General features: G+C 45.6%; 2 protein-coding genes, 2 long non-coding RNA genes and 1 pseudogene across 11 annotated transcripts; 2 read left to right on the forward strand and 3 right to left on the reverse strand.

Moving 5' to 3' along the window:
• The first annotated feature begins 3,936 nt into the window (after positions 1–3,936).
• LOC147057649 (uncharacterized) lies at positions 3,937–15,986 on the forward strand. The gene is made up of 3 exons (XR_015065786.1): positions 3,937–5,141; positions 13,273–13,383; positions 15,674–15,986. It is a non-coding gene; the product is annotated as an uncharacterized LOC147057649 (long non-coding RNA).
• Positions 11,908–81,175, reverse strand: gtf2h2 (general transcription factor IIH, polypeptide 2). Of its 8 annotated transcripts, XM_085908758.1 has the most exons (15): positions 80,985–81,149; positions 73,313–73,382; positions 73,158–73,235; positions 71,058–71,094; positions 58,949–59,035; positions 58,818–58,868; positions 54,983–55,037; positions 51,505–51,610; positions 51,330–51,420; positions 41,635–41,833; positions 36,490–36,553; positions 36,207–36,310; positions 35,652–35,754; positions 27,419–27,458; positions 11,908–13,391 (listed from the first exon to the last, which is right to left on the reverse strand). In XM_085908758.1, the coding sequence occupies exons 2-15, from the start codon at positions 73,366–73,368 to the stop codon at positions 13,281–13,283; spliced, it is 1,182 nt and encodes a 393-aa protein (XP_085764884.1). In that variant the 5' UTR covers positions 73,369–73,382; positions 80,985–81,149; the 3' UTR covers positions 11,908–13,280. The 8 variants fall into 8 exon arrangements, with proteins under 8 accessions (XP_085764884.1, XP_085764885.1, XP_085764883.1 ...); XM_085908759.1 differs by lacking the exon at positions 27,419–27,458; XM_085908757.1 differs by lacking the exons at positions 11,908–13,391; positions 27,419–27,458 and adding an exon at positions 31,128–32,884 and having other exon boundaries at positions 41,641–41,833.
• A 1,056-nt stretch (positions 81,176–82,231) lies between these two features.
• Positions 82,232–93,225, reverse strand: LOC147057651 (uncharacterized). Its single transcript, XR_015065802.1, has 2 exons — positions 92,006–93,225; positions 82,232–91,784 (listed from the first exon to the last, which is right to left on the reverse strand). It is a non-coding gene; the product is annotated as an uncharacterized LOC147057651 (long non-coding RNA).
• Positions 93,226–97,929: 4,704 nt separating this feature from the next.
• oclnb (occludin b) lies at positions 97,930–138,290 on the forward strand. The gene is made up of 9 exons (XM_085911003.1): positions 97,930–98,052; positions 106,249–106,325; positions 112,198–112,894; positions 113,904–114,062; positions 115,734–115,849; positions 129,414–129,515; positions 129,696–129,867; positions 137,618–137,659; positions 137,746–138,290. Exons 2-9 carry the CDS (start codon positions 106,273–106,275, stop codon positions 137,842–137,844), a joined length of 1,440 nt encoding a protein of 479 aa, XP_085767129.1. The 5' UTR covers positions 97,930–98,052; positions 106,249–106,272; the 3' UTR covers positions 137,845–138,290.
• LOC147057653 (uncharacterized) lies at positions 131,355–132,451 on the reverse strand (annotated as a pseudogene).
• Positions 138,291–144,179: the final 5,889 nt, after the last annotated feature.

The raw sequence follows: 144,179 nt of genomic DNA on the forward strand, positions 1-144,179 counted from the left end.
AGGGGGTAGATTGTTGAAATTTCTGAGAACGAGGATTGTGTTTCTGGTTAAATATCTGTTAAGAACTACTAAAAATATTGTAATATTGTAAAATAGTGTGAGTCGTGGTAAATGCCAGTAAATCCAAGTTTATGTTCTTTTGAAAGCGCTTGTGACCTCTGTGTGAGGTAACGGAAGGCCACTGTGAGGTCTGGTTATGTTAAAAGAGCTCTGTGTCCACTGTGTGAGGTCACGAAAGGCCACTGTATGAGGTCTGGTTACATATGCTGAAAAAAATAAAAATAAAAGCACTTGTGAGGTCCCAGATCTGGCTAAATTGAAAGAGCTCTGTGGCCACTTAATGACGTTAAAATCTGTGGTGATTGTAAGGTCCTAGTTGACCTTGTGAGGTTTATAATTAACCTCCATCTAGCCCAGCTATAGGCAAACTAGGGCCCATGGGCCACATCCGGCCCGCCAAACCTGAATAAATTGTATTATTGAACTTTTTTTGGGTCATTTTCCCTGCAATTACTATGTTTCCCCAATAGATGGGGAAGCACCCACCTGCGCATTTACTCCTGGAAGCCGTGTCAGAAAGCTCGGTGCACACTCAAGTGCGTGTATGTACTCTGCGCTCAATTTCCATCAGTGCCGAATTTCGAGTGTGGCCTGTGACGTCAGCATTCTCATAATTCGCACGCTCAGCTTTCAGATACAGTTTTACAGTAATGCCACCCACAAACCTTACCCTGGAATCCTTCCATTAAAATGAGTAGACCAAGAAAAAGAAAGGTGGACACTGAGTGCCAAGTGTTTAAAAAAAGAGTTGACAATTTGGCTCGACCTACGTGTGTGAGTAGACGTTCAGCCACATGAACGTCAACATAGCCCGTCACAGATCTAGGTTAACGGATCGACACCTCAGCTCTATCCTAAGAATTACCACAACCATTTTTACTCCAGACCATGATATACTAGCAAAAAAGGAAGACCAACAATACTAATGATTTCTTTATGACTTTATTTTGATGTATTCTTTCACAAATTCTTCAAGATGATGTATTTGGTCAAAATGTTTGCCGTTTGATGTGATTTCACCTCATTAGATAAACATATTTAATAAAGCTGACCTGCAGGCGCTGAAGTGATGGAAACTATTATTCATAATAACGGTGTCGTATTTAATGAGAAGCATTGATAGTAGTTTTTTGATGAATTTTTTTTTTTAATGTTGTTAATAAATTTATTTGTTTTCAAAAAGCTTTTTGTTGGAATAATCTCGGGGAAGCCTTGGCCTGCCAGACCTGGAGGCCTCATCTTTTACGAGTTGACACTTTTGTGTTAACTAAGTTCTTTCAATTGAGCTCAAGGAATGTCTTTTGATCCCCGTCAGTTTTATGTATCCTTCCTGTCCTTATCTTTGTGTATTGTTTCTGTAAGAGGCCTTCACGAACAAGGAGCAGAGCTTCTTTGCATAGGCGCAAAGGGACTTCATTCCTTTTAGTTAACTGTAGCTTTGATTGATAGATTGTTGTTGATCGGAACTGTTTTCCTTTGTTAAATGTTATATACAGTTTGAAGTAGTCGCATATAAGTTATCCCATATTTACTCAATGTTTGTTTAAGGAACTGTATACCAGTTACCTCATATTTACTTAATATGTGTTGAAATGTTTAGGTAGGACTAGTTACTCATTATTATTGTCTGTTGGGTTAGTTTACCAAGGAGATAAACTTAGCAAAGGTTTAGTTGCATTGTTCCACAGGTAAGCGGCATTCAGTGATCCGAACAATGCCGAACGACACCCCGCAGACCGTCCTGTCTACAACACGGCCAACAATCCAGTCCATACAAGTGTTGAAAAGTGATGGGGCTAGTACGCACCCCTGCCTCACCCCAGTATTGACTGGAAAGAAGGAAGAGGTGGTGCCTCCGTACTTAACAGCACTTTCTGTGTCGGACTATAGAGCCGAGATGAGATGGACAAACTGCGGAGGGATCCCGCGTAGCCCCAGAAGTCTCCACAGAGCATCTCTACTGACTGAGTCGAACGCCTTCTTGAAATCAATATAGGCTGCAAGCAGCTTTCTATCGAACTCTCGAAAGAGCTCGGTGAGGACACGAAGCGTGAGGATGCGGTCTACGGTTGATCTTTTTGGTGTGAAACCGGACTGCTCAGGGCGCTGGTGGTCTAAGAGCTGTTGACGTATCCTGTTTAGAAGTACCCGGGCGAAGACTTTGTCTGGCACCAAGAGAAGGGTAACCCCTCGGTGGTTGTTACACTCCCGGATATCACCCTTCCCCTTCCAGATAGGGACGACAACGCCCCTTTTCCAGTTGGTCGGGATGAGCCCAGAGCTCCATACGGAACAAAACAGCGTATGCAACCACCGGAGGGCGGCATCCCCTCCAGCTTTGAGCATCTCTGCACAGACACCGCAGATTCCCGGAGCCTTTCCATCCCTCAGCTGACCCAGAGCCTTTCGGACTTCCTCAAGGGTAGGCGCATCGATGCTGAGTGGTGGGTAGGCACCAGGCTCCGGATGCCTTACAGCAGAGAGCTTGCAGCGTGGAGGTCCGGCCCGATACAACTCCTCGAAGTACCCGGCCCAGCGCTTCAGCCCATCTACCTCCAAGAGGACACTGCCATCAGCCGCGAGGACTGTCGAGCTGCGTGAGCAGGGCCCAGACAAGCGGAGTTCTCGAATCGCCTCATATGCTGGGCGAGCGTCATTTTCACCCAAGTGAACCTTTATCGCCTCACAGAGAGCTCGAACCCGCCACTCATGGTCCCGACCAGCAGCTCGAATGGCTTCTCGCCTCAGTTTCCTATAGCAACCGGTTCTGCCATCGAGTCTTGCCTTGCGGCAGTCGTCGATTATGTCCACCGTCTCCTGGGAGAGGGCACTCCGATGACTCCTAGGGATCTCTGGAATGCTATCGCCGGCAGCCGCCAGGACAGCGTCTCTGAAGCCCTCCCACAGTGCCTGCAGGTCCCCCGCTGCACCCAGCCCACCAAGCCTCCCAGCCAAGTTCCCGGCATACGCATCCGCCACGCCAGGCTCCTGCAGTCAACCGACGTCCGGCCGAATCTGGCCGGGCGCCACTCTCCTCGGGGCTCGAAGGCGTAGTTTCAGCATTGCCACAAGAAGCCTGTGGTTGGTGTTGAAAAACTGTGCACCCCAGAACACCCTGCAGTTCTGCAGCAGGGTCCAGCGACCGTCCACAAGTACATGGTCAATCTCCTTCTTGACCAGGCTGGTATTTGAATACCAGGTCCAACGCCACGAATCTGGCCTCTGGAACCATGATCCACCAACCCTCAACCCATGACTCCTGGCAAAGTCAAGCATCATGGTGGAGTTGGTGTCACGTTCCCCATTGGGGAAATTTCCAGAGCCGTGAGGACCGACACATGCTTCGTAGCCGTCCCTGCAGGTACCAGCGACAGCTTGAAGTCCCCAAGAACAATCAGCGTGTCCCTCCCAGGAACAGCGTCCATAACCGAACTGAGTTCAGTGTAGAAGTCTTCTTTCGCAGACAGCTAATTTGTCCCGGTGGGAGCGTACACCGCGTCAAACGATACTATGCCCAACAAGTGTGCTAGCCATAGTCGCATAATACGCTCAGAGACCGATGTGACCTCTTTTATCTGCGAAGCCACCCGGTCGGCCACCGCAATGGCCACACCCTCCTTGTGCTGACCGTCGGGTCGACCAGACCAGTGGTAGGTGAATCCACCTGCCCTGATCTCGCCAGAGCCCGGCCGCCGCACATAAGAGAAAGCAGCCACCACAATGCCCAGCCGAGCGAGCTCCGCCAACAAGGCGGGCACGCGGGAGTCATCCTGGAGTGAGAGTACGTTTCAGGCGGCCACCCGGACCTAACGCCTCAGGTTCAACCGAGGGTTTTGTGATAGGGTGAGCAACACCTCTGCACCACCGCAACACGAAGCCGCGCCCATACCAACCCGGTTGCTCCGGGGTTTACAGACACCATTAGTACGCCATTAAAACAAGAAAAACGTGATAAGGGGCGGCCAAGCGCTGGCTTGCTTCACTGCATATCCTTCATTGGCCATGAAGACAAGTATGCCTAATGCGTACAGAAGTGAACCTTCGGTGTCTAACACACGTGCATCACGGGTTGTTACTAGAGCAATGAATGCGAAAAGAGATGGTGACCAAAACAGCCATTTCAGAGCCCCGTTAGTTGAAGCCACTGATAGGACGGGCAGAATAATTTCTAGACAATATAATCCTCTTTCTTTGATTGAAGCTAAAATGTTGCGTAGCCAGTTGCCCCCTTTCTTCGGAAGGAGGAACAAAATGGGCTGCGGGCTGGGGAAAGCATTTTTGTCATTTTTTTGAACCGCTGTGTTAAGAGGCAGGAGGAAGAAAATAAACAGGCTGAGGACCTTGATCGAGAAATAAAAAACATGCAGATGCGAGTGTTGAAGGATCAACTTGAGAAAAAAAGAGAAGGATGCTTCAAGGTTGCAACTGACACAAAGTGAGGATCGGCAAAGTAACTTTTTTTACTATAATGGCTGGGGGGGAGGCGTGTGCAGGGTCGTGGGAAAGGCAGAGGTATAAATTCAAACAACAGCAATAAATTTTATGTATATTACAATCCATATCAAAACTACCAATATTATGTGTACAATCAGTATGGACACATAGCTCAAAACTGTCTTAGCTAGTTCACTGCCATAATTTCAACAGACAACTGGCACTGCCCCCACCACAAACATTACCAGCATTGACATGGGGAACCCCAAAATAATGCAGGTCATACATACTATCAGCCACCTAACCCACATTTTTTGCCTTCAGTGCAGAATAGTCAACCATAAATGAATCGAGTTGAATATTCCTCCACTGAGGAGGGTGAACCATCCATTTAAATCTTTAAACAATTGACACGTATTAGCTATAACCACATTGAAATTACATAGTTTGATTGCATTTTTCTCTTCTGTTCATGTGAAAGTCACAGACAATAATAGGTAAAGGAACAGTTGTGTTACAGGTAACTAAACTAATTTTTGTCTTGGTTTACACCGAACCTCAGGAGGCTGCGCAAATCCAAGGAGGAGGCTTACGGGAGCGGCGACAGGGACCTGTTCAAGCAGACCAGAAACACACTGAACCGAGAGGTCAGGAAAGCCAGGAGGTGTTACGGGGAGAGCCTGGAGAGACACCTCTCTGCCAATCCTGATCCCTCAACAGTGTGGAAAGGTCTGCAGAGCATTACAGGCTTCAAGAAACAAACCCCCCGTCCTGTGGAGAGCCCAAGGCGTGCTAACCAGCTGAACAGGTTCTACTGCAGGTTTGATTGGTCCTCCCACACAACAGGATAAACATACTCCCCTCACAACTGCTCTGTCCACACCTCCGTCACCGCTGTCACCTAATCTCTCTCTTGCAGAGGCCGTGCCCGCACTCCAGATCCGTGAGGAGGAAGTGCGCCAGGTGTTCCGGAGACAAAAGATAAGGAAGGCACCGGGCCCAGACGGCGTGTCACCCTCCTGCTTGAAGGTCTGTGCTGAGCAGCTGGCGCCCACCTGTGCACGGATTTTCAACCGCTCCCTGGAGCTGTGTGAGGTGCCCTCGTGCTTCAAAAGCTCCACCATCGTTCCAGTGGCCAAGAAGCCCACCATCACAGGATTGAATGACTACAGACCTGTTGCTCTGACATGTGTGGTCATGGAATCTTTCGAGAGGTTGGTGCTGAACCACCTGAAGCATGTCACGGGCCCCCTGCTTGACCCCCTCCAGTTTGCCTACCGGGCAAACAGGTCGGTGGATGATGCGGTCAACGTGGGACTGCACTACATCCTGCACCACCTGAACACCCCAGGAACGTACGCCAGGATCCTGTTTGTGGATTTCAGCTCGGCGTTCAACACCATCACTCCTGACATCCTCCAAAAGAAGCTCATCCAGCTCGCGGTGCCTGCCTCCACCTGTCAGTGGATCACCAGCTTCCTGACCAACAGGAGACAGCGTGTGAGGCTGGGGAGCATCACATCTGGTACCAGGACCACCAGTACTGGCGCCCATCAGGAGTGTGTCCTCTCCCCACTGCTCTTCTCTCTCTACACCAACGATTTCTCCTCAGGTGACTCTCCTGTGAAGCTCCTGAACTATGCAGACGACACGACTCTCATCGGACTGATCCGAGACAGTGATGAGACTGCGTACAGACAGGAGGTGGAGCGGCTGGTCCACTGGTGCAGCCAAAATCACCTGGAGCTGAACCCGCTCAAACCGTGGAGATGACAGTGGATTTCAGGCGAGATCCTTCATCACTTTCACCCCTCACTATCCGCAGTAATACCATACTCTCCTCAGACACCTTCAAGTTCCTGGGTACCACAATCTCACGGGACCTGAAATGGACCGGCCACATAGACTCTGTCCGGAAGAAGGCCCAGCAGAAGCTGTACTTCCTGAGACTGCTCAAGAAGTTCAACCTGCCGCGGGAGCTGCTGAAGACCTTCTACACTGCCATCATCCAGTCTGTCCTCTGCACATCCATCACTGGATCGTCCTCCAAACAAGACAAGCACAGACTGCAACGGACAATCAGGACTGCAGAAAAGATCATTGGAATCAACCTCCCATCTATCCAAGACTTGTATCTGTCCAGGACCAGGAAACGCGCAAGCAACATCTCTACAGACTCTTCTCACACAAGTTACAGTCTGTTTGAACTACTCCCCTCCGAACGGCGTTATAGAGCTCTGTACGCCAAAACCAGCAGACACAGAGACAGCTTCTTCCCCCAGGCTGTTGCTCTGATGAACTCACACAACTCTTAGAGTCTCAGTCATTGCTGTGCTATAACATCCTGCTCGCCACACCTTTTTGGATTGTCTACACTGGTTGCACTATGTGTCTTCTCTGCATCCATTGCAGCCTGGTCATCCTGGAAGTAGGACCTTCCCATCTGTGGTCTCTTCTCAAGGTTTTTCATTTCCCCTAGTTGCCCTCCTGGGAGTTTAAGATCAGGGGATGTTTGAGAATGTCATTTTTCACATGTCCTGAGTGTTTAGTCACCTAAATGTTGAACAGAGGCTGTGATGTTACAAAGTCAAGTCAAGTTTATTTGTATAGCCCTAAATCACAAGCAGTCTCAAAGGGCTTCACATAGACAAACAATTGACAAACAACTGTCAAATCTGTCAAATCTGACAGGTGAGTCACGCCTTCATTCATCGATCAGCTGATAGACGCGTCACAACTACAGCAGTGACACTCTGAAGGCAGAAGTTCATGCTGAAACATGGGGCGGATCGGTGGCGCGCTGGGTAGCACGTCCGCCTCACAGTTAGGAGGGTGCGGGTTCAAGTCCACCTCCTGCCCTCCCTGTGTGGAGTTTGCATGTTCTCCCCGTGTCCGCTTGGGTTTTCTCCGGGCACTCCGGTTTCCTCCCACATCCCAAAAACATGCTTGGTAGGCCGATTGAAGACTCTAAATTGTCCCTAGGTATGGGTGCGAGTTTGGATGGTTGTTCGTCTCTGTGAGCCCTGCGATTGGCTGGCAACTGGCCTACTGCCCGATGACTGCTGGGATAGGCTCCAGCACGCCCGCGACCCCTGTGGGGACAAAGCGGTTCAGAAAATGGATGGATGGACAACTACAGCAGTGACACTCTGAAGGCGGAAGTTCATGCTGAAACATGTCAGGTAATGCAACCTAAAATACCTTGTTTGTGATAAAAGAACCAAAAATTGATTGACAAAGGAAACTAAATGAACTTAGTACAACAATTGACAATTATTCTCAAAGCATCCCCTGATCTTGAGCTCCCAAAAGGGCAAGGAAAAACAAAAAAAAAACTTACCAGGGGAAAAATGAGAAACCTTGAGAAGGGACCACAGATGGAAGGATACCCCTGCAATGAATACAAAGAGGGCACATCCATCCATCCATCCATCCATCCATCTTCTTCCGCTTATCCGGGGTCGGGTCGCGGGGGCAGCAGCTTCAGGAGGGACTCCCAGACCTCCCTCTCCCCAGCCACTTCATCCAGCTCATCCCGGGGGATCCCAAGGCGTTCCCAGGCCAGCCAAGAGACATAGTCTCTCCAACGCGTCCCGGGTCGTCCCCGGAGTCTCCTACCGGTGGGACAGGCCCGGAACACCTCCCCAGGGAGGCGTCCAGGAGGCATCCTGATGAGATGCCCGAGCCACCTCTCAACGTGGAGGAGCAGCGGCTCTACTCCGAGTCTCTCCCGGATGACCGAGCTTCTCACCCTATCTCTAAGGGAGAGCCCGGACACCCTGCGGAGGAAACTCATTTCGGCCGCTTGTATCCTGGATCTCGTTCTTTCGGTCACGACCCATAGCTCGTGACCATAGGTGAGGGTAGGAGCGTAGATCGACCGGTAAATCGAGAGCTTTGCCATTTGGCTCAGCTCTCTCTTCACCACGACGGACCGGTACAGAGTCCGCATTACTACCGACGCTGCACCGATCCGCCTGTCGATCTTGCGCTCCATCCTGCAAAGAGGGCACATAAAATACAAAATATGGAAATCAAAAAGTGGGTGTCCAGGCCAAAGCGAAGAGCTGTCAGAGGAGCCCTCGATCGTACTGGCAGTGTCTTCGAGGAGGGTAATCCGCTGCAGTTCCCTCATCCTGAATTTGGTCCACGAGAATCTAGATAGCCGCTGTCAGCTTGGGTGTCACCTAACCACCACCCCTTGGAGGGGTGGGGGAAGTGGGGTCATGGAGAGGGAGCAAAAACAAACTCCAGCCGAATCGGCCACTACAGGTTAATTAAAGGCCATATCATAGAAATATGTCTTTAAACGTGTCTTAAATGTTTCTAATGAGGTAGCAGTTCTAATATCCATTGTTAGGGCATTCCAGAGCTCTGGAGCCCAAATAGAAAATGCTCTAGACCCTGCAGACATTTTCTTAGCCCTCGGTGTCACTAAAAGACTAGCGTTTTGCGAACGAAGGTTACGAGACGGAAAATAAGGAACAACTAGGTCGACGAGCTTTGAAGGCGCTAAGCCATGCAATAATTTATAGGTTAATAGAAGAACCTTGAAGTCACATCTTAAATGGACTGGGGGCCAGTGTAAGTTGGCTAATATTGGGGTAATGTGATCACATTTTCTTGCCCGTGAGAGCAGCCTTGCAGCTGCATTTTGTACTAACTTTAGACTTTTGACCGAAGTCAAATTCCTTGTTTGCCATGCTCAAACATGGCGAATAAAAACTCTTGAATCTTGAAAACAGAGAGAAGCACAGTAATTGGAGGGTGTGTGAAAGGGGATTGATTGAATGAATGAATACATTTGTTTCAAACATGTAAACTACACATCAATCAATCAAATGAAGTAAAATAATTTCCAAAAAAAAGAAGGTGAAACTCTTTTAAACTATGACTTATAAATGTATAAATGCTACAGAATACAATATACTGCACAAAATGGGCAAATTTTACTTGTCTGAAAAGGAGTGGAAAGAAGTAGGACATATTTAATTCCACACCCTATTCAATTTAAGATTCAAGATTCAAGAAGAATTTATTCGCCATGTTTGAGCGTGCCAAACAAGGAATTTGACTTTGTTGCATCATAGTCTCTGTTCAACAATTAGGTGACTAACAACACTCAGGACATGTGAAAATGACAAATGACAATATTCTCAGCCATCCCCTGATCTTAAACTCCCATGAGGGCAAGGAAAAACTCAAATCTCCGACTAGGGGAAGTGAGAAACCTTGAGAAGAGACCACAGATGGGAGGGTCCGTCTTCCAGGATGACCAGGCTGCAATAAGTGCAGAGAAGACACATAGTGCAACCAGTGTAGACAATCCAAAAAGGTGTGGAGAGCAGGATGTTATAGCACAGCAATGACTGAGACTCTAAGAGTTGTGTGAGTTCATCAGAGCAACAGCCTGGGGGAAGAAGCTGTCTCTGTGTCTGCTGGTTTTGGCGTACAGAGCTCTATAACGCCGTTCGGAGGGGAGTAGTTCAAACAGACTGTAACTTGTGTGAGAAGAGTCTGTAGAGATGTTGCTTGCGCGTTTCCTGGTCCTGGACAGATACAAGTCTTGGATAGATGGGAGGTTGATTCCAATTATCTTTTCTGCAGTCCTGATTGTCCGTTGCAGTCTGTGCTTGTCTTGTTTGGAGGACGATCCAGTGATGGATGTGCAGAGGACAGACTGGATGATGGCAGTGTAGAAGGTCTTCAACAGCTCCCGCGGCAGGTTGAACTTCTTGAGCAGTCTCAGGAAGTACAGCCTCTGCTGGGCCTTCTTCCGGACAGTCTATGTGGCCGGTCCATTTCAGGTCCTGTGAGATTGTGGTACCCATGAACTTGAAGGTGTCTGAGGAGAGTATGGTATTACTGCGGATAGTGAGGGGTGAAAGTGCTGAAGGATCTCACCAGAAATCCACTGTCATCTCCACGGTCTTGAGCGGGTTCAGCTCCAGGTGATTTTGGCTGCACCAGTGGACCTGCCGCTCCACCTCCTGTCTGTACGCAGTCTCATCACTGTCCCGGATCAGTCCGATGAGAGTCGTGTCGTCTGCATACTTCAGGAGCTTCACAGGAGAGTCACCTGAGGAGAAATCGTTGGTGTAGAGAGAGAAGAGCAATGGGGAGAGGACGCACCCCTGAGGGGCGCAAGTACTGGTGGTCCTGGTGCCAGATGTGATGCTTCCCAGCCTCACACGCTGTCTCCTGTTGGTCAGGAAGCTGGTGATCCAATGACAGGTGGAGGCGGGCACCGCGAGCTGGATGAGCTTCTGTTGGAGGATGTCAGGAACGATGGTGTTGAACGCCGAGCTGAAATCCACAAACAGGATCCTGGCGTACGTTCCCGGGGTGTCCAGGTGGTGCAGGATGTAGTGCAGTCCCACGTTGACCGCATCATCCACCGACCTGTTTGCCCGGTAGGCAAACTGGAGGGGGTCAAGCAGGGGGCCCGTGACATGCTTCAGGTGGTTCAGCACCAACCTCTCGAAAGATTTCATGACCACACATGTCAGAGCGACAGGTCTGTAGTCATTCAATCCTGTGTGGTGGGCTTCTTGGCCACTGGAACGATGGTGGAGCTTTTGAAGCACGAGGGCACCTCACACAGCTCCAGGGAGCGGTTGAAAATCCGTGCACAGGTGGGCGCCAGCTGCTCAGCACAGACTTTCAAGCAGGAGGGTGACACGCTGTCTGGGCCCGGTGCCTTCCTGATCCAGTAGAACCTATTCAGCTGGTTAGCAAGCCTTGGGCTCTCCACAGGTCGTGGGGTTTGTTTCTTGAAGCCCGTGATGCTCTGCAGACCTTTCCACACTGTTGAGGGATCAGGATTGGCAGGATTATACTCCGTTGCGACTTATATATGTTTTTTTTCACTTTATTGTGCATTTTATGGCTGGTGCGATTTATACTCCGAGCGACTTATAGTCCAAAAATTACGGTACATTCCACAACCACAATATTATTTATGTACTGTATTTTCTGGACTATAAATCGCTCTGGAGTACAAATCGCACCAGCCATAAAATGCATAATAAAGAAGAAAAAAACATATGTTATAAGTAGTACTGTATGTAGTAATATAGATTGTGTGTCTGGCAGTGAAAACCTTGTTTGTAATTGGGACGGGATTAGATATGCAGAATTGCTTCAACTCCCTTTTCAACAAGTCATGTAAAACAAAATGTGAAATGAAGTTGTAGTGTTAGGGTGTGTTGTACTTGCCTAAATAAACAAAAATCAAATTTAAACAAAAAATAAAAAAATTGCTGCATTGCTAAATGGATTAGGTCCCTTAAATCCCCCAATTAAGGCCCACATCCTGAACGCAGCACACCACACGACACTGGTTTTAACACATCATATCGGCACGAGGTTGAAAAAAACCCCACCTGAAAATCAGACTGCACCAAACTCAAAGAAATTAAACCACTTCCACTTTATTCACTGTAATTGACGTCACATCACACGAAGAGTCATTGCGCTGGTTTCTAGATGCACTGTTGTACGGAAACTCAGATGAAAGGTTTTAACAAAAGGCAGGTATACTGTAACTGTTAGTGAACTAATGGCCAGATCAGCCATTCAAAGTTTTTATTTCACACACACGCACGCACACACACACACACACACACACACATCCAAAGTATGCCACCCACAAGACCCCGGACAAGCATATGAATGGACTAGTGCTGCATTTGAGGAGAGTGACAAGTTGGACCTACCAAACTTCCAACTTGGAAAAGCGCACTACTTTGTACTCGGAGGTAAGAGTTGCAAACTTGAAAGAAAATTAAAAAAAAACACATTTCACTAACTAAAATGTGAATCACTCAACAATGGCGACCACATGGAGATGCAGTCCGTGAATGGCAAAATTTAGGTTACAATATCATTAACATATTTAGCTTTATTAATAATACTAAGGGCGGCTCGGTGGTGCACTGGGTAGCACGTCCGCCTCACAGTTAGGAGGGCGCGGGTTCGATTCCACCTCCGGCCCTCCCTGTGTGGAGTTTGCATGTTCTCCCCGAGCCCGCGTGGGTATTCTCCGGACACTCCGGTTTCCTCCCACATCTCAAAAACATGCTTGGTAGGCCGATTGAAGACTCTGAATTGTCCCTAGGTATGAGTGCGAGTGCGGATGGTTGTTCGTCTCTGTGTGCCCTGCGATTGGCTGGCAACCGGTTCAGGATGTCCCCCGCCTACTGCCCGATGACGGCTGGGATAGGCTCCAGCACGCCCGCGACCCCCGGGGGGACAAAGCGGTTCAGAAAATGAATGAATGAATGAATGAATAATAATACTAATTTAGTAATCCAAATAACTGCACATGACAAAATGTGACATAATGTGATTTGTACTGACTACATGACGGCAAGTAAGCGGCATAGTTAGTCCATTCATATAAATGTCCGTGCACAGGACAGGACTGATTTTGGGGGGTTTTCCTCTCAGGGGTCACGACAGCAAGTTATTAGCATGATTTGTTTGGCACAGTTTTTGTGTCAGATTTAGTAATGTAAACTATACCCTAATCAACATCAAATATTAAAAATTGCTTTAAAGAACAAACCAATCAACAAGAGTTCGTGTGTTTGGGGCGCAGCCAAAGATGTTTTAGATCACCAAAGAACCCACCACTTAAACGCTTCAAATTATACTACTGTACTCATTTTATGGGGCTCCTATGGGTCATGATCTTTGTACATATCTTATAGGGCTCCTCTTGATCATGATCTGTTACAATTATCATCAATTCTTTCCTTCTCTTTTTTCCTCTAGGTGTGGTTTTAAGGGGTGCGTTGACTGTGAACACAACCAGGGCAGCAGTGTAGTGTATCATGAATGAAGTGATCGCACTCTACACAAAATGCACTGCGACAGGATGGGCAGGTGAACATCTAGAAACAGAAGAGAGACAAATAGAGAAAGTTTAAAGTACTGCAACAAACATTTACAGATTTTAATGATAAATGCCTACTATATGTATTATGTTTTCTGTATCATTTAAAATTAAAGTCTCAATGATCATCGTCATACACACATCTGGGTTTGGTGAAACTTGTCCTCTGGATTTAACCCATCCCCATGTGATTTTAATCCATCCCCTGGGGGAGAGGGGAGCAGTGAGTAGCAGCGGTGCCGCACTTGGTGATCTAACCCCCCAATTCCAAACCTTAATGCTAAGTGCCAAGCAGGGAGGCAATGGGTCCCATTTTTATAGTCTTTGGTATGAACCCACAACCTTCCAGTCTCAGGGCGGACACTACCACTAGGCCACTGAGTTGATTTGTCAGTCATCTTAATGTAAGATCAAGATACAAGTACATCCACTTGAAGTTGTGAAAAGATTTTTATCATGGTGAAAAAGAATGTACAAATCTAACCTAATGTGAACATTTACTTGTTATAGCAACTTCGCAACGTTTTAGGTTTATAGAAGGTGCTGATTAATGCAAAGGGCTATCTATTTAATACACACTTATTAAATAACTTAATCTGTTCTATTAATTTTGGAGTGTCAATATTGAAAGAGGGTCTGTCAAGCCGTCACTGATGACGCGCTCTTTCTCTGTCACGCTGTCTGTATCAAACAGGTGCAGCACATAATCAGCCCCGCATGCGTAATAAATAAATCCAAGTCGAGAGCCTACGTTCAACGTCCAAGGAATAAATAACAAATCCAAGTCACGTTGAATGTGTTAGGATTGACAAATTATCTTGATCGTATGATTATGTTGGAGTGTAGACTAGAATTATGAACTTTGTTTAAACCTTTTACTTTTCCTTGACTCTGAAAACTTTCCATTCAACAACCATTCAGTTGTTGAAACTTTCCAAATGGTGTGGAAACATTCCTGCTTCGTTAGTCATCTAACATACTCAACCAGTTTCTGTTTCCACGACCTTGTAAAACAATGAGCTGGGACTCTCCGCACTGATGAACCAGTTGCTGAGGTGACCACCAAACATGTCCAATGTCACCCCCCACCCTGCTTGTTCTCAATAATTATGCTCTTGCAAGAGACCAAAGGCAGACTTTGTTCGAATATCGCTGTACCTACAGCAATGAACAAATTCTCCACTTGAAAGTGCTCAAAGGGCATACTGTCCTCCCGTGTGGTTCTTGCAAAATAAGTTAGAGTGAGCACCACTCTAACATTTTGGTGCCGTGACCCGGATCACAAACATACCCGTTGCTGACTGACGGAGGACAACGTACTGCTTTCCGTCGACGGGCCAGCGTCCATTAGCCGACCCGGTAAAGAAAGACCTGGGAAGGAAATTCTTCGCTGGACCAGCATCTTAGGTCTGCCTTCGTCCGACAGCGGCGGATTGACGGGATCCGGCAGTGCAACGAACCAGGGGACTAGTAAATTAAAGTCCGAAGGTTGTGTGATTGTGCTGTTGTGAAACGCGTAAGAGTGAAAAGTGCATGAGATATAGCTTGGGTTCAAGTCCCAGTGGAAGGAACAGGCTAAAAAAAGCAGAGCTTCTTTTTCTTAATTGAAGAAGGGCGTAGATTCTTTCTTGTCTGTTTTTCCAAGTTGTTTGGGAGGGTTTTACACCCATCCTGGATAGGCCTGAAAGTAAAAAAGGGCTAGTTTGTGTCGTTGAGTGTGATGGGTAGGATAAATTGACTAAAAGGCAATTCTGTTGAAAGGTCAATGTAAACCTGCATTGAGGAATCTCAAAAGAAAAACAATTTTGAAAAAACCTAAAATACCAAATTAAGATGGGAAATAAAAACGGTGAATCTCTAGCTCTTGAAGGAGATGAGAAGTACATGGCGAGTAGATTTCTTAATTGTATGCGATACTGTTGGAATAATTAGATGGTCGGCCTGACCAAGGGCCTCATAATTTACGAGTTGGGAGTCCCTTGCTTCAACAAAGATCTTTGTCTAGCTCCAGAGAGTTCCTTTAACTCCCTTCCTTATCTCACTAGCTATGAGCAGAGCTCCCTCGCACCTGAAAAAGTACTCTGTTTAGTTCAAAGGACCTTCTTTCTCCTTTAATCAATTCTGTAGCTTTAATCTATGGATTGTTGTTGATCGAGACTGTTTGTCTTTAAGTGTTACAGAAAAGACATACCTGTTGAAGTAGTTGCATATAAATTATCCCATATTTACTCAATATTAGTATTGTGTGAAAATTAGCAAGAAAGTTGCATTGTTCCACAGGAAGACGACACTTGACACGCTTCGAGATATCTCATCAAGGACGAGTCAGCCAACCAGCAGCCAACCGACTGAGGAGGAGCAGTATAGACTGCAACCTAACTGCTGGAGTCACGAACTGGCCAAGGCCTCACATCACATAACATTCCTTAGCTAATCAGCGTTGCTACAGCCACAATCTCCCCTCCCTTTAGTGTAGCAACGCCTTTTGTAACCAGGGCAACCCAAAATAAAAAGAGGAGATAGCGGAAGAGGAGCTCAGAATTGGTGGAGGACTGTAACTGAGCCTTCTACGTAATTCTCCTCGCGAGTAAAACGAATACTGGTTGTCTTCTCTTTGTTTCAGTGTGTGAAATAATGTCTAATGGTATTTAGACCTGACAGATACATGCTGAAGTGGAAGAGAAAGTATGGAGTAGAAGGGAAGTCAAAAGTTGAAATGTGGAAGATAGTGGTTGAGGTTTTGGAGGAGAGTGTGGCTAGGAAGACAAAGGGACTGAGAAAGGAAAGAAAAGAGAGATTATTGAAATGTGCTAGAGTGGTTGAAAGCTTCACTAGAGAGAACAAATTCAAAAGACAAAAAATAGAAAGGTGAGAAGTGATGAGGCCGATGAGAATGCTGATGTGTGCCCAATGACAAGTCGCGTTTTTTTTCTTAGTTTGGGTGGGGGGGGACACTTATACTGAGGAGCGACTTATGTGAATTTTTAAAAAAAAATTCAAAATGGGGAAAAAAAAAGGGGGGGGGGGGGGGGGAAGCGCGATAAACGAACCGCGATGTAGCAAGGGATTGCTGTAGTTTGAATTTCAAGTGATGTAGATGACAAAGATGACGAAGGGCCCCACGTACTACCGGCATCATTAGCGGCTTTGTTTGTAAGTGACCCGGAGGACGAAGAGTTTGAAGGATTTAATGATTTGGAGTGACACAGAAGGTTTGAAAAACTATTATGGCTTTTACGCACGCCCAGACCTACTCGACGGAGCTTTCTTTCACCTCCGTGGATGGAGGTCGAGGTCCGGCGCTCGGCCGGGTGGCTGTCCTGGGACGGTGGATGGGGCTTGGACATGGCTTTTACGCATGCCCGGTCCTACTCTACGGACTCTCTTTCATCTCCGTGGATGGAAGTCGGGGGCTGGCGCTCGGCCGGGTGGCTGTCAGGGGATGGTGGATGGGGCTCGGACATGGCTTTTACGCACGCCCGGTCCTATTCTATGGAGCTCTCTTCCACCTCCGTGGCTGGAAGTTCAGTAGTCGTTGCCTCGTTGAACTCTTGTTTTGTTAAATGAAGAGCCGTTTACCAAACCCACGTCTTTGCTTGTTCTTTGTAAACGCTACAATAGAGTTATACACTAGATCTGTGGAATAACGACGAGGCTGACGTCAGGGCGCACACGCGGGGTTGTTGACAAAGGACGAGGAATTGGATCGATGGATTTAATGATGTGGAGTGACACAGATGGTTTGATAATATTGTTGTAATATGATAATTATTTGAAATATACTTTATATATCATTATATGGGTTTGTGGAATAATTAGAAATGTAACTTATGAGTCCGACGTCAGCGGCGCATACGCGGCATTGTTTACATAAAGGACGATCGATGGATTTAATGAATTGGAGGGACACAGATGGTTTTATAAACGTGTTATTTATGTCATAGTTATTAGAATAACTCTGAATGTTACGTCAGGCCTGTTCCCAGCTCTTCGTTTGTGTTTATGTCACGTTAGCATACCTATCGTTTAGCCTGTTGTTGGTCGTTCATGTTTGTTCTTGGTGTTGGATTTTGTCGAATAAATTTGCCCCAAAATGCGACCTATACTCCGGAGCGACTGATGTATGTTTTTTATCACGTTATTGTGCATTTTTGGGCTAATGCTATATTCCGGAGCGACCTTTAATCCGAAAAATACGGTAAAAGGGGTTACACCCCTGTTGCAGAAGACCCAGATAAATGGGCAGAAGACATGGCTGGAATCATACATTCTTACAGATTGAATGGGCATGAGGCAGGAGAAGCTGAAATGTCTTCTTTGGGTAAAGACTGGACAAAGGTTAGAGGGAATTATACAAGTAGAAATAACCAAGGGCATTTCCCCTATCCCATTGAGGGAAATCAATTGAGAGAGGAGTATGCAGCACAATGGAATGATCTTGTGTAGAGAGTGAGAACTATATCTCAAAGACGAGCAAATTATAGTCCTTTAGCAGGAATGGTTTGATTGATTGACAGAAGCCTGGGGAAGATACTGATGATTTTCGCATAAGATTTGAAAAAGAATTCAGGGTGCACAGTGGCATCCCATTCAATGATGCAGCTGAGAGTGCTTATCAGCCACATCTTAAAAATAGTCTCCTCACTGGTGTCCGCCCTGAAATAGGCAACTGCGTGAGGAAACACTTGGTGGAAGTGGACACTGCTAGTGTTACAACAACCATGCAGTGGGCCTATTCACCCAGACTCACAGTTTTAGTTTGCGTTTACCTTTAAAGGACAAAACTATACGTACACCAGATTGCCACAGGGATTTGCTGATAGTCCAACTATTTTTATTCAAGCTATCATGACCTGTTTGGCTGATTTTCAGATGTCAAACAAAAGCCAACTTCTAATTTATGTGGATGATCTGATCCGATCTGAACCCGAGCGGTGTTCTATTGTTGGACTTCTGTGCTCGACACAGATTTTCTATAATGAACACCATGTTCAAGCATAAGGGTGTCCATGTGTGCACTTGGCACCAGGACACCCTAGGCCGCAGTTCGATGATCGACTTTGTAGTTGTGTCATCGGATTTGCGGCCGCATGTTTTAGACACTCGGATGAAGAGAGGGGCGGAGCTGTCAACTGATCACCACCTGGTGGTGGGTTATCTCCGTTGGTGGGGGAAGATGCCGGTCCGACCTGGCAGACCCAAACGCTCTGAGGGTCTGCTGGGAACGTCTGGCAGAAAGAATCCCCTGTCAGGAATTGCTTCAACTTTCACCTCCCGCAGAGCTTTTCCTACGTCCCGGAGGAGGCGGGGGACATTGAGGCCGAGTGAACCATGTTCCGCGCCTCCGTTGTTGAGGCAGCCGACCGGAGCTGTGGCCGTAAGGTTGTTAGTGCCTGTTGTGGCGGCAATCTCCAAACCTGCTGGTGGACACCAGCGGTAAGGGATGCCGTCAAGCTGACAAAGGAGTCCTATCAGGCCGGTTTGGCCTGTGGGACTCCGGAGGCAGCTGACAGGTATCAGATGGCCAAGCGGAATGCAGCTTCAGCAGTTGCTGAGGCATAAACCCAGGCGTGGAAGGAGTTTGGAGAAGCCATGGAGAATAACCTCCGGACGGCTTCGAGGAAATTCTGGTCCACCATCCGGTGTCTCAGGAAGGGGAAGCTGTGCACAGTCAACACAGTTTACAGTGGAGATGGTGTGCTGCTGACCTCGACTAGGGACGTCGTGAGTCGGTGGGGAGAATACTTCGAAGACCTCCTCAATTCCACCGACACGCCTTCCATTGTGGAAGCAGGGCCTGGAGACTCTGAGGCGGACTCTCCAATCTCTTGGGTAGAAGTCACTGAGGTAGTTAAAAAACTCCTCTGTGGCAGGGCCCCGGGGGTGGATGAGATCCGCCTGGAGTTCTTAAAGACTCTGGATGTTGTGGGGCTGTCATGGCTGACACGCCTCTACAGCATTGCGTGGACATCGGGGACGGTGCCTCTGGATTGGCAGACTGGGGTGGTGGTTCCCCTCTTTAAGAAGGGGGACCGGAGGGTGTGTTCCAATTACAGAGGAATCACACTCCTCAGCCTCCCTGGTAAGGTCTATTCAGGGATGCTGGAGAGGAGGGTCCGTCGGGAGGTCGAACCTCAGATTCAGGAGGACCAGTGTGGCTTTCGTCTTGGCCGTGGAACAGTGGACCAGCTCTACACCCTCGGCAGGATCCTCGAGGGTGCATGGGAGTTCGCCCAACCAGTCCACATGTGTTTTGTGGACTTGGAGAAGGCGTTCAACCGTGTCCCTCTGGAGATTCTGTGGAGAGTGCTTCGGGAGTATGGGGTGCCGAGCCAACTGATAAGGGCGGTTCGGTCCCTGTATCACCGATGACAGAGTTTGGTCTGCATTTCCGGCAGTAAGTCGGATTTGTTCCCAGAGAGGGTTGGACTCCGCCTAGGCTGCCCTTTGTCACCGATTCTGTTCATAATGTTTATGGACAGAATTTCTAGGCGCAGCCGAGGCGTTGAGGGGGTCCGGTTTGGGGACCTCAGCATCGCATCTCTGCTTTTTGCAGATGACGTGGTGCTGTTGGCTTCTTCAGGCCGTGATCTCCAGCTCTTACTGGAGCGGTTTGCAGCCGAGTGTGAAGCGGTCGGGATGAGGGTCAGCACCTCCAAATCCGAGTCCATGGTCCTCGGTCGGAAAAGGGTGGAATGCCCTCTCCGGATCAGAGATGAGATCCTGCCCTAAGTGGAGGAGTTCAAGTATCTTGGGGTCTTGTTCACGAGTGAGGGCAGGATGGAGCGTGAGATCGACAGGCGGATCGGTGCAGTTTCAGCAGTAATGCGGACTCGGTACCGGTCCGTCGTGGTTTGATTGATTGATTGATTGATTGATTGATTGATTGATTGATTGATTGATATCTTTATTTTGAACATCCAAAACAAAAAAGAAAAATAAACAGGATAATAGGATAGCCTCTGAAACTGAAGCTGCTTGCAAGGAAGACTCCTTAGCTTTATTACACTATATCTGCAAAACAGGGAATGAAGTAAGCAAAAACAAACTGCAATGGGTCAGACAGGGAGTGAACTATTTAGATTACACGTTGTCAGCTGCTGGCCGACAGATACAGAAAACCAGAAAACAAACTATTGTAGATGCACCAACACCTGAGACAAAAAAACAGATGATGTCATTTTTGGGGCTCTGCAATTACTTTAGAACGTGGATTCCACATTATGCAGAAAAGACGCAACCTCTGGTAGATATTGTGCATGGAGTCCCCATGGCAATGACAGAAAAAATAACATGATGGACACCTGTAGCGGATGATCCTTTTGTAGTACTGAAACAGGCTCTGATTGAAACTACAACCCTTATCTCACCAGACTACAATAAAACCTTTGTGCAAACAGCAGACTGCAGGAATAGTTTTATGACCTCAGTATTGCTGCAGAGTCATGGCAGTAAACTAAGACCAATTGCATTTTATTAAAAAAAAATTGGATCCAGTGGCTCAATCCTTACCAGACTGTGTCCAAGCAGTATGCGCAGCAGCGCTTGCAGTGACATTATCCGCAGATGTGGTCCTCTTCCACAAAATGGAACTGCTAGTTCCACATGCTGTAGATGTGTTGCTACTGCAAAGCAAAATTACCTTTTCATCACCCGCCAGACACCTATCCTACACTGCTACACTTCTGTCACAACCGCATATTGTGATAAAGAGGTGATTAGTCCTTAACCCAGCAACGTTGATCCCGTTGCCAGGGGATGGAACCCCACATAACAGTTTGGATGCTACAGAACATCTACAGCTGCCCAGACAAGATTTAAGTGACACATCACTTGACAAGGGAAAAAAGTGGTTTGTGGATGGATCATGTTCAAAGGATCCTACGGGAAACAATCAAAGTGGTTATGCAATTGTAAAATTGCCAAACTATATTATTGAAGCAGAAAAGCTTCCATACAAAGGGTCAGCGCAGGCTGCTGAGCTAATTGCACGAACAAGAGCTTGTCAATTAGCAGCAGATAAAGAAGTCACTGTATACACGGACAGTCTGTATGCATTTTCTACTCTGTTCTATTTTGCGAAACAATGGGAGCGCAGAGGGATGACATCAACAGGTAAACCGGTTACCCATGCCTCCTTGTTGAAAGACTTGTTGTCTTTCAAGTAGATAAAGGTCTGATGAATGATTTAGCATTTACCTGCTAAACTAGCTGTGTGTAAATGTGCTGCTCACACCACTGGCACAGATGAAGTCTCAAATGGAAACAGATTTCATCTATCCATCCATCCATTTTCTGTACCGCTTTGTCCCCACGGGGGTCACGGGCGTGCTGGAGCCTATCCCAGCGGTCATCGGGCAGTAGGCGGGGGACACCCTGAACCGGTTGCCAGCCGATCGCAGGGCACACAGAGATGAACAACCATCCGCACTAGCACTCACACCGAGGGGCAATTTGGAGTGCTTAATCAGCCTACCAAGCATGTTTTTGGGATGTGGGAGGAAACCGGACGGAGTGCCCGGAGGAAACCCACGCGGGCTCGGAGAGAACATGCAAACTCCACACAGGGAGGGTCGGAGGTGGAATCGAACTGGCACCCTCCTAACTGTGAGGCGGACATGCTAACCAGTGCGCCACCGAGCCGCCCTGGAAACAGATTAGCAGACAAAATGGCTAAAGAAGCGGCAGCAGGGAAACATGGCCATGAAGTTGTTAGAATAGGCCTCTTTGGCACATGTGATTAGCTAGGTAGCTTGAGCTATGCCGTTATATTGCTGTAACCCGTCTCTTGGGTCATTAGCTTTCTCTTCTCTATGACACTCTTTGCACATACGTAGAGGTCACTCTCAGTTAAGACTACAAGGTCACACATTATCGCACAGGCTATGCAGAGTCGCCTCCTTGCAGGAGGGCGGCCTAGAGTAGTATAAGAGCAGAAACCTTAGTGGTCGGGGTTAGACCTTCTTCCGCACCTAGCAGAGAAGGCTCCACAAATGTGTCTTGATTATTCTGGCATACATTAAATAGTTAAACTGTGAAGGCTGACTCTTGGTAATTACTGTCAGCATAGCGAGCACTAAAGATAAAGATCTGTGAACAAACCTAACAAAGTTTTTTAATAGATTCAAAAGACACACAACTCATAGATAAAAGTATACTGACAGACATGCAGAACAATGCTCCAATGGTGGGAAAACGAATGTGGACGACAAAAGAGGCAATAGTGGATACAGATAATATCAACAGCATCAATGACAAACCTGTTTTACCAAAATCACTTTTTAAGGCAGCAGCAATTGCAACACATGGGCCTTGCCATGTGTCAGGTGGAGGGATGAGGTCTATCATATATCAACAATTCACTACCTTTGGTTTGGATGCTTACTTAAAAGGTTTTTGTAAAGCATGTCGTGTTTGTGTGAAACATAATCCACAAGGAAGCCTGAGACCTAAGAGAGGATCATTTCCAAAACCATCTTACCCATTTTAAACCATGCACATGGATTTTATTGAACTCACACAAAGTGGACCTCACAAATACTGCCTAGTGATGATTGATGCATTTTCCAAATGGGTGGAAATAGTTCCATCTCAACGAACGGATGCCTTAACAGTGGCAAAAGCCATTTGTAAAGCCATCATATCGGCTCATGGCATCCCGCAGATCATTTACAGTGACAATGGTCTACACTTTGTGAACCAAGTTGTACAGAACATTGCTGTACATTTTGGGATAACGTTAAAAAAACACAAACCACTGCGCTTGGCACCCTTAGAGTGCTGGCTTGGTTGAAAGGGCCAACGCCACTATCAAAACCAGGTTGAAAGAATGCATGGAATCAAAAGGCAGAGCCTGGCCGGAGTGCCTAGATTTGGTGAAACTCTATATGAGAATAACCTCCACTTCAGAAGGGTTAACACCTTTCGAAATCATCCATGGAAGACCATATAGGCTACCTGTGTTCCCTACAGATTTACAAATAGCAGATGAAGAACAGACCTTGGCAGATTACATGATCAGAACGCTCAGACTGAAAGATGTGTCAAATGCAAATTTACTGCCGTCTGATTTTCCTTCCTCTCAGGTTGACATCTCCATTAAGCCAGGAGACTGGGTCTACATCAAGGTCATCAAAAGAAAGAACTGGGGACCATTCCAAGTCTTGCTAACTACCCCCACCGCAGTGAAAATTGCTTAACGGCCCAGCTGGATTCACCTCAGCCACTGCAAGTTGCAGAGAGTGCTGGACCCCTAATTGGGAGTGGTGGGGAAGTCTGACTACAAAGGGACCTCATCGTTTAGGGTGGGTCGTCTCAATGTTGGTGAAGAATCCATCGATCCCCATTCTGCTAGGCGAGGGGATGTCCCGGTGTCTCTGCCATCCTACTAGCAACGGTGCTACGCATGCCAGGTGGATCCTCTGCTGCCTTGTGGTTGGAGCGTGCTATGGTCTATGGGCTCATCTGAATGGACCGATAGACAATGTCAACCGTGGAAGAAGATGATCACATGATGAGAACTTTGAGGACTGATCATGGGACCCCAGAAACCCAAACGAAACCAACGCTTGGTACCGGTATGTAAAGTTCACTGTGAGATCTCACACAAAGGAGGGATGCTATGTGAGTTCCAAACTCCCCCCTTCCTCCACACAAGTTCAGCTGGAGGCCAGAGCAATGAATGTCACTGAAGCAAAATGTATGGCATCCATGGGAGGAGTTGGATATCAACACCGTGCTGTCACAGTCGCCGACCCTTTCCGCCCTGGACTTGCAGACGGTACCTGCAATCAGCTTTTCTGGACAAATCTCAATGTGACTGTTAAAGGACGAACATTGCCGCAAGTGGCCTACACAGCGAGGCCAGCTGGAGTGAACTACACGTGTTACACCCAAGGTAACGAGACCCACAAATGACGACTGCTCTCCAGGAGGAAACTGGATGGGAGCTTTGGACATCACCGCTGATTGTCAGGATAAAGAGCTGTTTCGAGTGGTGGGGGCTCTCCCACCAACATGGCTGCACCATCAAACGGGACCTACTTCATACAGAATGGCTGGTGGCTTTGTGTTCACAAGGTTTACCCGATGCTGCCTGCGAACTGGACAGGAGTGTTTGCACCAGTGTGGGTGACAGACCACACCTACAAGATACAACATCATCAGCTGTCAGCGGCACACAAATCTCCTGAGCGTCGACGCAGGGCAGTTGCGACCTTTGACCCTCATGACCCTGTCTGGGGTACGAATGTTCCAGACGACCATTAAGTATGGTCCGTCTGAGACAAAGTCGTTCATGCGCTTTTTCCTTGGATAGAAGTTGGTAAACAATCACTCTACATCGAGACACTGAACTATCGTTTCCAATCTTTTGTGAATCTCTCACTGCAGGTCAATGATGGACAAAACAGAGAGATTCAGGTTATTAGACTAATGGTCTTGCAAAACAGGATGGTTCTGGACTTGATGACTGCCACAAGGTGGCGTGTGCCACATTATTGGGACTTCCTGTTGCACATCCATACCAGGAGAAAATGACACACACATCAAGGACGTCATGAACTCACTGAAGAATTTACAGCAGGCCATGTCAAAAGACAAAGTCCCACATCAATAGGATTTCTTTTCATGGCTATTCTCTTGCAACTGGTGTTGAAATTTGTGACTCCTGTGCTTGTTGTTCTGGTGTTGTGCTTATTTGCGACCTGTGTTGTCCCGAGTTTAAAGTCTGCTGTATCAAGATCTTTGTCTTCTACCATAGCACAGGGGCAAATACAACGTATCAGACATGTCAAATGTGATGAGTATGATGCGCTGCGGAAAGAAGATTGCGATGATGCTGTGTAGCCGTACATGTTTTAAAGAAACTTCATGATTTGACCATCGAAAATGCCTCGGAAGTGATGGGTACAATGATGTGCTGTTTCTGTGTGCTTCTTTTATTATTTTTCTTTCTTCATTATATTTTCTTACTTATGTTTGATTGGTTGGGGTTGGCATAATCATATGATAAACAGGAGGGATATGTTAGGGTTGATAAATTATCTTGATCGTATGACTATGTTAGAATGTAGACTAGAATTATTAACTTTGTTTAAACCTTTTACCTTTCCTTGACTCTGAAAAGTTTAACCATTTAGTTGTTGAAACTTTCCAAATGGTGTGGAAACATTCTTGCTTAGTCATCTAAAATACTCAACTAGTTTCTGTTTCCACGACCTTGTAAAACAATGAGCTGGGACCCTCCGCACTGATTAACCAGTTGCTGAGGTGACCACCAAACATGTCCAATGTCACTCCCACCCTGCTTGTTCTCAATAAATATGCTCTTGCAAGAGACCAAAGGCAGACTTTGTTCGAACATCGCTGTACCTACAGTAACGAACAAATTCTTCACTTGCAAGTGCTCAAAGGGGATACTGTCTCCCGTGTGGTTAGAATGAGCACCACTCTAACAGGATGGGTGTCAAAGGAATAAATAACAAATTAATTTGAGACCTTGTTGATCGTGTCATCTACACGACAGAAAGAGCTCGTCATTGGTAACAACATTGAGAGATCTTTTTTTCAATATTGACACTGCTAAATTGCGAGAATAACTCATTGGAATTGGGTGTAGACAACACCAGGTATGCTGAACGAAGTGACGCTGCGAAGCAGTGACGGCAGCACTGTGATGACGGAGCCTACAAGTTGGCAGGTAGTGGGCTTTTTTTTTGTGCGGCTGCTTTTCGATGATAGATTGACGAACCTTTCGTCAATATTGACGCAGCAAAATTGGGAAAATAAATGTTGTCTACTGCCTGGACTGTGTGGATTTTGGGTACATCGAGTAATTAGGTGCTGTGGCAGCAGTGGCGACGAGCTTGCTCTGTGACCTGCCTGGTGTACAGTGGACTTTCTCTCTCATAAGTCACCTATTGAAAATACTAAAATCATCTAGTGAAAATAATATCACGTAGTGAAAGCAAAGTTTTCCATTCATAGGCAACCAATCTGGCTATCCACTCAAGAGCAGGTAGATGAAAGGGATCCTGTCAACTAGATGACATCACCCGTTACAACATGGCGCCATTAAAGGTAGAGAGGGGGATTATTTTAGCAAATACAAGACTACACACAAAAATGGGGACACCAAATATTGACCAAACCTTACATGATTGGTCAATTTCCTCAGCAGGACCTCAATGTGGAACCATTATTGCTCCCTTTCCCCAGCAAGACCTCAATGTGGGACCTCCATAGCTGCCCTGTAAGAGAGCCAGGGTCTGGACAGGCAGCTGTTTCCGGCTTGGCAAACCTGTCCGTCAATCTATTGCCTTGCCTTCCCTGAAGTCAGTGTCCTCTCCACTGTTTTTGTATTTTATTCTGCCTTGTTTAGCACATCCTGCATTATTATTATTCTGTACTTGTGGCACAGGGAAAACTGTTGGCACGCTTGTTGTCTCAATAATAGGGGTCATGTGTCTTCCAACAGGATAAAATCACAAACACATGGCTAACAAAGGGCTAAGAACAAACTGATGGACAACTCCGCGGAGCCCTGATTTAAAAAAACAACTATTGGACATCAGTCAAAGAAGTTGAAAAATACAGTCTGGAGAAGTTGTGGTCATAAATGAGAGTTGCAGAAATAGTTTGATTACAGTAATTGCATCAAAAGGTTGTGCAGTAAAATACTGCATTGAACAGTTAAGGGTACGAAGATGTGACTTTCGGCTTTTCCCTGTCAGGGAATTGCCACAGTTAAGTTGATTAATGATTTGTGGAGCACAGATTTTATTCCGCCATACCTGATGGAACCCAGCCTTTTTTATCCAGGAATGGTGCGCTTACCAGGAACCAAACCTGCGTCATCCGTATAACAGGTAGTAGCATGTACTGACGATGACACTAGCAGTGCTACTAATTAATATTAAGGCTCAGGATTAATTATCAAATTTGAATTATGCTACTGCCCTGAGACAAACTCATAGTAACTACAACTGAAATACAGAGCTGATATAACAAACAGGCAGCACTTACCCTTTTATCTTTTAATTCTCCTTGACAAGACTCACAGAACCTGAAATCAGAGCAGGATTGACATTGTTGTATTTTCACAAAATTCTACATAGCAGATTAAAAAGGTAAGAACAGTACAAAGCATAGACAATGACACTAAATGCACATCAACGTTGCAACAAATCGACGGATCCGTTCAGTACAATGAAATGAAAACTGTGAAAAATGCGAGTGGAAGTTTATAGTAAAAGATTGCTGATACGCTTATTTCACTGTCAAAGAGCCAACCAATCATCATGCAGAAACTGAGCTTGCAGTCTATCCCTTTGCTCTAGAGTTGCAATGTTGTCAATGATATATGCACACATCAGGACCTATTTCACCACATCCTGCATGCATACTCAGGTCAGGTCAGGTCAGGTATGTCAGGTCAGGTATAAGGGCACGCACCCCTGCATCACCCCAGTATCAACTGAGAAGAAGTCAGAGCCTCACAGCACTCTCAGTACCGGAATACAAAGCCAAGGTGAAGCGAACGGGATCCCCGGAGCTCTAGGAGTCTCCCCAAACCGCCTCTACTAACCAAGTCGAACGCCTTCTGGAAGTCGATATGGGCTGCTAGCAGCTTTCTATCAAATTCTCGGAGGCGCTCTGTCAGGACGCAAAGATCGAGGATACGGTTGACGATGGATGTCTTGGCGTGAAGCCGGATTACTCAGGTTGCTGGTGCTCTAGCAAGTGGTGGCACATCCTGTTCAGAAGTACATGGGTGAAGACTTTGCCAGGTACTGAGAGAAGGGTATACCCTCGATAGTTGTTGCATTCACAGATGTCGCAGCGCACCTGCGTGAGGCTGGCCCCCCACCCCACGCAAACTTTAAGGAAAATAGTCTGTTTCATTTGTGCTGGTTTGTGCAGTAAAAATTTTCGCCAAGGAAACTAAATTGGTTCCAACAGGGGGCATCGACTCGATACAACCCCTGAAAGTACTCACAGATGGTTTGATAAAGGTGTTATTTATGTTATGTATGCTATGTGCTATTATTATGCTATGTTATATATAGACCTAGCGCTTCAGTCTGTCCTCTTCGGTAGGACTGTACCATCCGCGCCCAGCACCATTGAGCGGCCGGGGTCCGGCCAACAAAGTTCTCGGATTGTCCTGTAAGCCAGAGGGGTATCATCTGTAGTCAGGTGATGCTCGACCGTCTCACAGAGACCCCTGACCCGCTCCTTCTGATCTCGTCGCGCAGCCCAAACAGCTGCCTGTAGCGATCGGCATGCCTATTGAGCCTGGCTTTGCGGCACTCGTCGACGATCTTCGCTGTCTCGACGGATAAGCCACCCTGACGTCTCCAGGGTACCTAAGGTATGCCCTCCCTGGCAGCCCCCAGGATTGACTCTTTGAAGTCCTCCCACAGCACCTGTGGATCCCCCGGCGAGCCCAGCCCCACAAGCCTCCCAGCAAGACGCTCGACGAACACCGCAGCCAAGTCAGGCTCCCATAGCCGGCCGACGTTTGGCCTTACTTGGCCAGGCACCGCCATTCTCGGGGCCTTGAAATGGAGCTGTAGCGTAGCAATGAGGAGCGGGTGGTCAGTATTGAAGAACCGATCACCCCGGAACACCCGACAGGTCCGCAGCAGGGACCATCGACTATCAACGAGAACGTGGTTGATCTTCTTTGTGGTGTGGTATTAAAATATCAAGTCCAAGACCACTGATCCGGCCTCTGAAACCACCAACCCCCAGCCCAGCATCAGTTGTGGAGTTAGTGTCGTGTTCCCTGTCGGGGAATGTTCCAGAGCCGTGAGGACAGACGCCCGCCACTGAGCCACTCTTGGAAGTGCCTGTGACAGCACTGAAGTCCCCAAGGACAATCAGGGTGTCCCCCTTTGGGACTGCATTCACCGCCGAGTTGATCTCAGCATAGAAGGCTTTCTATGTGGAGAGTTCATACACCCGACACCATACAAATGACACCATGCCCAACATGTGAGCGAGGCGGTCACATAATACGCTCCGAGACGGGCGTAACTTCCTTCACGTGCAAGACCACTGCCAAGGCCACCCCCTGGAGGTGCCGGCCATCGCTCCGGTCCGACCAGTAGTAGGTGTAACTACCCACTCTGGTATTGGCCGAACAAGGCCTCCTCACCTCAGAGAAGGCCGCCACCAAGATGTGCAACCTGCGGAGCTCTGCAGAGAAGCAAGGCACGGAGTCTTCCTAGAGCAAGAGCACGTTCCAAGCAGCTGCACAGATCGGACGCCTCAGGTTCAACCGAGGGCTTTGCGATCCTGTGTGCGACTCCTCAGCGCTGCTGCAACGCAACACCGCACCAGCCTTGCTGCTCCGAGGTTTCCCCCCAATCACAGGGATGAGAATGGCATATGTGAAAAAACACTGAAAAGTCTGGGTGGGGGCCGATGATTATATATATATATATATATATATATATATATATATATATATATATATATATATATATATATATATATATATACTGTATTTGTTGGACTAAAAGTCGCTCCGGAATATACGTCGCATCAGTCATAAAATGCACAATAAAGTGAAAAAGAACATATATGTTGCACCTGAGTATATGTTGCATTTTGAGGGTAATTTATTCGACAAAATCCAACCCCAAGAACAGACATGAACGAGCAACAACAGGCTAAACAATACAGTATGCTAACGTGACAAATAACATAAATAACACCTTTATCAAACCATCTGTGCCACTCCAACTCTTTAAATCCATTGATCGTCCTTTATGTAAACAATGCCGTGTGTGTCCGCTGACGTCGGACTTGTCGTCAGTTACAGTTCAAATTATTCCACACTGATTCATGCGGCGCTAGAGTTTGACGTCAGGGGCACTCCCTCGGAACGGGTTTGGAAATGGCTTTTGTTGTTTTGTTCCGGGAAATTTAAGGTATTGGTGGGGGTGCAAACCCCAGCCCCCTGCGCCGGGGTGGTTAACGGCCCAACTCTCTTTCCAGTCCTGAGGAACCGCCCCTAACCCACATTCATACAATACAATCACAAATCTGTGACCTCGTACATCGCAAAGTGCATTGATGATGTGACCCTCACTAAGTACGTCGTCACTCGGGTTAACTGGAAGCCATGGCTGACAGGGGCTGTCCTCGGGCTGCTGAGGGCCAGAGACAAAGCCTACAGGGCTGGGATGTAGCGGGCGTGAGATCAGCAAGGGCGAAGCTGTCCCGGAGCATCAAGGATGCGAAAAAGGCATTCTCTTCCAAGATTATTGCCCACTTCAAGGACAGCAGGGATGCTCGGGGCCTGTGGCGAGGCATTCAGACCATCATGGACTACAAGCCCGCTCCGCAGAGCTGTGCGGCCGACGTCCCTCTGCTCAACGAACTGAACCGCTTCTTTGCTCGCTTCGACGCTCAGAACGACACTTGCCCGTTGAAAAGCCCTCCAGACGAGCAGCCCCTGTGCCTCTCTGCCGTTAGCGTGAGGAGGGCGCTTGCTGCTATCAACACCCGTAAGGCGGCGGGCCCGGACAACATCCCGGGACGGGCGCTGAGGAGCTGATGGATGTCTTCACGGACATCTTTAACATTTCCCTGCAGCAGGCCATCGTCCCGTCATGCTTCAAGGCTGCCACCATCATACCTGTGCTGAAAAATCCTGCTCCTTCCTGCTTCAATGACTACCGCCCTGTGGCACTGACCCCCATCGTCATGAAGTGCTTTGAGAGGCTTGTCTTGGCGCACGTCAGATCTGTTCTTCCCCCCACCGTGGACCCCTTCCAGTTTGCCTTCCGACCCAATCGGTCCTCTGAGGATGCCATCTGCTCTGCCTTCCACTCTGCCCTCACCCACCTGGAGAACAGGGACTCATATGTGAGATTGCTGTTTGTGGACTTCAGTTCTGCATTCAACACAATTGTTCCACAGCGTCTCATTTGCAAGCTCGACAAACTGGGCCTCAGTACCTCCCTTTGCAACTGGCTACTGGACTTCCTCTGTCAGCGGCCTCAAGAAGTCCGTGTGGGCCACAATGTCTCCGGCAGCATCACGCTGAGCACGGGGGCCCCTCAAGGCTGCGTGCTTAGTCCGCTGCTCTTCACCCTGCTGACGCATGACTGCACTGCGACCTACAGCAGCAACCACGTGCTGAAATATGCAGACGACACGACTGTGGTGGGTCTGATCACCGGTGGCGACGGGACTCACTACAGATCGGAGGTCGACCTTTTGGCTGCGTGGTGCAGGGACAACAACCTTCTGCTGAACGTCAACATGACCAAGGAGATTATCATTGACTTCCGGAAGGGTCACACCCACCACCTGCCGCTGACCGTCGACAGTGCTGTGGTGGAGAGAGTGAGCAGCACCAGATTCCTGGGGGTGCACATCAGTGAGGACCTGTCCTGAACCACCAACGCTGTGTCGCTGGCGAAGAAAGCTCAGCGCCGCCTGTACTTTCTGCGGAAACTCAGGCGAGCAAGTGTTCCTCCCCCCATCATGACCACATTCTACCGTGGCACCGTTGAGAGCGTCCTCTCCAGTTGTATCGCTGTGTGGGGTGGTGGCTGCTCTGAGTAAAACATGAAGGCCCTGCAGCGCACAGTGAACACTGCAAGTAAAATCATTGGGGCTCCACTACGCTCCCTGATGGACGTTTACACCTCCCGTCTCACCCGCAAGGCGGCCGCGATTGTGTGTGATGTGAGTCACCCCGCACACTCTTTGTTTGAACTTCTGCCCTCTGGGAAGAGGTACAGATGCCTGCGCTCCCGCACCACCAGACTCAGAAACAGCTTCATACTCCAAGCTGTCAGGATCCTTAATTCCCTCCCCCCTCGGCTGCATGACGTCCTGTTCTTTTGCGCTATGATCTGGCTGTCTGCTATAAGCACGCTTGCTCCATTTTGCTGCTCTTATTTGTCCATTTGTTTTTTTATTGTTTATTTATTTGGGTTATTTGCTTATTACTTATTCGTTGCTCTTGTCTGTTCATTTTACTCTTTGTGCTATTTGATTGCAAGTGTTGTGTACTGTGTCTAGTCACTGTGGGACGGTGGGAAAGTCAAGTCAAGTCAAGTCAAGTTTATTTGTATAGCCCTAAATCACAAGCAGTCTCAAAGGGCTTCACATAGACAATCAATTGACAATAATTCTCAAAGCATCCCCTGATCTTAGGCTCCCAAAAGGGCAAGGAAAAACTCAAAAAACCCCTACAAGGGGAAAAATGAGAAACCTTGAGAAGGGACCACAGATGGAAGGATCCCCCTTTCAGGATCACCAGGCTGCAATGGATGCAAAGAGGGCACATAAAATACATCATATGGAAACCAAAAAGTGGATGCCCAGGCCAAAGCCAAGAGCTGTCGGAGGTGCCTTCGATTGTCCTGGCAGTGTCCTCCAGGAGGGTATTCCACTGCAGTTCCCTCATGGTGAATTGGTCCACGAGAATCTAGATAGCCATCGTCAGCATGGGTGTCACCTAACCTAAATTAAACGTAATTTCGATCTCTTTGTGTGTCTTAACATGTGAAGAAATTGACAATAAAGCGGACTTTGACTTTGATATACAAAAGTACATTTTACCAAATGTGTATATTTGAGAAATATGCAAGTTGTACAATAATAACAAGACAGTTCAATATACCGTAATTTTCTGACAATAAGTCACGGTTTTTGTCATAGTTTGGGTGGGGGGGCGACTTATACTCAGGAGCGACTTAAATGTGATTTTTTTCACAAATTTTCAAAATTCAAAAATCCGCGATGAAGTGAAACCGCAATAAACAAACCGCGATGTAGCAAGGGATTACTGTCATTTGAACTGCAAGTGACGTCACCGTGCCGCGCGGCGGTTGTTTACATAAAGGGCAAAGGATTCGATCACGGGATGACGAAGCTGACGAAGGGCCCCACGTACTACCGGCATCATTGTGACACGGAGGACGAAGAGTTTGAAGGATTCAATGATTTGGAGTGACACAGAAGGTTTGAAAAACTATTATGGCTTTTACGCACGCCCGGTCCTTCTCGACGGGATCTCTCTTTCACCTCCGTGGATGGAAGTCGGGGGCCGGCGCTCGGCCGGATGTTTGTCTGGGGACGGTGGATGGGGCTCGGACATGGCTTTTACGCACGCCCGGTCCTATTTATGGAGCTCTCTTCCACCTCCGTGGCTGGAAGTTTAGTAATTGTTGGCTCGTTGAACTCTTGTTTTGTTAAATAAAGAGCCGTTTACCAAACCCATGTCTTTCCTGGTACTTTGTTAACGCTACAATATAGTTATATACTAGATCTCTGCAGCGCACGCGCGGCGTTGTTGACATAAAGGACGAGGAATTTGATCGATGGATTTAATGATTTGAAGTGACACAGATGGTTTGATCATATTGTTGTCCTATGATAGTTATTTGAAATATACTTTATATATCATTATATGGGTCGGTGGAATAATTAGAAATGCAACTTACAACGGGTCTGACGTCAGCATATGCGGCGCATACGCGGCATTGTTTACATAAAGGACAATCGATGGATTTAATGAATTGGAGTGACACAGATGGTTTGATGAACGTGTTATTTATGTAATACTTGAATAACTGAATGTTACGTCAGGCCTGTTCTCAGCTCCTCGTTTCTCCAATCGGAAACTACTGAAGTCTAACAACATAGACGTTGCTACTCTAAATAAACTATATATCAACTATCACATAAATAACAAGTTTATCGAACCATCTGTGTCACTCCAAGTCATAGAATCTCCTGACTCCGGAAGTCAGTGAATGGAAGTCATTGTCAGTAAGGCTCCAATTATTCCACAAAAATGTGTGAATAATTACACATTTAATCGCTCCCGAGTATAAGCCTTGTCGTCAGCTTTTCATTATTTGTAATGGGAAAACATGATTCGAAATTCGAACCATTTACTTCTCGAACGTCCTGGAACGGATTGTGGTCGAAAACCGAGGCTCCACTGTATCTATAATCCCCCTCCCACTACTTTTCAGTGCTTTTTCACATTTGCTATTCTCATCCCTGTGTGTGTGTGTGTGTGTGTGTGTGTGTGTGTGTGTGTGTGTGTGTGTGTGTGTCTGTGTCTGTGTCTGTGTCAGACTAAAAAAAAAAAAAAATAAAATAAAAAAAAAAAAAAATAAAAAAAACATTTATCAGCGCTCAATTGATTCAGGTCAAGACGCTCAACCCGGTCACGTAACATGTTTCGCCAGTCGAGCTCACATAGCTAGCAAAAATAAGTACGAATTTAATTTGAATCTGTGCTTCTTGACACAGGTTAATTCAGGTCAAGATGCTCGTCCCGGTCACGTGACATGTTACTCCAGTCGAGCCCGCGAAGCTAGCAAAAATGAGTACGAAAAAGAAATGTTTGGAAAACGTTTTTGGAAAGAGGAAAAAGCCCAATGTGGAGACAGAAGAAGAGGCTACAACTTCCAAGAAAAAGAAAGCTGGATTAAAATCAAGGCAGGATATCCCGACCCACAAAAGCACTGAAAACCCTGCTTCCATTTCCAGCATTCTATTTTTGTGAAGCGGGATTTTCTCTGCGGTTACAGCGACCAAAACAAAGCTACGGAGCAGATACTTATTGCTGAGTTTTACTTGTATGCGGTTTGTACTTGTTTTTATGCCAGTCATATCATTTTATTTCATTGTATATATCTATTTATAATGAATGTATTCATTTATTTATATATTTATATAACGGCCGGTCTGTGAAACGATTGTCTGACATGTAACCTTTCCGTGGCACAAAAAAGGTTGGGAGCCGCTGCTTTAGAGCGCATCCCAGCACTCCTATTTTGATTCACACTGAACAATCAAACAGTACCAGACAAAGCCTCTGTGTTGGACTTGGGAACAGCTCAGTGGCCTAGTAGTAGAGTGTCCGCCCTGAGACTGGAAGGTTGTGGGTTCAAACCCCGGCCGGGTCATACCTAAGACTATAAAAATGGAACCCATTGCCTCCCTGCTTGGGACTCAGCATTAAGGGTTGGAATTGGGGGGTTAGATCACCAAATGATTCCCGCACGCGGCATCGCTGCTGCTCACTGCTCCCCTCTCCTCCAGGGGATGGATCAAAATCACATGGGGATGGGTTAAATGCAGAGGACAAATTTCACCACACCCAGATGTGTGTGTGACGATGATCATTGGGACTTAACAACATACACAGCTTCTCAAAGAGGGTGAATAGAAATACCGGTATTAACTGTGGCAATAACATTTGGTAACTAACCTTTTCTCTGGGGTGTTTTCGACTGGTGTTTCAATGAAGACATGTAGAGGAAAGAGGTGGTGAAAGGATCTGGCGAGGTGTGGGGCTGACACAAGAGTCAAACCTTGGAGACAAAATAAAATATTGTGCTTCTTTAAAGCCTAAAGATATTTAAAGCAATATACAAGTGGCTATAGTGGAATCATTCAAGTCAAACCCCCTAAAATTGTTTGGAATTTTACCCAGTAGCAAGTCCATGACCAAACTGGGTGCAAGCGCAACAGTCTTGTTTTTCTGATGACTACCACAAAGGTTACTAGTGATGGCAATAAAGGAAGCAGTTATGATAAACATCAAAGGCAGCATGTGTCCCAATGCTGCCTGCCAACGGACATATAACAAGCCGTTCTTATCACTGGAAATACCATTTTATTTTTACTTTGGACATTGGACACTGCAATTTTGTAATGCAAAAGCAGCATGCAGCCTTACCATTAACATTAGCATTCTTGCTGTGTCGTCATTATAAAACTGAAATCATGCAACCTAATAACACATAGCTTCAACCAGACATACCACAGACTTTACATTCCACTGGAAGCTCCAAGTACTTCGCATGGCACTGCGGACACAAATACCCTCCCAAGGAGAGACCTGGATCATTGGTGCCATCTAACAGACTATAAGACAAACAACTGACATTACAAGATTTTAAATTCTGGTGAAAAGGTACGTTAACTACACAAAGGCAGACCCTGAATTAGAACATAGCTATAGTTTTGGGGGCAATAAATGAATGTTTTTTGATGGGTACAGTACATGCTCTCTTGTATCATCTTGTTTCAAGTGATTTACTTACGCCATGCTGAAAGAGGGTTTGCCGTTCTGATCAGTCGAAGAGCTAAAGGTATGCTGGGGGAACCCTGATTAAAAAGGAAAAAAATTAAATGAAAATGTTCATCAAGAGAAAAAAATTAGGTTAGTGGAAGCCAAACTGAGGACAAATTTGATTAAATTATGACTTCTCGTTTACTAAATATGTCCTAATAAATGAGAGATATGAGCTTCACATCATATCAAATGATTTGTGTTTGTCCTTGTCCTTTTTTGAAATGTTGGCACTTGTTTTATTCTTGCACTCGTATGCGCTGCTGTGACAAGTGAATTTCCCCGCTGTGGGATGAATAAAAGTTCAATCAATCAATCAAGTACCCAATGTGGTCCCCTGGCCAGGATTTTAAACAACTGGCTTGGGGCCTGAGGAAGTACAGTACTCTTTGCCCTTTTTTGCACAAAGCGTCCACATGCGCAGACCAGTCAAGTTTGTCATCCAGCAACACTCCAAGATATTTACAGGTCTGCACTATCTCCACACAGTCTCCATTGATAGTCACTGGCTCAGGACAAGGCCTGGGCCTCCTGAAGTCCACCACTATTTTCCTGGACTTGGCGGTGTTTAGGTACAGGTGGTTGGGGCCACTGTCACATCGAATAAAAGATTCAGAGATCATTCAGACAAAATATCCACTAGTTGCCCTCCAGACCTGCAGGGGACAGAGAAAAAACAGTCACATCACTATTCACCAAACCTCCTGTCAGATGCCAGGGAACGGCCATATTGCCTACAGACCAGGATAAGAGGTGGGTAACAAAGAAGGGAAGGCCTGTTCGTGAAAGAAAGCAAACTTAAACAGAGAATGCAAAGAAAAGAAACCCAAAGAGACTCCTCAGTTCCTGGTCACAACTGGTTATCAACCTAACTAATCACCCTCCCATTAATTGTGCAATAAACTGCAAAAAGAAAAAGAGGAAGATCTGAGTTGTTTTTGCATTCTAAAGACCAAGGCCCTTTTTCAAGTTTGGGCAAAGAACTAGGGAAAATCAGGACAATTTAACAGTTGATAACCAGCGTGGCAGCAAAGACAAAGGCTAAACAGCCTTGAGTCATCACAGTCAACACAAAGAACAACTGCTAGTATGCCGGAAGATCCCAGTGGCACAACAATCAAACAGCTGAAGCAGCTAAAATTGCTTTCTCCAAGCAGGCCAACTTCCTAAACAGAGCTGTTGGACACCTGACAAGGTCAGAATTGTAAAAGGAATTCAAAGTTCTCAGTTCACTTGCACGGGATGTTAACAGTACCAATGACAGCTATGAACTCGGCCTACTGGCTGAACTGATAGAAGTGACATTGGATAAGCAGAACCAGATGGACCTGGCAAAGACCATAGAGGACCGCAACATCTGACTGAACAAAGTTAGGTAAACAGTGCAGTCCAACCTCTGGTCCAGGTATGGGGAAAGGGAGATAATGTTTGCAATTGAGGAGGCAGAATCAGCTTGCGAATGGGCTCATGTGATTCCTGTATCCATCCAGAAGTTTGAGAATGACACTGCCATTGTTGGCTGTATTAGAAGTGGACGCGAGGAGGAGTCAAGGGGCCTGGTCCGGTGCTTCGGCGATGATGTGGCTCAAGCCACCTGCACCTAAACAGCGCCAAGTCCAGGGAAATGGTGGTGGACTGTTTTAATGTGTACAGAAAATACTGTAAACACATTGAATATAAATACTTGAAATTCCCTGTGTGTGTTTTCAGAACTAGGATTAAAGGATTACAGTGATTGCTCGCTACTTCACGGTTCGTTTCTCGCAAAGTGCGTCGCGGATATTTTCCAGCCAAAACAAAAGTTGTTAGAACAAAAGTTCTAAAAACATATTTACAGTATTGTACCTTGGTATAAAGTTACTTTGCTATAAAAAGAAGTTGTTATATTACAGTGGAGCCTCGGTTTTCGAACGTCCCGGTTCTCGAACAATTCGGTATTCGAACAAAAAATGTGAGATTTATTTGCTTCGGATGTTGGACGAAATTCGGTCGTCGAACCTCACGAGATGAGCCGAGAGGACCCGCATGCCAACTGACTCCATTCGTTATTACATTCTCGCTACTCTGAGGATTGCATCAACTCTAAACATGCCTCCAAATGAAGCAAGTCATTAAAGCCATCCTAAAACATAAAGACGCTCCTAAACCAATGCGAGAGTGAGCGCCTGGCGCGCGCTTGCGCGATCTGACCAAATTAAGCTCCCTGCGCACTGAGGTCTACTTAAATTTTGGAAAGTCCATTAGGACTATAAAAATATTTTCAAAATTTTAGCGACCACTGTCACAATAATCCGACCAGCGCAGTGCAGTTGCGCGGTCGGTGACGCGCTACGGTTGCGCGTTCGGCGGTGCGCTGCAGTTGCGCGATCGGACAAAATTAAACTTCCTGCGCACTGAGGTCCACTTAAATTTTGGAAAGTACATCAGGACTTTAAAACGATTTTCTAAATTTCAGCGGCCGCTCTGTCAATATAATGCGACCAGCGCGGTGCAGTTGCGTGGTCAGCGACGCGCTACGGTTGCGCGTTCGGCGGTGCGCTGCAGTTGCGCGATTGGACAAAAATGCACAAATGAAAAAATGATTTTTTTTTGCTTGGCACGGATTACATTTTTTTCCATTATTTGGAATGGGAAAACATGATTCGGAATTCGAATGATTCCCTTCTAGAACAGCTTTCTAGAATGGATTGTGTTCGAAAACCGAGGCTCCACTGTAAAAGACTTCGGAAAACATATTTACAGTATTGTAACTTGATATAAAAAGTTGTTCTAATAATAGAGTCCTAAAATCATATTTACAGTATGTATACTGTAACTACATCTACAAAATGCGCATAGTGCTGCTATGGTAACTTGGGACCACTAGAGGTCACTGTTTAACCAAGGTTAACAACAGAACGTCACATCTACATGTTACACACAGCCCCACACACGTATTATATTTTCAATATTTAATCGATATTTTCTGTATGTTATTTATACTATTAATGCATTATTTACATGTTTGAAACTATTATTTAATGGTCTACTAATAACATATGCACTTAAATGGTTTCATATACATTTACTGACACACAAAAAATTTACAGATGAGAGCGTGACCCTACTTCGCGGATTTCACTGATCATGGGATGGTTTTGGAACCAATTTTCCGCAATAAACGAAGAATTACTGTGCTTCAACCGAACCGCTTAGCCTCACGAGGGTTGTGGACGTGCTGGAACCTATCACAGCAGGGGTCTTTGGGCGGTAGGCAGGGTACACCCTGAACTGGTCACCAACCAACCACAGGGTAAAACATTCACACTCACAATAACACCTACAGACAATTTGGAGTGGTCAATTGGCCTACCGTGCATGTTTTTGGAATGTGGGAGGAAATCGAAGTACCCATGCAGGCAATGTGAGAAAATGCAAACTCCACTCTGACCTATGAGGTGAACGCGCTAACCAGTGCACCAACATGCCGTCCCTACTAACAATTATATCCATCCATCTTCTTCCGCTTATCCGGGGTTGGGTCGCGGGGGAAGCAGCTTTAGAAGGGACTCCCAGAGTTCCCTCTCCCCAGCCACTTCATCCAGCTCATCCCGGGGGGTCCCAAGGCGTTCCCAGACCAGCTGAGAGACATAGTCTCTCCAGTGCGTCCTGGGTCGTACACAGGTTCTCCTACCGATGGGACATGCCCGGAACACCTCCCCAGGGAGGCGTCCAGGAGGTATCCTGATAAGATGCCCGAGCCACCTCATCTGGCTCCTCTCAACGTGGAGGAGCAGCGGCTCTACTCCGAGTGTCTCCCGGATGACCGAGCTTCTCACCTTATCTCGAAGGGAGAGCCCGGACAACCTGCAGAGGAAAGTCATTTCGTCCGCTTGTATCCTGGATCTCGTTCTTTCAGTCACGAACCATAGCTCGTGACCATAGGTGAGGGTAGGAGCATAGATCGACGGGAAAATTGAGAGTTTTGGCTTTAGGCTCAGCTCTCTCTCTCTCGGTACAGAGTCTGCATTACTGCCGATGCTGCACCGGTCCGTCTGTCGATCTCGCGCTCCATCCTGCCCTCACTCGTGAACAAGACCCCAAGATACTTGAACTCCTCCACTTGGCGCAGGAGCTCATCTCCGATCCTACAATTATAACTATTGCAAATGTATATACCGTAATTTTCGGACTATAAGTCGCTCCGGAGTATAAGTCGCACCAGCCATAAAATGCACAATCAAGTGAAAAAAACATATATAAGTCACACTGGAGTATAAGTCGCACTTTTGGGGCAAATTTATTTAAAAAAAAAAGGGAAACCACGATGTAGCAAAGGATTGCTGTAATTTGAATTTCAAGTGACGTCAGCAGCGCGGCGGTTGTTTACATAAAGATTCGATCACCGGATGACGAAGATGACAAAGGGCCCCACCTCTAAATGTTACGTCAGGCCCGTTCTCAACTCTTCATTTGTGTTTATGTCACGTTACCGTACCAATCATTTAGTCTGTTGTTGCTCGTTCATCTGTTCTTGGTGTTGGATTTTGTCGAATAAATTTCCCCCAAAATGCGAAAAGAGCGACTTATATGTTTTTTTTCACATTATTGTGCATTTTAAGGCTAATGCGACCTATATTTCCGGAGCGACTTCTAGTCCAAGAATACGGTACATATAATGCCGTTTTGTTTCGTTTCGTTTCGTTTTTGAATTGGACCGGTGAGCATTGCTCTTTCATTGTGGAAACGTTTATTAAGAACGAATCTGTAATTGCAACACGAGTGTTCTGTTTGCACTTCAAACTTGGTAGACATGATCCCGTACCTGCTCCAAACACGATCTTATTATGGATTACTAACTTCACAGCCAGTGGATCAGTATTGAAACAAAATCAACCGGCTGACCTCGCACCTCCAGAACTCCAGAAAATGTCGCAGTGGTAAGACTAAAATAACTTTTATTTTATTATTTTCAAATAATTTCATTATTTAAAAAAAACGTTTATGTTTCTTTAATTTATTTGCATTTTATTAAACCGACAAACGTGTCTGCTCATTTTGCCGGACCCTGTACATATTCTCATTTGCACCAGAGACAAGACAGAAAATGAACAAAGATAAACATCAGTATACGAACCCATACGTATTAATGAGCATTCAGATGAGGAGCTGGCAGGGGGAGGCTTCACATGCAGCGTCAGTAGCAGCTCTTTGAAATGGCTCTCATCAAGGATGACATGGTATGACCCACCAGTTTCCCTCGTCAATATAGTACACACCCGAACTTCAGCAGACAGGCCAATAACAGACACTCGAACCTTCAGTGATTTCATGGTCTGACAATGGCAAGAAACAGCAATGGGGAAAAAAACACAATTACAAATGATGGCATCGGAAAATTTAAATAAAAAAATCATATATTAATCCAGACATGCTAGGTGGACTATTTCACATGGGATATCAGTTTATTTTTAGAACTAATCAGCTACAATCAAGAGGAGTTATTTATATTTGACTATATTCTTGCTGCACTTCTTGTGAATTTCTCCTCACATTTTGCAAAGACCATTCCATACTTCTGCAAATGACGACGGCTGCATTGCATCACATGACAGACACACATGACAGACGCACATGACATGACGCACACACGTGAGAAATTGTCACAGCCGAATTATCTCTCGTGAATGGTCTCGTTTAGTACAGGGGTGTCAAACCCATTAGTGTTGCGGGCCACATTGTAGTTAGAGTTTCCCTTGGAGGGCCGTTATGACAGTCAACGGCTTCTATATACCGTATTTTTTGGACTATAAGACGCGTATTTTTTCATAGTTTGGGTGGGTTCAGTAGTTTCCGATTGTCTAGCAAGGCCGTGAAGGAAGCGGGGGGGGGGCATAGGAAGCGCGATCCAGGGCACTTGCTAATAGCACTGTGTTGTCTCATATGTCCAGCTCTTGTTTTGTGAAATAAAGAGTCGGTTACCAACCCCACGTCTTGCCTGGTACTTTGGTAACTTTCTGACTAAAGGTCGCTCCGGAATATACATCGCATTAGCCATAAAATGCACAATAAAGTGAAAAAAAAATACAGTATTTTTCCGACTATAAGTTGCGTTTTTTTTCTTAGTTTGGGTGGGGGGGGGGCGACTAATACTTAGGAGCGACTTATATGTGAATTTTTTCCCAAATTTTCAAAATGAAAAAAAAAAAGGAAACCGCGATAAATGAACTACGATGTAGCAAGGGATTGCTGTAATTTGAATTTCAAGTGAGGTCAGTGGCACGACGGTTGTTTACATAAAGATTCGATCACGGGATGACAAAGGGCCCCACGGGCATCATTAGCGGCTTTGTTTGTAAGTGACACGGAGGACAAAGTTTGAATGATTTAATGATTTGGAGAGACACACAAGGTTTGAAAAACTATTATGGGTTTTATGCACGCCCGGTCCTTCTCGATGGGAGCTCTCTTTCACCTCCGTGAATGGAAGTCGGGGGTCGGCGCTCGGCCGGGTGGCTGTCCGGGGACAGTGGATGGGGCTCGGACATGGCTTTTACACACGCCCGGTCATACTCTACGAAGCTTTCTTTCACCTCCGTGGCTGGAAGTTCAGTAGTTTTTGGCTCGTTGGACTCTTGTTTTGTTAAATAAAGAGCCGTTTACCAAACCCACGTCGTTCCTGGTACTTTGTTAACGCTACAATATAGTTATATACTAGATCTCTGCAGCGCACGCACAGCGTTGTTGACATAAAGAACGAGGAATTTGATCGATGGATTTAATGAATTGGAGTGACACAGAGGGTTTGATAAACGTGTTAATTATGTAATACTTACTTGAATAACTCTGAATTTTACGTCAGGCCCGTTCTCAGCTCCTTGTTTGTGTATATGTCACGTTAGCACACCTTATCGTTTAGCCTGTTGTTGCTGGTTCATGTCTGTTTTTGGTGTTGGATTTTGACAAATAAATTTGCCCCAAAAGTGTGACATATTCCGGTGCGAGTTATATATGTTTTTCTCACTTTATTGAGGATTTTATGGCTGGTGCAACTTATACTCCGGAGCGACTTATAGGCCGAAAATTACGGTACACAGAGTTTTGAAATGACCCACTTTCTGAAATACCCTTCTGGTCTGGATGGTGTAGCATCTCTCTGTGTGAGAAAGTTGCCTTTATATTTAATCATGGACAAGCTTTAATTAGGTGATAGCTGTTCAGATAATGAGTGATATTTCCAGAGTCGGGCCATCTTCAAAATTACATAACAGCAAAACAGAAAAATATGGACACAAAACAAGGCAAGTCCTGATCAAATGAGAAAGCCTGACTGTTTTTTTTTTTGCAACGCAATATTCACACAGGTTGGTGAGGGCTTGTCTTCCAAAACACAAACACTCGCTTTGAAATTGCTTCAAGCACACTTGGCTTTGCATATCATATTTACATGTTATATTTGGGAGAAAAGGCATTGTGTTTGTCAAGCAGCTGATAAATGACGCCTAACAGACTGAATGGAGTCAGCTACACGTCTCACTCCAACTGTCTTCACCTGCATCAACCAAAACATGTGAATGAACCTGATTGGTGTTGTAGCCAAAGTGACCACGTGACGTCACAAGAAAGTCAACTATTGGCCAATTTGTTTTAAAAAGTATGAACTGGAAAAATCTAATGGATACCAATAAAGCAATTTCTTTATCAAATACATGGACAAATACATATACAAGGTTATGCCAACCTTGAGGAAGTTTGATTCCAACTTGCAAGCAAAGCGGAACATGCTAAACGAAATTGTCTCGATTCTAATCAGTCATATTCAATCTTTACTGAAGGGTGTGGTTACAATTTCAAAGATAGTATATTTTCAACGGTATAACTAGAATTTGCAATTCCTGAAAAAATTGCGTGTGAAGGTGAAGAAGTTGAATAAATACTCGGGGAATGCTGCAGAATGATGTAGAAACGAGTTGAATCGGTTGAAAATGTAGAAATTAGAAGGGGAAAAGGAAATTTAGGAAAATTTGGTGTGAATTTCAAAATTGAAAATGTGGAATTTTTGGTATGCGGGAAGTTGAGGAATAGGTAGGAAAATGATGAACAGTTGAAAGTTGGAACGGGTTGAATCGGTTGAAAAATGTAGAAATGAGAGTTGAAAAACGAAATTTGGGAGAATATGGCGTGAATTTCGAAATTGAAAATTTGGAATTGTTGGTAACTTGAAAGTTGTGGAATAGGTAGGCAAAAGATGAACAGTTGAAAGTTGGAACGGGTTGAATCGATTAAAAATTTTAGAAGTTAGAGCAAATGTTAAATCCCCTTTGAGAATGAATGGGAATTAAAAAAAAAAATTGTGGCATGTTTTGGAATTTGGAACAAAACGAAATATACGGCTTCAAAAGTTTCACTTTCGGAGTTAAATGTTGAAACGGGTTGAATCGGACAAAAATTGCAAAAGTTAGCGAAAATGTAGCTATTTAGGGAATTTTGTGTTGAAATAAGGTCACTTCCGGCTTGATTTGGGTTACGTTTATTTTGGGTCACTTCCGGTTTACCAGGGGTCACTTCCGGTTTGCCTGAGGTAAATTCTGGTCTATTTGGGGTCACTTCCGGTTTGCCTAGGTCACTTCCGGTTCATTTGGGGTCACTTCCGGTTTGCCTGAGGTCACTTCCCGTCTATATAGGGTCACTTCCAGTTTGCCTGAGGTTGCTTCCGGTTCTTTTGGGGTCACTTCCGGGTTACCTGGGGTCACTTCTGGTCCGTTCAGGGTTCATTGCGGTCACTTCAGGGTCAATCCAAGATGGCCGCCACACTGGAAGTGGGGGTCAAGGGTTGAATTGTGGAAGCATAGTGGAAGTGGGGTTGAAGGGGCTGAATATGGTAAGCATAAGTTGAACAAAGTGAATAAAATTGGAATGGGTTGAATCGGTTGAAGAATGTAGAAATTAGAGTGGAAAAAGGAAATTTGGTGGAATTTCAAATTTGAAAAATGTGGAATTTTTGCTAAGTGGGAAGGTGTGGAATAGTTAGGAAAAAGATGAACAGTTGAAAGTTGGAACGAGTTGAATCGGTTGAAGTATGTAGAAATTAGAGTAGAAAAACGAAATTTTGCAGAATTTAGTTGAATTTCAAATTTGAAAAATGTGAAATTTTTGTTAAGTGGCAAGGTGTGGAATAGGTAGGCAAAAGATGAACAGTTGAAAGTTGGAACGGGTTGAATCGGTTGAAGTATGTAGAAATTAGAAGTGAAAAAGAAAATTTTGTGAAATTTTGTGCAAATTTTAAATGTGAAAACGTGAAATTTTTCAATTTGCCAAGTTTGGGAATGTCCCCAATGTGATTTGAATGTGTTGAATTATGTGAATTTCAAACTGGAACAGCGTAAATGTGAAATGTTGAATCTGCCATTAAGAATGAAATTGCCGAAAATTTGTGAATTTTGTGAAAACGGAACATTTTTGGAATCCCAAAAAATTTAGGCAGTCGTGTCATTAATATTTGGAATAAATGAAAAGTGGAACGGAGTGAATCGGTTGAAGTATGTGGAAGTAGTTAAGGGACAAAAAAGTGGGCAGAATAAGTTAAATAATAACTAGAATTGGCAATTTCTGGTGAAATTGCGTGTGAAGGCGAAGGCACTTCCCACTATTGTGGGACTCGAAATAATGATTAAATGAAATAAAAATGGTAAATTAATAATGATGATAAAATAAAATAAAAATGGTAAATTAATGATGATGATGAAAATAATTATTAAAGTGATGTGTTAAAATGGAATGAATGAAAAAAAACTAATGGCCAAATGTGATTCGAACTCACTCACGAACAGCGCTCGTGTTGAAAGCGCCATTCTCTTCTTACTGAGCTAAACAGTGACTTAGTGTTGCTGTGGTGGTATGATGCTATTAAACAAGAAATAAAAATGGTAAATTCCGTTTGGTAAAATGATGTTTTTAAATTAAAATTAAATGAATAAATAAATGAATGAATAAAAAATAAAAAAATAAATGAGTTAAGGAAAGAAATCATGATAAAAGTTGTCAGATGTCAAAATTCGAACTCACTCGTGAACGTCGCTCGTGTTGAATGCGCCATTAAGAATGAATGGGGGATTTTAAGGCACAAATTTGCTAATTATGCAAAAACGGTAAATGTTATGAACAAATAAAATACTAGCAATCATGCCGTGAATTTTTGGAACGTGTGAAAGTTGGAATGGGGTGAATCGGTTAAAGCATGTGGGAGTAGTTAGATGTCAAAAAAGTGGGAGGAATAAAGTAGGATAATAATAACTAGAATTGGCAATTTCTGGAGAAATTGCGTGTGAAGGCGAAGGCACTTCACACTATTGTGGGACTCGAAATGATGATTAAATAAAATAAAAATGGTAAATTAATGATGATGATAAAAATAATTATTAAAGCTATGTGTTAAAATTGAATGAAGGAAAAAAAAATATTGGTCACGCGGGATTCGAACTCGCACGGGAACAGCGCTCGTGCTCCAAATTCCAGTCTCTTCTTACTGAGCTAATCAGCGACTTAGTGTAACTGTGGTGGAATGATGATATTAAACAAGAAATAAAAATGGTGAATGCCGTTAAAACGGTAAAATGATGTTTTTAACTTAAAATTAAATGAATAACTAAATGAATGATGAAAATAATTATTAAAATGTGTTAAAATTGAATGAATGAAAAATTAATGAATAAAAAAATTATGGCCAAGCGGGATTCGAACTCGCTCGCGGACGTGGCTCGTGTTCATAGGACCATTGTCTTCTTACTGAGCTAAACAGCGGCTTAGTGTTTAATGTGGTGGAATGTTGCTATTAATCAAGAAATTAAAATGGTGAACGTTAAAATGGTAAAATGATGTTTTTAACTTTAAATTAAATGAATAACTAAATGAAAAATAAAAACGGTAAATTAATGATGATGATGAAAGTAATTATTAAAGTGATGTGTTAAAATTGAATGAATGAAAAAAAAATTATGGCCAAGCAGGATTCGAACTCGCTCGCGGACGTGGCTCGTATTTAGGGACCATTGTTTTCTCACTGAGCTAAACAGCGACTGTGTTTTTTGTGGTGGAATGTTGCTATTAATCAAGAAATTAAAATGGTGAACGTTAAAACGGTAAAATGATGTTTTTAACTTAAAATTAAATGAATAACTAAATCAATGAATGAAAAATAAATAAATAAAAAATAAAAGAGTTAAATAAATGAGTTAAGGAAAGAAATCATGAAAAAAGTTGTCAGATGTCAAAATTTGAACTCACTCCTGAACGTCGCTCGTGTCTAATGCGCCATTAAGAATGAATGGGGGATTTTAAGGCACAAATTTGCTAATTATGCAAAAACGGTAAATGTTATGAACAAATAAAATACTAGCAGTCATGCCGTGAATTTTTGGAACGTGTGAAAGTTGGAATGGAGTGAATCGGTTAAAGCATGTGGGAGTAGTTAGGTGTCAAAAAAGTGGGAGGAATAAATTGTTTAATAATAATAAGAAGAAAAATAAAGTAGAATAACAATAGTGTGAAGGCCTTCGCCTTCACACTAATAACTAGAATTGGCAATTTCTGGAGAAATTGCGTGTGAAGGCGAAGGCACTTCACACTATTGTGGGACTCGAAATGATGATTAAATGACAAAAAAATGGTAAATTGATGATGATTAAATAAAATAAAAACGGTAAATTAATGATGATGATGAAAATAATTATTAAAGTGATGTGTTAAAATTGAATGAATGAAAAAAAAATATTGGTCAAGCGGGATTCGAACTCGCACGGGAACAGCGCTCGTGCTCCAAATTGCAGTCTCTTCTTACTGAGCTAAACAGCGGCTAAGTGTTGCTGTGGTGGAATGATGATATTAAACAAGAAATAAAAATGGTACATGCCGTTAAAACGGTAAAATGATGTTTTTTACTTAAAATTAAATGAATAACTAAATGAATGATGAAAATAATTATTAAAATGTGTTAAAATTGAATGAATGAAAAATTAATGAAAAAAAAATTATCACCAACCGGGATCGAACTCACTCGTGGAAGTGGCTTGTGTTCCAAACATCATTGTATTCTTACTGAGCTAAACAGCGACATAGTGTTAGTGCGGTGGAATGATGGTATTAAACGAGAAATAAAAACGGTGAATGCCGTTAAAACGGTAAAATGATGTTTTTAACTTAAAATTAAATGAATAACTAAATCAATGAATCAAAAATAAATAAATAAAAAATAAAAGAGTTAAATAAATGAGTTAAGGAAAGAAATCATGAAAAAAGTTGTCAGATGTCAAAATTCGAACTTGAACGTCGCTCGTGTCTAATGCGCCATTAAGAATGAATGGGGGATTTTAAGGCACAAATTTGCTAATTATGCAAAAACGGTAAATGTTATGAACAAATAAAATACTAGCAATCATGCCGTGAATTTTTTAGAACGTGTGAAAGTTGGAATGGAGTGAATCGGTTAAAGCATGTGGGAGTAGTTAGGTGTCAAAAAAGTGGGAGGAATAAAGTAGGATAATAATAATAAGAAGAAGAAGAAGAAAAACAATAGTGTGAAGGCCTTCGCCTTCACACTAATAAAGTAGAATAACAATAGTGTGAAGGCCTTCGCCTTCACACTAATAAGAAGAAAAATAAAGTTGAATTGGTTGAAAAATGTAGAAAGAGTGGAAAAAGGAAATTTTGGAAAATTTGTTTGAATTTCAAATTTGAAAATGTGGAATTTATGGTAAGTGTGAATTTGGGGAATAGGGAGGAAGAATATGAAGATTTGAGTTGGAATGGGTTGAACCTGTTGAAAAATGTAGAAATTAGAGTCGAAAAAGGAAATTTTGAAAAATTTGGTTGAATTTCAAATTTGAAAAATGTGAAATTTTTGCTAAATGGGAAGGTGTGGAATAGGTAGGCAAAAGATGAACAGTTGAAAGTTGGAACGAGTTGAATCGGTTAAAGTATGTAGAAATTAGAAGTGAAAAACGAAATTTTGTGAAATTTTGCGAAATTTTGTGAAAATTTGAAACGTGAAAACGTGAAATTTTTTAATTTGGCAAGTTTGGGAATGTCCCCAATGTGATTTGAATGTGTTGAATTATGTGAATTTTAAACTGGAACAACGTAAATGTGAAATGTTGAATCTGCCATGAAAAAATGAATGGGGCAAAAATTGCCGGAAATTTGTGAGTTTTTTGAATGAAAAAAATGTAAGCAGTCGATTTCTGAATATTTGGAATAAGTGAAAAGTGGAACGGAGTGAATCGGTTGAAGTATGTGGAAGTAGTTAAGGGACAAAAAAATGGGCACAACAAAAAAGTACAATAACAATAGTGTGAAGGTCTTCACCTTCACACTAACTCGAATTTGCAATTTCTGGAGAAATTGCGTGTGAAGGCGAAGACACTTCACACTATTGTGGGACCCTCACGACGTTGAGGGTGGAAGTCTGATGCTTACCTACTGAGCTAAACAGTGACTTACCATTGATGCGGTGGAATGATGCTAAATGATGAGAAATAAAATGATTAAATGAGAAATAAAAATGGTAAATTAATTATGATGATGATGTTGAATAAAATAAATGATTAAAATGATGTATTAAAATGAAATAAATAAATGAATAAAAAATAACGGTCAATGTGAGATTCAAACCCACTCGAGAAAATGGCTCAAACTCACGACATTGAGGGCGGAAGTCTGATGCTGTACCTACTGAGCTAAACAGTGACTTACTATTGATGCGGTGGAATGATGCTAAATGATGAGAAATAAAATGATTAATTATTATGTAAATTAATTATGAGGATGTTGAATAAAATAAATGATTAAAATGATGTGTTAAAATGAAATAAATGAATGAATAAAAAATAACGGCCAATGTGAGATTCGAACCCACTCGGGAAAATGGCTCGTGTTGAATGTGCCATTAAGAATGAATGGGGGATTTTAACGAACAAATTTGTTAATTACGCAAAAACGGTAAATGTTATGAACAAAAAAAAAAATAGAAGCAAACATGCCGTGAATTTTTGGAACATGTGAAAGTTGGAATGGGGTGAATCAGTTAAAGCATGTGGGAGTAGTTAAGTGTCAAAAGAGTTCGTGGAATAAGTTTTTTAATAAGAAGGAAAAAAAAAACTAGAATTTGCAATTTCTGGAGAAATTGCGTGTGAAGGCGAAGACACTTCACACTATTGTTATTCTACTTTTTACGTAAAATGAAAAAAGATAGAAACATTTAAAATGGTGAATTAATGATGAAAAATTATGAATAAATTAAATGGGTAAAATGATGTGTTAAAATGAAAAACGGGAAAAATGAGTTTGGGAAAAAAAATGATGTTAAATAAAGGAGAGATGAAAATGGTAAATTAACGATGATAAATGATGTTGAATAAAATAAATTGGTAAAAATGTTAAAATTAAAAGCGGGCAAATTGAGTTTGGGTAAAAAATTATGTTAAATGATGTTGAATAATATAAATGAATGAATAAAAAATGATGAAGTTGCCTCGTTAATAAAATTATGATAAAGATGAATTAGGGAAAAAAGTCATGATAAAAGTGGTATTGAGACCCGAACCCACGACGTTGAGGTTGGAAGTCTGATGCTCTACCTGAGCTAACCAGTGTCTTGACTCGCTGGAATTTGCTTAATGAAGGGCAAAATGGTAGAAGCGCGGTAATGTGTAATAAGACGGCCAATGTAAATGGTAAATTAATGATGACAAATGATGTTGAATAAAATACCTTTAAAAAAACTTTAACACTGGCAAATTTGCAGTGTAGAAATGAGTAAATGATACAGTATGATATCACCTGAATCATCTCATAGATGTTGGCTGGGTCACATGTGGTGAGGCTGCTGAGGATGATCAAAATCTCTCGGCTTGTGTGTCCAGGCATGTGTCTTCACATATTAAAACAAAAGAGCTAACTTATAAATTACGTTACAAGAAAAGCTCAGTCAAATACACACAGTCGGGCGACCTACTTCAGCGTTTGTAAGGCCAAATTCAGGGAATTGTACAAGGACGGTTCTCCTACACACACAGTGTCCACTTCTTTCTTCAAAACAGCAATATGTTTCTTTGGGTTCCCTGTTTGTCAATCAAAGACATAAATTATGGCAAGACATAATCCATCAAGATCTGTTTTGTCTTGAGACCTTGTCTTTTTATTTTTCTAAGTAATAGGACAGTTAACCCGAAGAATAAATGGATTGCTTTCGCATGGCATAATGTTTATTTCTTCTCAAATATTGGCACTGCTTTTTTATTTTCAGATACTACAGCAACAGGACAGGTTTGTTGATTTACAAATGCTTTGGGTATTTGTGTTAATTCCTTTTGGGACATTGGGCCCCAATAGAAAAGCAGAAGAGACGAAGCAATCGAACAGATTTTTAATCCAAGATTCCAAAAAGTAAAACCTTTCCAGTGTGGAGATAATTGTTTTTATGTTGTTGATGCTGTTTTCCAAGTCTGTTTACTTACTTTGATCCTTCTGATTTTGTAATTCTGGTGATCCCAGTGTAATTCTGGTGATCCCAGATCATATATACAAACCGAATTTGGTTGAAGTTGGGATATTGTGTAAAATGTAAATAAAAACAAAATACAATGATTTGAAAATCCTTTTCAACCTACATTCAATCGAATACACTACAAAGACAACATATTTAATGCTCAAACCAGACTTTATTTTGTTTTTCAAATAATAATTAACTTAGAATTTCATGGCTGCAACACGTGCAGTAGAAGTTGGGAAAGGGCATGTTTACCACTTCGTTTCATCACCTTTCCTTTTAATAACACTCAATAAACGTTTTGGAAGAGAGGAGACTAATTCTCTTAGCTTCTCATGTGGAATTCTTTCCCATTCTTACTTGATGAACCGCTTCAGTTGTTCAACAGTCCTCGTCTTCCCTGTCGTATTTTATACTTCATAATGCGCCACACATTTTCAATGGGAGACAGGTCTGGACTGCAAGCGGGCCAGAGGAGAACCTGGAGTCTTACTTCGAAGCCACACTGTTGTAACACATGCAGAATGTGGCTCGGCATTACCTTGCTGAAATAAGCAGTGGCGTCCATGAAAAAGAAGTCGCGTGGATGGCAGCTTATGTTAATCCAAAATCTGTATGTACTTTTCAGCATTTATGTTGCCTTCACAGAAATGTAAGTCACCCATGCCATGGGAAATAATGCACCCTCAAACCATCACAGATGCTGGCTTTTGAAGTTTGGGTTGATAACAGTCCGGATGGTCCCCTTCCTCTTTGGTCCGGAGGACACGATGTCCAGTGTTTCCGTAAACAATTTGAAAAGTGGGCTCATCAGACAACAAAACACTTTTCCATTGTGCATCAGTCCATTTTACATGAGCTCGGGCCCAGAGAACCCGGTGGCGTTTCTGGATGTCTTTCATAACCGGCTTTTGCTTTCCATGGTCGAGTTTTAACCCGCACTTACTGATGTAGTGACGAACTGTATTTACTAGGAATGAGAATCTTCACCATCAAAGCGATACGATACACATCTCGATACACTGCCAACGATTTGATGCATTCACGATTCATGGAATTGCAAATGATAAAGTGCGATACGATTCTTCTCCTGCGATATGGTGAGATAGAGCACGATTTAATTTTAAAACAATGCGATCCAGTGCGATACGATGCAACTGCATCTTACAGGTCGTATCGATTTTACGATGCATATCGGTGAATCTTCCCAACCCTAGTACAGTGTGTATACTAGGGATGGGAATCTTCAACATCAAAGCGATTCAATACACATCTCGATACAATGCCAACAATTCGATGCATTCACGATTCATGGAATTGCCAATAAGATGTGATGCGATTCTCCCATCTCCTGCGATACGGTGCGATACAGTACGATTTAATTTTAAAACAATGCGATCCAGTGCGATACGATACGATGCAACTGCATCTTACAGGTCGTATTGATTTTCCGATGCATATCGGTGAATCTTCCCAACCCAAGTATTTACTGACAATGGTTTTCTGAGCCCCTTTGGTGATATCTTTTACACACTCATGTCGGTTTTTAAGGCAGTGCCGTCTGAGGGATCAAAGGTCAGTCATGGTTTCCGGCCGTGGCGCTTACGTGCAATGATTTCACCAGATTCTCAGAACCTTTTGGTGATATTATCGACCGTAGACGTTGAAATCCCTAAATTCCTTGCAATTTTGCTTTGAGAAATGTTGTTCTTAAACTGTTCAACTATTTTCTCATGCAGTTGTGGACAAAGTGGTGAACCTCGCTCCATCCTTGCTTGTGAATGACTGAGCATGTTTGGGGAGGCTCCTTTTATAACCAATCATGGTACCCACCTGTTCCCAATTAGCCTGATCACATGTGGGATGTTCCAAATAGGTGTTTGATGAGCTTTTCTCAGCTTTCTCAGTATTTTTTGCTACCTTTCCCAACGTCTACTGGACTCAACCATGAAATTCTAAGTTAATTATTATTTGGCAAAAACCAATTAAGTTTATCAGTTTGAAAAAGATGTTGTCTTTGTCGTGTATTCAATTGAATATCGGTTGAGAAGGATTTTCAAATCGTTGTATTTTGTTTTTATTTACATTTTACACAATTTCCCAACTTCAACCGAATCCGGTTTGTATGTTGACAGAATAAAGTTTCAACATCATTCAGCAGCATTCCCCAGGAAGTGATTCAAAGATTTCGCCTTCACATGGAATTTCTCCAGAAATTGCAAATTCTGGTTATTTATGTTTTAGTTGTTTGATATAGTTTATATATATTTATACAGGCCTGTGGAATAATTTGAACTGCAACTGACGACGAGTCCAATGTCAGCACCACATGCAGAAGTGGCGTTGTTTACACAAAGGATGAAGATTTCGATGGATTTAATGATTTGGAGTGACACACTTTAGGCCTGTGGAATAATTGGAACTGCAATTGATGAGGAGTCTGAATCCATCTACTGAGTTCTGGGGTCAGCGGAGTTGTTTATAAGTGACAGAGAGGACAAAGATTTCGATGGATTTAATGATTTGGAGTGACACGCATGGTTCGATGACCTTGTTATTCATGTTATAGTTATTTGATATATAGTTTACATTATATCCTGGTTCAGCCCCCCGATCAAAATTTAGAACCCAATTCGGCTTGCAACTCAAAAACCTTGCCCCCCCCCCCCCCGGTTTAGTCTGTTGTTGCCTATTCATGTCTGTTCTTGGTGTTGCATTTTGTCAAATAAAGTTCCCCCAAACATGCGACTACAGCGCGACTTAAGTTTTTTTCTTCTTTATTATGTATTTTATGGCTGGTGCGACTTGTACTCCAGAGTGACTTATAGTCCTGAAAATAGGGTACATGTTTTTTATTGTTTCATTTTCAACCGTTAAATGAACATATTACACCCAGATTCTTTGCACACAAGCTTGTCATTGTAGAGTGACATGCTGGCCTTACCTGATAGGTCAGTGAGCTTTTCAGCTCTTTTATTCTTTGTGATTATAATTCCCACCTGCAAATAATAAAACACAAATATTGGTCAGTAGGCTTTAGACGGGTCTTGGCACTAGAAGCGTTGTACTTTGTTGTCAAAAATTACACCATGTCAAAAGTTTTTGTATGTTAAAAATAGGAATAAAAATTAGGAAAAGCACTCTTCAAAGTGGACAGTGCCATTTTTTGTGTGGCCGCCGAGAAACTGGTGACTCTACGTCAGGACACCCGATCAGTAGCGGAGTACGCCCTGAAGTTCCAGACGTTGGCCGGCATCAGCGAGTGGAACACCCCAGCACTGGTGAGCATCTTCCTCCACGGGCTCGCCGACTATTATAAGGACAAAATGGTGTCCTATGAGCTTCCGCGGACCTTGGAGGATGCGATGGACCTGGTGGCCCGAGTGGATCGACAGATCTGAACCCGGTGAACGGAGATCACAGCGAGACTCGCGCAGTCGCCCTCTCCCACCTGTCCAAGATCCGCCGACTGAACCCAGGGAGCTGCGGCAAGCTCTCCTTCCCGCCGAGGAGTGCGTTCGACGCCTCACACAAGGCCTGTGCCTGTATTGCGGAGGGGAAGGACATCAGGCAGAAAAGTGTTCGTTAAAGGGCCAGAGCCCCCACGGCTTCGGGTGGATTTGCATGAGCGCAACCGGCACCAGCTCCCCCAGTCCTAGTGCATTCACGCTGCAGGCACGTGCCCATCCTCCGGTGGGCGACCAGAACGTGTCAGCCCTGGTGGACTCCAGGGCGGAGGGCAACCTCAGGGACATCGGTCTGGCCCGTCAGTGGCGTACCATGGTCCTGCCTCTGAGCACCTCCATTCCGGCCCGTACCATTGATGGTCGACTGATCGGCGAAGTGACCTCCATCACTGAACCGGTTACTCCTTTCTGGTAATCACAGTGAAGTCTCCTTGAAAATTTACTGTTTGTGAAGGCAGAGAAATTCCACACCCTGTTGGTCAAGTTCCTCGGGTACGTGGTAGTCAAGTCAAGTCAAGTTTATTTGTATAGGCCTAAATCAGAAGCAGTCTCCAAGGGCTTCACATAGACAATCAATTGACAATTATTCTCAAAGCATCCCCTGATCTTGGGCTCCCAAAAGGGCAAGAAAACACTCAAAAACCCCTACCAGGGGAAAAATGAGAAACCTTGAGAAGGGACCACAGATGGAAGGATCCCCCTTTCAGGATCACCAGGCTGCAATGGATGCAAAGAGGGCACATAAAATACATAATATGGAAATCAAAAAGTGGATGTCCAGGCCAAAGCGATGAGCTGTCGGAGGTGCCTTCGATTGTCCTGGCAGTGTCCTCTAGGAGGGTAATCCGCTGCAGTTCCCTCATGCTGAATTGGTCCACGAGAATCTAGATACGGGGTACGGGGTCAGTAGTCCTCACAGTCGTGGACCGTTTTAGCAAGATGGCACATTTTATTCCTTTGCCTAAGCTCCCCTTCGTGAAGTAAACTGCGTAAATTTTGCTGTGGGAGGTGTTTCGACACCACGGTCTACCACAGGACGTTGTGTTGGACCGCGGTCCGCAATTCGCTTCCGCCTTCTGGGTGGAGTTCTGTCGACTCCTCGGCGCCACAGCCAGCCTTTCCTCGGGCTTTCGTCCGCAGTATGACGGGCAACCAGAGCGCCTGAATCAAGAGTTGGGCAAGTCCCTATGGTGCATGGCTGCCGGAGATCAGCGCGGGTGGGCCAAACAGCTTCCCTGTGTGGAGTATGCTAACACACTCGTCGAGGGAGAACCGGCATACACCGTCCGTTCCCTGCCCCAGTCACGACGGCACGGTCGCGGCATCCAGTACCTCGTGGACTGGGAGAGTTATGACGCGCGCTACTCCTGGGTGCAGAGCCGGTGGATCCTCGATCCGACTTTCATCGCGTTTAACCGCCAACATCCGGACCAGCCTGCTCTGCGGCGAGGACGTCCAAGAGGGTCCGGGCGGTCCACTGTGGCAGGTCGTGTACGGCACCCTCCGCCGGCATCATCTGCTCCTGCACCTTCTGCACCAGCTTCCGACATCGAGGAATCGGACACTTCGGCGGGGTCGGACGCTTCAATAGAGTATTGAGATTCGGTGTTTGGGCCGTTTCCTGGGGACGTCAGGAGCCATCCCTTCTGTCACTTGGTCACGTCCCCAATCAGTTGAATCACCCACACTTGTCACCTATCAGCCTCTCTATTTAAAACCTGTCATCCGGTCACTCCCTGTCAGTCTGTCTTGTGATGCCACTAGTTCGCTCACCGGTCCTCGTACATTTGACTCTCCTTGCCTATTTGGCACGCTCCTTGTTCCATTTGCCTCGATTCCCCGCTTGCATGGTCGATCATCTTGCTTGTCCCGTGGAGGAGCGCAGCTGAACGCTACTCCGCCTGGTTCGTCATCCAGCTACTCTCCCATGATGACAACCCTCCCGTCCGATTGCCGCTCCAGCACGCCACTGCTTCCTTCCTTCCTCGCAATAAAATCTGTGTCGCTCTACATTTGGCTGTACTGCCCGTTCCTTCACAGAACTTTGAATTGCGGTATCGAGTCAGCTTTTATTTCAGTGTTTTTGAAAAATGCACCTGGCCTAATTAGTTTCCTGATGTGTTTGACCTTTTTTCTTTTTAATTTCATTTATCAAGCACATTTCACCAGTAGAAATGTGGCATTCAAATCTTCTCTTCTTTGAATATTAGTCAAGCACTACAATTTTGTAATTACCTAGAATTCAAAATCTTTATTTGGGGACCTTTATCAGACATGAGATTGAAATGCGAATAATTTGATTAATTAATTAAAATCCCATAATAAATTAGATATGTGTAATTGTCTGACAGCACTAAAGACCATATATTTCAACAGACGGTGAAAGTTTAATTTTTTTATGGCCAATTCAATTATTGCAGTATCACAAAATCCAACACCCATATCGCATATTTTTCCAATATTGTGCAGCCCGAGAAGAAGTCATTAAAAACTGAGGTGACACACCTAAATACTATTTCGGTGTTTCACAGGATTGCTAAAAAAAAAAAAAAAAAAAAAGCAATTTGAACATAATAATTGTCTGTTTTTGGCGTCAATACCAGTACCCTATTATGAATTTATGAATGAATGAAAAAACAGATAAACAAACAAATGAATGTGCGTATGAATGTTGGATTTGGGAGAATCTACTGGTACCTTGTTTTCCATGTAAGCATAAAAATAAACTCAAAACCTGGAATAATCTTTATAGTCACATATCACTACTATTATTCCAAACACTACTGTTCATATGAGCATAGGAGGAAGGCAACTTTAGTTGCAGGACAAGCCCCACTGCAATACGATTGGCTGTTGCATCTGCCCTGCAGCGATACGAATGGCTGCTGCATCCAGGTGGGATGTCCATCTGCATCCTGGCTTGTAAAGCAGTGCCTCACTGACTATCATTTCTAAATGATTAACCATTACATTGTCATGCAGAGGATATATGTATGGCATCCTAAGTGCAATTCATCCCAAACGGAGGATCTGTGCAATGAATTTTTTAAACACGGTTGCGCAAAAAACAAAAGTACAAGGGGAAAAGTTAGAAAGACATTTGCCCAACAGCCATATGCAAAACACATACAGAACAAATTACCATAAGCATCTGTGCACATTTATAAGGAAAAAAAAAAAAAAATAAAAAAAAAAAAAAAAAAAAAAAAAGGTGCCTTTCCTCACAGTACCATCTTGCAAGCAACAGTTGCCATAGTTGTGCAGTGACTGATTTATGGAATTGACTATAATAGAGCTGTCATTATCACTCACCTGGCTTATGGGATTCTGGTCAAAATATTCTTCAATAAAAGCTTCCATCAGCTAAAGCAGGAGGAATGACATTCAGTTAACTGAGTCATTTGAGTCACTGCAGAATGTGTGAAGAACTCATTACCACAAACCTTTAGAGTTGCAGTGAGGCGGTTTGGTTTTAAATCTTGATCCTCCATACTTCTAGAGCAGTCAATTACTACAAAAAGATGTCGCATCTACGAGACAAGACACACATTACAATAAATTTAAACGAGACAGCACAAAACAATCACCACTGTTGACACAGTGAGGAATTACTTGCTTAATAATAACCTGTAAAACACTTGAAAAGTATATAATACCCCTTAAAATGCCTGTTTTGCGCGTTTGCGACTATCTGGCTCATTGAGCTAGTAGATATGATAGTATCAATAAATGTTTGACATTATTCAAAGCTCTAGGAAATGTTTTAACAGTGCATCACATGACCGGGCATGTAACCACAAGGTGGTGCAATTCACCCACAAACCTTTAGCGGTCCAGCATACTGGCTGCGAGACAACAGCTTTGTATGTAGTCTTTGCTGGGGAATTTGCGCCACCTTGTGGCTATCTTTCCAGTCATGTGATACACCATTAAAAACTGTTGTTCGGCTCACAGTTCTGAGGTGCCGGGTTTGATTCCACTTCCAGCCTTCCTGTGTGGATTTTGCATGCTCTCCCTGTGGATTTCCTCCCAAATTCCAAAGACACGCATAGTGCACGTAGGCCAATCAACTTCTCCAACTTGTGCGTCGGTGTGAATGTGACTATGTATGGTTGGTTGTTTATGCCGACCAGTTCTGGGTGTATCCCACCTACCACCCTGGGACACGCTCGCAACCAAAAAAATGAATGGATTTTGATGGTCTTCACATTCTTGAAAACATATGAAACTTGGTGCACACATCCCACCTGATAAATTCATCATTACGTTATGGGGTTTATTGCAAAGATTTATTACTGTATTTTCCGGACTACAGTGGAGCCTCAGTTTTCGAACGTCACGGTTCTCGAACAAATCGGTATTCTAACAAAAAATGTGAGATTTTTTTTGCTTCAGATGTCGGACGGAATTCGGTTGCCGAACCTCGCGAGACGAGCCGAGAGGACCCGCATGCCAACTGACTCTGTTCGTTATTACATTCTCGTTACCCTGAGGATTGCATCAACTCTAATCATGCCTCCAAAGGAAGCAAGTGGGAGCAGTAAAGCCATCCTAAAACACAAAGCAATGAGACAGTGAGCGCCCGGCCGGCGTGCTGCGGTTGCAAGATCGGACCAAATTAAGCTCCCTGCGCACTGAGGTCCATTTAAATTTTGGAAAGTCCATTAGGACTTTAAAAATCTTTTCTAAATTTCAGCGACCTCTCTGTCACAATAATGCGACCAGCGCGGTGCATTTGCGTGGTCGGCAACGCGCTACGGTTGCGCGGTCGGCGGTGCGCTGCAGTTGCGCGATCGGACAAAAACGCGCAAATGAAAAAATGCTTAAAAAAGGCGTTTTGTTTTTTTTTTGCTTGGAACAGATTACATTTTTTTCCATTATTTGTAATGGGAAAAACGTGATTTGGAATTCGAACGATTCACATCTCGAACAGCCTTCTGGAACTGATTGTGGTCGAAAACCGAGGCTCCACTGTATAAGTTGCAGTTTTTTTCATCTGCAACCCGGTAGAATGTCTTTTGGTGGTCACAAAACCGCATGGGTTTTAGTGTGAGGGACCCGGGACCCAGGCCTGTATTAGTTCGCTTTGTCAGAATAAACAATTGGTAAATTTGGTCTGATTGATCAACTGGTCTTCTCTTTGACAGAACGAACTTGCAAAATTGTTAGGTGCGGCAGTGTGTGGATTGGGACATAGTAACTTGTGTTAAGTGTTGATCGCAATTTGGAGTCAGATCAATAGCTAAAATCCGTATCCTAACAATTTCTTGGTGACCCCGACGTGATGTAAAGAGAAGGGTAATTGACAACTCGTGGTCTGTATTCAAGTCACCGGACAGTGTCAGGGACACTGTCTCCCGGTCAGCGAACAGTTTGGAATAAGCGCACAACGTTGAGCTGGTACGACGTCTCCTCAACTCTGAGCTCATAACTGATAAGGTAAGCAGAATGCCTGTTACTATAAGTCTAAATTCTGCAAATTGAAAGAGGAAATTTAAGAGGAGACTGTTGTTCAGATCAAATAAGGTGTGCGAGACGTTATGATACGTACGGTGAATAAGTTTGGAACTTACGTGTAACGTGCACGGTAAAGTCAGGGACTTACGCGTACTAAGGATAGGTCAGGGACCTAGCTTCGTCGTGGCGGACACGAATGCGGTGACGAACGTATTCAAATAGCTGTTTGTATGTTTTTTATTTAGAGATCCCCGAGGGGAAGTGAGGCCTCCTCAAAAAATATCCGGTGGTAACAGTTCCTCCTGTGAGAGATCAGACCGCTAAAATATCCAAAATAAACCCAATTGGGGTGTGTGTGTGTGTGTGTGTGTGTGTGTGTGTGTGTGTGTGTGTGTGTGTGTGTGCGTGCGTGATGAAAGGAGTGTGTGTACTGAGAGGAATGAATGGAGTGAGATAGTGTATGTGATGAGAGGAGTGTGCTGAAAGGAATGAATGGGGTGAGATTGATGTATGCTGATGTGGTAGCGCAAATTGTGAGTGACTGAGAGGAATGAATGGAGTGAGATAGTGTATGTGATGAGAGGAGTGTGCTGAAAGGAATGAATGGAGTGAGATTGATGTATGCTGATGTGGTAGCGCAAATTGTGAGTGGCATTGACAGTAAGAAAGTGGCAAAGGAGCGTGTGAGACACCGAAAAGTTTTCGCGAAATTGGAAGCCGACAAATTGTTTCAGGGCTTTTCAACAATTTGGGACATGTTACCTGGCACAGCTGTTGCAGCAAAAAGAGACATGTTAGAGGACGAGCAGAAAGGCGCCGGCTGGCGTAAGCGCAAGGTGCTCAAGAAGCACATTAGGAAGGAGGAAGAGCGACGCTCTTTGCACAATTTGGCAACAGCTGCAAGAGCTTCGCCACTCAGAAGAAACTGCCCGTGGAAAGTGTTGTTAATGTGAGAGAAAAAATGAATTGATGTGTTTGCTGGTGACCACATCGGGCGGTCAGCACTACGAGCCCATGGTGCTCCGTGATGTGACTGCGATGATGGAAAAGATGCCCCCACTTCACAGAGGAGGCAAGGTGTGGCTGAACAAATTTTTGGCTCTGATGGGTGGGCAGAGCTGTACACTTGGTGACATGCGCCAGATGTTACGGGAGCATGCTCCCTAGTGCAATTGCAGGCGATTGAGGAAGCAGCAGGGACAGCGAGACTGGGGAGGGAGGTGCCCTTGCCACCAGTAGCAGCGCCCCTGTTTGAAAACATTAAATTTACTTTCCCACAACCCATCGATCTGGCCCCCACTATGTTTCCTTATGATGTGAAAATGTCACCTGCGCAACATAATGTTACATGTGTGGAGAGTTGGATTGAAACCACAGGTCGCCATCTGGCTCTCACGCACGACGCAGAGGTGCTCTTCCGGACGGCGCTGGTGCATGGACTTCCGCCAGATGTGAAGAAGCAGCTAATGTCAGACCCTGACATTCTGGTTTGTGCCGAGGAACGATTTAAACGTCATCTTTTGCATCACTGCAGAATGTTCACTGAGTCACAAGCTAAAGTTGATAACGAGACAGACGCATTATCCAAACAGTTGTTGAAATTACATTTGGCAAAAATGCATGGTGAAGCTAAACAGTCTAAATCACAGAAAAAGGAAATGCAAATGTCACAGGCTCCTCAGGTGGTGGGGTGCGGAAGGGGCCAGTTCCGGGGCGGACACAGAGGCCGGGGAGGGAGTGCACCTGCTTAGGGCAACATACAAACCCCATTCGCCCAACGCATGCTTCATCTGCGGCGAAACCGATCACTGGGCAAGAGAATGCCCGTAGTATCGACCGCGCGGAGCCGCCCGCCCAGCCGCAGGCCCGCCACATCAACCCAAGGCGTCGATGCAACAGGGCTGCCCGGGGAGCCAGAGAAGCAGTGGCCCGGTGGAGCCAATGCTTCATGTGACAGTGGAGGGAAAACCTGTGCAGATGTTGGTGGACACAGGAGCAACTTATTCATCCATAAACACTGCCCTTTCTGTATCCTCACTGTCAAAGAAAACAACAACTTTCGTCGGCTTCTCGGGACAACCACGAACTCTGCCTTTTACCAAACCACTTGAAACTGTGATCACCCAGACGGGGTGTAGACTGTGGCACAAATATATCCATTCCACAGACACTCCGATCAATTTGATGGCGCCCCTACCGGCAGAAGCAGAAACTGCAACCATCTACTGGGCCAGGCTGGAGCCAGAGACCCCTGCTGGTGGTGGTGTGCTCTCGACCTACCTGCTGTGGAAACCCTGGATCTGCTCACTGGCGCCATACCACCCACCTGTTGATCCTTTGCATTGCACTCTATATTATGACCGAAAAAGTGATGATGTATATCAGGATTTGTTTGAAGAAATTGAAGGGCACATGTGGGATTTAACTTCATCATGCATTTTGATTGGTAAAGAGGGACTTGCAGCGTCAACTGAGCTGACATATGAACAAATGCAGTGGTTCAAAATGACAGAGAAAGGGGTGCCACACATTTCGCTGGCTCTTGCCCCAGGACACGAGGCCAGACAATTGGGCTCAATGGTCAAGCAGTTGTTGGAACAGACCGATTGGCGGAAAACTCACATTCCTAATTTGTACTGGTCTGAGTCTCAGAATGCATAACAAATTAAACAACCCATGGCAGACACAGGATTGTTGGAGATGATGATGGTGTCCCGCGATCCAGTAATCCTGGACGGGGAACATCCCGACTCCTGTTTACCTCTGTCGCTCTCACATACCGATCTGTGTGCCGCCCAGGATGCCACGTCCCCGGAACAAAAATCAGTCTGGCTGGCAGCAAAGGCTTTCAAACGATCAGATGGGTTGTGGGTAGGACCCAAAGGCCAGCCCGCTCTTCCGGAGGGAAGGCTAATGGCGGAGGTCCTGTCACAGGCACACACACTTCCCATGTGGGTCCCCATGCCATGATGATCCATCTCCGAAGTTGGTGGCATCCCAGACTCTCGGACGTGGTCTGGAAATTCGTTGCGGATTGTGAGTCCTGCCAGACATTCAATGCACGTCCTATGTTGAAGCCTAAGCCCGGCCTGTTTCAGCCGGCCCCGTGGCCGGGGGCAGAGGTGATCATTGATTTCACCGACATGTATACAAGAGTGAATGGGAAACGCTTTTTGCTTGTGTTGGTTGATGCTTACTCAGGCTGGCCTGAGGCATATCCGTGCTCGAAGGAAGATTCTGCTGCTGTGATCAAGGCTTTGATGACCCATTACATCCCCACGCATGGTTTTCCGGCCCTGATCCGCTCTGACAATTATACGCACTTTAACAACAAAGCCTTGGCCAAGGTGGAATCAATTTTGGGTTTGAAGCATCGATTCGGCTGTGTCTACCATCCTCAGAGCCATAGCAAAGTTGAACGAATGAACCGGACGTTGAAGGAAAAACTGGCCAAAATTATGGCTCAAACGAAAATGAATTGGCTCCAAGCGCTTCCGCTTGCCTTGTTGTCTGTGCGGCAATCCGTTAACAGGCACACTGGATTCGCACCGTTTGAATTGATGACGGGTCGTCTGATGCCGGGACCAGCAAAGACGCTCGTCCCACCGGAGGATGTTACGGTACCAAATTTGTCTCATGCAGCGTACTGGTCCTATTTGTCTGCTTTGGTGTCCAGTGTTTCTGCAAAGATTGGAGAGAAATCCGCTGCGGCTGCGGAAGGCGTGTCGGTGGAGAAACAGCTCACACCGTACATGTACGTCCGAATCATCTCCAGAAAGTGGACGGACCCCAGGTGGAAGGGCCCCTTTCGTGTCTTGGCCAGGACGTCTCACGCGACCCAGCTCGACTTCAAAGGACGCCGGTGGTATCACTACTCACACCTACGTCCGGCCCCAGAGTTTGTTACGTCAGGAAGAAGGTATTCCTGTTGGCCGTGTCCCGGACCCGGCCAAGAGGGGGGGAGGACAGAAGGAAAAGGAGCAGCAATACGGAAAAGTAAAGGGGAGGGCTCGAAAGGTTTTTCGGACTTTTCAGAATTAATTTTAGTCGTGCTATTTTTATTAAGTTGTCTTTTTGTGTGGACATTGATGACAATTGATGAGACCATCTAGCAGAAAACGTCCCAGATTCAAATTTCACCCACCTATAGACAACATCGATGCAGAGGAAAAGTAGAAGCTAAGGTGAACACAACAGAAGAGCTCTCACGAGAGGAACAGGGGGGTTTGAGAGAGATGTGACAGCGGAAATTGGCAAACGTATGTCACGTTGTTTAATTGGACAACCAAGTGACTCAACAAAATATGACATGTTTAAAGTTAAAAGGAACCGGCATAAGTATTGGGACAATAGATCCCACATGGTGCAAATTAAATTTGTCACTGACTGTAACCTCTCCTTTCTCTCGTGCAGACATCTGGTTGTGGTGTGGCGATGACAAATTATATGATCGCTTGCCGAAGAATGCATCAGGTATCTGTGCCCTCGTGTCTTTGATAATGCCTGTGGTGGTTGTCCCCATTGAAATACAGAATCTCAATTGGGACCTGAAGTCCCCATTGGCGGAGCTCCCGAAGCGAGCCAAAAGAGACGTTTTGCCCCAGTGGTTGAGCGACGATTATCCAACATATATTGACGCTATAGGAGTGCCCCGGGGTGTACCAAATGAGTATAAACTCGTTAATCAAGTGGCCTCGGGATTCGAAAGTATCCTCCGATGGATCACCCCCAATAAAATGTAGACTGTATTAATTACGTTCACTACAATGTCCAACGACTGGGTAATTATACAGCTGAATCATTTGCTGCAGTTCATGAACAATTGGCTGCAACGTCGTTAATGGTGTTCCAAAATAGAATTCGTTGGACCTGCTATTGCCTAAGGAACATGGTGTGTGTGGAATGTTTGGTGATGCATGTTGTACTTTCATCCCAAACAACACGGCACCAGGGGAAACTGGAAAGGGCTCATCATGTCTGTGCTTGTTGCTCTGGCTATTTTTACTACAATTATGATGTTATGCGGTTGTTGTTGTATTCCATGTATTTGATCACTCACTGTCCAGTTGATTGAGAAAACTGTTGGCCCGTTGCCACCGATGGGCCAATATACCCTGGTGACTCAACATGAGCTGCGGGGGGAAGGAAGGACCGATAGCGCACTGGTAGCTGTTTGCTAGAGTAACGGGTGATGACCTCATAAATTAGGTCATGAGAGGGACTAAAGAGAAATGTGCTTTCAGCAGTTTGCAAACATATTTTTTAAGGTTGTGTTAAACTTATAATCATATCAATATAATATCTAGTATTGGAGTGCTCATGTGGATTGGTGGGGGTGAGGAATGTGCAGGCACACTGCATGAACTTGTCTTCTTTGAAGTGTTGTGAAACAGGCCCAGGAAGGGAGTACCAGACGAAGGGAATACGGGACGAAGGGAGTACCGGACGTTAACACCTCAAGGTTGGTGAGGAACGAGAACAAAGAACAACACCACGTCCAGGTGGTCGGGCTTCGAGAGGAGAAAGTCCAGCCCCTGACCACAGTGATGACACCTCGACGGGAAGGAGATGGCCATCGACCAATCATCACACAATGTTTTGCATGTTTTAATATTCAGATTGTGTTTCTTTAAAACTGGGCAACCCGGAAGAATGTGTCGTCTTTTGGTGGTCACAAAAACGCACGAGTTTTAGTGTGAGGGACCCGGGACCCAGGCCTGTATTAGTGCGCTTTGTTAGGAATAAACAATTGGTAAATTTGGTCTGATTGATCTACTGGTCTTCTCTTTGACAGAACGAACTCGCAAAATTGTTAGGTGCCCCAGTGTGTGGATTGGGACATAGCAACTTGTGTTAAGTGTTGATCGCAATTTGGAGTCAGATCAATAGCTAAAATCCGTATCCTAACATTTATATACAGTAATCCTTCGCTACATCGCGGTTAGATTATCGCAACTTCAGTACATCGCAGATTCCCCCCCCCCAAAAAAAGCACAAATTCAAAATAAACCTTCGAAATTGAGGAATTATGGCATGGAAGTTGCCAAAACGCCAGCAGAAGGCAGGGAATATCCACAAAATGGCAGTACACACACTTGTACGTTTTTGTAAAAAAAAGTTGTTATAATAAGAGTTCTAAAAACATTTACAGTATTGTACCTTGTTCCGAAAAATTGTCAAACTAATAAAATTGTTTTTATACCCCTCCGCGTTTGCGTGTCCCAATGATCCTAGGAGCCATGTTGTCTGGAGCTTCATGCCCCTGGTAGGGTCACCCATTGCAAAAGGGCCCTCGGTGAGGGGCCAGACAAAGCACGGCTAAAAAAGCCCCTCGTGAAGAAAAACATATATGGACTCGGATTTCCCTCGCCTGGACGTGGGTCACCGGGGCCCCCCTCTGGAGCCAGGCCTAGAGATGGGGCTCGAAGGCAAGCGCAGCCCGAAAAGGAAACGTGGGTCCCCCCTTTCCATAGGCTCACAACCTGTGGGAGGGTCCAAAGGGGTCGGGTGCATTGTGAGCTGGCCGGCGGCCAAAGGCAGGGACCTTGGCAGTCCAATCCCCAGGTGCAGAAACTGGCTCTTGGGACATGGAATGTCACCTCTCTGGCTGGAAAGGAGCCCGAACTGCTATGCGAGGCAGAAAAGTTCCGACTAGACATAGTCGGACTTGCCTCTACACACAGTTTGGGTTCCAGTACTAGCCATCTCAAGAGGGGCTGGACTCTCTTCCACTCTGGAGTTGCCCACGGTGAGAGGCGTCGAGCAGGTGTGGGTATACTTATTGCCCCCCGGCTGGGCGCCTGCACATTGGGGTTCACCCCAGAGAACGAGAGGGTAGCCTCCCTCCACCTTCGGGTGGGGGGACGGGTCCTGACTGTTGTTTGTGTCTATGCACCAAACGGCAGCTCAGAGTACCCACCCTTCTTGGGGTCCCTGGAGGAAGTGCTGGAAAGCGCACCTTCTGAGGACTCCATCGTTCTACTGAGTGACTTTAATGCTCACGTGGGCAATGACAGTGAGACCTGGAGGGGCGTGATTGGGAGGAACGGCCGCCCCGATCGGAACCCAACTGGTGTTCTATTGTTGGACTTCTGTGCTTGACACAGATTTTCTATAATGAACACCATGTTCAAACGTAAGGGTGTCCATGGGTGCACTTGGCACCAGGACACCCTAGGCCGCAGTTCGATGATCGACTTTGTAGTCGCGTCATCGAATTTGCGGCCACATGTTTTGGACACTCGGGTGAAGAGGGGCAGAGCTGTCAACTGATCGCCACCTGGTGGTGAGTTGGCTCCGATGGTGGGGGAAGATGCCGGTCAGACCTGGCAGACCCAAACGCTTTGTGAGGGTCTGCTGGGAATGTCTGGCAGAATCCACTGTCAGGAAGAGCTTCAACTCTCACCTCCGGCAGAGCTTTTCCTACGTCCCGGAGGAGGCGGGGGACATTGAGTCCGAGTGGACCATGTTCCGCACCTCCATTGTTGAGGCAGCCAACTGGAGCTGTGGCCGTAAGGTTGTTAGTGCCTGTCGTGGCGGCAATCCACGAACCTGCTGGTGGACTCCGGCGGTAAGGGATGCCGTCAAGCTGACGAAGGAGTCCTATCGAGCCGGTTTGGCCTGCGGGACTCCGGAGGCAGCTGACAGGTATCAGATGGCCAAGCGGAACGCGGCTTCAGCGGTTGCTGAGGCAAAAACCCGGGCGTGGGAGGAGTTTGGCGAGTCCAAGGAGAATGGCTTCTGGACGGCTTCAAGGAAATTCTGGTCCACCATCCGGTGTCTCAGGAAGGGGAAGCTGCGCACAGTCAACACTGTTTACAGTGGAGATGGCATGCTGCTGACCTCAACTCGGGACGTCGTGAGTCGGTGGGGAGAATACTTCGAAGACCTCTTCAATTCCATCAACACACATTACATTGTGGAAGCAGGGCCTAGAGACTCTGAGGCGGACTCTCCAATCTCTGGGGTCGAAGTCACTGAGGTAGTTAAAAAACTCCTCGGTCGCAGGGCCCCGGGGGTGGATGAGATCTGCCCGGAGTTCTTAAAGGCTCTGGATGTTGTGGGGCTGTCATGGCTGACACGCCTCTACAGCATTGCGTGGACATCGGGGACGGAGCCTCTGTATTGGCAGACTGGGGCGGAGGTTCCCCTCTTTAAGAAGGGGGACCGGAGGGTGTGTTCCAATTACAGGGAAATCACACTCCTCCTACCTGGTAAGGTCTATTCAAGGGTGCTGGAGAGGAGGGTTCGTCGGGAGGTCGAACCTCAGATTCAGGAGGACCAGTGTGGCTTTCGTCCTGGCCGTGGAACAGTGGACCAGCTCTACACCCTCGGCAGGATCCTCGAGGGTGCATGGGAGTTCGCCCAACCAGTCCACATGTGTTTTGTGGACTTGGAGAAGGCGTTCAACCGTGTCCCTCTGGAGATTCTGTGGAGAGTGCTTCGGGAGTACGGGGTGCCGAGCCAACTGATAAGGGCGGTTCGGTCCCTGTATCACCGATGCCAGAGTTTGGTCCGCATCTCCGGCATTAAGTCGGATTCGTTCCCAGTGAGGGTTGGACTCCGCCAAGACTGTCTTTTGTCACCGATTCTGTTCATTATTTTTATGGACAGAATTTCTAGGCGCAGCCGAGGCGTTGAGGGGGTCCGGTTTGGGCACCTCAGCATTGCGTCTCTGCTTTTTGCAGATGATGTGGTGCAGTTGGCTTCTTCAGGCCGTGATCTCCAGCTCTCACTGGAGCGGTTCGCAGCTGAGTGTGAAGCGGTCAGGATGAGGGTCAGCACCTCCAAATCAGAGTTCACGGTCCTCAGTCGGAAAAGGGTGGAATGCCCTCTCTGGATGGGGGATGAGATTCTGCCCCAAGTGGAGGAGTTCAAGTATCTTGTTCACGAGTGAGGGGAGGATGGAGCGCGAGATCGACACGCGGATCGGTGCAGCATTGGCAATAATACGGACTCTGTACCGGTTCGTTGTGGTAAAGAGAGAGCTGAGCCAAAAGGCAAAGCTCTCAATTTACCGGTCAATTTATGCTCCTACCCTCACCTAGGGTGAGAAGCTCGGTCATTCGGGAGAGACTCGGAGTAGAGTCGCTACTACTCCACGTTAAAATGAGCCAGATGAGGTGGCTCGGGCATCGCATCAGGATGCCTCCTGGACGCCTCCCTAGGGAGGTGTTCCGGGCATGTCCCACAGGTAGGAGACCCCGAGGACGACTCAGGACGTGCTGGAGAGACTATGTCTCTCAGATGGCCTGGGAACACCTTGGGATCCCCTGGGATGAGCTGGATGAAGTGGCTGGGGAGAGGGAAGTCTGGGAGTCCCTCCTAAAGCTGCTGCCCCCGCGACCCGACCCCGGATAAGGGGAAGAAGATGGATGGATGGATGGATGGATAAAAGAGTTCTAAAAGCATATTTACAGTATGTACACTTGTACCTTGTTATAAAAAAGTTGTTATAATAATAAAAGAGTTCTAAAAACATTATAGTATGTGTATTTTAGCTACATATACGTACATATGTCTCACACAACAATGTTTAAAAAAAAAGGTTGACACTAGTTCGCGGATTTTCACATGGTCTTGTGTGTGATCTTGGAACCAATTATCCGCGATAAATGAGGGATTACTGTATTTCTTTTTCTTCTTTATAATGCATTTTATGGCTGGTGCGACTTGTACCCTATAGTCCGGAAAATACGGTAGTTGCAGTTTCTACAAATATTGAACGAAATTGTTGAATGTTTCACCAAAATTTTGGAGACATACCGGAATGTAAAAGACCAAGACCTACAAACAGTCTCTGCAGCTCTACTTTAAGCGCAAGAAGAAATTCCCCATTTTCTATTTCCTTTTAGATTTTTCACTTTTCAGACTTGATAAGAGGGTAGCAACACCAATTATGTGAAAATTGGTTTTTTTCAGAACAAATGCCAACGTAACAACTAATTTTAAAAAAGTGAAGATTCGAATTTGTGAACAACTGTGAAGAAATTCCACAACCTGACATGATATGATCTAAAAGTATAAATGAAGAATATTTATTTTAAAGATTCTCATGAACTATAAAAATAGGGCACATGAAAAAGTTTCACTCACCATTCCAAGTCTTATTTGGCCACAGCTTTTTATTATCCTGTGAAGAAGGAAATTACACACAATTTAAATATGTAAATCATCCATCCTTCGATTTTCTTATACTTATTCAAGATTGGGTCGCAGGGGCAGTAGCTTGAAAGAGGAAGCACAGACTGCCAGTCTTCAAAGTCCATCCAGCTATTCCGAGGGGATTCCAGCATTTGTTTCTGGCGCAATTACTCTTTTTTCTTGTTTGTGTACTAACCATTTTTTGCCATGTTTCGTTTCAAGCTAGGTTCCAATTTATGGTGCAGTGACAGGGCCTTGCTCACTTGAACAACTGCGAGGATAACACTATCACAATAATTTATCTTCGTTCCTTGTACAAAGTATTGCTGCTTAACTTTGTTTTATTCATTGCAAAGCGCATTTGGTAATATGTTTATTTTTATGAACTGTAAAATGTTACTTTTTCTACAGTTTACACAATCCACAGGTACAGAGAAATTATGAACAACCATTGAAAACAAACAATGGGAGGAAAAATTGCAATTCAAAATCCAGGGATCTCCTGCATTAAGTGTACCTCTGCTTCAGATAGCCTGTTGCCATTCCAAATGTTTCTTTGAATTTGATAATTTTTCTTTTTCTAGTAGAAAACACTTTGTTTACTATGTACTGCACAACCAACCTTAATACAGTGAGCCCTCTCAACTTCGCGGTTTGTTTATCGCAGCTTCACTGCATTGTGGATTTTTTCCAGCCAAAAGGAGGAAAAAAGTTGTTATAATAAGAGTTCAAAAAACATATTTGCAGTGTTGTACTTCGTTATAGAAGACGTTGTGATAATAGAAGACTACTGAAAACATATTTACAGCATTGTAGCTTGTTAAAAAAGTTGTTATAATCATAAAAGAGGCCTAAAATCATATTTACAGTATGTATACTTTAGCTACATCTACATCTACTAAATGCGCTGCTATGGTAACTTGTGATCACTAGAAGTCCCTGTTTAACCAAGGTCAACAACAGAAGATCACATCTACATATGTTACACACACACGCACACATGTATAATATTTATATTTTCAATATTTTTACAATATTTTCTGTATGTTATATAGTATATTATTAATGTATTATTTATATGTTTGGAACTGTTATTTAATGTTCTAATAATAACATATGCACTGAAATGGTTTCATATACAATAATTGACACAAAAAGCGTAGATGAGAGGGTGACCCTACTTCGCGGATTTCACTTATCGCGGGGTGGTTTTGGAACCAATTATCCGTGATAAACAAGGGATTACTGTAGTATTTTACTGTAGTTCCAACTTGAAAATACTAACGTGTCATTGGACATCAATGTGCTGAAATAGTGATCCCCCCATATTAGTTATTAAAAGGTGTTTTACTTTTTTTTTTTAATCTTATGTTTGTTAGAAACAAGTTATTATATAAAACTTGCACCACAGCTAAAATAGGTATGTTGATGACTTGCTGGCTCGCGTTAGCTTCAAACTACACTCTGGTGCATGATGCCTTTCTCCTCCTACCATGATGCGAAACAATGTTTTTTTTATCATTAGATATGTATCCTTGGCCATGCATTACCAACAGGTATGGGCTAAGGCATAAAAGGCAGCGAGTACACACTTGAGTTAAGTTGTACAAATCTAAACGTGAGAGACTCGAGGAGGAGCTGAGTGATGAACCGCCGCACTCACGGTGCTCACAGTTGACAGTGCTGTGGTAAATCTGGCCATTCACTGATTTGCATCACTTTCACCCAAAAATATTAAATTGAGCATTAAGGCCTGCAGTTTGAACATAGCCTATATTTGCATGCTGTAATCCCCTTGTAAAAAGTTTTTTAGCCTCCCAAAATTGCAGTGAAGAACTGTAGATTAGAAAAGATGAAAGAGCAATTTCACTAAGACAGTTTGAAATGTTAACTAACAAATTGACAGGCCGGCAGATGGCGAATGGATAATGACAGACAGGTGAAATTTACTGACACGCCTACCACTGTGTTTTATACTAAACTTTGATGAGGAATGTTAAAATAAATTAAATTTTGAAAATGTTATGAATACTTGGTGGATGATTAGCATACCTGTCCCTTTTGGACTGAAAAAGGATCTCCTCAACTGTGGCCTTGAGTGATCCTGATTCATCCTCCTTCAAAATTTCCCTGTTTAAAAAAAAAAAAGAAGCAAAAACATTTAGAAAGAAGCATGTTTAAAAATGGTCTTATAGTGCACGTCTTACCATGTCCTCTCATAACCACCTTCCCAGCGTTTAGTTCTCTCTGGTTCTTCATCCATTATGACTTACATTCCTACAAAAAACAAAGCGGTTGCAGGTGTGAAAGTCATACTTTTCCTTAAGTATTATGTTTACCAAGTCCAGCATCAAAAGTCTACAGTTAGTACAAAATGCTCCTGCAAGGCTGCTCTCACGGACAAGAAAATTTGATCACATTACCCCAATATTAGCCAACTTACACTGGCTCCCGGTCCATTTAAGATGTGATTTCAAGGTTCTTCTATTAACCTATAAATTATTGCATGGCTTACCGCCTTCATATCTCGTCAACCTAGTTGTTCCTTATGTTCCGTCTCATAACCTTCGTTCGCAAAACGCTAGTCTTTTAGTGACACAGAGGGCCAAGAAAATGTTTGCAGGGTCTAGAGCATTTTCTATTCGGGCTCCAGAGCTCTGGAATGCCCTACCAATGGATATTAGAACTGCTACCTCAGTAGAAACATTTAAGACACACGTTTAAAGACATATTTCTATGATATGGCCTTTAATTAATCTGTAATGGCCGATGCGGCTGGAGTTTGTTCTTGCTCCCTCTCCCCGACCCCACTTCCCCCACCCCTCCCCAGCTGGGGAGGTGGTCAGGTGACACCCAAACTGACAGCGGCTATCCAGATTCTCGTGGACCAAATTCAGGATGAGGGAACTGCAGCGGCCCCTCCGTGAGTCGTCACCTTGTCGTGGTGGAGGGGTTTGCGTGCCCCTATGATCCTAGGAGCCATTTTGTCTGGGGCTTCATGCCCCTGGTAGGGTCACCCATGGCAAAAGGGTCCTAGGTGAGGGGCCAGACAATGCACGGCTCAGAAGACCCCTGATGATGAATACAATAAATGGATGTCGTTTTCCCTCGCCCGGACGCGGGTCACCGGGGCCCCTCTCTGGAGCCAGGCCTGGAGGTGGGGCTCGAAGGCGAGCGCCTGGTGGACAGGCCTTCGCTCATGGGGTCCGGTCGGGCATAGCCCGAAAAGAAAACGTGGGTCCCCCTTCCAATGGGCTCACCACCTATAGGAGGGGCCAAAGGGGTCGGGTGCATAGTGAGCTGGGCGGCGGCCAAAGGCGGGGACCTTGGCGGTCCGATCCCCGGCTGCAGAGGCTGGCTCTAGGGACATGGAATGTCACCTCTGGCTGGAAAGGAGCCCGAGCTGGTGTGTGAGGCAGAAAGGTTCCGACTAGACATAGTCGGACTTGCCTCCACACATAGTTTGGGCTCTGGTACAAGTCCTCTCGAGAGGGGCTGGACTCTCTTCCACTCTGGAGTTGCCCACGGTGAGAGGCGTCGAGCAGGTGTTGGCATACTTATTGCCCCCCGGCTGGGCGCCTGCACATTGGGGTTCACCCCGGTGACCGAGAGGGTAGCCTCCCTCCGCCTTCGGGTGGGGGGACGGGTCCTGACTGTTGTTTGTGTCTATGCACCGAACGGCAGCTCAGAGTACGGTTGGCTCCGATGGTGGGGGAAGATGCCGGTCCGACCTGGCAGGCCCAAACGCTCTGTGAGGGTCTGCTGGGAACGTCTGTCAGAATCCCCTGTCAGGAAGAGCTTCAACTCCCATCTCCGGGAGAGCTTTTTCCACGTCCCGGGGGAGGCGGGGGACATTGAGTCCGAGTGGACCTTTTTCCGCGCCTCCATTGTTGAGGCAGCCGACCGGAGCTGTGGCCGTAAGGTTGTTGGTGCCTGTCGTGGCGGCAATCCCTGAACCCGCTGGTGGACACCGGCGGTAAGGGATGCTGTCAAGCTGAAGAAGGAGTCCTATAGGGCTTTTTTGGCCTGCGGGACTCCGGCGGCAGCTGACAGGTACCGGATGGCCAAGCGGAACGCGGCTTCGGCGGTTGCTGAGGCAAAAACTCGGGCGTGGGAGGAGTTTGGCGAGGCCATGGAGAATGACTTCCGGACGGCTTCGAGGAAATTCTGGTCCACCATCCGGCGTCTCAGGAGGGGGAAGCAGTGCACGGTCAACACTGTTTACAGTGGAGATGGTGTGCTGCTGACCTCGACTCGGGATGTCGTGAGTCGGTGGGGGGAATACTTCGAAGACTTCCTCAATTCCACCGACACGCCTTCTATTGTGGAAGCAGGGCCTGGGGACTCTGAGGCGGACTCTCCAATCTCGGAGGTCGAAGTCACTGAGATAGTTAAAAAACTCCTCTGTGGCAAGGCCCCGGGGGTGGATGAGATCCGCCCGGAGTTCTTAAAGGCTCTGGATGTTGTGGGGCTGTCATGGCTGAGACGCCTCTACAGCATTGCGTGGACATCGGGGACGGTGCCTCTGGGTTGGCAGACTGGGGTGGTGGTTCCCCTCTTTAAGAAGGGGGACCGGAGGGTGTGTTCCAATTACAGGGGAATCACACTCCTCAGCCTCCCTGGTAAGGTCTATTCAGGGGTGCTGGAGAGGAGGATCCGTCGGGAGGTCGAACCTCGGATTCAGGAGGAGCAGTGTGGCTTTCGTCCTCGCCGTGGAACAGTGGACCAGCTCTACACCCTCGGCAGGATCCTCGAGGGTGCATGGGAGTTCGCCCAACCAGTCCACATGTGTTTTGTGGACTTGGAGAAGGCGTTCGACCGTGTCCCTCGGGAGGTGCTCTGGGGGGTGCTTCGGGAGTACGGGGTGCCGAGTCAACTGATAAGGGCGGTTCGGTCCCTGTATCACCGATGCCAGAGTTTGGTCCGCATTTCCGGCAGTAAGTCGGATTCGTTCCCAGTGAGGGTTGGACTCCGCCAAGGCTGCCCTTTGTCACCGATTCTGTTCATAATTTTTACGGACAGAATTTCTAGGCGCAGCGGAGGCATTGAGGGGGTCCGGTTTGGGGACCTCAGCATCGCGTCACTGCTTTTTGCAGATGACGTGGTGCTGTTGGCTTCTTCAGTCCGTGATCTCCAGCTCTCACTGGAGCGGTTCGCAGCCGAGTGTGAAGCGGTCGAGATGAGGGTCAGCACCTCCAAATCCGAGTCCATGGTCCTCGGTCGGAAAAGGGTGGAATGCCCTCTCCGGATCGGGGATGAGATCCTGCCCCAAGTGGAGGAGTTCAAGTATCTTGGGGTCTTGTTCACGAGTGAGGGCAGGACTGAGCGCGAGATCGACAGGCGGATCGGTGCAGCGTCGGCAGTAATGCGGACTCTGTACCGGTCCGTCGTGGTGAAGAGAGAGCTGAGCCAAATGGCAAAGCTCTCAATTTACCAGTCGATTTACGCTCCTACCCTCACCTATGGTCACGAGCCATGGGTCGTGACCGAAAGAACGAGATCCAGGATACAAGCGGCTGAAATGAGTTTCCTCCGCAGGGTGTCCGGGCTCTCCCTTAGAGATAGGGTGAGAAGCTCGGTCATCCGGGAGAGACTCGTAGAGCCGCTGCTCCTCCACGTTGAGAGGAGCCAGATGAGGTGGCTCGGGCATCTCATCAGGATGCCTCCTGGACGCCTCCCTAGGGAGGTGTTCCGGGCATGTCCCACCGGTATGAGACCCCGGGGTCGACCCAGGACGCGCTGGAGAGACTACGTCTCTCGGCTGGCCTGGGAACGCCTTGGGATCCCCCGGGATGAGCTGGAGGAAGTGGCTGGGGAGAGGGAGGTCGGGGAGTCCCTCCTAAAGCTGCTGCCCCCGCGACCCGACCCCGGATAAGCGGAAGAAGATGAAGGTGAAGGTGAAGGAACTGCAGCGGATTACCCTCCTCGAAGACACTGCCAGTACGATCGAGGGCTCCGCCGACAGCTCTTCGCTTTTGCCTGGTCATCCACTTTTTGATTTCCATATTATGTATTTTATGTGCCCTCTTTGCATCCATTGCAGCCTGGTGATGCTGAAAGGGGGATCCTTCCATCTGTGGTCCCTTCTCAAGGTTTCTCATTTTTCCCCTGGTAGGTTTTATTTTGGTTTTCCTTGCCCGTTTGGGAGCTCAAGATCAGGGGATGCTTTGAGAATAATTGTTTGTCTATGTGAAGCCCTTTGAGACTGCTTGTGATTTTGGGCTATACAAATAAACATGACTTGACCATGTATACTTGTGGGTATATGTGTATAGGGGTATAAAGAGGTATAAATATTTATATATATATGCATGTATGTAGGTGCATATATACATGTATCAGACTTATCTACGTATATATAGTACATAGAAATTATGTTTGGATAAAGGGGTGAGAGCTAAAAAAAAACTATGCTTCTCACTCCTTTCCAAATGTCTTTTCTTTTTCTCTCTGTGTGTTTATTTTGCTTCCTCAATTTCATTTTGGTTTTATGAAAGGACTTTATCTGAGAACAAACAGGAAGCTGTGTTATTTGTATATTTGAATAAATAAATAAATAAATAAAATTGTCAATCAATCAATCAAACCATTATTTGCAATGAATCACAAACCAAGGAGAATGTTCTTTGCAGTTTATAATGTAGAACATAATTATGAAGAACACAAATGTGCGTGGTGAGTTTTCGGTCATGTATGGTTCCTCAAACATCCGGACATAAACAATAGGGTTCTTACAGCCTTAGCTGCTTAGGTTCTAATATATCAAGTAACACATTCAGTAGTCTCACTATCAAAAATAAAGAGAGACACAAACAGGCACATGCTAATTACATTACAACCTTGTGTGTGAGTAGTTGGGTATTCCATATTTTGCATCTTGCCAATGTATTAGAATTTCTTTCTGTACCGCTTGTCCCCACAGCAGGGATGAGAATGGCAAATGTGAAAAAACACTGAAAAGTAGCCAGGGGTCTGGGGCACCGACCGGGGGTCTGGGGCCCGATGGGATGGGATGGGATGGGATGAGATGAGATGGGATGGGATGGGAGGGGAGGGGCTGGGCTGGGCTAGGCTAGAGAGAGAGAGAGAGAGAGAGAGAGAGAGAGAGAGAGAGAGAGAGAGAGAGATAGATAGATAGATAGATAGATAGGCCCTAGATCTATTTCACTATAAAACTCGTCTACAAGTGATGAAAACCCTATCAATCGCAAATTCACATTGTGGCAGTATAAAAACACTTACCGTAATTTTCAGACTATATGTCGCGTTTTTTTTCATAGTTTGGGGGGGGGGGGGGCGACTTATACTCAGGAGCGACTTCTATGTGGGTTTTTTTCAAAAAAATTTACTTGATCATTAACACTACTTACTAATACAGTTGATCACCTCACATATTATTTTTAATACACTGAAAAAACGAATAAAGCAATTCACACTTTAAAGCACAATATTCAAGTTCATGAAACAAATTAACAAAACAAAAAAAAAGAACTGAAAAAGAAATATAGTTATTTTCAAACTAAACTGAACGAGGGTGATTTAAATTTCACCATTGGCCGTGACGCAACAACTGGGAGGGGAAAGCTGTGTTTTTTTGAGTTTTTAAAAAGCACAGGTCTGCTGAAGAGAATTTAGTGTGGTGATGTTTATTAAAAAAAAAAACAGTCGGGGCAGCAATGCAATTTCGGATGCAAGCTCTGCTTGTGATGGACAGCATGCGAGCACACATCACGGCAGACATGCAAATCACGAGTCCGACGGCGCGCGTACGCGGCATTGTTTACACGATCGATGATCGATGTATTTTATGATTTGGAGTGACTGATGGTTTGGTAATATTGTTGCTATATGATAGTTATTTGAAATATACTTTTTATATCGTTATATGGGTCTGTGGAATAATTAGACATGCAAATCACGAGTCCGACGGCGCGCGTACGCGGCATTGTTTACACGATCGATGATCGATGTATTTTATGATTTGGAGTGACACAGATGGTCTGATAAACGTGTTATTTATGTAATAATCATTTGAATAACTCTGAATGTTACGTTAGGCCCGTTCTCAGCCTCTCGTTTGTGTATGTCACGTTAGCATACCGTATCGTTTAGCCTGTTGTTGCTGGTTCGTGTCTGTTTTTGGTGTTGGATTTTGACAAATACATTTGCCCCAAAAGTGCGACTTATACTCCGGAGCGACTTAAATATGTTTTTTTTTCACGTTATTGTGCATTTTATGGGTGGTGCGACTTATGCTCCGGAGCGACTAATAGTCCGAAAATTACGGTAGTTCTCCACATAAGTTAACGAGTGGAAATGATGTGATGAAAGTAGCACCAAAATGCTGCCGAAAATAAGGCGGATGTTGTCGCATCAGTGCTGCCAGTTAGTTAGGTTTACAGAGGCAAGCCGATTTCCGTAAGATGCCATCGCGGCGGGCGAATGCTCACGAGTTGCCGAGGCTGACATTGCTGGCCGGCCGCTTCCCTACCCCCCCCCCCCCCCCCCCCCATATATAAACAACATTTTCTCAACGAATTTACACAATTCACGAAAATGATACTTTCAACGAAAAAAAAACACGGAAATCCGCGGCTCCGCGGAAAATTTTCATCGCTACCACAGGGGTCGCGGGCATGCTGGAGCCTATCCGAGCCGTCATCGGGCATTAGGCGGGGGACACATTTAACCCAACCGGTTCATCCATCCATCCATCCATCCATTCATTTTCTGTACCGCTTGTCCCCACAGGGGTCGCGGGCATGCTGGAGCCTATCCCAGCGACAATCGGGCAGTAGGCGGGGGACACAGAGCTGAACAACCATCCGCACTTGCACTCACACCTAGGGGCAATTTGAAGTGCTCAATCGGGATGTGGGAGGAAACTGGAGTTCCCGGAGAAAACCCACGCAGGCACAGGGAGAACATACACACTCCACCCAGGGAGGGTGGAATCGAGCCCGCACCCTCTGAACTGTCAGGTGGACCTGCTAACCTGTGCTTCACCATGCCGCCCAAATTCACAATGTTGAAATAAAAGACAAGACTATTAGACACACTATTAAAATTTTGTCAGTATTTATTTTTACTCAATGATGCATTTCCTGAAAGTATGTTCTTGGTCTTCTTGATTCCAGATGTTTTTTTTTCTGTCAATCAACATGTTTTCTCACTTTAAGTGGGTTTCTAGGGGTACGCTCACATACACCATCGGAAGTAATCTTAAGTTTAAGTCACAAATTATTTAGATACACCTCTCAGGTTGAAACAATATGGATTATACTCCATTGCTGAAAATCATATACAGGGTACATTACTCGAAAACAAGACGAAAACAAACCAAAACAAAATGGCATTACATGCACCTTTCGAAAATAAAAAATAATGTTTTTGTTTCTTTAATTTAATTGCTTTATATAAAACGTAGGAATGTGTCAGATCATTTTGCCAGACCCGGTACATCTCTCTGAATATATCATTCAATACTATCATTCATCTCAATAAAGGCAAACTGTTTGATACAGCGTATGTATTAAAATATCTTAGGAAGGTGCAAGTGGACCTACCAGTGAGCATATTTACCATATGTGGGACAAGTCCAAGATCACGTTTCTGTTTGTCTTCAAGTCAACAGTATCAATGGGGCCACACAATAGAGTTCAAAAAGTGCAATTCAGTCAGGAGTAAATTACCATTTATGCTCAAATGTAAATTCAAGCCGTAGTGTGCCGCTAGTACAAAGTAGGAGTCTGTGGAATCGTTTGTTCAGCTATCATTGGTGTTAAAGCCTAGAATTGAGGAGTATGAGGATAAATATATCTCCTCTTTATTATGATTCAGTTACTTCTGGTGAGGCGGGAAAAAAAACTGTGAACATACCTAGAATTCAACAAAGCAATGGAAGTGTGCATCTACCCCTGGTACCTTTCTCGAGCGTGTTCGGCAAATTCAACATCGAGTGCTTTACTTCAATAATCCGTGCGAAACGTGAACGGCGAAACAAGATTCCGCTCCTTCGCCTGAACATGCCAACAGCCAGAAACGAAAAAGTAAGAGGCGCTCGACACAAGGATAGGACAGAGCCGTTGAGTCGAGAGGTGGAGCTGCCTATTCATTCATTCATTCATTCATTCATTCATTCATTCATTCATTCATTCATTCATTCATCCATCCATTTATTTATTTATTTATTTATTTATTTATTTATTTATTTGTATTTTTGTTTATTGCCTTTACAATCTAGTCGAGCAAATAATATTTTTTAATGTTTATTTTCATTGAAAATACTTGTAATAGTTAAAAAAACACGAAGATTAAACTGTTATAAGTTGTTTGTATTAAACACTATTTTTTTATTTGTTGGTAATGGGGGGGTATTTAGAATTGCATTTCACGTACAAAATAAGCTTACAAGTCATATTAATTTGGTAAATATGGTGATATATGAAGTGTGGTGAATTGTCTTCGTGGCTTCGCTGGTCTTCTCAAAACACTTGGTGAAAAATGCTGGCTTTAAAAAAGGAAATGCTTCGGGGACACACGGCTGGTTGGAAAAAGATTTTATTCTGCCGATGTCAGAAGATGTTCTTTCACGCCCCACAGACACGATGTTCGGAAGCCCCCCGTCTGCCAGGCAACGCCTTTCTTATACCTGGCGAGACTCATGATCTCATCGCTTTGAATAGTAACTACTCTTTGAGACCCTCGTGCATGCTGGCTCTCTGCCCATACAAGGCCCTCAACTTGGTTGTTTTTGTGGCCCAAAAAGCCTGTCAACCCATTCATCTTGTCATTCATACCTTATTGAAACCAAGCACAATTGCTCAACGCAAATAACCCTGGTCCCCCTCACGCTGTCGGTTCAGATGTCCTTGGGCCTCATGCAGAGGCATATGTCGTCAAAAATATACCACAGAAGCAGACAAGTCGTTTGTCTGAACAAAGGAATACATTGGCTCGGTAGTTTTCAAGTTCAGTACTGTTAGGATACGGATTTTAGCTATTGATCTGACTCCAAATTACGATCAACTTTAACACAAGTTTCTATGTCCTAATCCACACACTGGCGCACCTAACAATTTTGCGAGTTCGTTCTGTCAAAGAGAAGACCAGTAGATCAATCAGACCAAATTTACCAAATGTTTATTCCTAACAAAGTGCTCTAATACAGGCCTGGGTCCCGGGTCCCTCACACTAAAACTCGTGCGTTTCTGTGACCACCAAAAGACGACACATTCTTCCGGGTTGCCCAGTTTTAAAGAAACACAATATGAATATTTAAAGCATGCAAAATATTGTGTGATGATTGGTCGATGGTCATCTCCTCCCCGTCGAGGTGTCATCACTGCGGTCAGGAGTTTGGGGATTTTCCTCTCGAAGCCCAACCACCTGGACGTGGTATTGTTCTTTGATCACCGACCTCGAGGTGTTATCGTCTGGTACTCTGTTGGAATAATCTCGGGGGAAGCCTTGGCCTGCCAGACCAGGAGGCCTTATCTTTATGAGTTTACGACTCTCCTTTAAACTAAATGCTTTCTATTTGGTTCAAGGAATGTCTTTTGATCCCCGTCAGCCTTATGTTTCCTTCCTGTCCTTATGTTACTTTTGTGTTTGTTTTGTAAGGAGTCTTCAATGACAATGAGCAGAGCTTCTTTGCATAGGCGAAATGTCCTTTGTCAGTTTAAAGGGACTTCATTCCTTTTAGTTAACTGTAGCTTTGATTCATAGATTGTAGATGATCAAAATTGGTTATATACAGTTTGAAGAAGTCACATTAAAGTTATCCCATATTTACTCAATGTTCGTTTAAGGAACTGTATATCAGTTACCTTACATTTACTTAATATGTGCTGAAAGGTTTAAGTAAGGTTAGATATTATTATTATTATGTGTTGTGTTAGTTTACTAAGAAGTTAAACTTAGCAGGAGTCGGCCACCTGTGGAGAGGACAACTGGTTGGGGGAAGAAAGCAGACTGCACTCCCAATGTGGGGGTCGAGAAGATCAATTCACACTACACTACATTCCTTTTCTAATCAGCGTTACTACAGCCACTATCTCCCTTCCTTTAGTGTAGCAACGCCTCTGTAGCCAGGGCATCCAAGACATCAAAAGGAGGAGCACGTGGGGGAGGAACTCAGAACTGGCGGAAACTGCAACCGAGCCTCCCCCCAATACTAGATATTATATTGATATGATTATATGTTTAACACAACCTTGAAAAATATGTTTGCTAACTGCTGAAAGCACATTTCCCTTTATTCCCTCTCATGACCTCATTTATGAGGTCATCACCCGCGACTCTAGCAAATATCTACCAGTGCGCTATCGGTCCTTTCTTCCTCCCGCGGCTCATGTTGAGCCCCCAGGGTATATTGGCCCATCGGTGGCAACGGGCCAACGGTTTTCTCGATCAACCGGACAGTGAGTGATCTAATACATGGAACACAACAACAACCGCATAACATCATAATTGTAGTAAAAATAGCCACAGCAACAAGCACAGACATGATGAGCCCTTTCCAGTTTCCAAACGTTTTCATCCAATCAAACCAAATATCGGTGTGTACACCTGAATGATCTTTCATCTTTTTATTCAGTGTCCTTAGTCCTTCCAACGCCTTGGTCAGTCGTCCCCCTGGTGCCGTGTTGTTTGGGATGAAAGTACAACATGCATCACCAAACATTCCACACACACCATGTTCCTTAGCCAATAGCATGTCCAACGCAATTCTATTTTGGAACGCCATTAATGACGTTGCGGCCAATTGTTCATGAACTGCGGCAAATGATTCAGCTGTATAATTATCCAGTCGTTGGACATTGTAATGAACGTAATTAATACGGTCTACATTTTTATTGGGGGTGATCCATAGGAAGATACTTTCGAATCCCGAGGCCACTTGATTAACGAGTTTATACTCATCTGGTACACCCCGGGGCACTCCTATAGCGTCAATATATGTTGGATCGTCGTCGCTCAACCACGGGGCAAAACGTCTCTTTTGGCTCGCTTCAGGAGCTCCGCCAATGGGGACTCCAGGTCCCAATTGAGATTCTGTATTTCAATGGGGACAACCACCACAGGCATTATCAAAGACACGAGGGCACAGATACCTGATGCATTCTTTGGCAAGCGATCATATAATTTGTCATCACCACACCACAACCAGATGTCTGCACGAGAGAGAGGAGAGGTTACAGTCAGTGACAAATTTTTGAATTTGAAATTGAATTTCCACCATGTGGAATCTATTGTCCCAATACTTATGCCGGTCCCCTTTAACTTTAAACATGTCATATTTTGTTGAGTCACATGGTTGTCAAAAACGGGCTTTCTTTTTTAGTGAATAATTGTATGCCGTGACTCTCCAATGCCCTCTCAACTGAGGACAAACCAAACTCATTCCCTAAGCATTGAAAAACCATAAATAAAATAAAACAACCACATTTTTCCATATGTTAACTTCTTTTGTCCATGACATGAAGCAACTACAAACCGTCCATCCTCTTTACATTGGTGAATACATGTCCCTTCTCTGTCTGGTGGGGCTAAATCCAATATTTCCCTTACCTGTTCAATTTGCTTCTTCCACACCCTTCTCTGGTACTTTTCCAGTTTGTCCTGTAACGTTTGGTTTGTCTCTGTCCAATTAAACAACGTGACATGCATTTGCCAATTTCCGCTGTCACATCTCTGTCTCAAACCTCCCTGTTCTTCTCGTGAGAGCTCTTCTGTTGTGTTCACCTCAGCCTCAAAAACTACTTCTCCTTTGCATCGGTATTGTTTATAAGTGGGTAAAATTTGAATCTGGGACGTTTTCTGCTGGATAGTCTCATCAATTGTCATCAATGTCCACACAAAAAGACAACTTACTAAAAATAGCACTACTAAAATTAATTCTGAAAAATCCGAAAATCCTTTCGAGCCCTCTCCTTTACTTTTCCGTATTGCTGCTCCTTCTCCTTCTGTCACCCCCCTTTTGGCCGGGTCCGGGACACGGCCAAACAAGAATACCTTCATCCTGACGGAACAAACTCTGGGGCCGGACGTAGGTGTGTGTAGTGATACCACCGGCGTCCTTTGAAGTCGAGCTGGGCCGCGTGAGACGTCCTGGCCAAGACACGAAAGGGGCCCTTCCACCTGGGCTCCGTCCATTTTCTGGAGACGACTCGGACGTACACGTATGGTGTGAGCTGATTATCCACCGACACGTCTCCCTCCGCCACAGCTGCAGCGGTTTTCTCTCCAATCTGTGCAGAAACACTGGACACCAAAGCAGACAAATAGGACCAATATGCTGCATGAGACAAATTTGGTACCGTAACATCCTCCGGCGGGACGAGCGTTGTCGCTGGTCCCGGCATTAGACGACCTGTCATCAATTCAAACGGTGCAAATCCAGTGTGCCTGTTAACGGATTGGCGCACAGACAACAAGGCAAGCGGAAGAGCTTGGAGCCAATTCATTTTTGTTTGAGCCATAATTTTGGCCAGTTTTTCCTTCAACGTCCGGTTCATTCGTTCAACTTTGCCCTGGCTCTGAGGATGGTAGGCACAGCCGAATCGATGCTTCAAACCCAGAATTGATTCCACCTTGGCCAAGGCTTTGTTGTTAAAGTGTGTACCATTGTCAGAGCGGATCAGGGCTGGAAAACCATGCGTGGGGATGTAATGGGTGATCAAAGCCTTGATCACAGCAGTAGAATCTTCCTTCGAGCACGGATACGCCTCGGGCCAGCCTGAGTAAGCGTCAACCAACACAAGCAAAAAGCGTTTACCATTCACTCTTGTATTCATGTCGGTGAAATCAATGATCACCTCGGCCCCCGGCCACGGGGCCGGCTGAAACAGGCCGGGCTTAGGCTTCAACGTAGGACGTGCATTAAATTTCTGGCAGGACTCGCAATCCGCAACGAATCTCCAGACCACGTCCGAAAGTCTGGGATGCCACCAACTTCGAAGATGGACCATCATGGCATGGGGACCCACATGGGACGGTGTGTGTGCCTGTGATAGGACCTCTGCCATTAGCTTTCCTTCCGGAAGAGCGGGCTGGCCTTTGGGTCCTACCCACAAGCCATCCGATCGTTTGACAGCCTTTGCTGCCAACCAGACTGATTTTTGTTCCGGGGACGTGGCATCCTGGGCGGCACACAGATCGGCATGTGAGAGCGACAGAGGCAAACAGGAGTCGGGGTGTTCCCCGTCCAGGATTACTGGACCGCGGGACACCATCATGTCCGCTGCCCCGCCATACCCGGCCGTCTGTTTGGCCAATTCATCAGCTGCTTGGTTTCCCCTGGCCACTAAGGTGTCAGCTTTAGAGTGTCCAGGCACTTTGACAACGGCTACCTCGCTCGGGTATTTCAACGTCTCGAACAGCTGCATCATCAAGTCCTTGTGTGCAATCTCTGAGCCTCTGGCCGTTGTGAACCCATTCTGTAGCCACCCTACCAGATCGATTAAGGCCGCCGACACCGCATAGGCGGAGTCAGAGTAGATGGTCACAGCCTCCCCCTTACACTGCTCTAGGGCTAATACCAATGCAAAAACTTCCGCCGCCTGGGCCGATTGGCGGGTGGTGAGCTTCATCACTTTAAGGGGCTGGAAGGAACCATCCCTCCACTCGACCGCCGCCGCGGCCGCATGGAGGGAGCCTTCTTTGTCTCTCCAACACCAGCCATCTGTGAACACCACCCGACCGTGCCCGAGCGGAGTGGAATAGAGGTCAGGTCGGACTTTCGCCACTGTCTGGACCTTTAACGCACACTCATGTGGACCCACCAACAATTGATCAGCCATGTTCACTCCGGAATGGATATAGTGGACATTTGGAGCAGTCAATATTTTCAACAACCGTGTTTGACGCAGCGGAGTCAACGTGAATGCTGCTGACGCGACAAATGAGGATACTGCATGATCAGTCAACACATAAATGGGATGGCCCATTACTGTGTGAGCTGTCTTGAGTAAGATCTTTGCCAGGCCAGCAGCATATCTGGAACAGTCGGGTTGTCGTTGCTCAATGTTGTCCAAGGGGACGCTGCAATACATCAGCACTGCACGTCCATGCTGCATTTTCTGGTACAGAGCTCCATTCACAACTTTTCCTGAAATGGAGACATCTAAATGGAAGGGCAGAGTGTAATCAGGAGTGGCCAAGGCTGCAGCAGAGGCCAGCTCCTGCACCAGTGATACAAAGACCTCAGCAGCCTCCGGTGTCCAGACCAGGCAAGCCTTGAGATTCCTGGCTCCCTGTTCACGGATCAGGGTTCGGAGGACACCGGTTTTGTCGGCAAAGCAGGGTATGTAGTGTCTGCTATAGCCGCACAACCCCAGGAATGATAGCAGCTCCTGCACAGTGGCGGGCCTTGGATGGCGGAGGATGGAGTTTCTATGCTCAGGCGACATGGCGAGGCCACTAGGGGTCAGCACCCGACCCAGAAAAGTGACCTGTTGGCGACAGCATTGCAGTTTCTTTCTCGACACCTTGAATCCTTTCTCTCCTAACCACAACAACACTTTCTTTGTTCCTGCAAGACACGCCTTCTCATCCTTTGCTGCAATCAACAAATCATCAACATACTGCAACAACAAAGTTCCATCCGGCATTTGGCATGGTTCGAGGAGTCCCTTGAGCACCTGATTGAACAAACCTGGCGAATTTTTGAATCCCTGCGGCATGCGAGTGTATTGCAATTTTATCCCGTTGTAGGTGAATGCGAACACGTGCCGCACTGAGGGGGAAAGCGGAAGACAAAAGAAAGCATTGGCCAAATCAATCACTGTGAACCACTGGTAGGCAGGATTCAATGACGCTAGGATCCGGTGCGGGTCCGGCACAGGAAGAACAGGAGTGATAGTGACATCATTTACTGCTCTCAGATCATGTGCCATGCGCCATGTTTTCCCATCTGCCTTCCGCACCGGCCTCAGCGGTGTGTTCCATTCGGAACACGACACTTCCAACACCCCTGCGTCCCAGAGGCCACACAGAGTGTCTTCCATGCCTTGGTCCGCTTCTTCCGGCCAACGATATTGAGGCCGTTTGATAAGCCGCGTCTCATCCATTTGGAGATCAATAGGGGCCACTGAGTGACAAAATCCGACATCAAATGGACCTTGGGACCAAAGTGTGTCGGGCAAGGCCGCCAGCATTACTTCAGCGTCCTCATGGTCAGTTAATTCCCTACCGTGTGTGCGGGACACTATCGTCATCTCCAGCAATCCTGTATCTGACATGGGTTGTTTAATTTGGTATGCATTCTGAGATTTAGACCAGTACAAATTAGGAATGTAAGTTTCCCGCCAATCAGTCTGTTGCAACAACCGCTTGACCATTGAGCCCAATTGTCTGGCCTCGTGTCCTGGGGCAAGAGCTAGGGAAATGTGTGGCACCCCTTTTTCTGTCATTTTGAACCACTGCATTTGTTCATGTGTCAGCTCAGTTACCGCTGCAACTCCCTCTTTACCAATCAAAATGCATGATGAAATTAAATCCCACATGTGCCCTTCAATTTCTTCAAACAAATCCCGATATACATCATCACTTTTTCGGTCATAATATAGAGTGCAATGCAAAGGATCAACAGGTGGGTGGTATGGCGTCAGTGAGCAGATCCAGGGTTTCCACAGTTGGTAGGTCGAGAACACACCACCACCAGCAGGGGTCTCTGGCTCCAGCCTGGCCCAGTAGATGGTTGCCGTTTCTGCTTCTGTTGGTAGGGGCGCCATCAGCCACTGACCATGTTGTTGTATTTGTTGTGAGCACTGGATGCTGATGCCATCTGGAAATTGAATAATCACTCCCTCTGGCCCACACAGAATTCTGGCTTCAACGGCTGACAACAAGTCCCTCCCCATCAAATTGATTGGGGTGTCCGTGGAATGGATGTATTTGTGCCAGAGTCTACACCCCGTCCGGGTGATCACAGTCTCAAGTGGTTTGGTAAAAGGCAGAGTTTGTGGTTTTCCCGAGAAGCCGACCAAAGTTGTTGTTTTCTTTGACAGTGAGGATACAGGAAGGGCAGTGTTTATTGATGAATATGTTGCACCTGTGTCCACCAGCATCTGCACAGGTTTTCCCTCCACTGTCACATGAAGCATTGGCTCCGCCGGGCCGCTGCTTCTCTGGCTCCCCGGGCATCCCTATTCGAATTGTCCACACCAGAGATCATCATGTTGATAGTACTGACCTCTGTGTGCTTGTGGCTGTTGCCAGGGTCGTCCACTCGAGGGAGCTGTTCGTGTTTGTTGTATCGGCTCCTCGGGTTGATGTGGCGGGCCTCCGGCTGGACGGCCGGCTCCGTGCGGTCGATACTGCGGGCACTCTCTTGCCCAGTGATCGGTTTCGCCGCAGATGTAGCATGCGTTGGGCGAATGGTTTTTGTATGTCGCCCTCCCCGGGTAAGCAGGTGCACTCCCTCCCCGGCCTCTGTATCCGCCCCGGAACTGGCCCCTTCCGCGTCCCACCACCTGAGGAGCCTGTGACATTTGCATTTCCTTTTTCTGTGATTTAGACTGTCTAGCTTCACCATGCATTTTTGCCAACTGTAATTTCAACAACTGTTTGGATAATGCGTCTGTCTCGTTATCAACTTTAGCTTGTGACTCAGTAAACATTCTGCAGTGATGCAAAAGATGACGTTTAAATCGTTCCTCGGCACAAACCAGAATGTCAGGGTCTGACATTAACTGCTTCTTCACATCTGGCGGAAGTCCATCCACCAGCGCCGTCCGGAAGAGCACCTCTGCCTCGTGCGTGAGAGCCGGATGGCGACCTGTGGTTTCAATCCAACTCTCCACACATGTTACATAATGTTGGGCAGGTGACATTTTCACATCATAAGGAAACATAGTGGGGGCCAAATCGGTGGGTTGTGGGAAAGTCATTTTAATGTTTTCAAACAGGGGCGCTGCTACTTGTGGCAAGGGCACCTCCCTCCCCAGTCTCGCTGTGCCTGCTGCTTCCTCAATCGCCTGCAATTGCACTAGGGAGCATGCTCCTGCCAACATCTGTCGCATGTCACCAAGTGTACAACTCTGTCCACTCAGAGCCAAAAACTTGTTCAGCCACACCTTGCCTCCTCTGTGTAGTGGGGGCATCTTTTCCATCATCGCAGTTACATCACGGAGCACCATGGGCTCGTAACGCTGACCATCCGCTGTTGCCACTAGGGGACACATCAACTCATTTTTCTGAACCTCTGCTTGTATCATCTGTCCACGAGTACTCCGCAAATTATATTCTCTCCGTGTCTGGCTCTCTCCCTGTCCGCCCTTTTTTCTACCATTCAGATTCGCGTACTCCAACATTTTCCTCTGTTGCATCACAACATCATCTTCCTCCTCACCGCTACTGTCCCGCTGTGAATGCTCCTTCTGTCTCCACTCGCTCTTCGCGTCTTGTCTTATTTTCTCAGTTACCCATTTCAACATCTGCGCTTCCTGTCTACGCTGCTCATCAACTTGATCAAGTTTCTTCTTTAGCTCCTCGTTCTCGGCACTTAGTCTATGCCCACCTACTCCTTTCGTTATGTTGGACGTTTGAGGGCTCGGAGCGGGGGTGGAAGTGTCCACGCGGGACGCCTCCTCCTCCCTGATCCGTCGCCTCTCTCTATTTACTGCTTGTTCAATCAGTTGTACAATACTTTGATCCGCCCTTTCACCTTCGCCCTCGACATCCACCACCAGTCGGCCACCCAACGTCACCACTGGAGCCATCACTCCGGGGTTGCCGTACGGCGGCGGTCCAACAGCAGTCACTCCGAGTGTGGGGGCACTCGGGGGTGTTGCATCATGCAAAGATGGATAATGCCCTTGTATTCAACTCCTTTCTTATCTATTTCCACCGCTTTCTCTTCCACTTTGGCATGTATCGCATACAATTAAGAAATCTACTTGCCATGTACTTCTCATCACCTTCAAGAGTTAGAGATTTACCGTTTTTTATTTCCTATCTTAACTTGGTATTTTTAGATTTTTCCAATTTTTTCAATTTTTTGTTTTACTTTTTTTTTTTTTTTTTACTTTTTTTTTTACTTTGAGGATCCTCAATGCAGGATTAAATTTACCCTTCAACAAAATTACTAGCCTGTGTATTACGGTTGGTTTTTGCTAGTACTGTTTTTTACTGTCAATTTATCCTACCATTCACACTCTCAACGCACACACACCTCTCATCACACACACTATCTCACACACACTCCTATCAATTTGGGGCATTTTGGATGTTTTAGCGGTCTGATCTCTCACAGAAGGAACTGTTACCACCGGATGTTTTTGGGAGAGCCTCACACCTCCCAGGATCTCAAAAAAACCTGGCTATTTGAATACGCTCGTCAACGTACCCTTGTCCGCCACGACTAGGCTAGGTCCCGGACCTATTCGTAATACGCGTAAGTCCCTGACTTTACCGTACACGTCACACACGTAAGTTCCAAACTTATTTGCCGTATGTATCTCTTGCACACTTTATTTGATCTGAACAACAGTCTCCTCTTAAATTTCCTTTTTCAATTTGCAGAATTTCGACTTATAGTAACAGGTATTCTGCTTACCTTATCAGTGATGAGCGCTCAGGGTTGAGGAGACGTTGTACCAGCTCAACGTTGTGCACCTTACTTATTCCAAACGGTTCGCCGACCGAGAGACAGCGTCCCGGACGCTGTCCGGTGTCCTGGATACAGACCACGAGTTGTCAATTACCCTTCTCTCGACATCACGTCGGGGTCACCAAGAAATTGTTAGGATACGGATTTTAGCTATTGATCTGACTCCAAATTACGATCAACTTTAACACAAGTTTCTATGTCCTAATCCACACACTGGCGCACCTAACAATTTTGCGAGTTCGTTCTGTCAAAGAGAAGACCAGTAGATCAATCAGACCAAATTTACCAAATGTTTATTCCTAACAAAGTGCTCTAATACAGGCCTGGGTCCCGGGTCCCTCACACTAAAACTCGTGCGTTTCTGTGACCACCAAAAGACGACACATTCTTCCGGGTTGCCCAGTTTTAAAGAAACACAATATGAATATTTAAAGCATGCAAAATATTGTGTGATGATTGGTCGATGGTCATCTCCTCCCCGTCGAGGTGTCATCACTGCGGTCAGGAGTTTGGGGATTTTCCTCTCGAAGCCCAACCACCTGGACGTGGTATTGTTCTTTGATCACCGACCTCGAGGTGTTATCGTCTGGTACTCTGTTGGAATAATCTCGGGGGAAGCCTTGGCCTGCCAGACCAGGAGGCCTTATCTTTATGAGTTTACGACTCTCCTTTAAACTAAATGCTTTCTATTTGGTTCAAGGAATGTCTTTTGATCCCCGTCAGCCTTATGTTTCCTTCCTGTCCTTATGTTACTTTTGTGTTTGTTTTGTAAGGAGTCTTCAATGACAATGAGCAGAGCTTCTTTGCATAGGCGAAATGTCCTTTGTCAGTTTAAAGGGACTTCATTCCTTTTAGTTAACTGTAGCTTTGATTCATAGATTGTAGATGATCAAAATTGGTTATATACAGTTTGAAGAAGTCACATTAAAGTTATCCCATATTTACTCAATGTTCGTTTAAGGAACTGTATATCAGTTACCTTACATTTACTTAATATGTGCTGAAAGGTTTAAGTAAGGTTAGATATTATTATTATTATGTGTTGTGTTAGTTTACTAAGAAGTTAAACTTAGCAGGAGTCGGCCACCTGTGGAGAGGACAACTGGTTGGGGGAAGAAAGCAGACTGCACTCCCAATGTGGGGGTCGAGAAGATCAATTCACACTACACTACATTCCTTTTCTAATCAGCGTTACTACAGCCACTATCTCCCTTCCTTTAGTGTAGCAACGCCTCTGTAGCCAGGGCATCCAAGACATCAAAAGGAGGAGCACGTGGGGGAGGAACTCAGAACTGGCGGAAACTGCAACCGAGCCTCCCCCCAATACTAGATATTATATTGATATGATTATATGTTTAACACAACCTTGAAAAATATGTTTGCTAACTGCTGAAAGCACATTTCCCTTTAGTACATTTCATTGCATTTAGTAGACACGTTACCTGGGCAGGGGAGCATGCCGCCAGGATTTGAGTTTTCCTTTTGCATTTTCTATTTAATTTCTATAACCACACTGGGTCAGAGGGACAAAGAGATTTCATGTATAAATAACCCTAGAATGTTTATCAAAAATGAATATTCAGATCATCAATGGCAAGATTATTAATGCCTATGTTCCTTCTCCAACAGATATCTAACAAATTGCAGGCTATAATCTTTCCTGCCCCATGCCATCAAATATTAAATTTTATATTGCTATTTTGAATGTATAGTTTATTCCTATGTTGTCACCATAATACTTCCGCTGCACTGTAGTCTCCCATCTTGGGATCAGATACAAGTAGGCTAGGGTGCTGAAACACTTTCAGGCTGTCAATATTATTAATGAAATAGTAACTTATAATGAATGAACTAATTAATTATAATTGATTATTTTATTTGTATGCATTATTGATTATGTAGTTTGGGGTACCAGTCTTGTTTTTCTAAAATTGTTTCTTTGTGAAAGAAAAATGACAATTTGTTTTGTAATTTTGTCTCATGGAACTCAATATCTGCATGGATTATGAGGATATTTACAGACAGACCTATTGATGATAAGTACTATTGAAGATAAATAAATGACTGAATGTTTAAGATAAACATCAATATTGATAACTTTATTTTACATTGATGACATCAGTAAACTAAACAGAACAATAAACAAAAAATAACACAACCTAGAAAACAATGAGAAAACTCTAAATCAAATCAAATGAAGGAGAGGCTACATGGAAACACAGTCATGTTGACTATCAGTGCTACAGGTGACTATTAGAGCCAAGTGTTACTCTCATAGGTCGGGTGATGATGGAGAAGGTGCTATCTGTGCTGCTGGTTTAGGTAGAGGTTCTGTCTGTGCTGCGGGTGCAGGTATAGGTGACATCCATTCTGCTGGTGCAGGTTGGGGTATTGCCTGTGCTGCTGGTGATGGAGGAGGTGCAGTCTGTGATCCTGGTGGTGGTGGAGGTACTGTCTGTGCTGCTGGTAGCATCGGTGCTGCTGGTGGAGGAAATGCTACCTGTGCTGCTGGTGCAGGTGGAGGTGCTGTCTGGGCTGCTGCTGATGGGGAAGGTGGTGGTCACTTCTTCCTACATTAACCTAGATGTTTTGCGAAAGCCATTCTTTGGAGTATAGTTGAAGCCCAATAACAGCAGTGAAAATGTTCCGTTTATCTGCAGCCCAGGTTGCACTTCAAGATTATAAAACATGCAATGGAAAAAAGAACAGATCTTTTTGAAACAGTCTTGTGTATAGTGATGCTTCATGCAAAGTCGCACAACAGACTGCACCCCATACCAGCCCAAAGTGGGTAAACTTCAACTCCTTTGTGGAAAGAACTTGCCTCAAGTATTTCTTTTTTTTATTATTATTCTCATAAAAAAGAAAAACTGAATAAATTACTAAATTGTCATATTGGCAAGTAAAAGCATACTGGGAGGTAACCCAGGTAGGTAAGGTTGGAGCAATGCAAAAAAAAAAAAAAGTGAGAGTCACACATTAAATGCAGGCCGTTCATTCTTCAACACAGAAGCCCCATTTCAGTCCAACTGAAAACACTCGTATAGGAAGAGGAGGGTCCTGTGACTCCCCCAGGACGCAAACAAATATCCAACAAAACATATGTCTTTCTTTTTTTCCTTCTATCACTTTCCTAGTTGATGGCTTCATTCTGGCAGTGGCTGTTCAGCTCCTTCCACCTCCAGCACCTCTGTCTGATCTCTTCATGCCCAGACTGACCATTGGGAGAACCGGGAGTATTCCCGAAGCGCCGGCCGAGGATTGGCCTGCTGGCCTGCGTCTCTCTGTTTTTTTTTTTTAAGTCTGCCGGCAGCGGCTCGGTGGGGCACTGGGTAGCACGTCCGCCTCACAGATAGGAGGGTGTGGGTTCGATTCCACCTCTGGCCCTCCCTGTGTTGAGTTTGCATGTTCTCCCCGAGCCCGCGTGGGTTTTCGCCGGGCTCTCCGGTTTCCTCCCACATCCCAAAACATGCTTGGTAGGCCGATTGAAGACTCTAAGTTGTCCCTAGGTATGAGTGCGAGTGCGCATGATTGTTCGTCTCTGTGTGCCCTGCGATTGGCTGGCAACCGGTTCAGGGTGTCCCCCGCCTACTGCCCGATGATGGCTGGGATAAGCTCCAGCACGCCCGCGACCCCCGTGGGGACAAAGCGGTTCAGAAAATGGATGGATGGAAGTCTGCCGGCGCAGCGGCGCGCCCATCAGAAAGATAGGCCGGGCCACTCAGGCCAGGAGCATGTGAGGAGGGAAAGACGATTGGTTTCTATCAATTAACACCCGCCCCCACAATTCGTATCAACCACACAGAGCGCTTGTGGAGGAATGGGTGCGTTATGTATGTCTGGTGCCAGCTTGCAGGCCACTTTGCATGTGTTGTGTGCAGATGTGCCACTGCCATGTAATAAGGCTATCCCTCTGCTGATTTATTGTTAGATTTAGTTCTCATTGATTTTGTAAGTTGAAGAGTCATTTGTTATTCTTTCTTACTTGCACATTCCTCTAAACTTTGTAATTGGCCCTGGCTAAATTAATATTAAAATATATGTCTATGTTTCCTATATAAAGATGGAAATATTGCCAGTTTTGGTGCTTCAGAAAGTAGGCCCAGTATGAGGTCAGAGGAGCTGACAGGTAAAGAACAGACAGTCATCTATCAATGCATGGGATTGAATAGGCTATGACTGTGCATGAAACCTTTGGGGTGAAAAAGCATATATTTAACCATATCATTCTTTTGATTTTGATTAAAAGTGTTATTGTCGATAATATAATTATTATGCTGGTTGTTCTGACACTCCCAGCAGATGCAGAGTATTCTGGCAAGACAAGTCCAGGGAGCAGTGCAAGGGAAAGGCCAACTCGGGACAGAGACAGACAGTCAGACTCAGAGAGACGTTTTGATTATTTTGCTCGCCCTCATTCTAGAGATTTTGATTTGTTCTTCCGGTACCACCCACCACAAAACTCAAAGAATGATTGTGTGCATGTGTGTGCGCACAAATGTGTTTTGTTTGTGCCCATGCATTTAAGTGTGGGTGTGAACATGCACGTGTGGGCAAGGCCAGGGTGGCCTGGTTACATAACTGACTCCTGACCTAAAAGAATCTCCCAGTCCGGCCCTGGCTGCCTTAATCAAGAGACCTAACCACCTACACCTGTCAGAGCAGTAACGTCTTCTGGGAAGTGTAGTGTATGCAGCGACCAAATTTTTTTTAAGTCACACACTCACACACATGCACACCGTCATTTGTGGGAATGTAACTCATGGTGCCTGCACTCAAGACAGGCGAGTGCACCACTACACCATTAGCAGTCCCCTGCGGCGACCATCTTGTCAGGGATGTCGCAGCCCTCTACCAGCTGCCCTCTTGTGATGCCACCATACATTGGTTGAAGATTTGACAAGGAATGATAGCCGAAGAGGCGGCTCAGTGGAGTATCTGCCTCACAGTTTGGAGGGTGCGGGATCGATTCCAGCTCCGGCCCTCCCTGTGTGGAGTTTGCATGTTCTCCCCGTGCCAGCGTTGGTTTTCTCCGGGCACTCCGGTTTCCTCCCCATCCCAAAAACATGAATTATAGGCTGATTGAGCACTCCAATTTTCCCATAAGTGTGAGTGCAAGTGCAGATGATTGTTCGTCTTTGTGTGCCCTGCGATTGGCTGGCAACGGGTTCAGTGTCCCCCGCCCACTGCCCGATGGCCGCTGGGATAGGCTCCAGCACGCCCGCGACCCCCGTGGGGACAAGCGGTACAGAAAATGGATGGATGGACGGACGGACGGATGGATCGGAGTTTGAATTATTTATATGTGTCAGTTTCATTGAGAATAAGAGAACAAACCTAAGAAAATTGCTCAGGGAATTTTTGCAGATAGAATGAGTTATTAGTGAGTTGATTTTAATGAAAGGAAAGCAATAATAATCATCTTAACAGCGACCATAACTGACTAATTACATAGGTGTAGTGTCAGGCATGTTTGTATTTTTGTTGCTTGCATGATGGCCTTATTTGGAACATCTATCCTGCGGTGGGCAATCTGGGGACACCCGGCCTACCAGGCCACCCGGTGTGGGAGGCATCTCGTCACGCCAGTCCCGGAGGTTCCTTGACTGGAGGAATTCAACAAAGAGATCGACATTGAGATAGTCTTTAGGGTCCACGATAACTGATTAAGATATGGTTTGTTGATTCAGGTTGCTCATGTGCTCCATAGGTTTGATCGTTCACACCGGGTACACCAATAAATTACACACACCCACTACATATAGTTCACATTTTTGTTGTATTGGTTGGATGTTTCCATTCTGTACTGCACCACACTTGTGGTCCTTGAGGTCTGAGGGGGGGATGGGCCTGAGAGGAAGAGCCCTAATAACTGGTTTTGAAAGAGACACAAACTGAGTTAGTTTATTTGCTTAGTTTGTTTATTTTTTTGATGCCAAATAGGATGTTGGAAATGATAATGACGATGTTGCATGTTGTTGTTCTTGTTTTTAATATAACATTTAATAACAGTTTTGGGGAAATGTTTTGGGCAAAAAACAAAACAAAATCAGAAATGATCGAGCCACTAGTGAAATGGAAACATAAGTACCAAGCACACTCATTTCAGCTTCTGGTGAAATGCAAGCATAAGTACCAAAAACACCTGTTTCACGTCAAAACTGAAAGCGATGTGCTGTTGTGTCGATGAGTGAGAGACGAACAGGTTCGTCCAGTAGCATTAAGGAGGAGCAAGTGTCACGAGCACACGCCTTGAAACCTTATTTTCCCCCAGGTACAAAGAACAGGTATTATTTTTCACGACGTTGTTATTCAGATATAGAGCATTGAACGGTGAGTATAAAAAATATTTTCCTTCATAAGGACAATCTCAATTTAACAGAAACAAAAATCTATTTGTTTTAACACGCTCGAGGATGTTTTTTCTAACTTGCTCTTTGTCGGTTGTTTAATCAGTTGTTTGCTAACGCCATGACACGACACCTAATTTATCATTTGCGAACGCCTACCAAATTATTAATATTTATTCATGGTGCACAGTTGTCTCGGTGAACCGTAGCAGACAGACAAGGACCATTGATTGATCTGTAGCCTGTATTAATTTTTTTTTTATTTAAAACAGTGGGTCAATTGAACATTTATGTAACTGTCACGTTTGGGGAGAGATTTGTGTCAAAATTCTTCACACAAATAAATACTTCCGCTATTTTCAAGTGTTTTTCAGATCCACGTATTTGTGATTTTCACGTTTTTCAGATCCATGAATATATTGGTGATTTTCACATGTGATTACTAAAATTATATGGGCGATTTTCACATGCGCTTTTTATTGTTGTATGTGCATTTGTCATGACTTTTTCATTTGTAAATATTCGATTCTGTGCGTGAATTACTGACTGCGCATTTGTGGATCAGCAGAAATGCGCATTCATTTTTGACTCACACAGATGCACACGTACAGATGGGTCTTAGATATTCATTTGTTGAAAGGCAGCGTTGCTGTCTCCATTTGAACCAGAACGAGCCATCTCCCGTTTCTCGTAGGCCGACTGAGCACTCCAAATCGCCCATTGTAAGTGTAAGTGCGAGTGCGGATGGTTGCTCGTCTTTCTGTGCCCTGCGATTGGCTGGCAACCACAGGATGAGAATTGCAAATGTAAAAAAGCACGGAAAACTAGCGGAGGAGATTTAATATACAGTGGAGCCCCGGTTTTCGACCACAATCCGTTCCAGAAGACTGTTCGAGAAGTGAATCGTTAGAATTCCGAATCATGTTTTCCCATTACAAACAATGGAAAAATAATTTTGTCCGTTCTAAGCACAAAAAACCCCGTCTTTTTTAAGCATTTTTGTCATTTGCGCATTTTTGTCCGATCACGCAACTGCAGCGCAAAGCCGAAGCCGTAGCACGTCCCCGACTGCGCAACTGCACCGCGCTGGTCGCATTGTTGTGACAGAGCGGTCGGTGAAAGTCCTAATGTACTTTCCAAAATTTAAGTGGACCTCAGTGCTCAGGGAGCTTAATTTTGTCCGATCGCATTTTTGACCGTGTATGTATATATATATATATATATATATATATATATATATATATATATATATATATATATATATATATATATATATATATATATATATATATATATATATAGTAAGGCAAAGACAATATGTCTGCTTTCATGGAGGATTAAGGAAATCAAAAGGTATTGAAAATCACATTTGAGATATGAAATCAGTTATTTTTTCAATTATATATCAATTATTTATTTTAAAAGGGTTCCTAGACATTAATTTCCATTTTGTGGCTGTAATTATCTTTTATATTAGATTAGATTAGTTTATTTGAAAGAGGGCAATGACTGAATTTTTGTGTTCATTGTTGCCTTGGTTATTTAATTGTCCGACTATTGATGTCAGTGTTTTACCGCAACAAGACAAGCAGCTTGGTTATTGAGTTTTTTGCGTCACTATGGAACGTAGCAGTTCAATGTGAGTGGATGATCATTTTCTCACAGAAGTTGGTTTACTTCTGACAATTTGTACGCCATAGCTGCCCTTCCTCTGAAATGCAGGCTGCGTCCCTGTGCACAGAACACCATTGCCCTATTTTTCGGACTAAAGGTCGCTCCGGAATATAGGTCGCATTAGCCATTAAATGCACAATAACAATAAAAAAAATACATAGATAGGTCGATCCGGAGTATAAGTCGCATTTTGGGGGAAATTTATTTGACAAAATCCAACACCAAGAACAGACATGAACGAGCAAACACAGGCTAAACGATAGGTATGCTAACGTGACATAAACACAAACGAAGAGCTGAGAACGGGCCTGACGTAACATTCAGAGTTATTCAAATAACTATTCTATAAATGTTTATAAAACCATCTGTGTCACTCCAATTCATTAAATCCATCGATCATCCTTTATGTAAACAATGGCGGGTGCGCGCCGCTGACGGCGGTTGCACTTCAAAATAGTCCACAGGCCCATATAATGATATATAAATTATATATCCAACTAGAATTTGCAATTTCTGGAGAAATTGCGTGTGAAGGCGAAGAAGCTGAATATTTTTTTGGGGGAATACTGTGGAATGATTTTGGAATGAGTTGAATTTCTCGAGAAACGTAGAATTTAGAGGTGAAAAACGGAATTTTTGAGAATTTGGTGGAATTTCGAATTTGAAAATGTGGAATCTATGGGAAATGGGAATTTGCGGAAAAGGGAGGAAAAAGATGAAGAGTTGAAAGTCGGAATGGGTTGAATCAGTGGAAAATGTGGAAATTAGAGGTAAAAAACGGAATTTTGGAGAATTTGGTGGAATTTCAAATTTGGAAATGTGGAATTTATGCGAAATGGGAATTTGGGGAATAGGAAAGAAAAAGATGAAGAGTTGAAAGTTGGAATGGGTTGAATCAGTTGAAAAATATGGAAAATAGAGGTGAAAAACGGAATTTCTGAGAATTTGGTGGAATTTCGAATAAATATAAATATTTCGGTTCAATTTGGGTCACTTCCGGTTTATTTGGGTCACTTTCGGTTCAATTTAGGCCACTTCCAGTTTATTTGAGTCGCTTCCGGTTCATTTTGGGTCACTTCCGGTTTGCCTAAGGTCACTTCCGGTCTATTTGGGGTCACTTCCGGTTTGCCTGAGGTCACTTCCGGTTCATTGGGGGTCACTTCCGGTCCATTAAGGGGTCATTGGGGTCACTTCAGGGTCAATCTGAGATGGCCACCACACTGGAAGTGGGGTCAAGGGTTGAATTGTGGAAGCATAGTGGAAGTGGGGTTGAAGGGGCTGAATATGGTAAGCATAAGTTGAACAAAGTCAATAAAATTGGAATGGGTTGAATCGGTTGAAGAATGTTGAAATTAGAGTGGAAAAAGGACATTTTGGAAAATTTGGTTGAATTTCAAATTTGAAAAATGTGAAATTTTTGCTAAATGGGAAGGTGTGGAATAGGTAGGCAAAAGATGAACAGTTGAAAGTTGGAACGAGTTGAATCGGTTGAAGTATGTAGAAATTTGAGTGCAAAAAGGAAATTTTGGAAAATTTGGTTGAATTTCAAATTTGAAAATGGGGAATTTATGGTAACTGTGAATTTGGGGAATAGGGAGGAAGAATATGAAGAGTTGAAAGTTGGAATGGGTTGAATCGGTTGAAAATGTAGAAATTAGAGTGGAAAAAGGACATTTTGGAAAATTTGGTTGAATTTCAAATTTTAAAATGTGGAATTTATGGTAAGTGTGAATTTGGGGAATAGGGAGGAAGAATATGAATTGTTGAAAGTTGGAATGGGTTGAATCGGTTGAAAAATGTAGAAATTAGAGTGGAAAAAGGAAATTTTGGAAAATTTGGTTGAATTTCAAATTTGAAAAATGTGAAATTTTTGCTAAATGGGAAGGTGTGGAATAGGTAGGCAAAAGATGAACAGTTGAAAGTTGGAACGAGTTGAATCGGTTGAAGTATGTAGAAATTAGAAGTGAAAAACGAAATTTTGTGAAATTTTGTGAAATTTTGTGAAAATTTGAAACGTGAAAACGTGAAATTTTTGAATTTGGCAAGTTCGGGAATGTCCCCAATGTGATTTGAATGTGTTGAATTATGTGAATTTCAAACTGGAACAACGTAAATGTGAAATGTTGAATCTGCCATTAAGAATGAATGGGGCAAAAATTGCCGGAAATTTGTGAATTTTGTGAAAACTGAAAATTTTTTGAATGAAAAAAATGTAAGCTCACGTGTCATGAATATTTGGAATACGTGAAAAGTGGAACGGAGTGAATCGGTTGAAGTATGTTGAAGTTGTTAAGGGACAAAAAAACAGGCAGAATAAGTTGAATAATAAAGGACAAGGATAACAATAGTGTCAAGGTCTTCACCTTCACACTAATAATAAAGGACAGGAATAACAATAGTGTGAAGGTCTTCACCTTCACACTAATAAAGGACAGGAATAACAATAGTGTGAAGGTCTTCACCTTCACACTAATAATAATAAAGTGAATGGAGTAGAATAACATAGGTTCGCCTTCGCCTTCACACAATAATAAAGTAAAAGGAGTAGAATAACATAAGTGTGAAGGCCTTCGCCTTCACACAATAACTATTATATCAGCAATAATATTATCAAACCATCTGTGTCACTCCAAATCATTAAATCCATCGATCAAATTCCTCGTCCTTTGCCAACAACGCCGCGCGTGCGCCCTGACGTCAGCCTCGTCGTTATTCCACAGATCTAGTATATAACTATATTGTAGGGCTAACAAAGTACAAGAAAAGACGGGGGTTTGGTAAACGGCCCTTTATTTACCAAGAGTTCAACGAGCCAACAACTACTGAACTGTAACGATAGAAACACATACAAGTTTCTACACGAAATAAAATATATCAAATAACTATAACATAAATAGTTCACCGCCACATGGCCCCAAGCACCGGCGCCGACTTCCAGGCGTGTGGCGGCGTGGAATTCTTTCCCCGGAGGTGGCACTTCCAGCCACGGAGGTGGAAGAGAGCTCCATAGAATAGGACCGGGCGTAAGTAAAAGCCATGGCCGAGCCCTATACACCGTCCCCGGACAGCCACCCGGCCGAGCTCCGGCCCCCGACTTTCCTCCACAGAGGTGAAAGAGAACTCCGTAGAGTAGGACCGGGCGTGCGTAAAAGCAATAATGTTAGAGATGTTCCGACTCTAACTTACTGTGCAAGAACAACACAGGAGACAGTATGCCCTTTGAACACTTGCACGTGGAGAACTTGTTCGTCATTGTAGCTACAACAATGTCCGAACAAATTCTGCAAGTGGAGAATTTGTTCGTTGCTGTTGACACAGCACTGTCCGAACCAAGTCTGCCGCTGCACCCATGCAAGAGAGTATTTATTGAGAAAAGAAGGGTGGGGGTGACAATTTACATGTGTGGTGGCCAAGGTGGGGGTTGAAACACCTGGCCTCTGATCACATCATAGCGGGGGATGTTTTACAATGTTGAGTAGACAAAACAACTTTGATTGCGTCTTCTACAATTGGTCAATCAGTGCAAAGGATCTTAGCACTTTGTTCTGCTCCTTTGTTAAGACAGGACAAGCTTAGGTCAATCACCACTGATTACATTCCAACATAATATGATCAACCTAATCTAGGTCAATCACCACTGATTACATTCCAACATAATATGAATCTATTCAACCCTAACAAATAATAGTTTTTCAAACATTCTGTGTCAATCCAAATTATTAAATCCTTCAAACTCTTCATCCTCTGTGTCAATTACAAACAAAGCCGCTAATGATGCGGGTAGTACGTGGGGTCCTTCGTCATCCCGTGATCGAATCTTTGTCCTTTATGTAAACAACCGCCGCGCCGCTGACGTCACTTGAAATTCAAATTACAGTAACCTCTTGCTACATTGCGGTTCGTTCATCGCGGTTTCACTCTTTTTTTTTTTTAATTGTGAAAATTTGTGAAAAAAATTCACATATAAGTCGCTCCTCAGTATAAGTCGCCCCCCACCTAAACTATGAAAAAACTGCGACTTATAGTCCAAAAAATACGGTACTTTGTCCCATTACTTGAACAACATGAACAATGACATCAACTAGTATGCGCAATTTGTTGTTCTAAAGTAACACAGATGGGGACTCGAGTCCCAAGTGACTTGGACTCAAGTCAACTCGAGTTGCTATTTTGATGACTTGTGACTTGAATTGACAAAAAATAAAAAAACTTGAGACTTGACTTGGACTTCGAAGTTAAAGACTCGGGACTTGACTTGAGACACAATGACTTGAATGACTTCAGTGTTATTTAGTTTATGTTTTCAGTTTAAATATAAAATTAATAATACATTTAAAAAAATAAAATCGATAACACAGTAGGACCGCTGGCTGAGAATGGCGTTGTCATGATTGGATCACGACCCTGTCAATCTATCAGTTGTGCCCTCTCTACGTACCTAACGTGTTTATTGGAGAATCACGCCCCTTTATATCAGATATGCACAAACGTCCGCGGGAGCGGTACCGTGAGTCATCACCTTCGGCTATCGTAATTACCTTTATGACGCCAAAAGACGGACATGCAACAGATACATTTCAGACAGCCAGACGACAACTTTGTCCATTTGATGTTTATAGAGCTCAGGTGTCTCCAGATGTTACAGATGAAACATAAAATGTTTCTAATGCTCTTGAATGTGTTTATTCTTTCAGATTTTTTGCAACTCAAATGTGTCAGACACTGCAGACGTTAATTTGTTTAGATTGAGCAGTCAATAAATCATTGTATGAGGTAATTTCTTTTTTGTTTGATTCCATGGTGTATTTTACTGAATATCAGTAATTACAGTGCAAATCCAAATTATTGTCATATTTTTTAAACAGGTTAGACACATTAGACAATGATGGTTACTGAAACTTACTTATATCTTGTCTTTTCACGTGACTAAAATCAGATTCTTTGGGTAAAATTGCAATAATAATAAGGTGACTTGACTTGGATTTAACTTAATCTGTGACTTGACTTGCCCAAGACAAAAATGATTTGGGACTTACTTGAGACTTTAAGGTTAAGACTTGAGACTTACTTGAGACTTGCACATGTGTGACTTGGACCCATCTCTGGAAAGTAATACAAGCATGATTAAAATAACAATAAAAAGAATGAAAAGGAGAGCCAGCTGGATTTGAAGCTACTGGGATGAAAGTTAAAAAAAAAGTGCATGCCACAAACAGTCCACTGTGATTTCACATCTGATTTCATGTAAATATTGGCCATGCTCTAGTTCCATTGTTTCATAACCCCAGTTTCAATTGCCCCTTTACAAAAATTACTTTCTCTTCACAATACTGCTAAATTGAATATAATAAAATATAAATCATGGTCAATCTAAGTCTGTTGGCCATGGTCATAGATTTCAATAAAGTAACATCCGGACATTAATCGAGGAGACAAGGTAAACCATCCATCCATTTTCTGTACCGCTTTGTCCCCACGGGGGTCGCGGGCGTGCTGGAGCCTATCCCAGCAGTCATCGGGCAGTAGGCAGGGGACACCCTGAACCGGTTGCCAGCCAATCGCAGGGCACACAGAGACGAACAACCATCCGCACTTGCACTCATACCTAGGGGCAATTTAGAGTCTTCAATCGGCCTACCAAGCATGTTTTGGGGATGTGGAAGGAAACTGGAGTGCCCGGAGGAAACCCACGCGGGTTCGGGGAGAACATGCAAACTCCACACAGGGAGGGCCAGAGGTGGAATCGAACCCGCACCCTCCTAACTGTGAGGCTGACCGTCTAACCAATGCACCACCGAGCCGCCTCAAAGTAAACCAAACAGTGTTTTTTATTATACCGTGAAACATCAAGTTATGATATACAAAACTTAAACTCGGTTGAGTATGAACCTGTGATGATAAATCTGCTCTACCAATGGGCAACCAGCAGTCGGTTTCACTGTTTATTATTGTGGTTATAGTTTACAGTGGTGTCAAATTGCGCCGTATCATGTTGCAGGTGCTTTTCATATTTGCATTGTCTCAGTTAGTAACATGAGAGTCAAAATATTGGACATTTAGTTATGTGTGAATTTATGGATGTTTCTTTGTTGATAAAAGGGATATTTAGAGCTCAGGGGATCATTAAAGTTGCTTGGTGTTTTTGACATAGTCACTGTTTTTTCCTTTTTAAAAGGGAAACTGCTTTCATTTTTTTTGCAAGAATATATCCCACATGCCTGACATCGACATATGTAAAGGTGCCCTCGAATTTGCATTTTAAAGGTCACTGTTTATCTGTTTTCTGGGTTTGGTCATGTGATGTCAATTTCAGTTGACAACAGAGGATGGTGCAGAGCAAAATGGCAGCAACCTCTTACTGATGAAAATGGATGGATTAAGCGCCTTAATTATTAGTACATAAATGTGACATTAACCAGAATACATGTTAAGACTCGTATATTCTTTCAAAGAAAATCTTTGCCTTGAGTTCCCCTTGAAGTGAACCTGTGTGATTTTGTTATAGAGTGCATTCTAAGTGGACTTCACAATGCCACGCGATAAAGTCAGCATCCCTCCATACCAGCCAAGTGGCAACAAACAGTGAGTATATTATTATTTTTATATAACATTATATATGATATACGTATTTTATGGAATGTGATTGGGTGGTGTGGCTCAGTGCTACCCCTCCGTGAGTCGTCACCTTATCGTGGTGTAGGGGTTTGTGTGCCCTTATGATCCTAGGAGCCATGTTGTCTGGGGCTTCATGCCCTGGTAGGGTCACCCATGGCAAAAGGGTCCTAGGTGAGGGGCCAGACAAAGCACGGCTCAGAAGACCCCTTATGATGAAAAAGATATATGGATTTTGTTTTCCCTCGCCCGGACGCGGGTCACCGGGGCCCCTCTCTGGAGCCAGGTCTGGAGGTGGGGCTCGAAAACGAGCGCCTGGTGGCCGGGCCTTCGCTCATGGGGTCCGGTCGGCATAGCCCGAAAAGAAGACGTGGGTCCCCCTTCCAATGGGCTCACCACCTATAGGAGGGGCCAAAGGGGTCGGGTGCATAGTGAGCTGGGCGGCGGCCAAAGGCGGGGACCTTGGCGGTCCGATCCCCGGCTGCAGAGGCTGGCTCTAGGGACATGGAATGTCACCTCTCTGGCTGGAAAGGAGCCCGAGGTGGTGTGTGAGGCAGAAAGGTTCCGACTAGACCTAGTCGGACTTGCCTCCACACATAGTTTGGGCTCTGGTACAAGCCCTCTCGAGAGGGGCTGGACTCTCTTCCACTCTGGAGTTGCCCACGGTGAGAGGCGTCGAGCAGGTGTTGGCATACTTATTGCCCCCCGGCTGAGCGCCTGCACATTGGGGTTCACCCCAGTGAGCGAGAGGGTAGCCTCCCTCCGCCTTCGGGTGAGGGGACGGGTCCTGACTGTTGTTTGTGTCTCTGCACCGAACGGCAGCTCAGAGTACCCACCCTTCTTAGAGTCCCTGGAGGAAGTGCTGGAGAGCGCTCCTTCTGGGGACTCCATCGTTCTACTGGGTGACTTCAATGCTCACGTGGGCAATGACAGTGAGACCTGGAAGGGCGTGATTGGGAGGAACGGCCCCCCCGATCTGAACCCGAGCGGTGTTCTATTATTGGACTTCTGTGCTCGACACGGATTTTCTATAATGAACACCATGTTCAAGCATAAGGGTGTCCATGTGTGCACTTGGCACCAGGACACCCTAGGCCGCAGTTCGTTGATCGACCTTGTAGTCGTGTCATCGGATTTGCGGCCGCATGTTTTGGACACTCGGGTAAAGAGAAGGGTGGAGCTGTCAACTGATCACCACCTGATGGTGGGTTGGCTCCGATGGTGGGGGAAGATGCCGGTCCGAACGGGCAGACCCAAACGCTCTGTGAGGGTCTGCTGGGAACGTCTGGCAGAATCCCCTGTCAGGAAGAGCTTCAACTCCCACCTCCGGCAGAGCTTTTCCCACGTCCCGGGGGAGGCAGGGGACATTGAGTGGACCTTGTTCCGCGCCTCCATTGTTGAGGCAGCCGACCGGAGCTGTGGCCGTAAGGTTGTTGGTGCCTATCGTGGCGGCAATCCCCGAACCCGCTGGTGGACACCGGCGGTAAGGGATGCCGTCAAGCTGAAGAAGGAGTCCTATAGGGCCTTTTTGGCCTGCGGGACTCCGGAGGCAGCTGACAGGTACCGGATGGCCAAGCGGAACGCGGCTTCGGCGGTTGCTGAGGCAAAAACTCGGGCGTGGGAGGAGTTTGGCGAGGCCATGGCGAATGTCTTCCGGACGGCTTCGAGGAAATTCTGGTCCACCATCCGGCGTCTCAGGAGGGGGAAGCAGCGCACGGTCAACACTGTTTACAGTGGAGATGGTGTGCTGCTGACCTCGACTCGGGATGTCGTGAGTCGGTGGGGGGAATACTTCGAAGACCTCAATTCCACCAACACGCCTTCCTTTGTGGAAGCAGGGCCTGGGGACTCTGAGGCGGACTCTCCAATCTCGGAGGTCGAAGTCACTGAGGTAGTTAAAAAACTCCTTGGTGGCAAGGCCCCGGGGGTGGATGAGATCCGCCCGGAGTTCTTAAAGGCTCTGGATGTTGTGGGGCTGTCTTGGCTGACACGCCTCTACAGCATTGCGTGGACATCGGGGACGGTGCCTCTGGATTGGCAGACTGGGGTGGTGGTTCCCCTCTTTAAGAAGGGGGACTGGAGGGTGTGTTCCAATTACAAGGGAATCACACTCCTCAGCCTCCCTGGTAAGGTCTATTCAGGGGTGCTGGAGAGGAGGATTTGTCGGGAGGTCGAACCTCGGATTCAGGAGGAGCAGTGTGGCTTTCGTCCTGGCCGTGGAACAGTGGACCAGCTCTACACCCTCGGCAGGATCCTCGAGGGTGCATGGGAGTTCGCCCAACCAGTCCACATGTGCTTTGTGGATTTGGAGAAGGCGTTCGACCGTGTCCCTCGGGAGGTTCTCTGGAGGGTGCTTCGGGAGTACGGGGTGCCGAGCCAACTGATAAGGGCGGTTCGGTCCCTGTATCACCGATGCCAGAGTTTGGTCCGCATTTCCGGCAGTAAGTCGGATTCGTTCCCAGTGAGGGTTGGACTCCGCCAAGGCTGCCCTTTTTCACCGATTCTGTTCATAATTTTTATGGACAGAATTTCTAGGCACAGCCGAGGCGTTGAGGGGGTCCGGTTTGGGGACCTCAGCATCGCGTCACTGCTTTTTGCAGATGACGTGGTGCTGTTGGCTTCTTCAGTCCGTGATCTCCAGCTCTCACTGGAGCGGTTCGCAGCCGAGTGTGAAGCGGTCGGGATGAGGGTCAGCACCTCCAAATCAGAGTCCATGGTCCTCGGTCGGAAAAGGGTGGAATGCCCTCTCCGGATCGGGGATGAGATCCTGCCCCAAGTGGAGGAGTTCAAGTATCTTGGGGTCTTGTTCACGAGTGAGGGCAGGATGGAGCGCGAGATCGACAGGCTGATCGGTGCAGCGTCGGCAGTAATGCGGACTCTGTACCGGTCCGTCGTGGTGAAGAGAGAGCTGAGCCAAATGGCAAAGCTCTCGATTTACTGGTCGATCTACGCTCCTACCCTCACCTATGGTCACGAGCTATGGGTCGTGACCGAAAGAACGAGGTACAGGATACAAGCGGCTGAAATGAGTTTCCTCCGCAGGATGTCCGGGCTCTCCCTTAGAGATAGGGTGAGAAGCTCGGTCATCCGGGAGAGACTCGGAGTAGAGCCGCTGCTCCTCCACGTTGAGAGGAGCCAGATGAGGTGGCTCGGGCATCTCATCAGGATGCCTCCTGGACGCCTCCCCGGGGAGGTGTTCCGGGCATGTCCCACCGGTAGGAGACCCCGGGGACGACCCAGGACGCGCTGGAGAGACTACGTCTCTCGGCTGGCCTGGGAACGCCTTGGGATCCCCCGGGATGAGCTGGAGGAAGTGGCTGGGGAGAGGGAGGTCTGGGAGTCCCTCCTAAAGCTGCTGCCCTCGTTACCCGACCCCGGATAAGCGGAAGAAGATGAAGGTGAAGATAAAGGCTCAGTGCTAGAGCAGTGGTCCCCCAGAGGTTAGGGTTTTCATCCCCAGCCATTGTGACTATGTCGAAGTGTTCTTGAGCAAGACACTGAATCCCCATTTGCTCATGATGTTATTGTCATCAGTAGATGATTGAGAAGTACTTTGAGTACCAAAGGTAGAAAAGCACTCTGCAAGTACAGCCCATTTATCATTTTAATGTTTTTGTCTGTAGTTGAAGAACCATGGTCTTGGGGTAGCTGGTGTGGACAGAATATTTAACTTGTTGATACACATGTATCCAGGGTAATGGGTGGCCAAAGATGTTTTGCTGCTCCATGACAATTTTTTGTTGATAGTCTCGAGGCATGTTGATGCCCGGGACCACCGCGCCTTTGGCAACTCCCTCTGCACGCCCCAGGGTGTGACTGCCAATGGGAGCCAAGGAGTTTAATGTCATTAAATTGTATTTCTTGTATGTTTTACAAACGTGATTAGGTTTGAATAAAGTTTTGCTACAAGAATGTCATTGAGTGTTTCAATGTGGCGGTGCAGTAGCTTGTCTTGGAGTCCGTCCTGGATGACTGAGCTCCTCAATCCTCACAAAACCCTTGTTTGGCAGACAAGAGATGTGTTAATCATTCATTCAATCAGTTCAATTTATCTTTGAAGTTAGTTACCTAATCTTAACAAAGCATGTTTTCATTATACTGAAGTCAAAATTGAAGCCTGCATGATATGAAAGCAAACAGCAACTGTCAGTGACTGTAGTCAAGGCCTTGCAAAGCATCTCTCCGGAGCAAATTCATGTCATTATAGACTGTGAAAATACAAAAATAAAAAAACATAGAGCTGCGAGCAGGTATAAAGGGCCCTAAACAGCCCTGGCCATATTAGGGTACTGGCACGTTGGGATACTGCCACATTGGAATTGGATTTATTTTTAAATAAAGTACATCAGATTAAAAACTAGTTCGATAAAACATACATGGGCTTCAGAGAGTTTCTGTACTGTAGGTCTTGGGCTATTACAAATGTATGCCTTCAACTTTTGGTAGATCTTAGTGATTATTTAAACATTTTCATTAAAAATATGAAGGATATTTACGATTTAAGAGGCCTTGTGGAACAGAGGGGGAAGCCATACTACCTTCTCACAGACTAAAGGGACCAATCACTAGAGCATTCTATGCACAGTAAAAATTTCTAATGTGTGCATGCGTCTTGTTTCCGACCTATCACACAGGTGCTGCATGACCCAGTGCGTTGGTCACATGATGCAATGCGGCCTTAGTTGCCCGTGCGAGTATAAAGAGGCCTTTAGTCAAGTGAAAATGAGAACAGCTCTCTATACACATGACGACTTTGCATTTGGTCCTCAGTTTCATTATTCATTATGAATTAATGAGGCAGAAAGTATTAATTATGATGTGAAAATATGCATCTTTGTATTAGTGCTGTGCACAAATAAGTCGGAATTTACTTGTTGGATTGGGATATTGGCATATTAATCATCGATTTATAATTTGCAGACTCTATTGTATTGTAATCTATTGTATTTCTTAATGTGTGAGAATAAAAACTACTAAAACTACTGGGATGAGATGGTATGCCGTCAGAACTGCTGTTTTGTCATTAGCACTAGTCATCAGACAGTTACAGACCAGCCTGTGTGGAAAATGGCAGTAGAGCCGCAAATCTGCTTCCCACTAAGAAATCATGCGTCCTACTCATATAGCGAGGAGGATTACATAAAAGTTGCATTTCAGTTCAGAGCCAGTTCAGCAAATGGCTCAATGGTAAAAGACACTGAGATCTGTCCTTAGGCCAAGGGATGGATGGATGGATGGATGGATGGATGGATGGATGGATGGATGGACGGACGGACGGACGGACGGACGGACGGACGGACGGACGGACGGGTGTGTGGGTGGGTGGATGGATGGATGCATGGATGGACGGATGGATTTTAGACTCAAGGTCCAATAACCATTCACAAAGTAGGGCATCTCAAAACTACGTTAAATAAAAAAAGCTCATTTAATGCATCTCCTGCAATGACTTGAGCACATTAAAGAAGGCACTGAAAATATTTTATAATTTATTTGATGCATCAAAATTAGAACAACTGCATGTCAACTCAAGTTGCAGGGACAGCTGCTTGGTGGAACTGGCCGTGTGTTTAGTCTGCAGGGGTGGCACAGGGTGACTCTTCACATTATGACATCACACAGTGAGGTCCCGTTCGTTTTCTTAGACCGGAGGAGCTGGTGCTTTGAGAGGAGCAATGAATGCTCAAAGATGAGTGAATAGAGGAAGGCACCACTTTGGGGGTGTTTTAGTGAAGAATTAGCATTTTAACGTTGCTCAAATCTAAAAAACGTTGATGTAGTTTCATATTGCTCCTTTAATAAAGCAAAATTTAATCTCAATTCCTCTTTTCTTTTGTTGCAGCCACAGCAGCAGACACAGGCATAGTGAGCTCATGTCCAATCCTGCATTTTCCTACCATCCAGCGGACACCATGCTACATTTCTATCGGTGGAGTTCACCACCGGGCGTGATGAAGATACTTTGCATCTTGATCATCATCATGTGTGTGGCTGTGTTTGCTTGTGTAGCCTCCACCCTTGCCTGGGACTATGATATGAATGCCATTGGTCTGGGTGGTAGCAGCAGCTTGCTGCCAGGCTATGGCTCCTCATATGGTGGGGCATACGGTGGTGCATACGGTGGCAGTTATGGTAGCGCCTTTGGAGGAGGCGTTGGCGGTTCCTATAGTGGCTACGGTGGCTATGGAGGATCAACACAAATAGATCCTGTTGCTGGAAAAGGGTTCATTATAGCCATTTCTGCCATCACCTTTATAGCTGTGCTCATCATTTTTGTGTTGGTTGTGTCAAGACAACGTGCTGCTCATTCATCAAAGTTCTACCTAGCAACAATCATCATCTGTGCCATCTTGGCATTTTTGATGATCATCGCCACTATTGTGTACCTGTGTGCCGTAAACCCAACCGCCCAGTCCTCAGGGTCTATTTACTACAATCAAGTTCGACAGCTGTGTGCTCAATATCAAAACCAGAACCAGGCCCAGGGTATTTTTCTCAACCAGTATCTGTACCATTACTGTGTGGTGGAACCCCAAGAGGTGAGATACCGTCATTGTGCTTGAGCTCAAGCTTTCGTGAGCACTTTTTCAGTGTGTGTAAAGTGTGTCTGCTTACATTGTTTGAAATTTGAACGAGTATTAAAATGAATTGTTAGCATGAAGTTGATGCTTTTGGAATGTTTATGGCTCGGTCAATGGAATATACAGAAATTTTATGTTGTGCAAGATACACCAAAATCTCGATTTTACGCGGACTTTGGGGTCCAGAATTTGATAATTGCCTTAACCCCGAAAGCGAGTTGTATAGAAAGTTTTTTCTTTTTAGAAATCCATGTTTTTAGGCAGCTATAGGGGTCCTGTGTCACATTAACTTACATCAGGCATGTTGTTGTGCAGCCATCTGTCACCGTGAATGCTCCCCACACATCGAAATCTGTTGACATTTTATTAAAAGAGAAGCAATACGCAGATGACAATCTCAGGCAGATTAACTAAATCCTTTGGAAGCTCTGTGAATTAGATGGAAGAGAGAATAAGGCAGCCAGTTATTCTACCACGCTCTTACTTGAGAGTGACTGTATGGAGGAGGTGTTTCTGCAAACTTGCCCCTTTCCGAATCAAAAACTATCCTAGCTATCCGTAACACTGTAATAAAGCAGTCATAAAGCTTAAACAGCATGACTCAAAAAAATTAGATGTGTTCATTTGATTGAAGAGGAGTGGTACGTTTGACCCCCCACCCCACCTACCACCTCCACCATCACTACTGCTCCTCACGTTTTCAAAACGCTTTATATTGGTCACGGAAATTCATCAAATCACTTGTGCTAAGGTTTATAAGCCAGTCATTTAGCTTTAGGGTCCATATGTCATCAATTTAGAATAATACTTGAAAATGTATTTGAAATGAAAAAAATTGGGGTACATGACCAAACTGCATTAGACAGCATGGAAGCATGTAAAAACAAGGTTCAGGTGTCTCAACAATACCTGACTTGTGGGTTGAAATTGGCTTGACACTGACAATTGGTTATTTGTTTTTTTGCAGGCTATAGCAATAGTCTTGGGCTTTCTGGTGTTTATAGCCCTCATCATTCTTCTGGTGTTTGCTGTTAAGACACGCTCCAACATCAGGCGCTGGGGCAGAGACCGTATTCTATGGGAGGAGGTTAAGGTTGTCAACGATAGTCACAGCATTGGAGAGTGGGTGAGTGCGTAAATATGTATGGTAGAATCAGAATGGCATAGATGATGGTGGATGATTGTATGTTCAAAAAAGGAAAAAGAAACAGGAAAAAAAGACAACCCCTTGTTAAAAAACACAGACATTTATTTAGGGCATGGGGTGCAAAATAAAAAAACATTGCTTAATATTGAGGCGGCTCGGTGGCGCACTGGGTAGCACGTCCACCTCACAGTTAGGAGGGTGCGGGTTCGATTCCACCTCCGGCCCTCCCTGTGTGGAGTTTGCATGTTCTCCCCGTGTCTGCGTGGGTTTTCTCCGGCCACTCCGGTTTCCTCCCACATCCCAAAAACATGTTTGGTAGGCCGATTGAAGACTCTAAATTGTCCCTAGGTATGAGTGCGAGTGCGGATGGTTGTTCGTCTCTGTGTGCCCTGCCCTGCTGATTGGCTGGCAGCCGGTTCAAGGGGTCCCCCGCCTACTGCCCGATCACGGCTGGGATAGGCTCCAGCACGCCCGCGACCCCCGTTGGGACAAAGCGGTTCGGAAAGTGGATGGATGAATGCTTAATATAGGGAAGCCTATTCTCACAAAAATATGTCTGTATTAAGTGGATAATGAGCTGTACGTTTATGGCGTTTTTCCACCTTTGGTACCTCAAAGTGATTCACACCTCTTTCTCATTCACCTACTGATGACTTACCATCTGGGGACCCCTGAGTTGGGAGATTATCACTGATCCACGCTGTTCACGCTGCCCCTCACACGCACGCACGCACGCACGCGCACGCACACACACACACACACACACACACACACACACACACACACACACAATTTAGTGTATTCCATGAAAAATAACGTAATTGCACAAGGGTTTTCAAATCATCCATTGGCCTTCTAACACAATTCGCAAACACAATGGACTATTAGGACTGGATGGATGGTAGCTTTAAATAAGCCTATATACACCTAGCTATTGCATTAAAAAACAGACGTTTGCAGCTAGAATAGTCATTTACCACATTAACAATGGATTCAGTGTATTCCTGGTTAGTTTATTGTTATCCTCTTTGAAAATAGGTGATTTTATTTGAAAAATAAAGAAATTTTATATATATATATATATATATATATATATATATATATATATATATATATATATATATGTATGTATATGTTTTAACTTAGCTATCCTGCCCTAAATGTTTTCTTAATCCTGGCATTCCACCACATTTTAGCCTCTTTTTTTTATATTTCAGTTATACTTTTAGGTTTACGCAATGTGCTTTGGAGTTTAAAATGCAATTCTGTTTCCACAGCGTGATATAAAAGTGGTTTCATGAGCAGTTTCTGGGTGTGGTCGATTGAGATTTTTTTTTTTTTTAATGAGTGGACATGCTTGGAGCAATAAGATTTCTGTAATTAGAAAAAAAACTGTGATTTATATTCAGGTATAAACACAAAAATACTTCCATTCATGTACTTATCCTGCCTGGTCGATTTCTCATCCCAATCAAAAAGCCCAAAGCTGACATTTACGTGTCTGTAATGGCTGTCTTTGGCAACATGCATTGGTATTCAGACGTGTGGAGCAAAGGGACATGTTTGACTTGCTGAACAAGTTTTCTACTATCTGACGAGTAAAAAAATGCTGTAGTATAAACAATTGTGTGACATTGTCTCTTGCTACAGGTGAAAAACGTGTCAGGCGAGCCAGAAACAATGCTGAATGATTATAACGATCAAGTCGGGGCACGTCAGAGCAACATGGACCAAATGGAACAAAACAAGCCTCTTTACATACCAGGGTAAGCCTTGCATCATAATGAACACATTGAAAAAAAAAAAGAGTTTCCAAATCAGAATGTGGTTGGTGTTCCATAATAATTGTGTTGATGAACTGAAAACAACAATAATAAGTAGCAATCATGTCGCAATCTAACATGAAAGTACACTTAGCGGTAGCTTTCACTGTAATAACTGGTGTTGAAAAGGGAAAAATATATTGTGGCAATAAAATATGTTACAGGTCACTATGGGTATTTTTTGCAGCACTTCCCACTTATTGTGTGAAGGCACAATAACACATATGTTATTCTACTCCTTTCACTTTATTATTATTGTGTGAAGGCGAAGGCCTTCACACATATGTTATTCTACTCCATTCACTTTATTATTATTGTGTGAAGGCGAAGGCCTTCACACATATGTTATTCTACTCCTTTTACTTTGTTATTATTGTGTGAAGGCGAAGGCCTTCACACATATGTTATTCTACTCCTTTCACTTTATTAGTGTGAAGGCGAAGGCCTTCATTATGACATGGCGACATGTATAGAACCTGCTCCTATGTTTTGTAAAAGGGGCTTTGGAGGCCTTGGTTGCTTAATCAAAGACAACTTTGCTTGATAGCCAGACCTCACATTGGTGCTTTGATTATTTTTCCATTTTTCTACTTTCACTTTATTATTATTGTGTGAAGGCGAAGGCCTTCACACATATGTTATTCTACTCCATTCACTTTATTATTATTGTGTGAAGGCGAAGGCCTTCACACATATGTTATTCTACTCCTTTATTTATCCCCAGCAAATTTCCACCAAATTCTCTGTTATTCTACTCCTTTTACTTTATTATTATTATTATATTTTATTCTCCGCGATTTCTGTCCTTCTTTTTCTTCCACACAATTCAACCCATTCACTCCATTCCACTTTTCACGCATTCCAAATATTCCTGAGATGAGCGCTTCCATTTTTCGTATTCCGCAAATTCTCAGATTCTGCAAAATTCCCAAATTCCCGACAAATTTTTCCCCATTCATTCTCAATGGCACATTCAACATTTCACATTCACGTCGTTCCAGTTTGAAATTCACGTCATTCAGCACATTCACATCACATTGGGAAAGATTCTCAACATTCCCCATATTCCCACTTCCCAAAAATTCCGCATTTTCAATTTTGAAATTCCACCAAATTCCCCAAAATTCCGTTTTTCACCTCTAGTTTCCACATTTTTCAACCGATTCAACCCATTCCAGCTTTCAACTCTTCATATTCTTCCACGCTATTCCCCAAATTCCCACTTCCCAAAAATTCCGCGTTTTCAAATTTGAAATTCCACCAAATTCCACCAAATTCCCCAAAATTACGTTTTTCACCTCTACATTCTACGTTTCTCGAGAAATTCAACTCATTCTAAAATCATTCCACAGTATTCCCCCCCCAAAAAATTCTGCTTCTTCGCCTTCACACACAATTTCTCCAGAAATTGCAAATTCTAGTTCTATTTTATTCTCCGCGATTTCTGTCCTTCTTCTTCTTCCAAACAATTCAACCCATTCACTCCATTCCACTTTTCACTCATTCCAAATATTCACGAGATGAGCGCTTCCATTTTTTGTATTCCGCAAATTCTCAGGTTCCGCAAAATTCCCGACAAATTTTTCCGCATTCATTCTCAATGGCACATTCAACATTTTACATTCACGTCATTCCAGTTTGAAATTCACGTCATTACAGTTTCAAATTCACGTCATTCAGCACATTCACATCACATTGTGAAAGATTTTCAACATTCCCCAAATTCCCACTTCCCAAAAATTCAATTTTGAAATTTCACCAAATTCCCCCAAATTCCGTTTTTCACCTCTAAATTCCACGTTTTTCAACCGATTCAACCCATTCCAGCTTTCAACTCTTCATATTCTTCCACGCTATTCCCCAAATTCCCACTTCCCAAAAATTCCGCATTTTCAAATTTGAAATTCCACCAAATTCCACCAAATTCCACCAAATTCCACCAAATTCCCCCAAATTCCGTTTTTCACCTCTAAATTCCACGTTTTTCAACCGATTCAACCCATTCCAACTTTATTCACCTTATGCTTCCCATATTCACCCCCTTGACCCCCACTTCCACTATGTGGCGGCCATCTTGGATTGACCCTAAAGTGACCCCAATGAGCCCTGATTGGACCGGAAGTGACCCCAGGGACCCCGGAAGTGACACCCAATGAACCGGAAGTGACCTCAGGCAAACCGGAAGTGACCCCCAATGAACTGGAAGTGACCCCCAATGAACCGGAAGTGACCTAAGGCAAACCGGAAGTGACCCCAAATAGACCGGAAGTGACCTCAGGCAAACCGGAAGTGACCCAAAATGAACTGGAAGTGACCCAAATAAACCGGAAGTGGCCTACATTGAACCGGAAGTGACCCAAATAAACCAGAACTGACCCTAGCTAAACCAGAAGTGGCCTAAATTGAACCAGAAGTGACCCAAATAAACTGGAAGTGGCCTAAATTGAACCGAAAGTGACCCAAATAAACCGGAAGTGACCCAAATTGAACTGAAATATTTATATTTATTCGAAATTCCACCAAATTCTCAGAAATTCCGTTTTTCACTTCTACTTCTCATATTTTTCAACTGATTCAACCCATTCCAACTTTCAACTCTTCATCTTTTTCTTTCCTATTCCCCAAATTCCCATTTCGCATAAATTCCACATTTTCAAATTCGAAATTCCACCAAATTCTCCAAAATTCCGTTTTTCATCTCTAATTTCCACATTTTTCCACCGATTCAACCCATTCCGACTTTCAACTTTTCATCTTTTTCCTCCCTATTCTGCAAATTCCCATTTTCCATAGATTTCACAATTTCAAATTTGAAATTCCACCAAATTCTCAAAAATTCCGTTTTTCACCTCTAAATTCTACGTTTCTCGAGAAATTCAACTCATTCCAAAATCATTCCGCAGTATTCCCCCCAAAAAAATATTCAACTATTTCGCCTTCACACGCTATTTCTCCAGAAATTGCAAATTCTAGTTATTATAGTAATGTATTATTTCCAGTCAGTAAGATGTATCCAACAGCCCCCTATCCTGCTGAGCTGCGAACATGAAAATTTGCTACCTGGGACAAACCTAGACAAACCGACATGCACGCGCATTTTGTTACCTTCACCTTCAGTCACAATTTTTTGCCTCTTAGTGGGATAGAAATTTAACATGTTAACATTTAAGTAATTTTTACTTATAGTTCACTGTACCCATTATATACAAAGAAACAAGGCTTTACTCAATGTTAACTGACTTACCAGCAACTCTTTGGAAATCTGGCCAAAAAGTTCCATTTTGGCTTCAGGGGTCACATTGTTGCACATTTGAAAGGTTTTGTTCGCTCACATTAATGCACATATGTAGTTTCTGCTTTTGGGCAAAGAAACACTCCAGACACTCTTGAATCAAGAGGCTGCCAATCATAAATTAAATTTTCTTTTGGCAAAGGAAGTTGTGCTGTTTAGAATAAAAGTTTGCATGTCTACCAGCATGCCTGCTGGTAATCACAAACAAAATGGAGTATCTACAGAATGAACAGCTTGAGGTTTGATGGGATCGCATAATCGACAGGAGAAACTTGTAGTGAGACAGAAGAGAATAAAAAAGAAATGTGTAAGGGAGCAGACAGTACAGCCAAGTGCGTAGCGACAGAGACTTTATTGTGGGGAAAGGTGGGAGTAGCGGGCGCTGCACCGGCGATCTGGCTGGGGCGGACAGGCAATTCTGCGGGAATACCAAAATGGTTAAGCGAGTCAGGCTTACAGAGATGGCTGAGCGAAGCTGCATCACGGGACAGGCTGACACGCGGGTCTGCGCTGGCAGCGCTGATATAGCGCTGTCAATGAGCCCGTGGCAGGTGGCGGCGATTACGCTGACAGGAGGGGCGTGGTCATGTCGTAGGTGACTCCAGCACGTGAGAGAACCCCCCCACCCCACCCCACACACACACACGCACACACACACACGAAGGAAGGAACTCCCTCCCCCCCCCAAAAAAGGCAACCCACCCCCAGACGACCAGGTGTGGGTGTCAATACTCCGTCGAAGCGTCCGACTCCTCAGCGGACGCAGGATCGACGGACTAGGGAGCAGAAGACCCTGGTGCCGGCGGACAAGGCCGCCCCGGACACTCACTGCGCCGAGGACCCGGTTGGTCCGGATGACAGCGATGGAACTCCGCGATGAGCGAATGGTCAAGTATCCAGCGGCTCGGCACCCAGGAGTGGTGCTCGTCATCATAACACTCCCAGTGCACGAGGTACTGGAGGCCACGACCGTGCCGCCGTGATCGGAGCAAGGAGCGGACGGCATAAGCCGGACCCCCTTCGACGAGCTGGGGCGGCGGGGGCGGCACGGGCGGCGGTGGCGGCACGGGTGGCGGGATGGGTGCCGGCGCCAACGTGCTGTCAAAGATGGACCGCACACGGGACACATGTAACGTGAGGTGAACCTTCATGGACTCTGGAAGGAGAAGACGGACGGCGGACGGGCCAATCACCTTCTGAACAGGGAGCGGTCCAACAAAGCGGGGCGCCAGCTTGCGGGATCCCGCTCGCAGTGGCAAATGCCGTGTCGAGAGCCACACACACTGCCCCACTCAGTACTCCGGAGCCGGTGTCCGGCGCTTGTTCGCCCGGCCGGCGTAGCCTGAAACTGAGCGGAGAAGAGTGATCCTGGCCCTCGCTCAGGCTCGATGACAACGGCGGACACAAGCCAGGGCCGACGGGCACGCCGCACCATGCTCCTGGTGGGCGAACAAGGGTGGCTGGTACCCGAAAACACAGTGGAAAGGCGAAAGCCCCGTGGCCGAGCTGGGGAAGGAATTGTGAGCATTCTCTATCCAGGGAAGCTTTTGGACACAGCCGCGCTGGTCCCCGGCGGCCATGCATCGGAGGGACCTGCCCAGTTCCTTGCCCATTGGAGAGGTTGGCCGTAGCGCAGAGGAGTCGACAGAACTCCGCCCAGAAGGTGGAAGCGAATTGTGGACCTCGGTCTGACACGATGTCTTGTGGGAGACCGTGGTGACGAAAAACCTCCCGCACCGTGATGGACGCAGTCTGCTTCGCAGACGGGAGCTTAGGCAGAGGAATGAAATGTGTCATTTTGCTAAAATGGTCCACCACCGTGAGGACCACCGTGTTTCCTTCCGGGGGGGAGGCCCGTGACAAAGTGGATCAACAGATGAGACCAGGGACGCCGGGTAACCGGCAAGGGCTGGAGCAGCCCGGCCGGAGAACGAGTAGACGTCTTACAGCGGTTACAAATTGAGCAGGCTCTGACATAATCGCTGGTGTCCACTTGCCAGGTGGGCCACCAGAAACACTGGGCCACCACGTACCTCGTGCGGACAGCTCCGGGATGACAGGCAAGACGTGAGTCGTGCGCCCACTGCAGGACGAACGACCGCAGGCCTTCAGGGACGAACAGGCAACCCTCAGGGCAGTTGCTGTGGCTGGGTTGATCACGTGAGGCGGCTTCCACTTGGCGCTCAATCTCCCATGAAAGAGCCGCCATCTGAACCAAGCTCGGAAGGATAGTGGGAGGCGGGCCCTGTCCCTCCTCCCCACCAGGAAACAAACGTGACAGGGCGTCCGCCTTCACGTTACGGGAACCCGGTCTGTAGGAAAGAGAAAACTCTAACCGGTCAAAGAAAAGAGCCCACCATGCTTGTCTCGCGTTCAGTCTCTTGGCCGATCTCAGGGACTCCAAGTTGCGGTGGTCGGTCCAGGCAATGAATGGAGAGGTGGGCACCCTCCAGCCAATGCCGCCAGTCCTCCAAGGCCAACTTTACGTCGAGGAGCTCCCGATTGCCGATGTCATAGTTCCGTTCTGAGGCTGACAAGCGGCGAGTAAAGAAGGCGCACGGGTGGAGACGATCGTCTTGGCGGCTACGGGACAGCACCGCCCCGACACCCACATTCGAGGCGTCCACCTCGACCACGAATTGTCTGTCAGGCTCGGGAACTCGGGGGACGGGAGCGGATGTAAATCTCCTCTTGAGCTCCCGAAATGCCTGTTCTGCCCGTTCTGTCCATTTGTACGGGGAGGCGGGGCTGGTAAGGGCGGTGAGGGGCGCGGCCACTGTGCTGTATCCACGAATAAAGTGGCGATAAAAGTTTGCAAATCCTAAAAACTGTTGCAGCCGCTTGCGTGTCTCAGGAACAGGCCATGACGTGACCGCTTGCACCTTCCCGGGGTCCATTTCTATGGATACCTCACACACCCCATAGCCGAGGAATTTGACAAAGGGGGGGTGGAACTCGCACTTCTCTGCCTTCACGTAGAGCAAATTCTCCAGGAGGCGGTGCAGCACTGCCCGGACATGTCTGATGTGTTCAGGGAGCGAGCGGAAGAAGATGAGGACGTCGTCCAAATAAACGAACACAAATTTGTCCAGCATGTCTCTTAGAACGTCATTTATTAAGGACTGGAAAACCGCTGGGGCGTTGGTGAGCCCAAATAGAACCACCAAGTACTCATAGTGTCCACTCATGGTGTTGAAAGCCGTCTTCCACTCGTCTCCCTCTCGTATGCGGATCAGGTAGTAGGCGTTGCGAAGATCCAGCTTTGTGAAGATGGTGGCACCTTGAAGGCTCTCGAAGGCGGAAGAAAGAAGAGGCAGAGGGTAGCGGTTATTTATAGTGATTTCGATTATTCCCCGGTAGTCGACACACGAGCGGAGCGTGCTCTCCTTTTTCTTCACGAAGAAGAACCCCGCTCCAGCAGGCGAAGAGGATGGCCGTACGATACCGGCCGCCAGGGACTCCCGGATGTATTCCTCCATGGTCCTGTGCTCAGGAGCGGACAGGGAGTAGACGTGGCCCGTGGGAGGGGAGGTGCCGGGCAACAGATCGCAATCGTAGGACCGGTGTGGGGAAGAGAAGTGGCCCTGGCTTTACTAAAGACCTCCTTGAGTTCGTGATACAACGCTGGGACATTGGAGATGTAAGGACGGTACTTGGGCGGGGCTCTCCTGAGTGGCCTGGTGGCCGCCTTCAGGCAGCATTCACTCCACTGCCAAACAACCCCCACTTCCCAGTCCAGCACCGGGTTGTGCTGCTGCAGCCAAGGGTGCCCCAGAATGAGCCGCTGTCCTGGGAGGGAAAGAAGAAAAAACTGGATGGTTTCATGGTGATTGCCAGAGAGCAGTAACTTAACTGGTTCCGTCACGAAAGCCACCTCGTCGATCAAACGGGCATCAAGGCACGTGCGGGAATGGAGGGGCTCAGAGGCAGGAAGTCAATTCCCCACTGATGAGCCAGGCCAATGTCCATGATGTTCCCCTCTGCCCCGGAATCCACCAAGGGTGCCACGTTCTGGTCGCCCGCTGCAAGCTGGACACGAGCCTGCAGCGTGAGTGTGCCGGGACTGGGAGTGCCGGTGCTGGTCGAGCTCACGCGGATCCCCCGATGCCGCCTGAGCCCTGGCCTTTTCACGGACACCTCACCACCCGATGATCCCCCCGCCCCACAGTACAAACACAAGCCTATTGAGAGGCGTCGACGGTGCTCTTCTGAGGGGACTCGAGCTCCTCCCAGGTCCATGGGCTCGGCTGGTGGTGTGGTTGGCGGATTCCAAGCAGACGGAGGAGGGTGACCAGGCGGGTTTTGCACGGACCTCCGCTCCCGATCGCACCGCCGAGTCCGGATCCGTCGATCTACTCGGGCCTCTAAGTCCATCGCGCCTTCCAGGGTTCGCGGGTGATCATAGGACACTAATTCGTCCTTAATATATTCAGCGAGACCGTTGAGGAAGGTGCTAACGAGCGCCGGCGTGTTCAATCCACTGCTGCCAGCCAACGTCTGGAACTTGAGCGCGTACTCCACGACCAATTGGCTACCTTGACGCAGCGTCGCCAGTTCCTCGGCGGTGTCTTCGGTGGTGGAGCCCAGGTGGAATAGACGGAGCAATTCCTCCGCGAAGGCGTCAAATGAATCACAAGCCGGAGCCATTCTTTCGTATTCGGCCAGTCCCCACGGCCGCGCCTCGCCCGTGAGGTGAGGTGAGTCAGGACGAACCCCATCCTGGCAGGTTTTATCGCAAACGTGACGGGCTGGAGGCTGAACATTATGCGGCAGTTTGTCACGAATACCCTTACGTGCTTGGGATCCCCGTTAAACTTCTCAACATTGCAGAGGCGGGGCTCTGGGACGTCCACGAGCCTCTTGGCCTCGGCAGACGGGCGGTGCGGCGGTGCCGTGACAGCCAGGGACGCATTTGCCGACAGTCCCTGGAGGGCTTGGGCCATCTCTTGCTGTCGAGCTGCAGCTGTTGTTGACCCACCTCGATCAGCGTCCGGATGTCGGCGGACAGGCTGCTGATGGCGGTCTCGGTTCGCTCCAGTCAGCTCAATGCCGTCTTGTCGTTCGCTGGCGGCATAGCAATGGTCAGCCTGTACTGCGTAAGGGAGCAGACAGTACAGCCAAATGTGTAGCAACAGAGACTTTATTGTAGGGAAAGATGGGAGTCACGGGCGCTGGAGCGGCGATCTGGCTGGGGCGGACAGGCAATTCTGCGGGAATACCAAAATGGTTAAGCAGGTCAGGCTAACAGGGACGGATGAGCGAAGTAGCATCACGGGACAGGCTGACATGCGGGTCTGCGCTGGCAGCGCTGATATAGCGCTGTCAATGAGCCCGTGCCAGGTGGCAGCGATTCTGCTGACAGGAGGGGTGTGGTCGTGTCGCAGGTGATGCCAGCACGTGACAAAATGTGCTGACAAAAAGATTAAAGCTTAATCACTGTTAGCCAATTTCAGACTCTCCTTTATCCAACCATGTCAAACAATTTAAAAAGATATATAAAAATCCTATGATTGGATAGCTGGAATCTGAAAAGACAAATTCCATTTGTAGTGAATAACTTTAAGAAAGAAGTGAAGATGGAATAGGATCCCTGCACTGGGACACCTATAGGGGACAGATTGAGGCCTATGGTGGTGAAACCAATGAGGTTGAAGGATAAATCAGCCGTTCAACAGCAAGAATCTCAAGGGAACCAGAATTTTCCTGAATACACGCCTACACCGAGGATATCGGGAAAAAAACAACAAAAAACAAATTGAAAGCTGCATGAGACATCACATCCCTTCGACATGACAGGCTAATTTAGTACTCCCTGCACCAGTAAACAGAAACCAGTCCCTAGTACAGAGCTGTCAAACTCATTTTTGAAGGCAGCAATATACTTGTGGTTTCTGTCAAAGGGCTGTTATGACTTTAAAATCATGTAAACATTCCATAGCCTCATCATATTATTACATATGCAAAATAAATTGTGTTGCTGATGGTGTACACTCGCCTGACTTGTGTGTGGGCGGAGTGGGATCGATACCTGCTTAGTGACGGTGTGCATGTGGGTGTCATTCGTCTCTGGTTTGGTTGGTGGTTCTCCTTTTTAAGAAGGGGGACCGGATGGGGTGTTCAAACTCCAGGGGCATCACATTCGTCAGCCTTTGTGGTAAGAGAAGTCGAAACTGAGATTCAGAAGAAGAGTGTTTTTTGTCCTCGCTGTGGAACAGTAGTCTGGCTCTATACCCTTGGCAGAATCCTCAAGGGTGCATGGGAGTTCGCCCAACCAGTTTGTGTTTCGTGGACGTTTGACTGTCCCCTTTGCAGGGTTCTGTGGACAGTACTTTGAGAGTATGGGGTACTGAAGCCCTGATTATGAGCTGTTTGGACCCAGTTTGACCAGTGTTTGAGGTTTGTCCATATTGCAGCAAGTTGTATTTGATTCCAGTGAGTCTGTGCCAAGATTGCAGTTTGACGCTGATTCTGGTCAGAACATATATCGACAGAATTTCTAGGTGCAGCCGAGGTGTTGAGAGTGTCCACTTTCGTGCCCTCAGCATTATGTCTGCTTTTTGCACACTATGTGGCTCTGTTAGCTTCATCACACTGTGTTTTACAGCTCTTCAATGTTTAGCAGTTGAGTGTTAAACTGTTGAGATGACGGTCAGCAACTCCGAATCTGAGATCATGGTACAAAGTTGGAAAAAGTCCAATTGCCCTTTACACGATGAGAAGATCCTGCCCCAACTGGAGGAGTTCAGATGTTTTGATGTTTTGTGTATGAGTGACAAATGCAAAAGAATGGAGCAAGCTATCAACAGGCGGATCAGTGCAGTGTCTGATGTGGACTCTGTATCAGTCTCTTTGTGAAGACGGTTAGGGTTAGGTGAAACAATTGATTTACTGCTTGATCTACGTTTCTACACTCACCTATGGTCACAAGCTGTGGGTCGTGAAACAAAAAACAAGATCTCGGATACAGACGACCAAAATTTGTTTTATTCTGCAGGGTATTCTGGGCTCTAGTGAAAAGTTCTGTCATCCAAGTAAGGAGCCAGATGAGGTGGCTCGGGTGTAATTAGGATGACTCCTGGACACTGAGGCCACTTTCCATTGGGACCAGGCTCTGGGGAGGACCACGACATGCTGAAGAGACTCACTCATTTATCCTGAGAAAACCTCAGGAGTAAAGTTTTGAAAGGATTTATCATGTGCTCATAAATATATGCCATGAAAACCTAATCTTTGATCATGGGTGTGTAGACTTTTTGAATACACTGTACTAGATAATGGTGGAGCCCCCCAAAATTCTGTCAAGAAGTGTGCATACTTTCTCATATTTTAGTTTGGCTGTATGATGAAATAAACATTGTTCTACTCTGAGAAAAACTACAATGATACTGTAGCCAATAATTATTCATAATTTCACATGCATGTTTGTATTACAAACCAGTATCAACATTCATGATTAACAACTCAGGTTACGGAGTTAGTTCAGGCAATCATACATACTAGAACAGGGGTGTCCAAACCTTTTTCAATGAGGATCACATGCACTTAACAGAAATTAGGTATTAGATTGAGCACTCCAAACTGTCCCTAGGTGTGCATGCAAGTGCGGATGGTTGTTTGTCTTTGTGCTCTGCAATTGGCTGGCAATCGATTCAGGGTGTCCCCCGCCTACTGCCCGATGATGGCTGGGATAGGCTCCAGCACGCCCGTGACGCTCGTGGGGACAAAGCGGTACAGAAAATGGATGGATGGATGGATGGATGGATGGATGGATGGATGGATGGATGGATGGATGGATGGATGGATGGATGGATGTGTGCGTGTATGACATGTAGTATATGTAGCTGAAGTATACATTCTGTAAATACAGAACCGTTTTATTATTGTAACAACTTTTTTATAACAAGGTACAAATGTACATACTGTAAATATGTTTTTAGAACTCTTTTATGATTATAACATTTCTTTATAACATGGTACAATACTGTAAATGTCATGAAGTGAATGGAGCTGGGCATGGATGGATGGATGGATGGATGGATGGATGGATGGATGGATGGATGGATGGATGGATGGATGGATGTGTGTGTGTGTGTGTGTGTGTGTGTGTGTGTGTGTGTGTGTGTGTGTGTGTGTGTGTGTGTGTGTGTGTGTATGACATATGTAGTATATGTAGCTGACGTATACATTCTGTAAATACAGAACCGTTTTATTATTGTAACAACTTTTTTTATAACAAGGTACAAATGTACATACTGTAAATATGTTTTTAGAACTCTTTTATGATTATAACATTTTTTATAACATGGTACAATACTGTAAATGTCATGAAGTGAATGGAGCTGGGCATGGTTGGATGGTTGGATGGTTGGATGGATGGATGGATGGATGGATGGATGGATGGATGGATGGATGGATGGATGGATGGATGGATGGATGGAGGGTTGGGGTTGGGTTGGGTTGGGTTGGGTTGGGATGGATGGATGGATGGATGATTTATTCAAAAAAAACTTGTGGAGCTCATTTTAAGAACAGCAGCCTCAGATTTCTTCTTTGACACAAGATTTACAGAACAGAGATCAAGGTGAAAATAGAACGGGGAAATTTCAAGGTCATTATTTAAGTTATTAGGCTTAGCATCACACTTGTTAACATTCATTTGAAATGGTGACCATTAACAGACTGAATTGTATACAGTAATCCCTCGTTTTTCGCTGGGGTTACGTTCCAAAAAGAACCCTTAATGAAGTCCGTATAGTATTATAGTAGTATTATACAGGTATGACATTGAAACCGAAGAACAAAACTTGTTTCCAGGTCCAAACATTTGTTTAACAAAGAGAAGTAAGCACTTTCTTCCAGATAACTACAGTGATATAACAATTTTAATCATCAATACAAAGTACATACTGTATAGAGCGCCTTTGTGGCCTGTCGTGTCTTTTTCATCTGAAGCCATAACACAATGTAGAGTGAAAGAAATACGTGAAGTAGCAAGGCCATGAAATGTGAACCGTGATATAGCGAGGGATGACTTATAATTTTAGTAAATTATCCTAGTTTGTATTAGTGCACTGGATATGTAAATTGGCACACTGCTGGATGGCATTCAGCTACAGTGATGGTCCGATGGCACTCGTGCCAAAAATCCGGGCAAATGTCACTTGATCAATGAGCCAATCTGCATCAGCTGAGATCTGACCTGTGCCTTCTGTAAGAGGGTGTAGACGCTGGGCATGCCATCTGATGCAGAAGGGTCTGCGGAGGCAACTCATATGGAGATGGTTGAGCTGTCGGGCGTTGCTGTAGACCGTCCAGGTCTCGCTAGCGTAGAGAAAGGTGGTTGGAACCACTGCAGGGTAGATCTTGAACTTGGTGGACAGACCGAGTCCCCTCGCTCCCACACATTCTCACAGAGTTTATTGAAAGCAGCGCTGGCCTTAGCGATCCTGTTGTTGACCTCAACGTTGATATTCACCGCTCGTGAGAGGGTACTGCCTAGATAGGTAAAGTTGTTCACTGCTTGTCGCTTCTGCCCTTTGACTTTGAGCCTATGAGGCTCCTGTTACTACAAACATCTCCATGATCTTCCATAAGGGGTCCCTGCTGACTGTATCAAAGGCCTATGTCAAGTCGACAAAAGTCATGTAGAGATCGCAATGTTGCTCTTGTCATTTTTCCTGGAGTTGGCACGCAGCAAATATCATGTCCGCTGTCCCACGACTGGCACGAAAGCCGCACTGGCTTTCTGGGAGGTGTCCTTGTTCTAGGTGTTGCAGGAGATGGTTGAGCAGCACTCGAGCCAAGAGCTTCCCGGCTACGGACAAGAAGGAGATACCTCTGTGGTTGTCACAAGACTGGCAGTTGCCCTTCCTCTTGTAGATGCAGACGACACATCCCTGAACTGTTGTAGGACCTTATCCTCAAGCAGGGATAGTGTCGGATCCTGGTGCTTTGTGTGTGTTCGGCTGTGTCGCAGACCTCAGTACCAGGCCTCTCACCCAGCAGGCCTACCGTTAGGGGTGGGGTGATGTTTGTCCTTTGCCATGTCATGTCTCTGTTTCTTTGATGAATTGACAGTCATGGAATAAAGACGTGTTCCTCTCTTCTGCCACAATGGGGCCATAGTTTGGACACCCCAGTACTAGAATTTAAGCATAAACATCAATCTCTTAATGGAATGGAAAAGCTAAATATACATGTGAATTTTCTTTGCAGGAATTCCGGTATCTCCAGCACCATGGATGGCCTAAAGCCCAGACTGAACGATTATGACACTGGTCCAGATTCAGGAGATGACCTTGAGGAGAACTTTAGCAAGTTAGAAAATAGACAATATTTGGATATTGTTTTCTATAAATATGACTGAAGGCTTCTTTCAGAACTTGATTTGTTTTTTTTCAGTCATTATACTGATTGCAGGCAACCTATTCCTGATATTTCTGGAGCGTACTTTCCATGTACTAAAAATATGTGCATATAACTTTGTTCCCTCTGTAGACTGTTTCCTTCTATTGTGGATGAGGAGGAGCGTCTGCACTACAAACACGAATTTGAGCGGGATTCCCATGAGTACAACAGAATTCAAGTTGAGCTGGACAATATAAACCAGAAACTTGCTCATTTGGATCGAGAACTGGACAAACATCCAGATGGCAGCCCTCAGTTTCTGGTAAGGGTAAGGTTGGTAAGGCTACTCCAGCCCTTCTCAAAGTCTGCCTTAAGGGTTAATTTTATCTGGACCCTGCTCTAATTTTACATGGATTATGTCAGCTACCATCTTTGAAAAAATATACTTTATACATCCACTTTCTTTTTATCTTTAATTTGTATTAGAATTACAATATTTCTAGACAAATAGAAGTTGACAGCTGGCATATGTTCAATACAATACAATACAATACAATACAATACAATACAAAACAAAACAAAACAATACAAAACAATACAATACAACACAGCACAACACAGCACAACACAGCACAACACAGCACAGCACAACACAAACAACACAATACGAATACAGTCATCTCTCGTTTATTGCGGCTAATTGGTACCAAGACCACCCCGCCATATGTGAAAATCCGTGAAGTAGTGCCACCCTTTTTTTAACATACATACATTGTTTGTGTATCAATAAGTGTATGTTGAACCATTTAAGTACATATGTTATCATTAGAACATTAAATAATAGTTTCAAACATGTAAATACTATATTAATTTGTAGTATAAATGATAAAATAATGTATAACTAATATAAATATAAATATGACACGACCCCCGTGGGGACAAGCCGTACAGATGACGGATGGATGGATGGATGGATGGATGGATGGATGGATGGATGGATGTGACATATGTAGTATATGTAGCTGAAGTATACATTCTGTAAATACAGAACCGTTTTATTATTGTAACAACTTTCGTATAACAAGGTACAAATGTACATACTGTAAATATGTTTTTAGAACTCTTTTATGATTATAACATTTTTTTATAACATGGTACAATACTGTAAATGTCATGAAGTGAATGGAGCTGGGCGACCAAATGCAGCTTGGACCAGGGTTTATTGAGGGAAGTCAAAAGACAGACTATAGAAGCTCGACTAGGGACGAGAATAACTGAACAGAAAGACAAGACAAAGACAAGACAAAGACAAGACAAAGACCACAACAGACGAGACTACAGACAAGAGACGACAACAATCCGACGGGGAGTGACATGCAGAGAGGACTTAAATACATGACAGGTTACATAGATTGTGAGCAGACACAGGAGGGGAGGGGCGACGCGAATAGAAACCATGGCAACTTTAAAACAAGGAAACGAACAGAGATGGATCGTGACAGCAAATATGATTTTAGAACTCTTATTATTATAACAACTTTTTTTTTTTTTAAAAGTACAAGTGTAAAAATCTGAGATCAGAATGGGAAATGAGGGCTACACCCCACCCTTCTTACAAGGACGCGTAACATGAAAGCTCGCAAAGTTTCGAGGCGAGGCCTCATTAAGCTGCAGCAATTCATTAGGTTTTAACCAGGTCTCACAAAGACCAATCATATTAAGATTATGGTTTCTTATGAGGTCATTAACGAGTAGCGCTTTCGTGGAGAGTGATCTAATATTAATAAAACTGAGTTTGAATCTAAAAGGTTGATCTGATTTTTTACCCATGGGAGAATTTTTAGATAACATTTGAGTGAGAATGCGTTTTCCAAGTCCCATATTACATTTGAAATGATTATTAATGCAACGGGAGGAGACAATCGTAGAAATTTAATTAATTTTCAGCACATTCATGATTGGGAGCATGCACCATATCATCAATGAGACAAGTCAGGGACAAGTGACTAGACTTGTCTCCTACCTCAGTAGAAAGTGTGGCAAATCATGACGCTCTCGTCTACACAAACAGCTGTGTGCATTATACGACTCTAGCCTAGCACTAGTTAACTTTAACTTTGCAGACTCCAAACCATTCTAACGGTTGGCCTAGCCACCTGTGACCCAGCCTGCTCTACTGTGGACTGTCATGAACAGCTCAAACAGCAATCTATATTTCTAGAAAGAGTGACGGTGCCTTCATGGTTAGGGTGAAGGCTGTCCATCCTCAGCAGGTCGGGACGGCCCCAGAAAGAGGACCAGTTAGCGACATACTGCAATCCCTAAATTTTGCAGAAACTAGCCATCTACCGATCAAGCAAGAATAATCTGCTAAACCTCTCATCATTGCCTCTTGCAGGCAAGGGGCCAGCGATAATTACTCGATGCCAACTCATCTTTCTGGCGAGATCGCAAGCCCTCGCTATGTTTTTTTTTTGTGATCTCAGATTACCTTTTCCTAGTATCAATGGAGCCGACGGGTATCACTATTTTTGAATAAGGAGTGTTGTTGGTGCTTTGCTGTTGACGAGGCCTTTTGCGGGTCAGCTCCCTATGGTTAGCTTCAATGTCAGGTACTCTGGCTTCAGGAACACACACTACCGTGCCTGGACTTTTAAGCGTGATGTTGCGGGTAATGGAGTCATCTATGACTAAGGTGGATTGGGACGGCTATGGTTCTTTACAGGTTCATCACTGTCAGCAAGCCACTTAATGCTACCTGGGCCAGCCCTCATTTGTGTCCGCCACATCTATGGTTATCGAGTTGTTCTGTTCTCACGGACACGTTCCTCTAGCAGGGACAGCCTCTCTAGAAGAAGGGTGCAGTTGGTGCACAGAGCTGTAAAAACTAATTTATCCGAAGCCATACTTGCATGTCCAGTGAACGACAGTAGACAAACAGGCACGGAGCCCCGCTGAATTGCAAGCAGTGACGTGGTCAAAACTGGCAAGGATTGATGGTTTGCCGTTTACAAAGATAAAAATAGTTGGGAAGTGTACTTTAACGTCATGGGTTTCCACACTTGAAAAGGAAGGACTTGACCAGACTGTGATTTCACTCTTTGCTCAGGTTTTTTCATTGAGCGAAACAATCAAGGTGAAAAACCGGTAGGCCCTATGGTCTCCTCTTGCCATGGCTTTTTTCCTTTCTCCGTGGAGCTCAGTGCGGTTCGCTGCTACTGTTGTGTTGCTCGCTGGTCGAAAGGATTGTGTTGTTTCCTGCTGCTGCTGCTGCTGCTGCTGCTGCTGCTGATGCTGCTGATGCTGCTGATGCTGCTGATGCTGCTGCTGCTCACTGGACAAGAGGATTGTGCCGTTTGCTGCTTATGAACCCTGGTGTGTGCATGCTCCCAATCAGAATAGATTGCGCTCAGCTGTTGAGCCGCTCTGAGGAGCTCCACTGTGTGCTGCGTGTTCACGTTGTACACCTACAGTGAACCCTTGTGGTCACATGCACCCACAGACAGGTGCGCACCTCCCAGGTCGCCGCAACAATAGTAGACTCCCAATAGTAAAGTAAAAAGGTAGGACACGAGAGTGAGGAACTACAAAAAAAGAATTTAGAATGTTGAACATTGTCTCTTTGGGGTTGCTGTGACACACCCAGCCACACTCCACAGTGGACATGTTTTGAAAAAGAAAATTGAATGCTGTTTTCTGTGTCCAATGATAATTACTTAAAAAGCAGAAACATGGGCCTTACATTCTGTGGTGAGATAAAGTCAGTAAAATATCGACTCATGGCAAGAAACATGTCTACTAGCCTCAGTATTTTTCTTAACTTTATATCGACAGTTGACTTGGAAGAATAGGCTCCAGCATGCCCGCGACCCCCGTGGGGACAAAGCGGTTCAGAAAATGGATGGATGGATGGACTTGGAAGAAGGCTGGGTGTGGTCAATTCCTTTGTTACTTCAGAAGGTAAAACCTTTGAGGCCTTGTTAACTCAAGAATAAATAAATAATAAATTAGGAAACATGGGCCTTACATTCTGTGGTGAGATAAAGTCAGTAAAATATCAACTCATGGCAAGAAACATGTCTACTAGCCTCTGTTTTTACATCCATCCATCCATCCATCCATCCATCCATCTTCTTCCGCTTATCCGGGGTCGGGTTGCGGGGGCAGCAGCTTTAGGAGGGACTCCCAGACCTCCCTCTCCCCAGCCACTTCATGCAGCTCATCCAGGGGGATCCCAAGGCGTCCCCAGGCCAGCCGAGACATAGTCTCTCCAGTGCGTCCTGGGTCGTCCCCAGGGAGGCGTCCAGGAGGCATCCTGATGAGCCACCTCATCTGGCTCCTCTCAACGTGGAGGAGCAGCGGCTCTACCCCGAGTCTCTCCCGGATGACCGAGCTTCTCACCCTATCTCTAAAGGAGAGCCCTGACACCCTGCGGAGGAAACTCATTTCGGCCACTTGTATCCTGGATCTCGTTCTTTCGGTCACGACCCGTAGCTCGTGACCATAGGTGAGGGTAGGAGCGTAGATCGACCGGTAAATCGAGAGCTTTGCCATTTGGCTCAGCTCTCTCATCACCACGATGGACCGGTACAGAGTCCGCATTACTGCCGACGCTGCACCGATCCGCCTGTTGCTCTCGCGCTCCATCCTGCCCTCACTCGTGAACAAGACCCCAAGATACTTGAACTCCTCCACTTGGGACAGGATCTCATCCCCGATCCGGAGAGGGCATTCCACCCTTTTCCGACCGAGGACCATGGACTCTGATTTGGAGGTGCTGACCCTCATCCCGACCGCTTCACACTCGGCTGCGAACCGCTCCAGTGAGAGCTGGAGATCATGGCCTGAAGAAGCCAACAGCACCACGTCATCTGCAAAAAGCAGTGACGCGATGCTGAGGTCCCCAAACCGGAACCCCTCAATGCCTCGGCTGCGCCTAGAAATTCTGTCCATAAAGATTATGAACTGAATCGGTGACAAAGGGCAGCCTTGGTGGAGTCCAACCCTCACTGGGAACGAATCTGACTTACTGCCGGAAATGCGGACCAAACTCTGGCATCGGTGATACAGGGACCGAACCGCCCTTATCAGTTGGCTCGGCACCCCGTACTCCCGAAGCACTCTCCACAGAACCTCCCAAGGGACACGGTCGAACGCCTTCTCCAAGTCCACAAAACACATGTGGACTGGTTAGGCGAACTCCCATGCACCCTCGAGAATCCTGCCGAGGGTGTAGAGCTGGTCCACTGTTCCACGACCAGGACGAAAGCCACACTGCTCCTCCTGAATCCGAGGCTCGACCTCCCGACGGATCCTCCTCTCCAGCACCCCTGAATAGACCTTACCAGGGAGGCTGAGGAGTGTGATTCCCCTGTAATTGGAACACACCCTCCGGTCCCCCTTCTTAAAGAGGGGAACCACCACCCCAGTCTGCCAATCCAGAGGCACCGTCCCCGATGTCCACGCAATGCTGTAGAGGCGTGTCAGCCAAGACAACCCCACAACATCCAGAGCCTTTAAGAACTCCGGGCGGATCTCATCCACCCCCAGGGCCCTGCCACCGAGGAGTTTTTTTAACTACCTCAGTGACTTCGACCTCCAAGATTGGAGAGTCCGCCTCAGAGTCTCCAGGCCCTGCTTTCACAATGGAAGGCGTGTCGGTAGAATTGAGGAGGTCTTCGAAGTATTCCCCCCACCGACTCCCGACGTCCCGAGTCGAGGTCAGCAGCACACCATCTCCACTGTAAACAGTGTTGACCGTGCACTGCTTCCCCCTCCTGAGACGCCGGATGGTGAACCAGAATTTCCTCAAATTCGCCCGGAAGTCATTCTCCATGGCCTCGCCAAACTCCTCCCACACCCGGGTTTTTGCCTCAGCAACCGCCAAAGCCGCGTTTCGCTTGGCCATCCGGTACCCGTCAGCTGCCTCCGGAGTCCCGCAGGCCAAAACGGCCCGATAGGACTCATTCTTCAGCTTGACGGAATCCCTTACCGCCGGTGTCCACCAGCGGGTTCGGGGATTGTCGCCACGACAGGCACCAACAACCTTACGGCCACAGCTCCGGTCGGCTGCCTCAACAATGGAGGCGCGGAACATGGTCCACTCGATATCCCCCGGGAGGTGGGAAAAGCTCTGCCGGAGGTGGGAGTTTAAGCTCTTCCTGACAGGGGATTCTGCCAGACATTCCCAGCAGACCCTCACAGAGCGGCCGGCACCTTCCCCCACCATCGGAGCCAACCCACTACCAGGTGGTGATCAGTAGACAGCTCCACCCCTCTCTTCACCCGAGTGTCCAAAACATGCAGCCGCAAATCCGATGACACGACTACAAAGTCGATCAACGAACTGCGGCCTAGGATGTCCTGGTGCCAAGTGCACACATGGACACCCTTATGCTTGAACATGGTGTTCATTATAGAAAATCCGTGTCGAGCACAGAAGTCCAACAATAGAACACCAGTCGGATTCAGATTGGGGGGGGGGGGGGGGGGGGGCGTTCCTCCCAACCAAGCCCTTCCAGGTCTCACTGTCATTGTCCATGTGAGCATTGAAGTCACCTAGTAGAACGACGGAGTCCCCAGGAGGAGCGCTCTCCAGCACTTCCTCCAGGGACTCCAAAAAGGGTGGGTACTCTGAGCTGCCGTTTGGTGCAGAGACACAAACAACAGTCAGGACCCGTCCCCCCACCCGAAGGCGGAGGGAGGCTACCCTCTCGCTCACCAGGGTGAACCCCAATGTGCAGGCGCCGAGCCGGGGGCAATAAGTATGCCAACACCTGCTCGACGCCACTCACCGTGGGCAACTCCAGAGTGGAAGAGAGTCCAGCCCCTCTCGAGAGGGCTTTCACCAGAGCCCAAACTATGTGTGGAGGCAAGTCCGACTATGTCTAGTCTGAACTTTTCTGCCTCACACACCAGCTCGGGCTTCTTTTCAGCCAGAGAGGTGACATTCGATGTCCCTAGAGTCAGCCTCTGCAGCCGGGGATCGGACCGCCAAGGTTCTCCCCGCCTTTGGCCGCCACCCAGCTCACTTTGCACCAGGCCCCTTTGGCCCCTCCTACAAGTGGTGAGCCCATGGGAAGGGGGACCCATGTTTTCTTTTCGGGCTATGCCCGGCCGGACCCCATGGGCAAAGGCCCGGCCACCAGGCGCTCGACTTCGAGCCCCACCTCCAGGCCTGGCTCCAGAGACCCACGTCCGGGCGAGGGAAAACTGAGTCCATTTTTGTTTTTCATCATAATGGGCTTTGGTGAGCCATGCTTTGTCTAGCCCCTCACCTAGGACCCTTTTGCCATGGGTGACCCTACCAGGGGCATGAACCCCCAGACAACATGGCTCCCAGGATCATAGGGGCACGCAAACCCCTCCACCACGATAAGGTGACGACTCACGGAGGGGAGCCTTTGTTTTTCTCAAATTTAAATGGACAGTTGACTTGGAAGAGGTGTTCATTAAAGAATGAACGGTGTGGTCAATTTCTTTGTTACTTCAGAAGATACAAATTTTGAGGCCTTATTAACTCAAGAATAAATAAATAATACAATAGCAAATCAATTTATCCTAAATATTAGTACATTTGCAAATTAAAAAATTAGAATGCATTGCTGTGTGAAAGGTACAAGCTGGTAAAGGTCAGATCTAATTATGTTTACGCTCTGTGTGAGAGAAATCACAGATGGTGTAACTTTTCATGTATCAACGCTCACAGCACATGAACTGAAAAAAATTCACTAAACTTTGTTCTTAAACCGATTGTCCGTGACTCGTGCTGCCAAAAACAAAACAGAAAAAGTCAAAACTTCCTTTGTAAACCTTAGCTGGTGATAAAGGCAGCCTGATTGCTCAACATAGATAATAAAATAATACACCCATAAATGCAGCTGCTGCACAATATAAATAGAAATATAGCTCCAGTACCTGTGTATGAAGAAAATTATGTTGGTTAGTCCTTGCTAATATAGGGAACCGTAGTGAATTGGCAATTTCATCATGCACATGATTGTATGATGGTCAAACCTTTAATTTTTTTGTTGTTGTTATTTAAATAAATTGTTGTTTTTTTTCATTTTCAGGATGCCATGGAACAGTACACCAGACTGAAGAACTTAAAGAAAGTAAGTCATTTAAAATGCCATATTTTTTTTGTTTTGTTTGTTATATGATATTGTTTCAGTTTTGTTTTTGCATTCCTTTCCTTCAGTCCCCTGATTACCTGATCAATAGGAAGCAGTGCAGGTATCTCAGGTCCAAGCTGTCCCACATCAAAAGGATGATCAGTGATTATGATCATCGACCTTGAATCTCAAGTTGGTATTCCAGTGAATGATGCAAACCTGCAGTGTCTCGCAACCGATTTTCAAATTTTTCAAGACTCATCACAAGCGGATAAAAATAAGAATAATATACTTTTGGGAGTCAAGGTAGCAGGGATTTGTGTGGCTTTTCTTGATTATGGATTTTTTTTTTAATTCATGAACTATGAAAAACAATTGTAAATAATGGGATGTCAATTTTTTACAAGTACTGTACATATTAATATGTGATTTAATTTCAAGCAACATTTAATGAATACTGCTTTTTATTTTTAAAGCAATTTAAATACACTTTCTTAAAAGCACAGGTGATATGCCATCTATACTAATTACAGCATTTAAAATTATTCATCTCTTGTAAACAATATTTAGTTTACAATTGTACATGTTTTTGATCGTTTTTAGTATAAGTGAAATAAAATGTTTCTCGAGATTCTGTTGTATTGTTTATCAACTTGGATTTTTAAATCATATTGCCGAATTCAGCTTTTATTTCCTCAGAAAATTAAGTTAAAAAGACTAACTAAACGCACACATAGAAAACAAATTATGATAATCGAATGCCTAAGTGGCATACTAGCACGACACAAATTAAGAGTGTAACATCATTTCTTTTGGAAAAGATTTAGGGAGTTGGTTTTCTTAACCGACTTTCTTTTCCCTATGGCTTCACCCATGAAAAAAATGTTTTACAATTGTGCATATTTGGGATGAGAACAACCCACACCCAAAACAACTCACCCGCAAGTTGAAGAAACCAATCAGCGTTTGTCAGTACAGCACGGCCACAGCATGTCCCCTCAACTGTTCCAGGAAGGTAAACAAAGACCCTGGTAGCAAGTATGTATTCAGGAAGACCCTGGTGGAACCTTTCAGAACCGGAACCTTTGTTGCATGTTTGTGAACAAGAACCACACAACTACTAGGGTAGATGGGGAAGTTCCTGAATACTTTCCTGTGGTGAAAGCCCCTTACGTGGATAAGCAGTTCAGAAAATGGATGGATGGAATGGTGTGTGTGGGTTAGGGTGTGTGTGTATATATATATATATATATATATATATATATATATATATATATATATATATATATATATATATATATATATATATATATATACATACATACATATATACATACATATACATATATATATACACATACACATATACATATATATATATACACACATATATATGTATATATATATATATATATATATATATATATATATATATATATATATATATATATATATATATATATATATTTGTTAGTCCTTCTTATTTGCACATTCCTCTAAACTTTGTAACTGGCCCTGGCAAAATTTATATGAAAATATATGTCTATGTTTCCTATATAAAGATGGAAATATTGCCAGTTTTGGTGCTTCAGAAAGTAGGCCCAGTATGAGGTCAGAGGAGCTGACAGGTAAAGGACAGTCATCTATCAATGCATGGAATTGAATAGGCTATGACTATGCATGAAACATTTGACGAAAAAAGCATGTATTTAACCATATCATTCTTATGATATTGATTAAATGTGTTCTTGTCAATAATATAATTATTATGCTGGTTGTTCTGACACTCCCAGCAGTTGCAGAGTTTACTGGCAAGACAAGTCCAGGTAGCAGTGCAAAGGAAAGGCCAACTCAGGACACAGACCGACAGTCAGACTCAGAGAGACTTTTGATTATTTTCCTCGCCCTCATTTTAGAGATTTTGATTTGTTTTTCCGATACCACCCACAACAAAACCCAAAGAATGATTGTGTGCATGTGTGTGCGCACAAATGCATTTTGCTTGTGCCCATGCATTTAAGTGTGGGTGTGAACATGCAAGTTTGGGCAAGGCCAGGGTGGCCCGGTTACATAACTGACTCCTGGCCTGAAAAAATCTCCCATTCCGGCCCTGCGAGGACCGGTGACAGTGGCATCACGAGACAGACTGACAGAGTGAGGTAGTGTTGGCCCGTAAGTAAACTATTCGTTCAAAAGAACGGATCTTTTCAGTGAACAAGAGTGAACAAATCACTTCCTAAATTGATTTGTTCTTTTTTCAGTTCATATGACTTCAACGAGTAGGTGTCGGTAATGCCCATTGAAGCTGGTGCCACCTCGCCGTAAAACAAAATGAAAAAGAAAATGATGTAACTTCCCGTTCACGAACGAGTCGTGAATTGCATTTCCCGTTCACCAACGAACAAATCTGTGAGTGAACAAATCAGTGAGTGAGTGATTCGCATTTCCAGTTCATCGCGAGAACGGATCAGTGAGGGAACGAATCCTGACTCTCCCGTTTGCGAATGAGTCAATTGGTGAACTGCCTTCCCGTGCATCAACGGATCAGTCAGTGAACATATTGCGTCTACTTGCGTGAACTATATAAGCCAGAATGTAGATTTACGATTTACTTATAGTAGGTTTTAAATAACGTGTATGCATACATATGCCTAAATATTGTTATCCAATATATCGACTGCAGTTTCACATTAGCTGGTTTGTGATGTACTTTTATGATCCATCCATCCATCCATCCATCCATCCATCCATCCATCCATCCATCCATCCATCCATCCATCCATCCATCTTCTTCCGCTTATCTGGGGTCGGGTCACGAGGGCAGCAGCTTTAGGAGGGACTCCCAGACTTCCCTGTCCCCAGCCACTTAGTTCAGCTCATCCCGGAGGATCCCAAGGCGTTCCCAGGCCAGCTGAGAGACGTAGTCTCTCCAACACGTCCTGGGTCGTCCCCGGGGTCTCCTACCTGTGGGACATGCTCGGAACACCTCCCTAGGGAGGCGTCCAGGAGCTATCCTGATGAGATGCCCGAACCACCTCATCCGGATTCTCTCAACGTGAAGGAGCAGCAGCTCTACTTTGAGTCTCTCCCGGATGACCGAGCTTCTCACCTTATCTCTAAGGGAGAGCCCGGACACCCTGCGGAGGAAACTCATTTCGGCCGCTTGTATCCTTGATCTCATTCTTTCGGTCACAACCCATAGCTCGTGACCATAGGTGAGGGTAGTAGCATAGATTGACCGGTAAATTGAGAGCTTTGCCTTTTGGCTCAGCTCTCTCTTCACCACGACGGACCGGTACAGTGTCCGCATTACTGCCGACGCTGCACCGATCCACCTGTTGATCTCGCGCTCCAGCCTACCCTCACTCGTGAACAAGACCCCAAGATACTTGAATTCGTCCATTTGGGGCAAGATCTCATCCCCGATCCGGAGAGGGCATTTCACCCTTTTCCGACCGAGGACCATGGACTCGGATTTGGAGGTGCTGACCCTCATCCTGACCGCTTCACACTCGGCTGCGAACCGCTCCAGTGAGAGTAGGAGATCACGGCCTGAAGAAGCCAACAGCACCACATCATCTGCAAAAAGCAGAGACGCGATGCTGAGGTCCCCAAACCGGACCCCCTCAACGCCTCGGCTGCTCCTAGAAATTCTGTCCATAAAAATTATGAACATAATCGGTGACATAGGGCAGCCTTGGCGGAGTCCAACCCTCACTGGGAACGAATCCGACTTACTGCCGGAAATGCGGACCAAACAAAAAGGATCAAACCGCCCTTCAACCACCGCTTGGCACCCCATACTCCCAAAGCACCCTCTACAGAATCCCCCAAGGGACACGGTCGAACGCCTTCTCCAAGTCCACAAAACACATGTGGACTGGTTGGGCGAACTCCCATGCACCCTCGAGGATCCTGCGGAGGGTGTAGAGCTGGTCCACTGTTCCACGGCCAGGACAAAAGCCACGCTGCTCCTCCTAAATCCGAGGTCTGACCTCCTGACATACCCTCCTCTCCAACACCCCTGAATAGACCCGACCAGGGAGGCTGAGGAGTGTGATTCCCCTGTAATTGAAACACACCCACACCGGTGCCCTTTCTTAAAGAGGGGAACCACCACCCCAGTCTGCCAATCCAGAGGCACCGTCCCCGATGTCCACGAAAAGTTGTAGAGGTGTGTCAGCCATGACAGCCCCACAACATCCAGAGCCCTTAAGAACTCCAGGCGGGTCTCATCCACCCCCGGGGCCCTGCCACCGAGGAGTTTTTTTTAAATACCTCAGAGACTTCGACCCCAGAGATTGGAGAGTCCGCCTCAGAGTATTCAGGCCCTGCTTCCACAATGGAAGGCGTGTCAGTGGAATTGAGGAGGTCTTCGAAGCATTCTGCCCACCAACTCGCGACGTTCCGAGTCGAGGTCAGCAGCACACCATCTCCACTGTAAACAGTGTTGACCGTGCACTGCTTCCCCCTACTGAGACGCCGGATGATGGACCAGAGTTTCCTCGAAGCCGTCCGGAAGTCATTCTCCGTGACGTCACCAAACTCCTCCCACGCCCGGGTTTTTGCCTCAGCAATAAGTAAGAAGCAAATAACCCAAATAATAAACAATAAATAAATAAATAGACAAATAAGAGCAGCAAAACGGAGCAAGCGCGCTAACAGCAGACAGCCAGATCATAGCGCAAAAGAACAGGACGTCATGTAGCAGAGGGTGGAGGGGGGAGGGAATTCAGGATCCGGACAGCTTGGAGCACGAAGCTGTCCCTGAGTCTGGTGGTGCGGGAGCGCAGGCATATGTATCTCTTCCTAGAGGGCAGAAGTACAAACAAAGAGTGAGCGGGGTGACTCTCATCACACACAATCGCAGCCGCTTTGCGGGTGAGACGGGAGGCGTAAACTTCCTTCAGGGAGGGGAGTGGAGCCCCGATGATTTTACTCGCAGTGGTCACTATGCGCTGCAGGGCCTTCATGTTGTACTCAGAGCAGCCACCACCCCACACAGCGATGCAGCTGGAGAGGACGCTCTCAATGGTGCCACGGTAGAATGTGGTCATGACGGCGGGAGGAGCACTTGCCCGCCTGAGTTTCCGCAGAAAGTACAGGCGGCGCTGAGCCTTCTTCGCCAATGACGCAGTGTTGGTGGTCCAGGAGAGGTCCTCACTGATGTGCACCCCCAGGAATCTGGTGCTACTCACTCTCTCCACCACAGCTCCGTCGACGGTCAGCGGCAGGTGGTGGGCATGACCCTTCCGGAAGTCAATGATAATCTCCTTGGTCTTGTTGACGTTCAGCAGAAGGTTGTTGTCCCTGCACCAAGCGGCCAAAAGGTTGACATCCGATCTGTAGTGAGTCTCGTCGCCACCGGTGATCAGACCCACCACAGTCGTGTCGTCGGCATATTTCAGCACGTGGTCGCTGCTGTAGGTCGCAGTGCAGTCATGCGTCAGCAGGGTGAAGAGCAGCGGACTGAGCACGCAGCCTTGAGGGGCCCCCGTGCTCAGCGTGATGCTGCCGGAGACACTGTCGCCCACACGCACTACTTGAGGCCTCTGACAGAGAAAGTCCAGTAGCCAGTTGCAAAGGGAGGTACTGAGGCCCAGCTTGTCAAGTTTGCAAATGAGACGCTGTGGAACGATGGTGTTGAATGCAGAACTGAAGTCCACAAACCGCAATCTCACATACGAGTCCCTGTTCTCCTGGTGGGTGAGGGCAGAGTGGAGGGCAGAGCAGATGGCATCCTCAGAGGACCGATTGGGTCGGAAGGCAAACTGGAAGGGGTCAACGGTGGGGGGAAGAACAGATCTGACGTGCGCCAAGACAAGCCGCTCAAAGCACTTCATGATGATGGGGGTCAGTGCCACAGGGCGGTAGTCATTGAAGCAGGAGGGAGCAGGATTTTTTGGCACAGGTATGATGGTGGCAGCCTTGAAGCATGCTGGGACGACGGCCTGCTGCAGGGAAATGTTAAAGATGTCCGTGAAGACATCCATCAGCTCCTCAGCGCAGTCCTTCAGCGCCCGTCCCGGGATGTTGTCCAGGCCCGCCGCCTTACGGGTGTTGATTGCAGCAAGCGTCCTCCTCACACTAACGGCAGAGAGGCACAGAGGCTGCTCGTCCGGATGGGGAGGGGTCTTCAGCGGGCAAGTGTCGTTCTGAGCGTCGAAGCGAGCAAAGAAGCGGTTCAGTTTGTTGAGCAGAGGGACGTCGCCCTCACAGCTCTGCGGCGCGGGCTTGTAGTCCGTGATTGTCTGTATGCCTCGCCACAGGCTCCGAGCATCCTTGCTGTCTTTGAAGTGAGCAGTAATCTTGGAAGAACGTCTTGGATGGAGAGTGCTCAGATACTCATTTCTCCAACGGTTCCAGAATTCATTTGCCAGCACTTGCCTCCACTGACCTCTCAGAAGGTCTTTGTTGAGAGGGTCCTCTCGATCTAGCCTCTGTGCGGTGGTGACCTGTGATCTGAGTGGTGCATTCTCTGGGACCTCTGCCAGATAGAACCTCTGACTGGACTGTACAG

Source organism: Syngnathus leptorhynchus, chromosome 4 (assembly GCF_054491065.1).
Source record: "Syngnathus leptorhynchus isolate UIUO chromosome 4, UIUO_Slep, whole genome shotgun sequence".
Classification (NCBI taxonomy): Eukaryota; Metazoa; Chordata; class Actinopteri; order Syngnathiformes; family Syngnathidae; genus Syngnathus; species Syngnathus leptorhynchus.

Coding starts and splice junctions, on each gene's coding strand:
- oclnb (XM_085911003.1), top strand. CDS start 106,273: ATGCCACGCGATAAAGTCAGCATCCCTCCATACCAGCCAAGTGGCAAC. Junction 129,516..129,695: donor CTTGAGGAGAACTTTAGCAA/GTTAGAAAATAG, acceptor TTCCCTCTGTAG/ACTGTTTCCTTCTATTGTGG. Junction 129,868..137,617: donor ATGGCAGCCCTCAGTTTCTG/GTAAGGGTAAGG, acceptor TTTCATTTTCAG/GATGCCATGGAACAGTACAC.
- gtf2h2 (XM_085908755.1), bottom strand. CDS start 73,368: ATGGATGAAGAACCAGAGAGAACTAAACGCTGGGAAGGTGGTTATGAG. Junction 71,095..73,157: donor TTTCAGTCCAAAAGGGACAG/GTATGCTAATCA, acceptor CCTTCTTCACAG/GATAATAAAAAGCTGTGGCC. Junction 59,036..71,057: donor GCCAAATAAGACTTGGAATG/GTGAGTGAAACT, acceptor CTTGTCTCGTAG/ATGCGACATCTTTTTGTAGT.